This window comes from Gymnoscopelus braueri (assembly GCF_963280865.1).
Source record: "Gymnoscopelus braueri genome assembly, chromosome: 1".
NCBI lineage: Eukaryota > Metazoa > Chordata > Actinopteri > Myctophiformes > Myctophidae > Gymnoscopelus > Gymnoscopelus braueri.
The window spans coordinates 15,438,696-15,582,874 of NC_137603.1; the positions used below are offsets into that span (position 1 = coordinate 15,438,696).

The following is a 144,179-nucleotide window of genomic DNA, read 5'->3' on the forward strand; positions in this document are numbered from 1 at the left end:
ACCCCCAGGCAGCAATGCAGTGAAACAGTAGTGGCCACAAGGTGGCAGTGGCTGCGTGATACAAATTGACCAGTGGTTCCCAACCTTTTCTGGGTCAGGGCCCACTTGAAAATCTTGAAAGCGTTTGTGACCCACCCACCTGACCACTTAACACCAGCCGCAAGTGGTCAGATGGGTGGGTCGTGTGCATTTTCAGAGCATGTTCATTTAAATGATCAATCATTCGAATGTGTTCCAGCTTGGATCAAAATAACTAACATAGTATACTTTAAGTTCTTATTTATTATATATCCGGCCCACAAGTTGGGAAACAGTGAAGTAGACAATGTATGATATGATGGTGCAGTGGCCATAACACAAACATAATCATATCTGACCTTGTACTTCTGCATGACTTCTTTTGTGAATCCATATCTGGAACAACACAACCAGTGCATCAAGTTTTCAGAGTTAAAATAACAGGAGTTAGGTTCAGTGTGACATGAATTACTACTATCTCTAAACATACTGTACTGTGTGTTTGTCTACAAATACATAGATTGTTGCATTCTATCTATAGAACAAACGACAAACCTGAGGTTCATGATGTGGTCTTCATGGTTGCCTCTGTTGAGGTGCATGTGGTCAGGGTACAGCAGAAGGTATGCAAAGAGCAGGAGGACCACCTCCACGGACTGTTTGCCCCGGTCCACAAAGTCCCCGTTAAACACATACGAGGTGTCTGCAGAGGGAAGGCCATTCTAAAGAACAAAAACAACAGCATCCACTATCACAACATAAACACATTTCTTTAGATTGCCACAACTATTTTGGTTCAAACCCTTCAATGAACCTTCATGCAACATCAATGGAGAACAGAAGCAAAGTGTGGAAATGGGCCATCAAAGAAACAGTTCAGCTAGATACGGCTAGTGGGACTACGGATGGAAATGATAGCTTCTAGCTAAATCCGGCATGTTTACATGAAAAATCGTATTTTTATATTGTTACACCAATTGTTCTTAGAACAAAACACCATCATGTTACATAAATCTGACACTTTCATTTATTACAGTTGGAGCCATCTGGAGGAGTCGTCCTAATTCAGCAAACCATCCGTTATATGATATGCACATTTGATAACCCTAATGAACTCATTTAAATACATGCCATACAGCACAACTGCCATTTAAATTCAGCAGCACCAACATGTATATTTACCTTGTAAAATATGAGAAGCAAGTCGTCAAGCCGTCCATGTAGATCACCTAGATACCAAGTATATATATTTGCATTTAAAAACCACACATTTGTAACAACTTCATAATATTGGGTTGGGTTGTGCAGGTGAGATTTAGTTAAGTTAATCTCACCTCACACAACAAAAAATACAAAGTAATAAAAACAAATGATTTGGCAACATAAATAATACAACTATAGATACACAGTATGAATGATAGAGAAAAACAAACATTAGTAGAAAAGGGTGTAAGTGCAAGTGTGTGTGGATATAGTTTTTGTCTAGTTGAATTGGTCGTCGTCAGCATGTTGAGATGTAAATCTGGAGGCTATGAGAGAGGAGTCAGACAAGTAGTCAGTGTGCAAATAAACAAGATCTCCATTTTGCACCTCTACTCATGATTGAGAGTTGCCGTTAAAGTCAATTGTATGTAATGGGGAGTGTGGAAGAGAGGTGAAGAAGAGAGTGCAGGCAGGGTGGAACGGATGGAGCAAAGTGTCAGGAGTGATTTGTAACATGTAATATGGATAAGACAGAAGAAGTCATGCTGTACGGCTTGGAAACGGTGGCACTGACGAAAAGACAGGAGGATCACTCAAGATCAGAAATTACTACAGTAGAGGATCGGCCCAGGTTAGAAGGTTTGGGGATAAAGCAAGGGAGGTGAGGTTAAAGTGCTTTTGACATGTGCGGAGGAGGGATTAGGGGTACATTGGGAAGATGAGAAAAGGAAGGCCAAAGAGGTTTATGGATGCAGTGAGGACATGCAGGTGGCTGGAGTCTTCTTCCTCTTTCGGCTATTTCCCATGGGGGTCGCCACAGCGGATCATCTGTTTCCATCTGCTTCTGTTCTATGCGGCTTCCTCTGTCATTCCAGCCACCTGCATGTCCTCTCTCACTGAATCCATAAACCTCCTCTTTGGCCTTCCTCTTCTCCTCTTCCCTGGCAGCTCCATCTTCAGCATCCTTTTCCCAATGCACCCTTCATCTCTCCTCTGCACATGCCACCATCTCGACCTCGCCTCTCTTGTTTTATCCCCAAACCTTCTAACCCGGGCTGATCCTCTAATGTCGTCATTTCTGATCCTGTCAAATCAATCCTTGTCACTCCTAAAGCGAATCGTGGCGTCCTCAATTCTGCAACCTCCAACTCAGCCTCATGTCTTTTCGTCAGTGCCACCATTTCCAATGCCGTACACCATGGCTGGTCTCTCTACTGTCTTACTGTCAATGTCTTCCCTCTCACTCTTGCTGGTACCCTTCTGTCACAAATCAGAAGGGTACCAGTTATGCAGGGTATGTAGGTGGCAGGAGTGCCCGAGGAAAATGTAGAAAACAGAAGCAGATGGAAACAGCTGTAGTCGACTCATAATGGGATATTATGTCACAGCCACTCACCTTTCCGTCTATTCATTTATTTAGAAGCCCATTGTATGCTGCCTCTTGTCAAAACCTGATACCTGGTACCACAAAAGATCATATGACAAGGACTTTACAAAAGACACTAAAAGGAACAAGATAAGTGAAGTAAGGATGACTAACCACATATAGTGATCTCCTTGGCGTAGGATGTAGACAAGTGGGTGATGTTGGGCATGTGTCTGAGGAGTTTCTTGGTCTCGTACAACAGCTGCATCACATACCTGGCATGAAGGGCCTGGAAGCGCTCGCGGGCACACACACACACACACACACACACACACACACACACACACACACACACACACACACACACACACACACACACACACACACACACACACACACACACACACACACACACACACACACACACACACACACACACACACACACACACACACACTGAGGAGTTCCTATCAAATCTACTGTTTCAGTCACTCACATTGAAGTAGCTTGCAACCTTCTGTATTTATGCAATGCAACCTAATGCAATCTGCTGTATTATACTAGCCGTTGCAGTGTAATACATAGTGGCCAAAACAAGAAGCAATCCCAGAACGTTTCTGTGACAATGAACTTGGAGGTCCAAGTTAGACCTTCCTGTAATTGTATTACTCAAACTATTATAGCTAAATGTATGATTTCAATGAGCTCTTTCTTTGGCACTGCAGTACCACTGGACAGTTACAGAGAAACAGCTGTCTCTCTGCATGAGCAGAATATAATTCTGACAACGTGTCATGATGCAATGTAATTCAGAATGCTGCCATTTTCGAATGCTCACGACTCCATATAAAAAAATTTAAATAAAAAAGAGGCTTTACAAAATAACTTATATTGTACTGTGATTGTACAAAACTGTAAATTGTACAAAACAAACTAAAACTAACTAAAATTAAACAGAAAATGTCCTTAGTTTTAGTCTTTGTCAATATTATAAGGCCTTTGCAGACAGGGTGCGATTTTCCGCGCGGAACAAACGGACAATATCATTTTTTAAATGAACACATGGTTCTCAATGACCTCATGCACACCGGCTCCGAATTTATCGTGCAGCGATGCGATGCGGCGATGCGTTTTTTTTTTCAATCGAACCCAGTTCGATTCGTGCGTCTTTTCGCATGCGGTAAAAACTGATTGACTAATCGCACCCTGTGTGCAAAGGCCTTAAGCCAAATATTTAGGGTGGATATGAAATCTTCCACTATTTTAGTTGTGGCAGTTTTTCCTCATAAAAAACATAAAAACTAACTAAAAACTAAAGCTAAGCCTTTCCAAAAACTAAAAACTAAACTAAACTAAACTAATTGAGAACAAAAAGTCAAAACGAAATATAAAATAAAAAACGAATGAAAAATGAAAAAACTCTAGTAACCTGTTGGTTCTTGAAGGCGTTGAGCAGTGTGTTGGTGTGAGCTACAGAGAGGGGGAAGGAGAGGCGCGGGCCGCTGTAGGACTCTGGCACTGGAATGAGGTTGTAGCATGTCTCTCTGTCCAGCCAGGGGTCAACCACTGGATCCAACAGCTGGGAGATCAAGTCTGGAACACAGGACACGTGATGCTCGAGTCTCACTGTACCTGTTCCTGAGCATCATCATCACAGGCCTCTTCCGTCATCCTCTTTTCAAGTGATTCTCAAACCTTTCTTTTTTATAATTGAATTTTGTATGCCATTATTTTTGTTAGTTTTAGTTAACATAACAACGTTGCTTTATAATCAATCATTTGATTCAATACCTCGCTCTTTGTGACCTCAACATTGTTATATTACAGGTCCTTCTAAATGCTAATGACCATCTGAGCCGACTAATTTATGCAGGCATGAAGAGGCTTCAGGCTTGTGACCACGATCCTATTTTTCCACGACCTTGTTTACCTCTCTCTCTGTGTGTGTGTGTGTGTGTGTGTGTGTGTGTGTGTGTGTGTGTGTGTGTGTGTGTGTGTGTGTGTGTGTGTGTGTGTGTGTGTGTGCTCTGGATCTGCTACTTTTAATACTTTTGTGTGACGCTGTAGTGTGATCAAGTAGGGCGTTAATTACGAAAAAAAAGACAAAACACAAAAAGTTAAAAATATGGAGATAAGAGGTTTCTGCCCGACAACAACGATGTGTTTGTTAATGGAGTGTGTTGCTCCTTGTCCAGAGGAGTGGGCAACAGCTGTGTCAGTACAATACACCAGCACACTGTCCACACACTAGTTGCTAAGCAACAATATAAGCACTGGGGGTTTGAACACCAAAATCCAGGAGCCTGACAGAACAAATCTAATGTTAATTTTATGGAAGCATATTAGCGAACAATAAAATCATAATTGTAAAAACGATACAACAATAACGTTTTAATGTAAGACAGCACACCGATTCTGTGTATGCAACAGCAGCGGCTGTGTTCTTATTGAGAGAGAGAGAGAGAGAGAGAGAGAGAGAGAGAGAGAGAGAGAGAGAGAGAGGTCCCAAAGGTTTCTCTTTGAGGGACATTTGGTGAAACATAACATTACGTTTACTGTCTAGCCTAGGGCTGCAACTATCCATTGTTTACTTTGCGATTATTCTATCGATAACTTTTTTGATCAATCAAAAATATATTTTTTTGATGAATATATTTGTTGTTTTTATATATCAGCAAGTCGACTAACCACTTAAGCACAAGTCGTACAAAAGAATTGCTGATTTACAAGCTCACATGTCGCATCGTGACTATTTTCTCTATTTTTGTTTTGGGACATTTTTGGAAACTTTTCACCTGTTAATTGATTATTTCATCAAAGTATTGATTATATATTTTTTTTAAATATTTTTGATTAACTGTTGCACCTCTGTCGACCCAAACATATCTTTACAAAAAGACAAATATGTCCAATGAGCCTTAAAGTATCTTGTGATGAGTGATACAATGATATCAAATCAAGATCACGATTATTTCAAACTTTTGCCTCGATTACAATGAAAACTGCAGTCTATTTTTGCTCCTTTAGCACGCACAGCGAAGCAGGGCTTAAGTGGTTAACTCTATAAACGCCATTGACTCGAAAACGCGTCAATAACTACTTAATCCACCCACGCCATTGACGCGTTAGACGCGTTGGATTTGCGTTCATTGTTTAATCTCTGATCGCGCTATGCTGCTTAAAATTCAATGTTATTCTCGAGTTCCACTTACTTCACCCATATCTGCATCCGGTTTCATGTCCTGGGTTCCGTTTCCGGTTTTTGATTATTTTCCCCCGGTCATTTCGTCCAAAATAGGTAAACAAACGGTTTTTCACACGGTATGACGGACAAACGGACAGCTTCTCTTCTATAATCTATGGTCTGGGTGACGATCAGTCATCGCCGTCGTGTATCACAACGTAATTTTGACGATCAAAACAATCTGGGAGGACGTCACATCCGTTTTCATGGTTTTCCCTGTCTAATCGCCCAAGAAGGGTAACAGTGACACCAGGAGCTGATCAAGCTATCATGTGCTGCTCTCTGGTGGCGGATTTGTGCGGCGTCTTTAAAAAACAGTCTGATCAATTATTTTCATGAAAATTTTCAAAATATAAAAATAAAAAAAACACAAAAATTGCTGGCAATGGGGGAGTACTTTATGAAAATACTCTGGCAGTCAAAGAGTTGTTAATCAGACTAACTAATTTAGTAAAAAAATCTTTTTGTAATTTTGTAGTAGTGTCGACATGTTGATATATTATGCGGGGGGAAAACTGCTTCTTAATCATTCGATTAAACTACATGAGCAAGATTAAGCCGGTATTGGTTCTAAAGGTAGAGACCATATATTTTGGGTTAATTGTCCAGCTCTAAGTGACGATTGATCTCACTGATCCATGATGAACTGTAACATGAAGCAGTGCTATATTGTGAGTACAGTACACATCCCTATAATTGCTGAACATTGTGGAAACCAGTCTTTGACGTTATATTTATTTTTGTATTGTTTACAAAACCTTCATTTCTGTGTCAACATTTAACCCAGGATTTAATCATGATTATCAAGGCCCTTCATGGACGGGGAGATCTGAGTGAATCGACAGAGGAGAGTAGAGGCGTGCTCACCTGGTTCATTACCGTTCAGATGAGTGAAGTTGTCCAGCATGAAACTAAAGAAACTGGACAGCTGAGGAGAGAAGAGAAATCAAACTTCCATTAAAGAGGCTCTGTGCACTGTGAGGTTTATGCATGGCTGCCTGGCACGCCTATATGTTTTTCAGTGTGTCTGACTCTGTGCCCTTATAGGATGTTAACAGAAGCAGACTTTATCTGGCTCATGTAGGTTAATCGAATAATCGAGAAGCAGTTTTTTTTTATTTTTTACATATTATACTGAATATCAGCTAATCGATAACCACTTAACCCTGTATTATACTTTGTTGTACAAAGGTGTCGTACAAAAAATTAATCTTCTATTCTCACATTTAAAAACATCGTTCATTAATCGTAATCGAAGCAAAAGTTTGAAATAAAGGTGATATTGATGTGAAGTCATATCACCCAGCCCTAATGCCTTTCTAATAGAAAGATCTCATTGCTTTTCGTAAATGAACACCCTACTTGACCATACATACTACAGCGTCACACAATAGCATAAAAAATAGCAGATCTACAAGCTTGACATGAGCTCATCAATCTGCTACTTTTGCTATTTTTGAATTTGAATCCTGAAAAGTAACAGTTTTGGACATAATAATCAGGTTTCCACCCGACAGAGACATTGTGGTACTGTACCTGCAGTTGGTCCTGTTCGCCTGCATACTCGATGGACTGGAAGATGTTCCAGGTGTACCGCCGTCTCATCTCCAGACGAGCCATGTAGCGCCGGTACCATCTCTGGATTAAAATAGCCGCCTTCATGGCTAAGAACAACACCCAAGTTTACCTTTTAGTGCCATTTATATGAATTTGTTGCCAAATAATGCAAATGATATGGATTTGTTCTCGATCGATGCACAGTACATGAATACATACACAGTAGAATCCTCAGTGTCAATTTAACTCAGAGAGTGCACAAATGGAAACAAAATGGAAATGGTTTGTAAGAATAAAGTCTCTCTGTTTTGCACTCTAACTCCTACTCACACACACAGTAAACTGTTAAAATAATTGATATGAGAAAGTGGACCCAATTAATTTAGTCTGGGCAAAATGACTTCAAATCTATATAATGAACTTTTGTTCGATCACGATTAATGAACGATAATTAAAAAAATAATAGTGACGATAGAAGATTTACAAGTTCACAATGCGTCACTGCGTTGTTATCTTGTAGATCGGCTATTTTTGCTATTTTTGTACACCACCATAGCACTACTAAGTATAGAGCACCGAAGTCCTGATGTCACTGCCGCTAGAGGGCCCTATCCCCCCTGGGTCGCGGCGTTATTTTTTGTGTTGAAATCCCCATAGGGGAATCTTAGATCGCCTCATATAAGAACTGTGTTTGAAAAATAAACAAATCATCCTGGCGATTTTACTCATATGGATATGAAGCATCAACTGAAGGTGGAAATGTACACATTTACCCAAAAAGTAACACAATAGACGCTAGAAACTAGTCAAACGACCCAAAGACATTTCCCATGAACGCGGCTGCTGTAGGGACAGTGATTTCAGACCCGGAAGCAGGGCCGCAGGAAGGGTAGTGCGAGCGGTGCGGCCGCACAGGGCCCGCACTTTTTTTTTTTAAGTGAACAGAATCACATTTATTAAGAGTTATAAAAAGAAATAACCGCAAATAACCACCAAAAACTCAAAAATATCCGCCCAAAACCGCAAAAAAAAAATCGCACGCGACTTCGCACAGGGCCCCGCATTTCTCCCAGACGGCTCTGCCCGGAAGTGTCGTTTTTTAGACTTTTAAGGCAGAATTAATTCAATTTTCACCAGAAACAGGCTGTATCAAATATAATTGCCAAGAGTTAAACGAACACTGAGGATATTACTGTGCATACACATGCGTGGCACAGAACTAAATGTCAAGAGATGAGGGGTGACCTTACTCAGAGCCGGGCTGGGATCCTTGGCAGTTTCATCTGTGTGAAGAAGACTACAGTTCAGCAAATGAAAGTCATAATTGAATAAAATCAAGCGCAACAGAGTGGGAGAGAGTGAGAAAGAGGGGATTAGAGAGAAAGATAACAAGACACAGGGGACATGGAAAGGGGCCCTGAGACAATAAATTAATACAAACAGAACAGAGAGAGAGAGAGAGAGAGAGAGAGAGAGATGCAGAACAAAGGAAACCACCATCTGTCAAACATGTTGATGACATCACCTAATGTGGTGCTGGAGGAGATATAAGGTATCTGCTGAAATATTAGAACGGTAGAAAATAATCATGATAATCCATCCATTGTATACATTACAATGCAAAACTGATATGCTTAGTCACTGGACCATGTGTACCGCATAAATACACAGTCAAATCCTCAGTCATTTATGGAACCAAATGGACCTGGGTCATCATCGCTCAGGATTTCACAGTGTATGGCCAATACTGAAACTATTTTGATGGCAATTGGTTCTTCACACCTCCCACAATGAAAGGTGTCTAATACGAAGCTATGATGACAGTTCAGGCATGACTGTATCAATGCCTGATGCATTGGACTGCACACTGAGCACAATAGAGGAGGGTTTCATCATTATTCAGTTATAATCTACACCAGTGGTTCTCAAACATTCTCATGTCAAGTACCACATCTGAAAAGGAACCCCCATAACAGTTGTGTTGTTAAAATATTGAAGATTCCAAAGAAAAGATTATTGTCAATTTTTTTCAAAAGATTTTTCAAAAATAGCAATAAAATGTTGTGAGCTTGTAGATCTGCTACTACTTAATGTATAAAATAGGGTTAAAAGTTTTTGATGCTTTAATTTAGCTGGAGACCCTCTGGAACCCCCTCTCTAGGACCCCTGGGGGTCCCCGGACCCCACTTTGAGAAACTACTGCCCTACACTTTAGGTGAATACTTGAAGCGGTCAGAAGAAGTGTCAACTGGTACACAATTAGGTTACCTGTCTCTTTCCTTTGAGCCAGTGGCTCTGTAGCGATGGAGGTGCCACAGCCCATGGTGACATTAGCCAAAAAGTCCAGAGGTCATACGGGTCCAGTGACAGTGGATCACAGCTCTCCAGTGTCACATATTTCAGCAATAAAATCTGCAAAAAAAAGAAGAATAACTAAATAATAAAAAGCTATACTGTAACATGATGTGACTCCCACCATAATAGGACTGTAGCCTGTTCAGATGGAGACAGTCAATGGTCATTTTAAATCCCTATGCATCTGTCCTTGTAAGGTATGCAAAAGGACCCTGGAGTATATAGACAGTCACAGTCAAGTAACCTAAACCTATATGACCGTTTTCGTAGCCTATGTGTATTCTTCAGAAAATTAAGGTTTTTGTTAGGCTATCCAGCTAATTTAAACCTATATGGATTCTGATTAGGATATAGTTCCTTTTGAAAGAGAAAGGCAGCATGGAGAGACATCAGCTGTATGATTAGTTAGCAGAAAGAACACATTGGATGCTGATGCTGTCATTGGGACAACATTTAACAATATGCAGTGGTGTAAAGTAAGTACATTTACTCAAGTACTGTACTTAAGTACAATTTTGAGGTACTTTGACTTTACTGGAGTATTTCCAATTTTCAATACTTCTACTTCACTACATCTCAGAGGCAAATATTGTACTTTTGCTCCACTACAATTATTTGAAAACTTTAGTTACTAGTTACTTTGCAGATATAAATCATCATTATATTATAGAACACACATTAACCACTTTAGCCCTATTTTATATATAGGCTATTACAAGATCTACAAGCTCGCCACGTTGTGAGCTTGTACATCTGCTATTTTCAAACATTTTAGTACTTTTACTTTTGGTACTTTAAGTATATTTTGATGCCAATACTTTTGTACTTTTACTCAAGTCAAGTAACATTTTGAACACACGCCTTTTACCTTTTACTTTACTCTGACAATATGTAACCTACTTCAGGAAGTTGAAATGATGCCTTACCTGTGTGCGCACGATCCCGTCAAATCAGACATTAGTTGCATTGAAAGAGCTTTATGGAAAAATACACTATCTGTCTGTGACTCTAACCTACAGCTACACAAAACAATAACAAGCCATTACAGATGACACAATACTTCAGGGAACAAGAAACCCCTCTGCTTTTACTCTGCAGTCTGCACTATACTCCTGGTAAGACGGTGACGCGCACTGACAATAGACGATCTACAAGCGCACAGCGCGTCGCAGATCGCCGGTTGTCAGTGAGTGACGGTGATGGCGACACCATGTTAGGATCTATGAATCAGGCTTTCCTCAGCGCGGATGGATGGATGGATGGATGGATGGATGCTGCGCATCATCTGGTGTGTTTTGGGAACACACTCAACACAGCGCACGACACACGACAGGCAGTCCGTGTCGTCATCAGTGATGGAAAGTAGTAGCATTTTACTCATTTGCCAGCCTGTAATTAAGTACAATTATGAGGTAGGCTACCAACTTTCACTTTGAGTATAACCATTGTTTACGCTTTACACTTGAGTATAGGCTACTAGCCTACTCCACTTCACGGCAAATACACGCCTATTGTGCTTTTTACTCCACAACAATTATTTGACCATAAGATGATCTTTAAGTAGTGATTCGCGATAGAGTGCAAAGTCAGGTGACGCGAGGATAGGTTCAAGTCGAGCTGGGCTCGAACCCCAGTCTCTCATTCGGCAAACCGACGCACAACACAAACAACCATGCCAATAAAGCTGAGCTCTAACATGGGGGTTGCTGTGGCTTTGTACTGTCTGGGGCTCTACATTTAGTTTGACCTAGTTACTTATTTGCATTATATTTAATTTAGATTAATACGCCTATAAAACTTGCATTAACCTTTTTTTTGTCTATTTAAAAAAATAGAACATACATACTACTTTTACTTAAGTAAACAATTGAATACAGTATACTTTTACTCGTAACAGAGTATTTCTACATTGTAGCATTGCTACTTTTACCTTAACCTCGCGTCACCAGTCTTTCCACCTACTTTTACCTAAGTAAAAACCCTGAGTACTTTTTCCACCATGGGTGTCAGGCTGACAAGTAGCTTTTGGCTGATGAAAAAAAAAAAAAAAAAAATCATACTGGGCTTTAATGTTTACCATCTAAACAGGGCTGCTGTAGTGGTTCTCAAACATTTTCATGTAAGACCCAAATATCAATTTGGGTGTCTTTACCCTAATTGATATTTGACCATGGAACCCCATCTGAAAATATTTTAAGCCAGAAGTCCCCCATAAGGTTTTAAAATAATGTCACAATTATTCAAAATTGTTCACAATTAAAGATTTTTGAAAACAGCCCATCTACAAGCTCACAATACGTTGCATTATGAGCTTGTAGATCAGTTCTTTTTGAATAACCAAAGTATGCAATAGGTTAACTGTTTTGCTGCAGACCCCAAACCCCCTTAAGGACCCCTTGACACCAGTTTTAGAACCACTGCCGGGTTGCTAAAGATTTTCCAAAATATTCCCACAAAGCTATGAATTTATAAACAACCATTGCCTAATTAGTTGCAGTTAATCGCATCAAGTCTGCAGTGATTGCTTTTTCCCCTGCAGTCGACACAGGATGTGTGGTTTCCTAATCCCTTGAGGTCAAGTACTTTTAATTTCCAAGCAGTAGGCCTACTGTAGGCTACTTACACTGCATGATGTACCTGTACCTGCTGTAAAGAGCAACATAATACCCTCCTAGAGCAGCCACTGCCAACCTGTGGGCCTCCAGCAAAACATGTAATGATTTTATTTATATATATTTTTTAAGTAAAAATATATATAGGTTTACTTTAAAACCTGGGGGGAGGGGGAGATGATACCGTTAAATAGAAGCTTAAAAGTATCGCTGCTGTCGGGCAGAAAGCTCTTATCTCCACATTTGAACTTGTGTTTTTCCGTAAATTATTGCCCTACATGATCATACTACAGTGTCACACTAAAGCATCAAAAGTAGCTGATCCACAAGCTTGTAGATCTGCTACTTTTGAATCCTGAAACGCAACAGTTTTGGACAGGTTTCCACCTGACAGACGGTACTACTTGATGTCTAAGTGGGCACTGATGCAGAAAAGGTTGGGAACCATGCACTGCAAGTGGGCGCCTCTAAATTAGCTACAGCTGAGAGAAGAAATTGGTGATCTGATCAATATACTGTTTATTAAAATATATCTTTAATGATACTGTACTTAAAATTGACATCAATATAAAAACATAAGGTTGAGCTTCAGCTTGGATTTCATCATGTGCAGGTCTGGTTTTTCATAGCCTCTGTTGTACCAGTGTCACAGTCATATGGATCCATGGGATGATTCTCTGCCTGTTGGTCTTCGACAGCTGGGATGTCTCCAGGCTCACTAGTTGAAGCCAGAGACTGGGAGTCCTCTTTAAACCACATTGGCATCTCTTGGTCTTCTTCCACTTCTTCCAGGAGCACTTGCAGTACCAGAACCATCCTGTAGGGAGAGACATTTTACTGGATATTCCAGGTGGACTTTTTGGGTGAGTTTATACTTGGAACCCAAAACAAAATCAAAGTATAATCAATTTAAAGGAGCACTTAACCCATTTTCAACCAGATCTTCATACATTGGTCCTCACTCATTATAAGATGGCACATCTTCTACTAAATCTGCATCTCATTGGTGGGCAGTTCAGGAACCTGCCCACCAAATTACAGCCAATGGGATTTCCAAGCTAATACAGAAACTACAGTCTTTTTTGCCAGAATGTTAAGCATGCTGTAATAGAAGTCATTGTTCTTGCATTATTACAAATTAAGGTTTTACATCAAATCACCAAACCTGCCTACTGATGATGTCACTGGTAGGCAGGGTTATGAACTATCCACAGCCCTACTCTGAGACACAGCAAGTACACAGAAACGGTGCCATCTTATGAGCAAGCATTAGTGAGACCAATTATAAAAAGATATAGGCTGAAAATGTTCTTTTACCCTGAAAGTTTTATGGGTATGAAACAATGAAGCCTTTTCCAATGTCAACAACACCCTAGGCTAGATAGATACATCAAGTTTGGTGGAAGAAGAAAGAAAAAAAACGCATTTATGCACATTTTTAGCAGAACGAGAATGCGGTGGTTATGCTGTTCTGACCTCTTTTTGATCTCTATAGAAGATGAAGGTGGAGTAAGCCATCGTTGCTTTAGTACTACTTTCAATTTCCTTGATCTTGTTCTTCTTGCAGGAGCCTTCATGGTGCTGCACTGTACCTGTACACAACATGGAACAAATAAAGAACCTAGTGGTGCTACTGCTATATCACTTATGTACCTGCACACAAAACATAACAAATAAAGAACCTAGTGGTGCTATATCAAAACATAACAAATAAGAACCTAGTGGTGCTGTATCACTTAGGTAGGCTACAGTACCTGTCCACAAGACCTAACAATAAAGGACCTTGATCACTCGTGTAAATACAGGATTGAAACACAAACCACTACACTGTGACTGGACATGTGGCCTTTTCTAGTGCAGCTGATGAAGAGAGTGGTGAAGTTCAATTGAAAACAGCTTGTGCAATTAGACTTGATTGCATTCACCTTAGTTACATGGACCACCGTTAGGCCAAGTGGTTCTCAAGCTTTTTATTTATTTCAAGGATTCCAATAACTTTGAGAGTGTACAAATGTAACCAAATGGACTCGTACATTTGTACACTCTCAGAGTTACAGACATGTATGTAAGGAAGGACCTATTTGGAAGCCCCCTCAAGGAACCACTTTGACTATACTCAACTTCATAGAGCAGGACTGCTGATCATAGATCATTGACCACATCAGTGTTAATTTAGCACATTTTACACTCAGTTAAAGGGGTAGTTCACCCCCAAAATAAATTTTTTTCTATTGATTACTGACCATCTGGAGCCTTGAATTCATAGATATTTTTTTGTTTTTGTCACATTCCTAAGCCAATAATTTGATTATAATAAGTGTGTCCCCATTGATTCCGGTAGGCCTACCGGAATCAATGGGGCTAAATTTATTATAATCAAATAATAAAGGAAGGAATGCGACAAAAACAAAAAAATATCCATGAATTCAAGGCTCCATGGGGTGAGTAATCAATAGAAAAAAAGTTATTTGGGGGGTGAACTACCCCTTTAAATAAAGACTCAGGATTTTGCTGTGTAGGAAAAGGTAGGTGCTTATGACTGCACCTAATTTTCTTTCATCAATGTCCATCGTCAGAACAAAATTGTTCTTGCAAATGTTTCAAATTGAATGTGGTTTTATTATTATTATTTGAGAATAATGAGCTCAAGATACAATGCCATTGTATTCATAATCTTAAAACACTTTCCAGAGGGGCAGAGCAGACATGGTATGGTACCAAGGCAGTCAGAATTGAGAAGGGCTGCAACTATCAGTTACTTTATTATTCTAAGGAGAATTGTACGAGCAACAGTTCAGTTGCACCAAACACAACCGGCTGTTTCACTAGACTTGAGACCTATTTCTGTTGCATTTTTCTAATTTATTGAACCTTATTTGGAAAGTCTATCTATACTGTAGTATTGCCCTTGATAATGTACAAAACACCTTCTGGTCTGTTATATGGGTCACAACACCCAGTAGACACCAGAACTGGCATCAAATCTCAACACGCACGCACGCACGCACGCATACACACACCCCCCACACACACCCCCCACACACATTGGCCCTCATTTATCAACGCAGCGTATAAACCGGCTTATATTTTTCCATATATTCGGCGTACACCAACGTCAAAGTCACATTTATCAACGGATCCTACACAGCCAATCCTGGCGTACATCAGGTCGGAGCTTTGATAAATCTCACGTCTGAAAACGAGCGTCATTTAAATAACACGCCCTTAAATATTCTCAAAACGCCCCGATTTTACGACATGAAGAAGAATCAGAATACGACCAAAGACATCAGAAGCCAATAAGAAAGAGTTTCCCCCGATCGCCTCGCCTCGCTGCCTGTCAAGTCACACACACACGCACACGCACACGCCTCACCTCTCTCTCTCTCTCTCTCTCTCTCTCTCTCACTCACACACACACACACACACACACACGCCCAACTGTGTCTTTCATGTAATCCGTAGCGGTACAATCTTTGTCACTTAGGCTTGTAGCCTACATGAATGACATATTATGATACCAATCACATCGCCATGAATGGAATACGTTTGTATATTAATTTATTTAACCCATACCGAGCAGTGCACAAGCAGTCATGTAGATATTCCCCGTGAGACTCGGACGGGCGGCAGTCATTCCGCGGCAGTGATTCCGCCACGTTAATAAGAGATTGGAGCGTCGGGTTTATATCCTTAACCCAGCCAGGTTGTAGCCTTCATAACTCTCTATGACATAACTCCATACCATAGGACAAGTTACTGTAAGTTTGTACACCTCACTGTCCATGAAAAGATCGTCGGCAGTCCCGACCGCGGGACTCCCGAGTCCCGACGCAAAAGCGCTCGTATATTTTGAAAATAGCAGATCTACAAGCTCACAACGTGTCGCGATGCGACCCGTTTTTGAGCTTGCAGATCTGCTATTTTAAAATAGCCAATGCAACTGAATGACTGTTAAAGCAGTTTGTTTAAATTACTTTATAAAATGTTATATTTTCACAGGGATTAATTATTAGTGTGTAGATATACATTTAGGAGTGGATTATGTGTCCAGATGCCTGTCAGACAGTCAGACAATGCTGCTCCGCAGGTCTAGAATGGAATAAACGGGCGCAGCCAACGTCAACAACTGGTCTCGACCAGACGTGAGATCTCAGTGTACGGTAGGATGAAGCCCACGTCAGGATATATTGATAAATGCCGAAAGGTGCGGTGATCTCGCTCTACGCCCATTATTTGGGCTGCACCGCGTTGATAAATGAGGGCCACTCTCTCTCTCTTTCTCTCTTTCTTTCTTTCTCTCTCTCTCTCTCTCTCTCTCTCTCTCTCTCTCTCTCTCTCTCTCTCTCTCTCTCTCTCTCTCTCTCATATAACTCCACCCACTCATTTCATGCATGCCAGCCTGGACCACCTGGCCAACGTCACCGTTTTATTTTTACCAGCATGCTTTGTGACTCTACTTGTGTACAGTTATTACTGGATATGTTCATATTCTGCCCATAACATAACTTAATATGTTCTCTGCTGACAAGATGAGAGCGGTTGAACATCTATAGAGGGCTTTATTAGGGTATGTCCTTTACATTCCTGTGGTTAAGGGCAGGGGTTCCCACACTTTTCAGCACGTGACCCAAAATATTAGGTTGGTGTCTTCCCGACCTTACAAACATACGTTATGAAAAAAAAAAACCCAGAAAATAACCAATCTGCATGTTCACTCACTATTTGTTTTATTCTTTTAATGTTTTAATGTTTTTATTTTATTTCTTTTTTTTCTGAAGTATTTAGGAAAAGTATAAATGTATATTTTTTGAAAATCTTTTGAAATAATAAAGAAATAGTTAAATAATGGGATATATCCTCACAACCCATAAAAACCAGGTCCGCGGCCCAAAAATGGGTCCCAGACCCACAGTTTGGGAACCCACCCAGTGCTATGGATTACTGTAATCCAGTGCAGTATATAATGCTGGCTGGGCTGCTCAGTGTACAGACAGTCTAGTGTGGGGTGAAGCAGAGTGAAAGATGCCTCTCCATATGCCAGGGTTCCTTCTAGCTGTTCTGCTGGCTGCTAACGGTAGGCTGCCAATCTGCAACTAGCCATTATCTTCTTAGCAATTATTCCCTCCATTACTTTTTCAATTACCGTAATCGAATAATCAAGAAGCGTGTTTTTTTCTCTGTTTTAAATGTTTTACATATCGACGAAATCGGGCCAAAAATGTTGATTTTTTATAATTGACTACATTTATTAGTTTTATAGTTCAAAATTGAAAATAGCAGATCTACAAGCTCACAACGCATCGCAATGTGACACATTGTGAACTTGTCCATCTTTTATTTTCACTATTTTTCAAGTTATTTTCAAAGAAGTTGAAAGAAAAATGTTCATTATTTTTTTCAAAAAAATCGGTCAATTACCGATTATTGTTTATAAGATTAGTTAAATTAATTGTTGGGTCCCTAGCATTATAAGATTAGTTCAATTAATTGTTGGGTCCCTAGCATTATACTGTTTGATTATAGTTCACTCAGTCTGTTTTTTTTTTGTATTCATTTATGCTAAAAGATTTCATGAAATGTCTGAATTTATATTTTATTGATTCTCCTCAGAATTTACAGCATAAAAACTGTGAATCCATGGCCCTTTAGTTAATGTCTAACTGATTTGCAGAGCTTTATGAGTTGGGCAGATTTTCCTCTGAAACTGATTTATGTTTTATTGATTAATATAATACTTTGTATAATTAGAACCTATATGTTATAGACTGGATGTTATAGATGTTATATATCGTAGCTGTCTGGCAGAAACCTCTTATCTCCATATTTTCTTTGTAAATTAGTGCCCTACTTGGACTACTGTGTCAAACAAAAGTATCAAAAATAGCAGATCTACAAGCTCGAAATGCTGCACGAAGCGACGTGTTTTGAGCTTGTCTATCTGCTATTTTTGAATTAGAATCCTGAAAAGTAGCAGCTTTTGACTTATGAGGTTTCCACCCGACAGAGACGATATAATATGCTCCAAAATTCATTAAGGTCAGACATAACTCCTTTTTTTTTGTTCATCAGTCATCAGTCGATTTAAAATTTAAAACTTGGCCAAGGGCCTGCAGAACAATGAAAGACATCACTGTTCACATGTTCTTCATGTATGCATTAAATGTGTTCTTGTGTATCATGTGTTGCACAGTGTCGCAAGACACATTTCAGTGAAAACTGACAAAAGTAATATTGTATCATATCATATGCATTATTTTATTGATATGTTTTGCATTGACAGGTTGAGACATACCTTTAGTCTCCTTTGACATTACTGTATACTAATAGTGTATTCCTTTCCCCCTCTGTGTTGTCCTGCCTGCCCATCTGTTTGTACAGTGCTGTTCAGCATTCAGGCTCAAGAGGTAGGCGCTCAAGAGGTAGGCTCAGGATACGTTAGTGAATGGCAGAGTTATTAAGCCTCCACATTCAAAAAGTATCATTAAAAACATCCAAATTAAACAATTAAATTAAAGTTTCAGAAAAATGTTAAAATAGCTAACATTTGTATACTGCTTTGTGTGTACCGTATGTATGTGTGTGTGTGTTTATGTATGTGTGTACTGCATACTGTATACTGTATATGTTTGTGTGTGTATTAATGCATATTGTGTGTGTGTGTGTGTGTGTGTGTGTGTGTGTGTGTGTGTGTGTGTGTGTGTGTGTGTGTGTGTGTGTGTGTGTGTGTGTGTGTGTGTGTGTGCGCGTGTGCGTGTGTGTGTTTGTCTCAGTTGACTGAGGTGTGGACTAGCAGGGCCTGCAAGTGTGACTGTGATGAAGATCAATCTCCCACTGAGTTCCCGTCCATGGTGTCCTCAGCTGGCTCCTCCATGGTGCGTGGCGTAGACTGCATGCCAGGTAACAACCATCGACACTGCTCTCTTCCGACAGGCTGTCCACTCATTCACTGTCCCTCTATAGCGTCACTATTCTGGGCATATAATAGGCGAACATTTGGCGGAAATTGCCGACCTACAAGCTGTTTCCCCCCGATGAGATTTGTGTAGAGGGAAAAAGAAGGGAACCAAGTATAGACCCCTGGAGGACCCCGGTCAACTTAGTGTAGTTGGTATGGTCTGCCATTTAAGGAAAAGAGGACCATAAAGTCTCTTTTTAAAGAACAGGGTTCTGTACACAGTAAAATCTGTGTTAATGTATCCATTTGTTACTGTGAGAGTGTACAAATGTAACTAAATGTAACTCTGGTTTACTGTGTATGCATGCTATAGTGTCGTGGTTGTAGTTTGAATTTACTGCTGGGGTGTTTTCAGTTGTCCTACTTTACTGCGAGCTGTCTGAGAGCAAGGGGACAAGGGACAAATGTGACTATATAACATGCTGTAAAGTCTTGAAAGACGTGTGTGTGTGTGTGTGTGTGTGTGTGTGTGTGTGTGTGTGTGTGTGTGTGTGTGTGTGTGTGTGTGTGTGTGCGTGTGCGCGTGTGCAATTGGACCACAGATGTGACGCCACAGGACATTGCATGCTCCTTTGAGTCTCCTCTAAGCCCAATGTGGTGCTGCTCCAATGATCGGCTCTAATGCCTTAGAGCAGTGGTTCCCAAACAATGGGTCGGGACCTATTTTAGGGTCACAGGCTAGTAAATCGCTAGTAAATATCCCCTTTTTTCTTTAGCACTGACCAAAAAAAGAAACGATTTTCAGTTAAAAAATTCTAAATAATTTCAGAAATGTTATAAAAAAAGAAGTACACATTGTCATAAATTTAAAAAAACATTTAAATAGTGAAAATATCTGATCTACAAGCTAATCTAAGTGAGTGGTTAATTCATCATGTACTTTTGTAAGTTGGTGTCCTGGGAAAACTTTTCTTTTCAATTTCCTAACGAACTATGCCACCTTTCCATGTAGTCTACATAACTGTGCTCCAAGCCTATAGGGTTTTCTCCTCGCGCGTGCGCGTGTGTGTGTGCCTGTGCGCGTGCGTGTGTGTGTACGTGTGCGTGCGTGCCAGTCTAGGCTAATGGCAGATAATCATAATTCTTAGAACACGATTCTAAGTGTGTGTGTATGTATGTGAGTCTAGGCTAATGGCAGATCATCATAATTCTTAGAACACGATTCTTAGAGTGTGTGTGTGTGTGTGTGTGTGTGTGTGTGTGTGTGTGTGTGTGTGTGTGTGTGTGTGTGTGTGTGTGTGTGTGTGTGTGTGTGTGTATGTATGTGAGTCTAGGCTAATGGCAGATCATCATAATTCTTAGAACACGATTCTTAGAGTGTGTGTGTGTGTGTGTGTGTGTGTGTGTGTGTGTGTGTGTGTGTGTGTGTGTGTGTGTGTGTGTGTCTGGCAGCGGAGCAGATAATCGTATTCTTAGAACATGATGCTGAGATTACAGGGCTCAGAATAGAGGCAGCGTCCCCCTCGCACAAACACACACAAAAAAAGCTGCAAATAGGATGTCATGGAGCAGGTGACTGTCCCTGTGTGGCTCAGGGCAACCTGCCGGCTCTAATACACCTTACTGTAGTCCTGCCCGGCTCTAATACACCTTACTGTAGTCCTGCCTTTCCCAGCCTGTGGGCCGTGAGGACACTGAAAGTGGGCCCTCAACAAATTGGCCAAACACTAAGATTTTATTGATATATAAAAAATCACACCCAGTGTGAAGAGAGTGGTGCCTTTCATGAGTTCATTTCATTAAGCTATTATAGCCTAAGACTGCTTTAAAATAACTGTAATAATAAATGTGTGTGTGTGTGTGTGTGTGTGTGTGTGTGTGTGTGTGTGTGTGTGTGTGTGTGTGTGTGTGTGTGTGTGTGTGTGTGTGTGTGTGTGTGTGTGTGTGTGTGTGTGTGTGTGTGTGTGTGTGAGGCACAAACATACGGACGGACGGACACACAGACAGACAAAGTCAATCCTTGGAGTGGCTAGCACCACTTAAAAATATGATGTAAAGAACATTTTTATTGTACCTTTTCTCTTTAAAACATTGAAAATTTGTTTTGTGATACCGAATAAAACTTAAAGTATACTACGTGTGAGTTCTATTGATCCAAGCCGGAACATACAGTAATAGATTGACTGATCATTGAAATAAACATGCTCTGAGACGGCCCACCCATCTGACCACTTAACATGGCAGCCGATAGCCTTTCAAGATTTCCAAGTGGGCCCAGATCCAGAAAAGTTTGGGAACTGCTGCTGTTGTTTAAAAAAATATGTAATAATATATGTACATATGTTTTTCTGTTATGTAAACACGTACGGTAGCTTTCTGACTGGAACAGAGCGTGATGCTTCACACGTTGTAATTCTGAGATTAGACAGGATATGACCTTGCATCAGATAAGCTCTAGGCTAGTATAGTAAACAAAAGAGCAGCAGGCAATGCATGCTCCAGATGGTCTCTTTACACCGTTTCACAAACTGTGGCTCAGGACCCATTTTTTGGTCGTGGACCCATTGTTTGTGGCTTGTGAGTAAATATTCCCTTTTTTACGTTTCCCACAAAAACAATAATTATTTAAAACAAAAAAACTGATATTTTGAACTAAAACATAATTTAAAAAATTTCAAAAGAATTTCAGAAATGGTATTAGATCTACAACGCACGGCATTGCTACGCGCTGTGAGCGTTAAGAATGACTTTTTTCACTCTTTTTGAAATAGGGATAAAGTCATTCATCATGTACTTTTAAGTAAGTAAGCAAACCGTTGCTGTCGGGCAGAAACCTCTTATCTCCATATTCTGAAATAGAATATATAAATAAAATAAATTAACTCCCTACTTTATCATACTACAGCGTCACACGGAAGTATCAAAAGTAGCAGAACCACAAGCTCGAAACGTGTCGAGAAGCGCTGCATTTGGAGCTTGTAGATCTGCCACAGTACTTTTGATGCTTTCGAATTTGAATCCTGAAAAGTAACAGTTTTGGACATATGAGGTTTCCACCCGACAGAGACGAAATCTATCTTTTGGGTCTCTAGAGCTGAAAAGTGTGGAACTGGGAACCCCTGGTCTTATACTCTTGTATACAGACACTATTCTGGACACCATTGGTTTTTAACTGGGTCATTTTGCTCAGACTCATGTTTCCTGCTGATTTCCAATAACTCATTACACGACAAGTACATTTATTATTACTTATTATTTTTTTTCTCTTCTTTAATATGATTTATTTATTTTTATTTATTTATTTACATTGGTAAAAGTTTGCAATTGTTTTATTTTCTTAATTTTTATGAATTCTTTATTTATTATTATTTCTTATGACTATTGGCTGGGGAAGCAGACAGCTTACGCGTGCACTCTGAGAAGTGAGAGAGTAAATCGTTAGGTGACAAGTTGGCAGAGCTAATGCTGTGGTGACAGAACCTGACCATCTGTCTGCCTGCTGCCATAATGGACACCACTGATCTCTGACTGTGGAGAATTAAACTGCATGCTTTTAGGGTTGGATATGGGTCACACTGCATGGTGTGTGTGTGTGTGTGTGTGTGTGTGTGTGTGTGTGTGTGTGTGTGTGTGTGTGTGTGTGTGTGTGTGTGTGTGTGTGTGTGTGTGTGTGTGTGTGTGTGTGTGTGTGTGTGTGTGTGTGTGTGTGTGTGTGTGTGTGTGCGCGTGCACGTGCACGTGCACGTGTGTGTGTGTAATGGGGAGGAGGCCAGTACAGAGAGGGGGGATGGAGGCATACGGGCATACAGGAGTATTAAGAAAGGGGAAAATGGAAGGAGAGAATTTGGAGAGGTTTGGATAGAAAGCAAGAAAGAAGGAGTTCACAGAAGCTTCATTCATTTAATGGTCACATTCCCATTGTAATGTACTGTTACTTCATATTACAGAGAATTATATCTAAGTATTAATTTAATTTAAATGACCTCTCTGATTTGTCTGCAGAGTGTCCGTACCACAGGCCGCTGGGCTTTGAGTCCGGTTCTGTGAGTCCAAGTCAGGTGACCTGTTCCAACCTGGACCAGTACACTGGCTGGTTCTCCTCCTGGGTCCCCAGTAAAGCCAGACTCAACAGCCAGGGATTTGGGTAAGTATAGAACAGTGATTCTTGATTTGTTTTTTATTTCAATTATCCCTAGTTTGGTATGTATCAAGCCACAGACCCCCATAACTACAAATGTGACCAAATGGACCCCTTTCATTTGTACACTCTCAGAGTTATAGACCTTTAAAGGTCTGTAACATTCGGTTCCTAACCATCAAATATTTGCTGTATCTGTCCTACACCTGTTCCCTGTACAACAAAGGCGGAGGGGACATTCTTTTCCAAAAACAAACAAACAAACAAAAACAAAAAAAATTACCCCCGGTTGCAAACTTGCCTGCACCTGCATCTTTTGGTCCTGAAATACTTTTTGACCAAAATATTTTTTTGTGATATAGCCTAGTATGTATATTTTAAGTATTAGCTACTTAAGCCGTATACCTGTATACTTCAAACGGCAAATAGATGCCGTTTATAGAGGTTTGGGTTATGTAGTTACTAAAATAGATTACCTTGCCATGATGTTCTCCAAATATTGGTGAGATATCTTGCTCCCTTGCTGCATTGATTATAAATTGATCATCCAAAATCCAAAATAGCCTCCTCATTGACATCCATTGCACTGTGAAACAGGTCTCAAAGTCACTCATTTCGAGAACCATTGTCACTGCACTTTAATGTGTCTGAATGTGAATGCTTGGTAAGCCAGTGTATGAAGTCAACCAATGTGTTTGTGTCCAGGTGTGCATGGCTGTCAAAGTTCCAGGACAACAGCCAGTGGGTGCAGGTTGACCTGAAGGAGGTGCTGATTGTGTCAGGGATCATGACTCAGGGCCGCTGTGATGCAGATGAATGGATCACCAAGTACAGTGTTCAGTACCGCACCGATGAACGCCTCAACTGGGTCTACTATAAGGACCAGACCGGAAACAACAGGGTCAGTGTGTTTCAACCTTTCTCAGGGTTCCTACAATTCCCATGATGCATTTTGCAGGAAAGCGCATGTCATAATTATGGCTCATGGCCGCCATTACATCAAACTGATGTTTTTTTAAGTGAAGATTGTGCCCTAAACACTGGGCAGGATAAAGCCCAGGAAGTTAAGGCTGTGGTTTTCACACTCAGGGATTTTACCACACTGACAATACTTCAGCGCGGCAAATGGAACCAATTAGCCCTGTAACACATGGTGAAAGTCATATAGTGTCCCTTTAATGTTGAAGAAACATAAAAAGGGATATTTACTCCTCCTGACCCAGAGAAAAATGGGTCCAAGACCCAAAAATCTGTCCCTTTATTTGCAAAGACGTCCTCCTGACCCTGTTCTCTTCCTCTCTCCCCAGGTCTTCTACGGCAACTCGGACCGCTCTTCCTCTGTGCAGAACCTCTTGCGCCCGCCCATTGTGGCGCGCTACATCCGCATCCTCCCACTGGGGTGGCACACACGCATCGCCCTGCGCATGGAGCTCCTGCTCTGCATGAGCAAATGCGCCGCCTGAACCTGCCCATCCCAAACCTACACCTGAACCTGTCCTCCCACTGGCCCGTCCATCTCAAACCTATACACATGAGCCTTCATTGCAAGCCCTAAACCAGAACCAGTGTTTTAAGTAGGGCTCTGCAATTAAGTACTTAGTCCCTCTGCACTTAGTAAAACGGACCTGAGTTGCACTGTACTTGGTGCACTTTATTTCCCCGATCTGCATAAAATCTGTTTGCCGAAAATAGCCGATCTACAAGGTCACAGCTGAGCTGACAGCTGTGACCTTGTAGATATGCTATTGTTGGCGAATGTCCCCCCCCCCCAGAATAGGGATGCTGGGGTTCAAGTGGTTAACCGAAAATATATCAAAACCGATGTTTAGAACCAATAACTGACTTAGTCTTGCTCATGTAGGTTAATCGAAGAAGCAGGTTTCTTTTTTTGCTGTTTAAAATTTCTTGTATATCAACGAATTGACATGAAAACAATCTAATCGACTAAATTGATTAGTCTAACAACGTAACCCTGTATCATACTTCATTATACAATGGTGGCATACAAAAATAGCAAAAATAGCCGTTCTACAAGCTCACGACGCGTCGCATCACATTGTGAGCTTGATTTTCACTACATGTATTTTTTTTATAATCGTTCATTAATTGTAATCGATGCAAAAGTTTGAAATAATCCTGATGTTGTTTTCAAGTCATATCATCCAGCCCTAGTTTGCCCTAAGTGTAAATAAAGCAAGACTGTAACACTGTCATGTGTTTTTACTCACTGTATCCATTGGTGTGGACCACAATGGAAATAAGTCCTGGAATTTGTTGTGTTTTATCCTCAATTATTTAACACACACAGACACGCACGCACGCACGCACGCACGCACGCACGCACGCACGCACGCACGCACGCACGCACGCACGCACGCACGCACGCACGCACGCACGCACGCACGCACGCTCACTCACTCACTCACTCACTCACTCACTCACTCTGTGAAATAACCATGGGAGCAGTTCAAAAATGTACAGTTGGCTTTTATTATGATACTCTGTCATTTAAGGTAGAATGGTCAGTTCTTCTGATACACTATTTACACTCTGTCAGAAGTGGGGAACATCTGAGTGAAAAACAAAGACACAAAAACAAATGAAGCTTTTAGGAAACACATTCATGTCTTTGAATGCAGATAAAACATTCTCTCCATTTAATTCACTGCGAGTGGCACACAGCGGTCCGACACGGTCAATTCTTTTTGAATTTTTGTGTTAAATTACCATTCAGAATTTTGCTGTGAAACCTACTTCTCCATCTGTAGCACTGGGTCAGACACGCTACAGCACTCGTTCTCAAAGTGGGGTCCAGCCAGGGACCCTCAGGGTTCCACGAGGGGGTTCCAAATGGACCCTTACAGGTCTGTTACTCTGAGAGCGTACAAATGGAACCAAATGGATGGGTCCATTAATATGCTCTCAGAGTTATGGGGGTCCTTGAAATTAAAAGGTTTGAGACCACTGATCCACAGTAAGGCTTCGGGTCAGTGGGGAAGGTGAGCTCTATAACATTTTTATGTCCAAATAATTAAATGCAGATCCCATAGTTTTTTAGCTGACCAAGGTCGTGTTCAAGAACAAATCAAAATGAAAAGGTATTGCACAGCCAGCCATATCTCAATTATGTATGTGGACGATTCTCTTTCTTAGCCACTGTGACCAGTCAAAACCCACTATTTCGTTACAATTCAATTAACCATTGATTGGCCAATGGTATCATCCATCCATAATTATTGTCGGCATTATTGCTTTCAAACTGTCATCTGTTCACCCGTAGCGCAATTTTGTCTTTTCATCATTGTGAGACAAAAAAACACAACACCTGGCCTAATTCTCTGCAGTATCCCAACCTATGGATGGAGTATATTCGAGCAGAAACCTTGTATCTCCATATTGCATGTTCTCCTTTTTATGTTTTTTCATAAATCAATGCTCTACTACTTTGTCGCATCGCAACGCGTTGTGAGCTTGTCGATCCCAATTTCGCCCGACAGTGACGATATTGAAGCAGAGACTAAATCGGATTTGCGTACTATAAAAAGATCCAGGTTTCTATAATCAGCAGGCCAGTAGACAACAAATTGATCAACATTCATCAAGGTAAGCAAGTCAATAATATCCATCACTGCTACTCAAAGAAAAAGAAAAAAGATGTAATTCAAAATAGGGCCTAAATTTTGACTTTTCTGAATGCATTTCCAAAAGCACTGACAAAAGAGCCTTCAAACTAAGTGTAGGTGTAAATTCACACTCTAGTATCCTAGGGCACTGTAGAAAGCGAGGTATGCACACATTGCACAGCATATTGCATAATGGTCTCAATTTGAAGTAGTATTTAAGTTGTCGTTTATTACCTCTTCCTTGGTGCTGTGACTGATAGACAGAAGCTGTACTACCAAGGCCACCATAAGTCAGCCAGTATGGGCAATTTTCACAATTTCTTTAAAACATTTTGAAGAAATTAAAAAAAAAAGCTAAATTTCAATTTTCTCCCCCAAAAATAAATGATTTGGATTAAATGGATTTTAAATATATAATCAATTACATCAATTAATCAGATGAACCTCTACTATGTTGTACTATGAAGCCCTCTACACAAACAATCCCTTGCCACAAAAACCCTGACATTGACAGTGTGTTATTCCGGAGACATAATGGATGATCAATCTATGTGTAAACCAAGGTGCATAACAGAATGAGAGCATCAGATGGGCTATTAATACATCTGGGTGGATATGGACTGACTTTCAGATGAGCAATTAACAAATAGTTTCAGTTTTGTGGAAATAATGTTTTTCAATAGGTCTCATGTCTTAATAAAACAAAAAAAAACAAAAAAAATACCATTAATATGGTAAGCTGTTATAATAACACTAAATTGCGATGAACAAGAGACAGTTCACAGTCAGATAATCCTGGTGACACACTGATTTATCAACACGTAAATATCTATACATTTCTTTTTGTGTCGAAACTAAAGCTCTTGCAATTACACAATAATTCTATTATATACCTTTTTTATATTCCCATATATCCTACATACTGTGTCATTTATAGCTTATATCCTTGAATTGAAAACAAATACATATTTAATAAATAATATCGATATAAATTATTTGTGTTATTATCAAATATCAGAACTTGGAAAAACATGAGTCGTTATTGGCCACTCGTGACATGTTGCGACAGCGTCCTGTGAGCAAGACATGGCAGCCAAGAGGCCAGACGGCCAGTGTCTGCCTGTGCAGCCGGAGGGCTGTTTCCTTCTCTCGGGTCCTTATTGTGCTCTGTCCTATAGCTCCTCTATCCTCACTCCTACAAGGTTGTGTAAAGGAGGAAAGGGCATCTACAGTATATCGTTGCTGTCGGGCAGAAACCTCTTATCTCCATAAGTCTAACGTTTTGCGTTTTTTTTTTCTCGTAAATGAACGCCCTAGTTGATCATACTACAGCATCACACGATAGCATCAAATGTCGCAGATCCACAAGATCTGCTACTTTTGCTATACTTTTGAATTTGAATCCTGAAAAGTTGCCAAACCGTTTTGGACATTGAGGTTAGGCTATGAAGGTATTTGCCACATTTCTAATTTGAGCACACAAACTCACTGAAATGTTAACCTGTAATCTGAATTTGAAGTCACACAAAGAAAAAAAAGTCACAGAAAAATATTCTATGTGTAGATCGACAGTTGCACAACAAGAATAGTTCATTCTTTGTGACTTCAAATGTCAATTTGCATGCGTATGAACGCTGTACGCAAGTGAAAATTTCAATGTACCGGTACACCTGTGTAGATCGCATTTTACGAGTGCTCACATCAAATCTAGAAGCACTGCGACGTAGCTACCGTCATATATAGGTAGATGTCCTTTCCTCCTATACATAACCTTGTACGAGTGAGGACAGAGGAGCGAGGACAGAGGAGAATAAGGACCTGAGACGCAGCCCTAATGTTCTGAGCACAACAACATATGAATCACATCACACTGGAAATGCCTCTGTTATTGTCTGTGCCCTTGCTGATCATGAAAAGACACTGGTCTGTGTCTTGCCCGTCAATATCTATGATTTCAGAGACATACGCAGCAACAGAAACCTACAGTACGTTTCTGGACATGTCACGTTCACAGCTGCATGTCCCGATAAGCCTCTACTGTAAACTTGTACCGCTGTACATTACATCTGCGCCTAAAACACAGTTTCTCAACGTCTGGTCCGGGGACCACCAGGGGGTCCAATTGGACCCTTGCAGGTCTGTAACTCTGAGAGCGTACATTTGTAAGCTCTCAGAGATAAATGAACACTGAGGATTTTACAGTGTAGAATAGGTTCCCAGAGATAAAAAACGAATCAAACTGGGAGGGGGGGGGGGGGGTCCTGAAAGTAAAAGGAAAGGTGTGAGAACCACTGATCTAAGAGGTGTATCCAGGGGTCGGGGGTGGGGATGGTCAGAGGTGGTGTGGTTCAGCGTTTTACAGCGCAGTCTCCTTCAGGTCATTGAGGTTTGGCATCCGGGAGCGGGAGGCACGGGTGAAGGTCGGTCCGTTCTGTCCCGGTTTGATGCCCAGCTGTTCGGGGGTGTACTGCCCGCCTTCCACCCGCTGCAAGGCCGACACATGCCAGCTGGACTCCATCTGTCCTGGGAGCGGCGGGTAGCTGGCCTTACGACTCTTGACCTGGGCAGAGTTGCCCACCCCGGTGTGCCCCCTACCTTCTGCGTGGCCCCTGCCGTCAGAATACCCCCCTTTGGAGGCGGAGGGCGGCGGGGCGCTCGGGAGGGGGGGCTGGAAGCGCAAGTCTTGGGGAGGAGGCGGGGGAGGCTGGGGTTGGCTGGACGAAGACGGCGAGAGATGGAGCAGTCGGCGAAGAGACTTCAGAGGCTGACTCTGGCAGGAGAGAGATATACACAGACAAATATATCAAACGGTGATGTGAGAGACAATTCATTTCCACAACTACACAGAAAAGAAGTAGATCTAGTCCTAAACTACACTTCATCACATGATGGTGTCACGCTCCAAAAATATATATATATATCTATATATATTCAAACAATACAAATACAAGTTCTGTAGAATATACACACACACACACATACCTGAGACACATACCTGAGAGTGTGAGTCGACTGGCTTCTCCGGTGGCCAGTCACCGATTCTTTCTCTCTCCCTCCCCCTGTCCCTCTCCCTCTCTCTCTCCCTTTCCCTCTCTCTCTCCCGCTCCCTCTCTCGGTCTCGGTCCCGGTCCCGGCTCTGCTCTCGGTCTCTGTCTCGGGACCGTTCGCGGTTTTTCCGACGGCTGCTGTGATGGGAAGAGGATTTGGACGCCCTTTGCAGGGACATGTGGTCTTGCCCGTTGCTAGGAATCTGCCGTTCACACAAAGAATGAGCAGGATGTTGTTAGCCAATGTGAGGCATTGATAAATGATTTATATCTGACCTTGTTTTTGTATTTGTGGTGCATTTGCCTCGAAAGTCATTTACAATAGTGGTTCTCAAAGTGGGGTCCGGGGACAGCTACATGTGCTAATATAGCATCAAAATCAGTTTAACCATATATACACAACACTCACAACGTCATGATGCGACACCTTGTGAGCTTGCAGATCTGTTATTTTCCAAAAATCTTGAAAAGAAAATGGGAAAATCTTGAAATATCATTGAAACTTTTTAACAACGCAAATCTTGTATTGGGGTCCCTGGCAAAAAATACTTTCAGATGGGAGTCCGTGGCCAAATACATGAATTTGAGGGGTCCTTGACATGAAACAGTTTGAGAATCACTAATTTACAATACAAACACCAACAGGCAGTGTCAGAAGCGGGCACATCTCAGGTCCTGGTGAGGTTCTTCATGCACCCCTCTGGCAGCACCGCACAAAAAACAAGCTGGGAATGGCGTCGATTAGTGATGATATCACACCAAATCTTCTTTCATAAAATCCATGACAACAGATTCCCTAAATATTTTTGCTTGTGTGTCTTTATGCACACATTTACACACATGCAGGAAATAAACATAAAACAGCTAGATTTGTAGGTATGTGAGTGTGCTTACTCACATAAATTAAGTTTCTACATGTATGTGTTTATGTACAGTACACATGCTTTCGTGTACTATGTGTGAGTGAGATTGATAGTCTCTGTGTGCGTTTTTATCAAAGCATTGTATTGTATTGTATTGTATTGTATTGTATTGTATTGTATTGTATTGTATTGTATTGTATTGTATTTAGGGCAAAGTTTTGTAAACAACTGTGACTTGATAATGACGATGAGTATACACACATGTGACACGAAAGGAAGCATTTGCCTCGCACAGAGCATAAATCGTGTCCTACAGTGCAGTATGAATGCAATGTGATTGCATTGGACATACAGCGTAGCAAGACAATATGGATGCACATACAACGTGCAGCTTCGGACCGGGTTCGATGCATTCATTGAAATCCTTTCAGTTCAGATTCTTTCATCCTGGGCTGTGCCATGAAAGCCCATACAAGTCAATTCCAAACCGCTTGAGAGGATTTCAACCCAGGTAACTGTGGTACATACACACAGTGTGTGACTGTGTGTATGTACAGTATACTGTATGTACAGTAGGTATAACATGCAGCGGCACGGTGCAGGAGGTTAGATTACTGGAGAGGCAGGGTAGGGCGTGGTAGGCTGGTGCTGTTGTACCATGGGCGAGGCCACTACAGGTAGGACTTTGACAGCCGAGTTGTGCTTTAAGCTATTCTTAGAGCTAAAGAGAGGGAAAAGGCTTTTCCTGATGCCTGGACTCCTTCCATCCTCCATGTCTGTCTGTAGAACACAAGATGCATAGCCAACACTCTCAACACAAAGTTTTAAAGGTCGGGCCACAGATAAGGGACAACTTCTCATATTGACATAATAGTCCATATCTAAACAATAACAACAGTTTATTTGTTCATATAATTATATGGAGATGACTTAAATTGAGAAGTTTTGAAAAGGTGACCCTACAGGTAGCGGGTAGGTACACTGCATTGCCAGTACTTCAAGTACAATATTGGCCAATAAATGAACATTGCAAATGTCTGACATTCAAAACCAGATATGTTTGCGATGCTCTGGAAACATCTCTACTGTAAAAATTAAAAAGTTAAATTAAATGTATATTGATGGTATAAGTATCCTTGTATTTGTTTATATGGAGTTTAGGTGAGTTTACCAGGTTGGAATTCCACTCCTGACATCACACAACTGCTCAACTGAATGTTGGGGGCGGGGCAGATTTATCTGTTCAAACACCTTTTCCCAACATTTATAAAACATGTGTATTGTTTATGAGAATGGCAAATTATAACATAAGTACAGTATTTTCACGTTATTTGAATAGCCAGCATTTTAAATGATCTGTCGCCCTGCCTCTTTCTTACCATCTGTGTCTTCTTCTTCTTCTTCTTCTTGATGGCTCTGAAGAAGCCCTGTTTTTCCTTCTCCTTGGGGGGCTCTGGAGGACTCATGACCATGGCCTCCGCAGCGCTCCTACACAGCCAATGAGCACAGTATATCATTGTTGTCGGGCAGAAACCTCTTATCTCCAGATTTGAACTTTTTGTGTTTTTCTTTCGTAAATGAACGCCCTAGCCCTACTTGATCAAACTGCAGCGTCACACAAAAGCATTAAAAGTAGCAGATCTACACGCTCGAAACGCGGCACGAAGCAACGCACTTTGAGCTTGTCGACAAAATTCATCGATAATAAAAAGGGCCTACTCTGTGTGGAGTTTGCATGTTCTCCCCGTGTCTCCTAGGGTAGTTAATACCCTCACAAAAACATGTAGTAATCCTGGTCGCTATACCGCCTCCCCCATGACAGCCGGGGCGCCTGATGGAGGGGAAAGGAACTGGTTGGAATAACGTGTTCCTTCCACGCGCTACGTCCAACCGGGGAAACTCCCCCCTGTCAGGTGACAAGAAGGTCAGTTGGCTCTCATGTATTGAAGGAAGCATGAGCTCGGCCCTGGCCTCCCTAGGCTGTGGGGGACTGGTGTAGCACCCAGGATCACTTAGGAAATTGGCACCGGGTGAAAAAAATGGGTTACACAAATCGCGGGATAAAAAATAAAATAAAATAAAAATAAATAAAAAATCATCGATAATCTAATAAAATGATCAATTAATCATCTATCTCTATTTTGGGCATGTCATTAGAGGTGAAAATGTCCTAATTGTGTACGACACCGTTGTGCGATGAAGTATAAAATAACGCTTAAGTGGTTCATCAATTCATTGATATCAAATAGCTTTATTTTTTTATTTTTTATTTAACATATTGTTCTGTTTTGAAGTGTTTTTTGATAGTGTAATATGTCCAATACCCAAGTCCAAAGATTCTGCGCCAGATTTTTATAAAGACAATTGCATATTTCTAATGCAACCTGCGCCTAGAAACATGTTTGTTGACTCGGCATTTTGTGCACTTTATGCATTTTTCAGGGAGGATTGTGCAAATAACATGAGGAGACACAGTATGATACAGTAAGTACGCTTGATTACATCTATAATGAAGTATTTACTAACATTCATGCAATTTGCGAGGGTCAGTTTTGCGTTTTATCATTGCTGTGGATGAGGTGGTCCAACAAACTAGTGCATCTTTTAACCACATTCAACATGACGTGTAGACACAAGAAGGCAGAAACGGAGACCTCACCAGTCAAAGGCAGTCTGACGCTTGGACATGTTGCCCATGACGCCTGGGTCTCCTGGGACAGCTGGTAAAACTGGCATGACTGGCCCTCTACCCTGCCCAACGCCATCGTGGAAGGAAGAGGAGTTATCTGGTCTGGGGGAAGGGACTGGAGAGGGGAAGAAAACAGAATAAAAGATGGAATCATATCAAATAGTCAAATAGTATTAAGGGCCATTCACACCAAGCACGATATCGATCACGATAACTATAAATATGTCGTTTTATAAATCGTTCTAACTCAAATGGATGGCAGCGTCCACACCACAACTATAACATCAACTATAGCACTGGTTCTCAAACCTTTTCATGTCAAGGTTCCCCCAAAATGATATTTTAGACTGCTAAAGCGGCGTGTCGTGGGTTCGAATCCCAATCCCGATGACCTTAATTGAGTGTTACTCCCCATCTCTCTCTCCCAATTTTCAGTCTACTGTATTCTATCAATAAAGGCAGAAAAAGCCAAAAACATTTCTTTAAAGAAAAAAAACATATACTGTATATATTCAAAAGATTTGTACACATTTTCAAAAAAAAAATATAGCCAAAGTATAAAATATGGTTAAAGTGGTTAAATGATTGTGACGCTATATTAACATATTTTGCTGGGGACCCCGTACCCCACTTTGAGAACCACTGAACTATAGTATAGTCGAGGACAATATAGTTTGGATCACTTTCAGCACGATTATATGAACGTCATCATGGCAGCCATTCAAAATCCATCAGAAGGACATGTGGAATGCAGTCTGTTTCACTGACCCTCGGAAAGTGGTGTTATTAACAGAGATGAGGAGACGATTATGAATAGCTAACGCTAGCTGGCATTACCGCAGGTAGGCTCACCTCCTTATAAATTAATAACAATCAGTGAGATTATCCTTAATTAGCCTATATATCCCGGCTTTCAACACCACAGAGGCGGAGATCTCTCTCCACGCTCTCTCTGTGGGCTCTGACAAAGCTGGACTAAAGCTGTGTGTGTGTGTGTGTGTGTGTGTGTGTGTGTGTGTGTGTGTGTGTGTGTGTGTGTGTGTGTGTGTGTGTGTGTGTGTGTGTGTGTGTGTGTGCGTGCGCGCGTGCGTGCGTGCGTGCGTGCGTGCGTGCGCGTGTGTGTTTGCAATGGAGCTGTACTCTGCATCATGTGTTACTGTGCAACACTTCCTCTATAACAGTGGTTCTCAAACATTTTTGGGTCAAGGAAAGGACCCGAAAATGTATATGTATTTTGCCGCGGACCCCCATCTGAAAAGGTTTTGTTCCAGGGACCCCCAGAAGAGAAGATTTGTGTTGAAAAAAAGTTCAAAACATTTTATATTTTTCAAACTTTTTCAAAAATACCAGATGTACAAGCTCTTAGAATATAGAGCGTTACACTACCTTTAGCCATTACTAAATGGTTATTAAAGGTAGGGTAAGTGATCTTTTTTGGTTAAAACAAACCTTTTTTTTTGTTTTTTGTTAAAAGGTTAAAGCTTTATATTCTGATAGTAATCATTGCTATAGAGTGTTTGTTCAGTCACAGAGGTCTCCCTGTCTCTCCAGCTCTTTAATATACTTTTCAGGTAGGTGACAAAATGTCAGCCAATCAGGAGAGAGTACCCATTTATCAGCTCAATTTTTATAGTGTCCCAGTTCCAATTTTGTCTGCTCATTTATTTGTGTCATCACTTCCAATTTCACTTGTTTAATATGTACCCTGACTGAGTTCTCTATCCTGATTGGATAAAATTGGTATACCGACCTGAAAATACATTTTCTGTTTATCAAAGAGCTGGAGAGACATTGAGACTCCTGTTAACAAACACTCTATATAGCAATGATTACTATCAGAACATAGAGCTATGTTACACTTATTTTAACCAAAGAAAATCACTTAGCCTACCTTTAAGTATTATAAAGCGTTACCATTTGACTTCATATTTCTTATTTACCTCGGTAAAAGCTGCCAACTCTTCGAGGCATTGACTCACTGAAGATCATGCGGTTTTCCTTGGAAGACCCTCCATCATCAAGATGAGGTCCCTGGTCATGGTACATAGCAGCCACCTGGAAACACACACACACACACACACACACACACACACACACACACACACACACACACACGCACACACACACACACACGCACGCACACACACACACACACACACACACACACACACACACACACACACACACACACACACACACACACACACGTACACACATGCACACACACATCTTAAAAAGTTAAAACAAAAGGTTAAATTATGCCAGGGGGCAATAGAGAAGGAAAGTGCAGACCTACGCCATCTGCTGGTTCTGTTAAAAAAACGTTTTTAATCTCAGTTAGTTCTCTCTATGGACACTTATCCCCTTTCTAGTTGATTATAAAAATCAGGTAGAATTTGAACTTCCATTAAAGCTAAGATATAATGGCAGAATATTCTTTTTTTTTTAAACTTCAGCCAGCACTGTTTTATTGTGTCAACACTCAAAGAACAAAAAAACTAAACGGTGCAAGATGATGCAGTGCTTCCCTTTTTGATCAGATCAGAAGCATAATTTGAAACACTGTCATGGTATCCAATATAACTGAAAATAGGGGCAACATACAGTAACACATGTGTACGTGTATAATGTGCATTAGAGGCAATTCATTGTTCATGCATGTTTTGTACACAAACAGCAGAGGGGCGATTTGACCACTTTCCTCCCTCCAAGCACTGCTCCAAAAACTCAAGTTAAATGGCTCACACAATTGATCTGAAAGACATTTGCCTTAATATTAGCTACTCCATTCTGCAATGGCTCACAGCACAAGACATTTAAGACATTCTTGGTACCCTTTCAGTGTTACATTTATAACATGATATGCAGTGGAGAGAAGCTGTTTACCTGCGTAAAGCCTAATTTACTTCGCATGGCGGTGTCACACGCAGAAAATAGCAGGCCTACAAGCTCACAACGCGTCGCGGAGGCGACGCGTTGTGAGCTTGTAGGCCTGCTATTTTTGACACACAGCAATGTCGTGCGAAGAAGTCTGAATCGGGCTTCAGGAACAGAGAAAGCTATGACGCTCAGCAGTCAGCAGAGCTAACAGTTATATGTATTTAGTGAGCATGGTGGGAGATGGGGAGGGATGGGCTCGGACCTCATTTTTAGAGCGCTGTGCATGAAAAGCGGCAGTGTTGTCCCTCGTAGAGTCTTTGATGGGAGCGCATGGGTGGCTGATGTCTTTAGGGGACTGCTCGCTCTGTTGAGAAGACGAACAGGTGCGGGTCAAAGCAGACTGAACGAGGAGCGTTGAGCAGTGGCAATGACAATGTAAGACAGTGATAGGCCCCCGTTAGGGCTGGGCGATGCGACTTCAAATCGATATCACGGTTATTTCAAACTTTTGTCTTAATTACGATTAATCAACAATTATTAAAGATGTATGAAATATATAGTGAAAAGAGCACATCAACAATCTCACGTGTCCCGATGTAATGTGTTGTGAGCTTGTAGATCAGCTATTTTCACTATTTTTGTACGTCACCATTGCACAACAAAGTAAGCAACTGTTTAATCCGACTAATCAATTTGTCGATTCCTTGACATTAAAAAAAAAACTGCTTCTTGGATATATTTGATTAACATACATGAGCAAAGATTAAGGTTATTGGCTCTAAATATCGGTTTCGATATAGTTTTTGGGTGAATTGCCCAGCCCCAACCCCCGGCGTGCACATGCATTAATGTATACAGATAACACCCAAGCACACCAAAAGGGCACACTCGCAAATTCCTACTGTATATGAATTAACTTTCAAAACACATGTTCAGCCATCGCTAACCCTCGCCATGTTGTTGTTGTCTGTGCAGTCCTCTCTGGAAGAGCTCCTGGAGTGTCCGGTGGTGAGAGTGGTCCGGTGCTGTAGCTGGGGGGAGAGGAGCTGGAGGCTGCTGGCGCGGGTCGGCATCCCCTGGCCCGGGGTGGGTAGGGCCGCGGTCGTCGCGCTTTCGCCACCGTGGGGCCGGTGGCGCTCCCTCCGCACGTACATGGAGTGGCGGTGGGGCCGCTGCTGGGAGGAGAAGGGGGAGGTGTAGCCCAGCCCGTAGTGGTAGGACTCGTGAGGGGACGGCAGGGTGTGGGTGGAGGCCATACCCGGCCCTCCTCCTCCTGGGTCCAACAGCTCTGGAGCTTTGGCCTCCTCTGCGGACGAGGGGAGGTGCAGGGAGGAGAACATGAAGGGAAAGTGGAGGAGATTATCATCCTATCCTAGGTTCGATACCAAGGATAGGATGTTTTGGTTTTGTTGGTCAAAATGTTAAATCCTTAAATGAATGGTGTACCACAACCTGGACGTGCTGATCCATGTGTTACTTTGTCAGCTTAACCCATTGAGACCTGAAACCGATTCTACATGTCTCCTAAATCTCAACAGTTTTCTGAAAAACGTGTGTTTCTATATCGGTGGTGCTAAATCTTTTTCATGTCAAGGACCCCCAAAATTATATGTATTTGGCCGCGGACCCCCATCAAAATATGTTGTTCCAGGGACCCCCAGAAGCAAAGATTTGAGTTAAAAATGTTCGCTTTAAAAATATATATATTCAAAGATTTGCACATATTTTCATGAATTTTCAAAAATAGCAGATATACAAGCTCGTAGCGCGGCACTCGGTGCCGCGCTACGAGCTTGTATATCTGCTATTTTTGAATAGCCCAAAGTGTAAAATAATGCTTTTTTAGCTCAAATCAAAAAATGACACAGTTCCAGGTCTTAATGGGTTAATAACCCCGGCAATGCTGGGCAAGCTGATAACGCAGCGCAAAGCACCATGTTTTCTGCTTTTGTCTGTCTGTCTGTCTGTCTGTCTGTCTGTCTGTCTGTCTGTCTGTCTGTCTGTCTGTCTGTCTGTCTGTCTGTCTGTCTGTCTGTCTGTCTGTCTGTCTAAAATGTAATTTTGGCTTCGAGCCGAAATCGAAGAAAGTTACACTTGTACACTTGTATATGGTATGTAAAAATACAAATCTTGAATCTATTGAAAGTAACATGACCCCAGATTGCATCATCCACATACCTGGTGCCAGAGTCTTGTGCCTCGATTTGTGTCGAGAGGAAGAGTCGAGGGTGCTGCTCTCCATTCGGACATTGCCGCCGCCGCCGCTACGAGAGGCCGGACTGTGCCCGGAGCGTTCGCTGTGTCGTGCAGAGGGGCTGCCGGGGGGTCCCGGCGGCGGCGGGGGGGGGGCGTTCAGGTCTAAACAGCTGGCGGGAAAGAAGCGGGCGCCGGGCCCGACCCCCCCCGGCGTCGCATTGGAGCCCGGGTCGTCCGGGTGCAGCCGCGGGTCGCTGAGGTTGCCCACAGACTTGGCGTCGCTCAGCGCGCTGTGGCTCTTGGACAGGCTGAGATAGGAGGCGGAGCTCTTGGAGGAGGACGACATGGAGCCGTGGGCGGAGTCCGCCATGCTGTGGGCGTGTCGGCCGTGCTGCTTCTCCGTCCCCGACTGCAGCGTGTTGGTCTTGCCTTCCAGGAAGGGGTGGCGGCCGGCCTGCTGCTGCTGCTGAGAGCGAGAGGAGCTGGACTTACTGTGGCCGTACTTGGCAGCGGGAGCCTGCTCGGGCAGCTTGGAAGATGGCCCCAGGTTGAAGTCAAACTCTATCTTGCCTTTGGCGTCTTTGGGGCTGAGGAGGTGTGGCAGGTTGTTGTTGTTGGCCAGGTCTTTGCTGCACGAGATCGAGCGATTGAGGGTCTGAGACATGTACTGGTTCTTGGCGTGGAGGGTGGGACTCAGGTTGGAGGGAGGGGTTGGTTTGTTGCCGTTTAGGAAGTTCTCGTTGCCTAGGTGATGGAGGTCACCGTGGCGAGGGAGGCTGGAACACTCTTTACTGTTGGAGCGACGGTGACTCGTGCTCTTAACGTGACTCCTGCAGAGGAAGAGGTAGAAAAAATACACATGTTTTTTTTTTTTTGCTCTCTTCGCTTCGGGTAGATTGGAGCAGTGAGTGCCTTGTGAATCTCACTCACGAAAGCCTCGTGAGTGGGTTTTGGAGTGGGACTCTCCCCCCTTCCACTCCGCTCACATACTCTGATCTCTGTTTGAATGAAAACTAGGTGCAGCTTCCAGATTTAGCCCGAGCTATACATTGACCATAGAAATAGAAAAGTATAGAATGGTTACTATGTTTTTCCGTGTGCTGGCAGGGTTTTATGCCAGTTGCATATCATCGCTGCCGGGCAGAAACCTTGTATGTTCAAATCCATTACGATGCAGGAAATAAATAAAAAATGTATTTAATGTAGTTATCATTTAGTCACAAGCTCTTGCTAATACTTTTCGTTGGTTAAATATTTATAAAACACACTTAAGCACTTTACATTTCAAAATCTTCACACATCGTGATCTTGTAGATCTGCTATTTTTGCTATTTTTTTGCTATTTGTGCGTGAAACTCTTGTACGACAAAGTAGGGCATTAATTTACGGGAGGGAAAAAACACCCAGTGAAAAACCTGGATGGTCATCTGACCTGGTAGGAACAGTGTTTTCTGACCTGGTAGGAACAGTGTTTTCTGACCTGGTAGGAACAGTGTTTTCTGACCTGGTAGGAACAGTGTTTTCTGACCTGGTAGGAACAGTGTTTTCTGACCTGGTAGGAACAGTGTTTTCTGACCTGGTAGGAACAGTGTTTTCTGACCTGGTAGGAACAGTGTTTTCTCCATGGTGGTGAGTCTTCCGCTTGGAGGAGCGTGGAGGATTGGGAGACCCGGGGGGAGGCTTGTCTCTCTCCACCTGCCTCAGGGGCTGGAAGGCCGGATGGTTCAGACTCTGCTCCGTCAGATAGCGCTCTGTGGGGGTCAGCAGCAGCAGGTTCTGATGGAGGAAGCACACGCACAGTGAGGAGAGGAGCTTTTTTTTATCCATTAAGACCTGGAATGCATCTGTGTCACTTTAGATTTCTTTGGCTATTCAAAAATAGCAGATATACAAGCTCATAGCGAGTGCCGCGCTATGAGCTTGTAGATCTGCTATTTTTGAAATTTTGAATTTTGAAAAATTTGAAATTTTTCAAAAAACGGTTAGATTTAGAAAACATTTTTAAGAATCGCCTCAGGTCTTAAAGGTATCATGACATTCATTTTCACTTTTTTTATTTTCAATGTTTTATTTGGGGTTTTATGACCTCAATTACACCCAAAAAAACTGAACTTAGAACATTCAGTGGATTTTCTGTGGTCTGGGGTTTTCTGAATAATTAGGCTGAAAAGTAATCTGAGCTTGGCCCTTCGACAGTGAGGTCACAGTCGATTAATCCCGCCCACTCTCCTCCTCGCCCCTCCCCTCCCCTATCCTTTCCTTTGGGGGGGGCGGAGCAGAGGCGATGATTGACAGGCAAAATCCCTCACCAGCGACACCCGCAGGCAAAGATTTCTTTTTTCATTGCAGTTGAAAAGGCTTTAGAAATGTAAGAGAAAAACACCTGCCATTGATCACTGGAATGGAATTTTCACTTAAAAACTTTTTGTACACTTTTGAAGGACCAGGACAAAGACTTTGAATGTGGTGTAAAAGTGAATGTCATTAAACCTTTAATGGGTTAATACTTTGTGCACCAGTGGTTCTCAAACATTCTCATGTCAAGGACCGCCAAATTGATATGTATTTGGCCACGGACCCCCATCTGAAAATGTGCCAGGGATCCCCATAAGAGAATTGTGTAATTTTTATTTTACAGTTTGTCAAGATTTTTCTAATATTTTCAAAAATAGCAGATGATGATCTAGGGCTCACAATAGCTTCGGCTATTGTTGAATAGCCGAAGCATAAACTAGGGTTATAGTTGTAAAACTGATGCTATGCAACTAGCAACTCCTGCTGTATTTATTATTTTGTTGGTGAACTCCTGGAAGCCCCTCAAGGACCCCCTGGTGGTCCTCAGACCCCAGGTTGAGAATCACTGTCGCACACATCATTCAAATAAATATTGGCATAGATGGAGTTTTCTGGAGATGTGAAAGATGGATGATAAAGCATTATGTTACACTATGAAGATGTGAAGTGGTATCACACAGTCTTACCTTCATCAGATCCAACATCAGACCACTGAGAATGCCCAGATACCTCCTCTCCAGAGTCTGAGGATGAGTCACTGAGGGAAACTGCACACGCACACACACGCACACACATGCACACACACGCACACACGCACACACACACACACACACACACGCGCACGCACGCACGCACGCACGCACGCACGCACGCACGCACGCACGCACGCACGCACGCACGCACGCACGCACGCACGCACGCACATGCACACACACACACACACACACACACACACTACTTTGATGTCGACGACAAGGAATATACATCTTTGGCTTTTCAATACACGATGCATGTTATCTATACCAGCAAGACGTAGCAAATTATAATAACAGAAATGTATTACTGGAGATCAAACTAAACAGGCACAGGCACGCGCACACGCACACGCGCACACGCGCACACTCTCACACACACACACACACACACACACACACACACACACACACACACACACACACACACACACACACACACACACACACACACACACACACACACACACACACACACACACACACACACCACACACACAGGACCATTTTTTTCTTGGTGCCACAGTGAACACCAACCTATCTCATGAGTCATAGCAATCCACTCAGTCATGGTGGTGCTGGAACACTGCCACCGGGCCAGAGAGAGAGAGAGAGAGAGAGAGAGAGAGAGAGAGAGAGAGAGAGAGAGAGAGAGAGACAGACAGACAGACAGACAGACAGACAGACAGACAGACAGACAGACAGACAGACAGACAGACAGACAGACAGACAGACAGACAGACAGACAGACAGACAGACAGACAGACAGACAGAGAGTTAAATCAGGGAGTTCTTTACCCTGATTCCATGAAAGCGAGGGTTGTTGTAGAAGAGTTTCATCTGCTCTGAAGGGAGAGCCCCCAGCACCTTCTGGATGGTGAAGAGCTGAGGACACAACATCACGGAGAACATCCTCAGTGTTCATTGAACTCACCCTAACAGGGTAACAGAGCACTGTGCAAGGTTTCTGGTTAAAGGTCATTCACTGCAAAGACCACCTCTGTGTAATTAGCGGATATACAATCTAACATCCACAGTAACTCTTTACACAAACATCAGTGGAGACTAACACAGAAATTCTATCAAAAATCTTAAGAGATGCATACTAGAGACATACCACCCCCTCATTCACACACAAACATCATGTGTTGTTCCTGCACGCTCATATCAAATAACACTTTAAGGTGAATTGTGCATTGTTAATTTATCAAGAGTAGCGAAAGTGGAGAGGTGGGATTTTATGCATATGGCTTCAGAAACGCAACCCATAAAGTCACCGCTGTGACTTTATTTGACACGTTGAGTGGTACTGCCACCACGGTGACGAATTAGATTAGGGCTGCACAATTCATCAAAAATAAAATCATGATCTTGATTCATACATCTATGCAATCTAATTTGTAAATGGCGGCAATTCCATTGACGTCACGCTGGAGTGGTGGCTTCATTTGCGATGTCATACTTACACGATGTAAAGCTAAACACACTATTAATTCAACCTTCACAACTCTTTTCATGTTTTCTCATCTCTGTTCATCATTGACAGTGCACTGTCGTGTTACTGACATGGAGCAGGCAGATTAGCATTAGTCTACTCGGACAGCGTATGACAGAGAGCGCAGTTTATGACAGAAAATGTCCAAGCTAAAGAGAAGCATACAACGGCGTATTAGTGCCATCTTTCATAATGTTTTGTTACAAGAAACATACTTTAAGTTTAATAACTTTGATATAGCTTTACTTACGGTAGGTTTATAAATCAAGCGCTTTGATATGCTATGTTGTCAGTTTAACCCATTTAGACCTGGAACGCATCTGTGTCATTTTTAGATTTCTTTGGCGATTCAAAAATAGCAAATATACAAGCTCATAGTGCGGCACCGAGTGCCGCACTATGAACTTGTAGATCTGCTATTTTTGGATTTTTTTGCGAATCTTTGAATATATATATATATATATATATATATATATATATATATATATATATATTTTTTTTTTTATAAAAAACTAAAAAAACAACTTAATATTTTGTAAAATCGGAACCTCAGGTCTTAATGGGTTAAAACTCCGTCTAGTCAGCAAGCGTCTCAGATTTTTTGGCATATAGCCCCATCTATCACCAACCTGATCTATCTCACTTTCACCAGGAAACAAGGGCTGCCCATCACTCAGCTCCCCCAGGATACAACCCACTGACCACATGTCCACCGCCTTGCCATAGGGAGCACTAGGAGAGAGAGAGAGAGAGAGAGAGAGAGAGAGAGAGAGAGGGGGGGGGAGATGGGGAGCAGGGGGGGTGGGAGGGAGGTTGGATGGTGAAGTGTTAGTTTCAACAAATCTCTGATCAGAACAGAGGATCATTTTGCCAATTAAGTGGTAATGCATGACAGGGTGCTGATGAGAATGACGGCTGTAATGGGCTTACATACACAGGTACATCTCACTTTTTATGTCATATCACACGTAAAGTCCAAGAAGAGATAATAGTGGGGGGGGGGAGATGAACAGGGATGTTAGTGGTGGTGATGATGGCTGACTGGCTGTCACCGATGAACACGGCGATTTCAAGGCATTCAAATATTTTCAAATATTTTAGTACTTTTACTTTTGGTACTTTAAGTACATTTTGATACCAATACTTTTGTACTTTTACTCAAGTAAATTTTGAATTCCAGACTTGTACTTGTAACAGAGTACTTCTACATTGCAGTATTGATACTTTTACGGCAGTGAGCCAAGATCTCCAAGCCAGAATGGACATTCAAGTTGCAGCACCAACGCAGCTCTGACTCTTTTTACTTATCGTTTCAAACCTAGGAAAGCAGCATGTGACACGTTATTTGGGACAGCGTGTACAGTACAGTGCGATGATGCATGCTTTATGCAAATACCTGATTCATTATGCTAACTCGGTTGTAGCTGATGGTGTTGCCATGAAGTGTGAGAGAGACTGAAGATGAGCAGTGAGATGAGAGATAGGTAAAACGACACACTCTGAATTATGGAACTTCTGTGCATGCACGATACACCCAGACACATACAGACACACACACACACACTCTTGCACGCACTCACAACTCACACACGTTTGTATTAATATACTTGTGAACATTTTAGAACGGCAATTTTATGAAATACATTTTTAACCATAACCCTACAGCCGAAAATAGCTGATCTATAAGCTTGTATTTTCGGTGCAAGACATCTTAGTTTAAATCAGGCTTAACTCCAACCCCAACCCTTAAACCTAAATGCCAAATCCTGACCCTAACCCCAACATGAATATTTTCCTAATGGTAAGCCTAACTCCCCAAATCTTTCTTTAACCATAAAACAACCATATTATTCTTCGTTGTGTAATATATCTTAGCATATCCTGCAGTCCATAATAATGTGCAGTACTTCACACGCACACACACTCACCCCAGCAGCAGCTCAGGTGAGCGGTACCACCTTGTAGCCACATACTCAGTGTAGTTGGCATCAGTGCCCTCTGACAGGTTGCGAGCAAAGCCTGAGTCAGGGCAATGAGAAATAACACAATTAATCACGTCTTACTACACACAGAAAACTAAAGGTGCCACTGCCGACTGGAGCCGAAACTGGTCTCTTCAGAGTGATGCCATAGGTTAGAAGAAGAACTTTTTTTGTTTTTACTATCATACCAAAGTCTGCTAAAGAACCATTTATTTTAATGGTTCTATATGCATACGTAGATCTGATATTTTCGGTGAATAGTTGCCCGTTAAGACATGCCCAGAATTGGGATGCTAGGGTTTAAGTGGTTAAAGTTGCCTTAAAATGTTTTTTTGAGGAACCATTTCAAGAACTTTCACAAAATAAGGTTCTGTAGAACCATATGAAGAACATGAAGAAGCATTTCGCTAAATAAAATGGTTCTTTAGCGGAACCATATAGCCTTTTAAAAGAACCATTTAAGAACCATTATTCTTCGGTGCGTAATATATTTTAGCATATCCTGCAGTCCATAATAATGTGCAGTACTTCACAGAAAATAGAAAAAGGATTTACCAGGGCAGAAATGTCATGGAGGCCATGAAGGCCATGTGTGCCGTGGCCCCTCAGTTTGGCCTCACACCCTTCAAAATATGATCTGCCCTGAGGCCACAGTGACCTTGATGCCCTGTCCACACTGATTTCACTGTTTTGTTTTCTCCTCGGCCTCTTTCCTGTCATTACAGGGTTTTTAAACACCAGTGTCTTTTGTTGGAATTCTGAATTATTACAGTACATCCCCCTTACTCCCCATGGCCATCTTCCAATGCATCCAGTGACTCTGATTAGTCCAGGAGCGAGCATGTCTGAACTTGTTTGTACAAATATTGGTAGTTTGTAAATCCCAATAACCTATATTGTGAAATACACAGCTATTTATTTATATCACTGATAGTTAAACCATGTATTGAACATTTTAGAAAAGTAGGCCTATTTAAATTAATTATTTAAAATATATGCTTTGTCCTGATAACAATCCAAGAGGGTGGAATGGAACTAATTCTCTCACTCTTATTACAAATAGGACTGATAATTATAACCATGCTTTAACGGTCCAGTGCAATGAGAGCTGCATTATCACACATTCAATGTTGCTGTATAATTTAACAAAGGACTTGTTAATATAAAGTTCACAAAATGATTAGTTGTCCATCTGTGTATGTACGTCACTCTGACTTCAAACTTGTCCACCAGAGGGTGCTGAAGTGGCTGAACTATGCACACTTTTAGGTTGCCTTGTTACAGTACAACTGCAAGCATTGTGGAAAGGATGACATTTCCCCAAGGTTTTAATGGATGCTCTGAATGGTCGACAGTACTGTATGCGTAGTTAATAAGGTGTCCCACAGTCTGTCAGACAAAAGCCAGCCATCAACTTGCCAAACTAGCCAAAATCTCGATGTCTTCTTTGATGCTGGGTGCATAAGCTCCAACACTGGATATTTGTTAACTAAGGACAGGAAGTCCAAGAAATCACTGCACTGGAGCTTTAAATTGGTGTTGTATAATGAGTCCATTTTAATATAAATCAAGGATTAAATGTTTTCTGAAGGTATTCCAAAACTGTATGAAAATATGTAGAATGAATGCAAATAGCTCAAATAATAAAACAAAATTTGTCTATGTGAACAAGTGAGCTGTGTTCTCGTTTTTGGAAAACGGATCTCCTACCAGGCAAACACTTTTATGAATCAGGCACTAGAGATCTCAAAGATGATAGTGTATATACTGTACCATACATATAGGTCTCGCTGATTAAAATATTTTTTAGGAGCTCAAGATGATGAGGTTGTGGACTTACCAAAGTCACAGAGTTTGAGAACGTCCTCAGAGCTGATAAGGAGGTTCTCAGGCTTGATGTCTGTGGGGAGACAAAGGTAAAATATCATCAATTTCCAACAACTTCTTACCCATCACTACCCCATTATATTCCATATATTATTCTAATTAGAGATTATTATGCAACTTACATAGACATACCCATCTTCCTTAGTCATACCCTGACAAATATGTATAATATGGGGGCGGCTGTTCTATAAAGAGGTGCCAGCTTATGATTAACTGGGAAGAAATGGTTGAAAAAAGTGAGCAAGACAACCTGTCCCCTTCCTCAAGCACTACCATACAGCGACCATACAACCATGCAGTGCTTCCCAAATGTTTCAGCTCAAGACCCAAGAGAAATTTGGTGTCTCCCTGTGGCCCAAACTTATCAATTATACATTAAAATGTATAATCTAAAGCCCTATTTTATTAGTGAAAATAGCTGATCTACAAGCTCACAACATGTCATGATGCGATGCATTGTGCTTGTTGATATGCTATTTTCACTATTTCTTAAGAGTTTGTTTTTGATTTATCGATTTTTGTTAATTTCTGAAATTCTTTTGAAAACATTTTGAAGTAATAATTTACTCATGTCATAACACATCTGTGACCCAAAAATGGATCACAACCCTGTGTTTGGGAAACACTGCACTAGATGGCATTGTGCAAGGCAATTCAGTGGACAACCATGGAAAACTAGGTATGAATATCTGTCACATGCATCATATCGATTTTCAGGATGAGAATGATTCTTCACCTCTGTGTACGATCTCGTTCTTGTGACACCAGTGGATGGCCTTGATGAGCTGGTAGATGTAACTGCGTACTTTATCAGGCGGGACGCCATTGGGAAGTTCCTCTAACAGCTCCAGCATGTTCTGAAAGGCATCGACACAATGTTAACTGTATGGACATGACAAAAAAGTATTAAACACCAAGTATGGTTTGTTGAAGAGAGGATGATGACCTGTCCTTTGTACATTATCTCCGTCAGGAGATCATGCATTCGTCCCTGTGTGTCTGTGTGTGTGTCCACAATCTTGCGTACTAGGCTGATCAGAATCATGGGCCCTATTTTCCGTCCTGCGCTATCCCTTGGCACTACCCGCTACCCGTTAATTACGCACAAGGCAGCTGGCGCTGTCCCCAAACGGTATCTTACGGCCGCACTACCCGCTAGCATATACATTGCGTGCGTGCGTGCGTACGCGCGCTCACGCGCGCACACACACACACACACACACACACACACACACACACACACACACACACACACACACGCACACACATTGAAATGTAGTATTGCTGACCCTTTCAACGTATTCAAAGACGAGGTAGAGTTTCCCCCTTCTACGAAAAGCTTCCTTCAGCTCAACAATGTTGTCCTGCTTCAGTGTGCGGAGCATTTTCAACTCCCGAAGTGTGGTCTCTTTAACTTCCTCATTTTCTGTGGGGGGAAGAGAGGAAAACATAATAGGAGCTCTTTTGCTTGGATCACACTCTCTCATTCACTCAGGCATCGTAGCAAAATAGGTCACTTCTTCACTAGTCTACTCATTCATTGACAACAAGGTAACAAGGCAAGGCAAGACAACGCTCCACACGTCTCAGACTCTTCTCTCTTCTGGCTACCAAACTGTGGAACAAACTCCCCATTGCAGTTACAACTGCAGACTCACTCCCAATTTTCCGCCGTAATCTGAAGACTCACCTCTTCAGACGACTCACCTCTTCAGACTACACCTTAGCCCGTAGCACTTGACCTAGCCTTGACGACCATGGAGTCTTATGCAAAGGTTAAAATGTAGTTTAGATGTTATTTATTTATTTATTTTCTAAAATGTTATCCCACAATGTTTGTAACCTAAGCTGTAATCCTGGGCGCTACTCTCCCTCTGCCAGCCTGGAGAGAGCCCAAAACTGCAGCTCATGCTTCCTTCAATGCATGAGGAGTGAGCAGGCCACTTCTTATCACCTGACAGGGGGGAGTTTCCCCGGTAGGACGTAGTGTGTGGAAAGAGCACGTTATTGCTTCAGGTGCCCCGGCCGACCAGGGGGGTACTGATGACGCGGCTGAGAGAACACGCCCACAGCATCCTATAGTTTCTAAGGTTGCAATGTACAGATTATTATTATTTTAGTTATTTTTATCATTTATTACTACATAGGTAGGTGTACATAGATGTTTATCATGCTCAAGCGAGTGGCAGCTAAGAGGTACACAAACGTATTTGTTTTTGGCTCATGCGTGTAAGTAACAATTTTTTCTCTTATAAAATCAAATGAAAAGTAATCAAATTTCTTTTTTTAAATCAGGCTTTACTCACCTTCACTGTCTTTGAACTTCTTAATGGCCACCAGCTCGTTGGTTTCCTGTGAGACAAAGTGAGGAGTTTTATATCAGCTACAGTACACATGAATACATACTTAATCACGAAAAATAAACCATTACACATCACTGACCCATCTAGGTACTGAATGAGAGACAGAGAGACAGAGTGAGAGAAAGCCAGAAAGTGACAGAAGATGTCAGAGTTAGATACTATTAATAGAATAAGAGGTGAAAGTCAGAGTGAGTGAGATTTTTTTTCTGCCCCCTTGGTGCAATGTGCATCAAATATTTTTGTGAATTTGTGTCCAAGTTACCTGCAATCAAGTCCAAGTCACACTATGTACCAGTGCTTTACCCAGAAAACGTTTCACCGTAGGGCAAACACACACAAACAAAATAAACAGCACATTTACTTAAGCTGCCTTGCCAGCATAGCATAGTAACGTTTTCTCCTGCTGCTTGTGTGCATGATTGACCTTGACCTTGCTGAGTTTGCCATGAGGCTGGGTTGTTTTGCTGCTATACTGTGTCCCAAAGGCTGTGTTGGACTGGGAGCCAAGAACACTGAATCTTTTTAACCCATTAAGACCTGAGGCCGATTCTAGAAAACGCCTTCTAAATCAGTAGTTCTCACACTTTCAAGATTGTTCAAAAATGTTCCAAAATAGCTGATGTGCGAGCTCGCAGCGCGGCACGAAGTGGCGCGCTGTGAGCTTGTATATCTGCTATTTTTGAATAGCCTATGCGAAAGTCTAAAATGACACAGATGCTTTCCTAGTTTAAATACAATGTAGGTTATGGATTCAGTCAAGACTGCTTTGCACCAATACTTTCAATAATAGTGAGAATAGTAGCTCTACAGTTGTACAAGATGACAATATGCGTCGTTACGTGACCAACCTGCTCAACGGGAGCATTTAGGGGTTCAGTGTCTGGCTCGAGACAGTTCAATACTAAGCCAGAAGGAGGATCGAACCCCAAGCGACCACTCTACCTGCTGAGCCACTGCCGCCGAAAAAGGTAACCCAAACTCTGAGTTCTATGGTTACAAGCTAGCATTACGAGGATCACATCATGTTTACCCCCCCGATAGCCGCAGACCTTTACGCGAGAGCTTTACACGAAACACAGACAGACAGACTGAGATGAGATTAAAAACCTTTCCTTTAAACGATGTACCCAATTGATTTGATTTTATATGTGTATATGTATTGTAGTTTGTATGTCCGGCCTTGTGGGGAAGGATGGTGGGTGGTTGGGGAGGACTGGGGTGGGGTGGAAGGGAGTTGTGGGAGAGAGTTGTGGGAGAACAACAAACCAAAGAGTTGTTATATTTTTGTAACTTGAATACAATGTCATGTGTACACGTCAGTGTTGATTTCGTCGACTAAAACTATGACGAAAACGGTTCGTCAACTACCTTTTTTCACTGAAGAAAACGAAATAAAAATGAAATAAAAACTAAGCTATGATGACTTAAACTAAGACTAAATATACTGGCAATTTCGTCAACAAATAAACACTAGACTAAAATGTTAGTGAGGGACTAGTGGAGAAGAGATCCAGTAGTACTAATAGACAAGTCATTTTATGTTTGGTTGCGTTCGGGTGTTGCGCTCTGAAAATAGCAGATCTACAAGCTCACAACACGTCACAGCGCGATGCGTTGTGAGCTTGTAGATCGGCTATTTTCAGCATGCAACCAAGTGTAAAATCAGCCATTACGACGCCATCAAGGCACCACCAAAATACATTATAGTCGACTAAATTAACTGTAGATTTAGTCGACTATAATCTTTGATATTTAGTCGACTAAAACTAGACAAAAAATGTAACATTTCAGATGACTAAAATATGACTGTGAAAATCAACACTGGTACATGTCTCTACTCTTTGAATGAACGTTCCTTTTAAAAAAAGAGAAAAGATTGAAAACCTTTGTTTCAACGTGTCTAGCAGCAAGATGGCAGTAACACTCATTTCAAGAGCAAAAGAGGGCAAGTCGCTGACAGTTGTTGACCATTTGAATGGATCCATCTTCATGCCGGACCACACAAGCCTTCACTGTAGCTCGATACAAGGGGATTACAACATGCAGGCCTGTCTCACTCTGGTTTCTTTGTTGTCTCTTGCTCCTCTGCAGAGCCATTGTCCTTTTGTTGACAGACAAGAGGGGTCAGACAACAGGATTAGAACTCACTGTCCCTGTCAACAAGGACCACACTGTGAGAGCCAGCTCACTGGCCAGGAGGCAGGGCTCTGGCATAAACAAACCAACCCACAGATACTGTACTGCATCACACCATGTTGCTTTGCAGAGGTCGTTCACATTTCTATTGATGTATTGTTTTCAGATGTATTTACAGGATTTTTTTTCATAACCACTTGAACCCTATTATCCCTACTCTGGGGCAGAAAGTTGCTAAATTAGCCAATCTACCACTCACGTTTTGAGTTCTGAGTTCCTATTTTCGGCACAGTTATTTAGTTTAAAAAAAGCATATGGCAAATTATAGAGCCCTTGGGAATCAACTAAGTACAGGGTTTCAGTGGTTAATCAGAAATCAAGGTGGGATAATGACACCAACAACAATTAAACCCCAGGGTGGGATTATAATTGTCATTGAGCGTGAGAAATGTCAAAGGGGAGTGTTGCTTACACATGTACAGTGTGAGTGCATTCTACACAGTAAAAGTCTCAGTGTTCATTTACAGGTGCATTTGGTTACATTTGTACATCCTCTGAGTTAAAAATGTATAAATGAACACTGATGATTTTACTGTGTACCTCATCTCATTTTATAACCTCCAGTGACCTCCATCGATTTGCCTTATGTAACCAGCAAAGCCAGCATAAATTGCTAATGTTCCACTGATGTAAACCAGGTAACACAAAATGGATACAGCTTCACATTTTCAATACGCTATAGCAAAGCAAGCCATGGAAATAGGTACGTATTTCAAGCAGATAAAACCGGAACTGTAGTTCTGCAAGAAGTCAATATACATTAAGGGGCTACTGTTATATGTTGAGCTCCAGCAATGTATTCATCAATATCTAGGGTTGTTGATGTCATAGCACTCATTGGATAGGATGTTGGGCACCAACTGCCTGTTTAAATTCAAAGGATTCATAAGTCATCATAATGCTCAAACCCCTAGAGCACATATGATTGCTCAAAGAGAAGTGACCCGTCATTCCTCTTTGCTAGCAGTGCATCAGTTGGCTCAGAGGTTCCCACATGATTTATTTTTTGGGGGGGTCAGGGGGGGGGGGGGTCCCCAGATGACAGTGAACTGACAATTTAAGGATATTAAGATCTTTTTAATACCTAAAAAAAAGAAAAGAAAAAAGACCACTACTGCATCAAAAGTGATCAACAAACTATACTATAAAAACAGGTAAAACAATTGCCAAATTGTCAAACTAAAGGTAATGCCTCAACTCCTACAATTCTATGCGTTTGTCAGGGTGGAGGGTCCCCAGTTCAAATATGATTATTTTGGGGGGGTCGCGGCCTGAAAAGGTTGAGAACCACTGAGTTAGCAGAGCAAGGGTCATGGGTAGACTGGGATTTATTAAAGTGCTGAGCTACTGGCAAACAGCAAAGCTAGGACATGATTGACATTAGAAACTGCTTGTTGTATCAATCTAGATCATTGCTATGGTCAATACTAAGATTCAATTCCTAAATCAAGCCTAATTGATTGTGAGCTTTTAGATTAATTATTTTTTTGACAAAGATATTTTTCGTAGAGTGAAAACAAGAGTTGGCCTAGTATATTGTAGGGTCCTTGAGAATCCGGTCAACCAAGTATTGAGTTTAAGTGGTTCACACAAGCACAAATTGAATAGAAATACGCAGCAATACAGCACAGTAGTATGATTAATATTAATATTGATATTGTTTACCATTTGTTGTAAAATAGGGCAGTAATGAAAACTAAATCTGGAGCCCATTCTATCCTATTCTAATCAAGTGTGTAGCCTAGTAGATTCTAGGCCAATATGAGGAGGAATCCTTGTCTTATGTTATTCCTATTCCATACAGGTCTCCTTTCCACTACTGTCGGAGTGACCCATTTAGCACCAATACCCCCTCCCCTCCCTCTATGTCACAAAAATGCGTACGTGTGCGCGCAGGCACCCACACATACACATGCAGAGCTCCGCTTTTCTGTCTGACTGCCACCCTTTTCTTTCCTGCCCTGCTTTCAGCAGAGAAAGGTACAATTTATTGCACTCTTCCAGCAAAGCTAGACAGCTTTTATCCCCGTGTTCTCTGGCTATACGCAGGGAAACATCTCATATGGACACAACGTGACACAAGTCTGTCACCGTGTCATGCTTTAGTTGTTTTCTAAATCCTAACAGTTTTTTGAAAAAAATCTAAAAATGTATTTTTTCAAGATTTTTCAAAAATAGCAGATCTACAAGCTCATAGTGCGGCACTCGGTGCCGCGCTATGAGCTTGTATATCTGCTATTTTTGAATAGCCAAAGAAATCTAAAGTGACAGATGCGTTCCAGGTCTTAATGGGTTAAGTCACTTAAGTCATTTTAAATGAAAGTAAAGTAAGGCAGTATACTGATGGTGCCGGCAAAATTAGATTAAAATACATGTAAAAGAGATATGGGTTTCAGCCATGCTAACATGACTGCATGATCCATTGAAAATGTATTTGAATACTACTATCTAGAGATCATGTAGATTCTAGACTGAGGTTGTCATCCACAGTTCTTACAGTATAAGGATGTGGCTCTCCATCTGTCCCCAAGATACTTCACAGCCACAATTCATAGAAAGTGCAGAATATGTAAGGTTCTTTGTTTTCTCATCTATATTACACTCAAAATTGATTTGTATAAAAGCAATAGTGACACATTTTCAAGAAAAAGAGCAATTACAACTAGTACGGTAGTTTATTGTGAGGTTGTGTGCTGTTCAATTATTAACATTGGTTCACAAACAGACTGTAGGCCTACTAAGTCCTTCCAAGCATAAAATTATTATTTAATAACAGACTGAAAATTTAATGGCATAACATGTCTTTCTTTAGCTAGAGGCGTGGCGAGCTTGCTTATGTTGCATGTATTTTGTAGGTTATGAGGACAATGTTTCTGTCGTAATGCATTTCCATGTTGACACTCATATTTTATTTTGGGTGATGTTAACTGCTTGTCCAAAATATTGTCCAGGATTCCAAGACTGATTTCTAAGCAACGTTTTGTTTAAAAACATTGGTGTTCATCTATGATGAGAAATGCTCTAACATCTATAGTTTATGATGACGCTTAGAGTCATCAATGTGTCATTAGACTCAGTAGAAGTATATCCTTCATACAATTGCTCTGAACTCATTGGTTTTTAAATGCAGAAAAACGCAAAGTTTTGCCAAACTCGATCGAATAAAGCACATGCTGAGAGTTCCAAATCATAGTTTGATTTGAAGTGCCCTTATTGAGTGTTAAGAGCCGAAGGCAGTATTCAGCTAAACTAATTGTGGCTGCCAAGTAATACATTATTGACCTTATATTCACACTGTGAAGCCAAAATGGCACAAACTTACTGCATGATAAAACCATTTGGTTCATAGAAAAATATATTTGAAATGTGGATGCATTATTCGGCAGATGTATATTTTATCAACTGCCAAAATTTACAATCTGTGCAATAAAATGTTTTTATAAATTCAACTACAATGTCATTTTGATCCACCATATATATAAAATGACGTACAAAGATTACCAATCTCAAGCGAGTTTCAAGTCTCTGCAAGTTCATTTTCATACTGTACCATGGTGAATGGCGTTAAATGGTCTGCAAACGGTATGCTATGGAAAATGGCAATAGATAGATACATAGATACCTTTAGTCAGTGCGCTTAGTCAGTGCGCTAAACATGCCAGACCACTAGCTCTGGTCCATACCGTCAGAAGGAGTTTTCCTTATGTGACTTTTCGGGCATAGCTGTCCAGCATGACAGTGTGTTTGTGTGAGTTCACTGGGTTCAGTGTGCTCTCCAGTCATAGATCTGAGTGTTCTGTCTCTTATTTCAACAGATGCTTTGGCTTAACATGTGAGTGTTTAGAACAGTGGTTCACATGAAAGCAGCGCCTCTAAACAATGCAGATCCGAAAGCGATTTCACTTCCAACCATAGGGGCACCATAAATGCTACAAACGCCACTGTTTGTTGCAGTCTGAGTACGTGCAGCAACAAAGATTGCCCTACCAACCCAGCTCCCCTTCCCCTGCACACAGCCAATAGGGAGCGGGCGTAGGGCGGAGGCTCGCCCAGGGTGACATAATTCCCGTCGCCATTTAGTTTGACGTGGCTGTGACGACAGTTATAAATAAGGAATAATCATGATAAAGACACCCTCCATTGAGTGTAATATTGCGATTATACAACAGTTAGCATAAAAATAAAACATGAAAATGCATTCATATTGCAGGACATTTCTCTCTCAAAATAACAACTTTTCTGTGTTATCTCTGTTATCCTGGAAATACATGGGATCCGTCTGACAGAGACAGACAGAGTCCTTCTTTACTCAGCCACGCTAGACAACTTTTCTCAGACTGGACACATAAAGAAACAAAACTTAACTGTTAGCTCAATCTCATTGTATTTAATGAGTATGTATGCTCGACAAGAAGCATAGAACTACATACGATACTACACGTCCAATCTGGGAACCCATCGTCAAAGAAAAGGGAAAAACACCGCTGTGCTGTTTTTACTTTTGCATTTGACTCTGGGGGGAGTGATTAAATAGACCGACGATGGAGGAGATGACGACAGCCTTCACGTGGCCTCCTCTGTGAGTAGCAAGAAATGGTGCAAGACCAGCTTGCGAAACTAATGTCGACAACCAGTCATCACCCAGCTGGCAGACCGGGTTGCAAGAGGCCGGAGGGACACCATCAGGACGGGTGGCCATCCCGACCATCGAGCGCCAGGTTCTGTCAGTGCTCCAGATCAACGTAGAGGGCCTCACCACCGCCAAAGGGCGTGGCTGTACACTACTGAACTGGACATCTGATGATGACACACGAAAGAAGAAGACCGACGTTGACTGAAACCGGCATTTGGACTCTGCCCTCAGCCCTCCACTTCCGGTGGTGCGCCTGTGTATATTTTATTGTATTATTTTATAATGTGTCTTAATGCTCTTAATGTTTTGTGTAAAGCCCATTGAATTGCCTTGAAATGTGCTATACATTAAACTTGCCTTGCCTTGTCTATGCTGCTTGGCTAATACAAAACCACTGTTGTGTGTTTTCCTTTGGTTGGGGACCACTCATCATCTTTCACAAAGGGCTTTTCCATTGTACGGTCATTTGAATGACTCATCTTCCATTAAACGTCAACAAATACCCTTTCAGTTGAGTTATATGACTCAACCTAACATTAGTTTTTCCGATTGAATGAAAATACATAAGCAGGCACAATACTACAGGATGTTAGCTGTTAGCTACCAGATGCACAGTAACAGAACTCCAGGTTGAAAAGAAGGTCTGGTAGCTTCAATATAGTATATGTTCAGCAATCAGCGCTCACTCACACACAAAGGAATCCATACCATAGTCCTTATTTTAATAAGCTTAAACATCCACATAAATACAGGCAGTGGCACAATCGTGCACACTTTATATTAGTGTTTGTTTTATGCAAACTCCATCATATCCAGTCCTAAGCCATTTAGTGGTGAAGCATAAAAATATAACTCTAAAAATAACAATGACTTTAATCAGAGCATAAATGGCATACACATCTAACATCTGCTTTTCAGCAAGGGCCCAAAAATAAATGTAGAAAGCTGATATGAGACAAGTTTGACGATGTCAGTTGCACAGCACATTCCGCATCTTAAAATACAGGTTTTCTCAGATTCTGCATGAGTCCTGAAAGGACTGTGACTGACTGATGGTGGCCCTTAGAGCAGGGGGTCTTCAACGTTTTCAGGCCAAGGACCCCCTAGCTGAGAGAGAGATGAAGCAGGGACCCCCTCTATATTGTATAAAATTGTGTTTCAGATTAAACTTTTTTTGTTTACTTGGTCTGCTCTTTTCCCTACTCTACACATAAACCTCTTTGCCAAAAATAGCCGATCTACAAGCTCACAACGCCTTGCAGCGCAGCTTGTAGATCTGCTATTTTTGGCTAAAGTTCCCCTCAGAAAAAGGGATGCTACGGTTCAAGTGGTTAAGGTAGAAAAAAAAACATATCACACAAAGATTTGGCGGACCCCCTGTAGTAACTCTGAGGACCCCCTAGGGGTCCCGGACCCCCTGTTGAAGACCCCTGCCTTAGAGGTCTGTTATGCGAGCCAGCTTGATTAAACCATTACTAAAGTTACTGTAGAGCAGTGGTTCTCAAATGTTTTTCATTTCAAAGACACCATAACTCTGAGAGCGGTTTCACACTGGATCCGTTTTCATTGAAAACGTTTCCCAGTTCGAATGCTGGCCTGCATTCACATTGGCCAAGATCCAATCGCGCCAGAGAACACATGCATATATACCCCCGATCCTACAGGTGGCGGCATGCACATAGTGTTTCCCCTGTGGACACAGACGTCATCAACTATGCGACAATGTTTGTGCTAGTCGCATAGGGTTGTGGCTGGAGAGCTATGCTGGGGAGGGGAGGCGATCTATGTAAGTGCACGGTCTTTGGGGAGCCTCGCCCCGAAGCGGGGAGAACGCACTGAGCGCTCAACACAGTGAGTGCACAGAAGTCAAGCCACAGACTTCTGTGTTGTTGACGGACAACGGATGTACGCTTATGAGAAACAACACAAATAAAACCTGGTGAAACACTTGTGTGCATTAGGGCAAGATGAGGATACAGGAAACATTCAGTCTAAATGTCCAGTTTGCTAACCATCACAACTACTAATACTTTTGTATTTGAAACTTTAAATTTCTCTAAATATTATAAACTTTCACGACAGCTTAAGTACAAAAATATATCATTTATGAAAAGGCAACTATAGTAGCCTATACAGTGAAGTCCGACTGAATGACTGAAACCTTGTATTGTCAATTGTACTTCCATGTACTGTTTCTCATGTCTCATGTCTAAATAAAGTACATCAATCCAACGTCTTTTCTTTTTTGACTCTCTTGGTGTGGGGATTATCTGGCACATGTATGTATCTGTTATGAAAGAGAAATTGCATCATGAGTGAAACGGCTATAGTCCTTGGGAAACTATAAACCTACGTAGGCCTACATCTAAATGAGTTACCATATTTACTTACAAATTTCAAATTACAAAGCCTTATAAGCTATATATTTCTGGGATGCATAGTAGCTGAAACTCCACAAGATACCCACAAGATATACTATATGCGCTGCTCGCACACCTGAAATGCGCGATGGAGACCCGCCAATGTTTCATGACTGATAGACATGAAAGAAGGCCCTTCACAGCTAATAGAGAATTTTAAATTTTAAGAATCGGTTCAGAATTGAATGAGTAAAATTGTTAGAAATATAAGTTGATTATTATTTCAATTGTTATGTTCCACCTTAAGAGTAATATCCACCTGCCCACCTTAAGTGCGCAATGCATTCTGGGGCGTTTTCATTCATTCAGTAGCACCGACTAGAAGAGCGGTGTTTTTGTTGGCTGTTATTGTCGAGTTTATATACCGTCACCTATTCCAAATAGCCGGCCACTTCCGTCTAATGGTACGCTTGCTTTCACAATGCAGCGTACCGTACCCGAAAACGCATGATCCGGATCCGAAACTGCCTCCGGAGGTGGTTTCGGGAACGGAACGGTTACCCGTTTCGGGGGAGGATTCGCTACATTCACACTAGCCAAGCGGTCTGGAGTGCGCACCCGGGACCTGAGTGTGAAACGGCTCTGAGAATGTACAAATGGAACCAAATGGATCAATTTTGAATACTCTCAAGTTACAGACCTGTAAGGTCCATTTAAAACCCCCTCAGGGAACCCTGAGGGTCCCTGGACCACCACTGCTGTAGAGTACTAAAGTCTCACGTAAAAAAAAATAACACGGCCCCTGGGTCTTGGTATTTCTGTCAAAAAAAATTATGTCAAAAGCCATTTACTTCATTCTTAGATTATCATCTATATGTTGTGGCTCTTGTCGTGAATTCAATGCGGCCGTGCACCACAGTACCACAAAGAGTGGATTTGACTATGACTCGAGTAATGAAACCTGTTCTGTTTTCAATCTCTCAGTTCTATCCATGAAAAGCCAGAAGCCACCTGCATTATTGTAACTTTAAATCTGTACAAGCATCCACAACCATGAGCAACTGTTGAATACCCCCCCCCCCCTCCCTCCCCCCAAAAACTAAAAACGAATCAAAAACATTTCCATTCATTTTCTATGAGCTGTGGAAGTGGGATAAGAGGGCAGATGTCGACACCAGTTGTTTTTTTATCAGTAAGAACAATTTGGCTGCTGTATAATGTCGTTTTTTAGGAACACTGCTTGGCAGCTGCCAAGTACTATATTAACATTGATTAACGGAATGGAACTAGATTACTTGCAATAACATAGAAAATGAATCAAAATGAGAGTTAGTCGCTATTCTTTGTGTAAAAACATAAGCGTCCATTCTACCAATTATACTCTGAACCTCTGCCTGTCAGTGTTTGGATTTACATACTATTTGACATGCACCACAAAATGTGAATGAACTGAAACCAGTTTGAGATTTCTTAACGAAAGGTTCAAATATTCTAGCACTTATATATGACTTCAAATCTATATCACAATTACTCGATTACGATTAAAGAACAATTAATACATATATAGCGAAAATAGCGATCTACAAACTCACAATACGTCACGATGCAACACGTTATGAGCTTGTAGATCAGCTATTTTTGTTATTTTTTATAACAAGTGGTTAATCAGACTAATCGATAGTCAATTATAAAAATCTATAGATTATATAAAAAATCTATAGATATATATTTAGATTGAGATTCTATAACAAATTTACTTTTCTATTCGATTCGTTGATATATATAAGAAGAAACAACAAACATATGATATATTTGATATATTTTTGGTTAATTGCCCAGCCCTAACTAAAGGTTCTAGCACTTTGAACTGCAGACAATCTGCATCGGAGCAGTTTCATTCATATCAGAAACCTTAGCACAAGGTTGAAATAAGCAAATCAGGCATCAATGTGTGCTGTGAATAAATGATACATTACCTTATGTCTGCACTTAAGCACCACTCCATATGCTCCTGTACCATGAAGCCAGGGAGGTGAAAGAGAGAGGAAGAGAAAAGGTGGAAAGGGGTCAGACAGACAAAAAAGTGAAAATGTGAGGTATAGTTGGGCATATATATACATAGATATATCTATCTATATCTATATATATACTATTTACTCAAGTAAAATAAAAGTACAATTGTGTTTAAGGACAGTACTTGAGTATATGTACGTAGTTACCTTCCACCACGGTTTCAAAGTGACATTTTGAAACATTTTGCCTTTAATGACATGCCCAAAATAGGTTGAAAGTGGTTACTAATCGGGACACATCGGCTGCACAATTGCCAATACCGATGTTGTCAATAAGTTGAAGTAAAGCCAATATAGCGCCTGTCCACACACTGACTACACAGGCTGACGCTTGTCATCGCCACAGTGTAACTGTAGTGAGGCTTAAAACAAATAAAGAAAAGAAATACTTTCTGGTGGCTTTCAAATTCGTGTTATGACTGTCCTGTTTGTGTGCATCTACATTTCCAATAATGCACACTGACAAGGGCTCACCGTTAGCGTGAATCATCATCAACGGAACGAAACACAATGTTACACTGACTGTCTCCTTGCATTAGGATTGGAGATGGTTGCATGTCATTTCTGCTAGCTGGAGTCAGCCAGGGAACGGTGGGTTGAGTGGAAAACACAATAGCTGGTGTGATGACGAGTGAGTGCACCACATTTAAAACACTTTACTTTACTATTATTCAAGCCGAGCAGTTTTCTGACCCAGCCTCCCTCAATGCATCATTACTCAGTCATCAAGGAGGAATGATGTGATGCTAGATAAGCTGTAGAGGAGAACGTGCATGACTTTTGGTAGGCACCTGCGGACACCATTCCAATCACTCCCACACCCACCCACCCGCGCGCACACACACACACACACACACACACACACACACACACACACACACACACACACACACACACACACACACACACACACACACACACACACACAAATGTGTGCACACATGCAAACAAACACTGCTTTCATGCCAAATATATGAATATATACTTTGTGGTACCACTGGTCAGACTTGCTCTGGGGTAAATGTTGTAAAGGAACTACAGGAGGAACTACAGGTAAAAAGTACAGTGCACAGCCAAAGGACACAGCCAGGGGGAGGACAGCCTTGATTAAGCTCCTATGGTGAAGTGGCTGGTGTCCAGCAGGTCACAGAAGGAACATTCTGGATTTGTTCAAGGGCACTGGGGGATACACAATACGGCAGCGGTTCCCCAACTTTTTAGCTTGAGACCCAAAAGTGAAATGTCATGTTTGCCCGGAACACTCACTTACAAAAATACATTATGAATGAATAGCTTTAGCCTTATTTTTTACACGGTGAAAACAGCCGATCTGATATTTTCAATATTTCTTCATTTCTTTATTTTTTCATGGAATAGTGTTTTACTTGTGGGGGGAAAATAAATATTTTTTGTATTTCTTTTTGAAAATCTTTTGAAATATATTATTTTAAATAAAGGAAACATTAAAAAGTGGACATTTAATCTTTTTTTGTTTTGTTGCCGTGAGTGACCCAAGAATGGGTCCCGACCCACTGTCTGGGAACCACTGCAATACGGTACATGCATATTAGACAATGCAGTGTGGAGCTGTACCCACCTTCTCCCACAATGCCAAGAACTTCAAACTTATTCATCACATCACCGGGGGGGAGGGACTCTTCCAGCAGGTGAAACGAGCTGCTTGGACCAGGCGACGGGCAGGGTTTGGAAACAGTCTGATTGGACGGATGCTAAACAACGCCCACTGTGGAGTCCGGGAGACATCTGGTAAGGGTGTGAACACGCCCCATCGACGTTCCTCTTCTACTCCATCTCTGTGTTTTCCACGCTATCACTCTCTCTGCCAGCCTTCCCTCCAGGTTCTTGCCTTCCTTTTTTCTCCCCCCTCCACAGCTCTGACTCAGTTTCCCTCTCTCGGTTGTTTCCGCCTCAACATGAGCTCTTCTCTCCCTAACCTCAATTCTCTGTCATTGCCCTCTGGTTCTCATTTCCGTCCTTCTCGCAAATGTTCTCTCAGCCAGATCCTCCGCACAATCACACCTAAAAAGCAAAACGAAACAAAAACAGAGGTGCAATGTGTTAAAAAAAGAAGAAGAAAGAAATGTGCTCAGGAGAGATATTACCTGAACGTAATCATGTGCGGCACAGGCGAGTGGTTCTCATTCTCAACCTTTTTAATTTCAAGGACCCCCCAGTTTGGTATTCATATCAGAACACGGACCCCCATGACTCTAAGAATGGACTCTTATGGGTCCATTATGCATTTGGTTCCTATCAATAATTTAGCTGGGGACCCCCTGGAACCCCCTCAAGGACCCCTGGGGGTCCCTAGACCCCACTTTGAGAACCACTGGCATAGGCTGAGTGGTGCTGCAGACACAGATGGCAGCTACAGTAACTAGGACATGTAAGTGTAAAGTTGCTTCCCGACACATTTAAATCATTCAGGACTTTAAGACATGGCTTCCACACACTTTTTAGTCTATCTCTTCCATCCACTCCCATTCCAACACCCACACACATTCACCCTGCAGCCACGCACTAACCCTGAAATGGACAAACAATGCTGCAGAGATGAGAGTCCAGGTGGAACTTGGAAAAGCAGCACTCTAAAATTTCACACATGTTACATTATTTTACTATTTTCGCACTCTCCTTTATTTAGATGCCACGGTATTTTAGGCTTATTTTTAAGTTCTAATTCTAATTATACATTAGAACTTATTAATTTATTTGTCTGTCATTAAATGTTTCGACGAATTGAGGACAAAGGACTCCAATGGAAACAAGGCATAGTGCTTTCTTGAGTTTAAAATCCTCTTAACAGACCTTGTATTGAACTGTACTTCCCTGTGCTTGTCTTTGCAAACTGTTAATAAAGTATTCAATCAATCAATCAAAACATTGTACTCTCACTGCATTTGTTTTGTATTCTGTTTTTACCTTGTATTTTGTCATACTGTATCTACTGTGCTATCTTGTTTTATTGTTAAATGTCAGGGACTTAGGAATGACAATTAACATTCTTGCTAACGCCTAATACATTTACTCTGTATACTTAACTGTACTGTACAATACTGTACTGTATGTACTGCCATTGAATGACTTGTTCAGTAATATATACTGTATTTACTGTCCCGTAAATTACAGTAAGCCATGCATGAAAACCATGAAGCTAATTTCACCCATGATCTCATAATTGTATGCTTAACAGTAAACCATCCCGCTGTCTGCTGTATGTAGGTTTTCAACTGACTGATACTATTTCTATATTTTGTTTATCAATTTATTTGCTCTTCCTTCATACATTCTGATATTCTAGTAAATGTCATAGTTATTTTACACAATTACAGCTTTAGAAATTAAAAACAGTCAAAATAATTACAAATATTATTGTGTTTGGTGTTTAGAACAGCCACAGTGAAACATGTTTACAAATCATTTCAAATCGTGTTCTGAGGACCCAATTCTCCCTTTGGAAGACTATTCAACGTCGATGAAGACTTAGTTTTGGTTTTCAGAGGTTCTTCAGACAGGGGAGCTTTCAAGTTGATTTGGTTAACGTGCTTGTGTGGGTGGTTTCCTGTGTAGTGTCCCCATTCCCCAACCTATAGCGATGCCCTGCCCAGGGCCCATTGGTGGGCCGAGAGGATATTGCAAGTGCCCCAAAATAATTGGCAAAACACTATGATTTGTGCAAATCTTTGAATATATATACATTTAAAGTGAACATTTGTAACTCAAATCTTTGCTTCTGGGGGTCCCTCAAACAAAATGTTTTGAGATGGTGGTCCGCAGGCCAACTACATATCATTTTGGGGGTCCTTGACAGGAAAAAGTTTGAGAACCACTCATATAGAAACATAGGTTTTTTCAAAAACTGTTAGGATTTAGAAGACATTTTGTAGAATTGGCCTCAGCTCAGGTCTTAATGGGTTAATAGAGTTGCTGCTGTCTTAGAGAAGGTGATTTTCAATCAATATAATATTTTATAAATGCCTACAGCAAACAGTATGGTAGCGAGCCTATCTTGGAAATGGACTGTATTACAAAACAAAATGGTTTTGATTTGAATGAGATGACGCATATTTCTGTCCAAAACTATTTCGAGAGGAAATGATTCATTAGTCCCTCCATTGAGTCTCGCCTAAAGTTTACTAGGTTGGGCATAACAAATCGATCACAGATACATGAACGTCATCTTTCTATTAATCTTTCTATTAATTCACCAAATCTCTGTCTGTCACTCTGTGGCAGACTCGTACCGCGGAAAGCGCCCGACTGAAGCTTCTGAAACTTGGCCTGTGTGTGTCTCACTCTCATATGACCCCAAGGTCACCAGCGGTAACCTTCGGCTTCCGAGAACTGATTTTTTTTTGTATATCTGTCTGGAGTGGGACACACAAATTCTCAGTGTGTTCGGATGATTGCATGCATCGGCTTCCCTGATTGGCCAACCCAAACCGTTGGCTTCAGGGATTAGGGGAGCATCAAGTTACATTTGTGCCGCTCACCAGTATAAGTCCCTGATTGGCTAAAACGAACCGTCGGTTTAACTGATTGGCAGAGCTTCGCTTAACGTTTGTGCCGCATAGCCAACAGAAAGTGGGCAAAAGCCATAATATGGCTAAAGAATGATAAAATAATGGCAGCAATGTTGGGATGGAAGGGGAGAAGGAAGACAAGTGGGTGAGATGAGAACAGAAGGCACAGTACGGGAAGTAGGAGAGAGAAGGTCATCATAACGTGTATGATGACCATGTATGTATTCCCCACTTGCATCGTTCCCAACATGCCCCAAGTAGGCCGAGGCGCTGGTCTAGTTCATGTAATATTATTGTCATTCTGAATGCTAGTAACAATACAAATCTGTCACGGCACGTCACCCAATAGTCTAGAATTTGTATGCAATATATATATACCATGTACAGCCATATGTTGACAACACTGACTCTTTGTGGCCATATGATCGACAGTTTGTAAATGGAAAGAAGGTTGAAGGATCTGCAGGCTATACTGAAATATTGATAGAATGGATAGAAATAATAACCCCTGGCAACAAATGTCAGTTAGGATTATCATTCACAAAATGATTCGACCTTCGTCTTTTATATAGCCAGTGAGAGCGACTTTTTCCTTAGTGTTTTTTCACCATAGGCTTATGCAATAACCTAATATACCTAATAATAATAATCAATCATGCGAACGCCTGTTCTGCGTGTGTGTGTGTGTGTGTGTGTGTGTGTGTGTGTGTGTGTGTGTGTGTGTGTGTGTGTGTGTGCATGCGTGCGCGTACGTGCGTGCGCACAAACACACACACACACACACACACACACACACACACACACACACACACACACACACACACACACACTAGACTAGAGAGAGGCAAGAGAGAGATGGAGATTGAGTGAGACAGGTAGAGAGAGGCACTGAAACTGCGGAGCGCACCACCATTCCATTCCATTCCATTCCAATACTGTCCACGCGCTTCTCAGCCTACACACAGTAACCAGTGCAGAACGTACAACATGATCGACCACGTTCACGACAGTGCTGCTGTTGCACAACAATATCCACAAATAGCGTTCGCATAATATGATCACCCCAATATTATTAGATATATTTCCGTGCAAACAAAAAGGTGACACACTGCCACTGCAGCCCCAGCCTTACGAAAGAGCCCCTTTTTAAATGCCGCTGTGATATTATGTCGTCTAACGTGAGGAACCTGTCCGTGAATGAAGCCCTCAGCGCATCATCATCATCATCATGTCCATGAAAATGATGATGTGGAGAAGACTGACTGATTACTAACATCATATGGAACGATCAAACCTCGCGTGGCTTATAAGAGCTGGACACCCGCTGAAGCGCAAACACAACATCGTACTCACGCACATACAGAACGGATCGAATCCACGGGCATACCTACCGATGGCGAGGTATCCATGTAGAGATAGAACATCAACAGTTCCTCCAGAACGGCTCCGTGTTCATCACCTCAGCATCAGCTGGTTATAGCAGCAAAATCGTCATTCCTTTTTGAGCGACGTTCGTCTTAGCCAATAGCATCAGGGACGTTTCTCTTGTAGCCAATGGCCGTACAGTAAACCAAACTTGTGGTCCAGAAGGCGGGTCATGGTGTGCTGTCCAGCAGTTGCTTCTATGGCTTGAACAAGTGTATGTCAGGGGTCTTCAACGCTTTTCAGGTAGGACCCCTTAGCTGAAGGAGAGACGAAGCAGGGACCCCCACTGCATATTGTATAAAATTGAGTTGCAGTTTAAACTTTTTATAGGCTACTTGTTGTTTGACAGCACCATCACCATGTGTTCTACAATTATGTAGGCAATGTTTTTTGTTTGTTTGTTTACACATTATCTTGTCAATGTTGGTTAATGTGCATTTTCAGACATTTAAAGTATCAGCTTAATTTTTATAGTGTTCCAGTTAAACATTTGTCTGCTCATTTATTTTTTGTCATCACTTCCAATTTCACTTGTTTAATTTGTATCCTGTCTGAGTTCTCTATCCTGATTAGATAAAATTGGTATCCTGACCTGAAAATGCATTTTCTGTTTAATAAAGAGCTGGAGAGACATTGAGACTCCTAGCCTGGTTCCAGACAAATCTGCCATTGCAAAAGAGAGATTAGTCTGGCCATGCTAGGCTAGGAGACTCCTGCTACTGAACAAACACCATAGCAATGAGTACTATCAGAATATAGTGCTATTTAACACTTCATTTAACCAAAGAAAATCACTTACCCTACCTTTAACCACTTAATGTCTTAATCCCTCAATCAATACTTGGCTCTGTACTTGGTCTGTATATTTTCTCTGCACCAAATCTCTTCACAGAAAATAGCTGATCTACAGGCTTTGCTGTTTTTTACAAAATTAATGTTCCCCCCAGATTAGGAATGCTAATTATGCTAGTTTATGAAACAAGAAAAAAAATGAAGACAACATTCAGCAGCCCCCCTGTAACCCCCTAGGGGTCCTGTACAACACAAACCAAAACTTTACAATGACAATGTTTGTAGAAATTGACAATGATACAACACTGGAGATTCATTACTTGATTGTTGGTAATATTAGCACGGAAACCATCAACAGGTAGTTTTGCAGAAACTTTCCAAACCTTTGGGGCAGTTTCATAAGATTTCAAGATAATACATGCATTCAATTAAAAATACATTTGAACCCATTCCTGGTGGTTCTCAATCTTTTTCATGTCAAGGACCCCTGAATTCATGTATTTGGCCATGGACCCCCATCTGAAATTATTTTTTGCCAGGGACCCCCATACAAGAATGTATCAAAAATATTCAAAATGTATATCGGCTATTTTCAAATAGCCAATGTATATACTGTATAGTCTGGTAAAGCCCCTCCCTCCGGAAAATCTCATCAAATGGAAATGAGATTTTCCGGAGGGAGGGGCTTTACCAGGCTATATACTGGGTTGAAGTGGTTAAACTGATGTTGATGCCATATTAACAGATTTTGCTGGTGACCCCCTGGAACCCCTTCAAGGGTCCAGGGGGTCCTCGGACGCCACTTCAAGAACGACTGGTCGGGCCCCCAGGGGCGGTCCCCACATGATTTTTGGGGGGGTCCCCAGATAAACAGTTAAGTGACAATTTGAGGACTTTTAAGACCTTTTTAATACCAAAAAAAAAAGGAAAGAAAAAGACCATTACTGCATCAAAAGTAATCAACACACTATATATAATATAAAAACTGGTCAAACATTGGTCAAATTTTCAAATAATATAAGAAAGAGCTAGGCTTTTTTTTTTTTGGATAGCCGATCTACAAGCTCACAATGCCTTGCAACCCAAGGCGTTGTGAGCTTGTAGATCTGCTATTTTCATAATATTTATCCGTGAAACCGAGTCAAACTAAATGTAATGCCTCAACTCCAACATTGAGGGGGGGGGGGGGGTATTGAACCAATGTTCTACACAATCTACAGGGACCTTAGAGAATACTCAGGGGCCAATGACAATGTCAATGTGTAAGCCACATGCTTAGACAGTAAAATCCTTAGAGGTAATTCAACTCAGAGACCATACAAAATGTATTGTCCATTGTAGTCTACTCTCTCAGAGTTAAATTAACACTCAGAACTATGTATAGCTTAATGCATCCTCTGCAAAATAACTAACAATACCATTTATTGAGAACAAATGCAATTCAAATATATATAATCATAAACAAATATAATATTGTGTTGATAATAATTGTGATTCTGTTTAGAGGATATATATGTAAGTTAAATGGGTCTTTAACTTAAAAAATAAAAATAATAATCAAAAGATATTCTAAGGTAAATAAACAGGGGAAAAAAACAGGGGGAAAAAGTATATATATATATATATATATATATATATATATATATATATATATATATATATATATATATATATATACACATAATAGTTAGCAGATTCACATGAGTCTTTCACTCACATCTCTATAATATAATTGCCTATGGTTTAAGTGTTTCTTATTTATAAACTTTCATTTATCAGGAAGGTATGTTCTACACTCTCTCTGTTTCTAATGTCTCTGATAGAAAGACCATTAGGCCTACTGCATCAAAAGTAATCAACAAACTATACTATAAAAACTTGTGAAACATTGGCCAAATTGGCAAATAATATAAGAAAGAGGCAAAAACTATGAAAATAGCAGATCTACAAGCTCGACTGGCATATTTTTTTTAACTCGAGGAAATAGCCATTACAATTATTACTGACACTGTTTTATTGTAGTTCTAAGAGGCTATAATAGCCTACATCTCAGTTAACTGATGAGGCTATTTTTAATTTCCCCTTTCCTTTGACTAATTCAAACACCCCAACTCTCGTGTTTTCGTTTCCATTTGCCACGTAGTTTATTATGGAGGACCGATATAAAACATTTAAAATCTGCTAGGCTACAAATTAATAATTCTTAACTCCTTTATACCTCCAGTCGAAAAAATATGAATTACAGCCCTGCGTGTTGGACATGCGCGGAGGTGCACCGAATATGGCGGCTTGGTTGCATCTGATGAAAAGTGAGGAGTCGCTCATCTAAAATACCTTGTCCAAACGGTGGGTATGGCTTTATGCTTCCTAATTAGTTTCTCACATCATAAGTGATTGGATTCGTTCGCGTTATATATGCCAAGATGTGCACAAAAGCGCCACAGATGGTTATTAATTTCGAAATGTCAGTATGGGGGATAAGAGCATGTGTATTTCTTGAGGACGTTGAGCTTGGTGCGTAGTGTAGGAACACTGGGGCACATTTGCGGGACTCTGCAGTCTGGCAGTATACGTAGCTCTGCTCTAACGCTCTGCAAGGCGCGCTGCTATTCTCATAGACCGAACATTCCACTACCGTGCGAGGTCTCCAACTCTAGTAAAAAGTAAACGCTACTCACCGAAACAAAGGCAGTTTTGTGTTGTTAAAAGCCTATTCTCCAGGGTGGGAAGCCTCTCAGGACCCCACCTTCTCTGTATAATACACTTTTTGGGCAGAAAATAAAATATGTCCGCCAGATGGAAATTATTGTATTTACTCCACTGCGCCCTCTACAGATTTGGGCGATGGCAATTTATATTGTTTAGATCTGTAGAGGGCGCAGTGGAGTAAATGATATAACTTCCATCCGGCGGACATATTTTTTTTTCTGCCCAAAAAGTGTATCATACAGAGAAGGTGAGGTGCTGAGAGGCTTCCCACCATGGAGAATAGACTTTCAACAACACAAAACTGCCTTTGTTCTGGTGAGTAGCGAAATAGTTTTGTTTATTTTGACTAAAGTTGGAGACCTCGCACGGCAGTGGAATTTTTGGTCTATGAGCAGAGCAGCGCGCCTGGCAGAGCGTTAGAGAGAACTCACTAACGCTCTGGACCAGGGCTAGCAGTATATGGTGTTAATCGCTTGGCGTGTTGTTGTGAATGAATTATCAATCGAAAACAATGTTGGACATAATGACAGTGTGTCGTGTTGCTTGATACAACGTAGCCCGTGTAGTCCAATGTGTCCCCGCCCACAATGTGTTAACCAAAATGAAAATGCGTCACACTTCCTCCAAATTCATTTTAAAGACATCATATCTTCTACTTCCTCAGTGAGAATCTTTTGCCCCACATATCGCAATCCGGGGCACATGTCAAAAATGTATTGGTTGTCGGTAGACACAGCCCCCCCCCACCCTCCTTCCCACCCCAGCACCCAGTCACGACAGAACTGCAGTGTATTGTTACTGCCATTAGACAGTTATACGTTCAAGTAACTATATGCATGCTTTTTGATGTGCTGCTGTATTGATCTGAAGCGTTTTAGGTAACGCCCACTCCCCACTGCCAAGCAGTGCAGGGGCTTGACCGTGACGCTCATCACGCCCTGCCTGAAGTCTGACGGCTTCACAGCAGGAATCTGATCTTTACCACCAATCACACTCACTAACACACACACACACACACACACACACACACACACACACACACACACACACACACACACACACACACACACACACTCAACGCTAGCCTACTGTATGTGGGCGTTGTCAGTGTAGCCAAATTACATAATTGCAAAACTCACACATCTTGTGTAATAATAATAATAATAATATAACAACAACTATATGTGTGTGTGTGTGTGTGTGTGTGTGTGTGTGTGTGTGTGTGTGTATATATATATATATATATATATATATATATATATATATGTCACAGGGTGTTTGGAGAGCCAGGGTGATTGAAGACAGAGCGCTTGTTTTTAGGCACGGGGCTTCGGGGCGATGCGGGGCTTTTCGAGACAGGGTTTATTAGCGAGGCTCGCGAGGAGGAGGAGGAGAAGGAGGACGCGGCACTGCGAGGCGGGGGTTTATTACGTGAGGCGAGGAGGAGCTCCTCCTCGCGAAATAAACCGTCCTCCTCCTCCGAGGAGGAGAAGGAGAACGCGGAGAGGCGGGGCTTTGATGTGCCGACGGGGACCTGTCTTTTGTTGTTCCCCCCCACATAGCAACCAGGAAGCTACGCTAGGGGAACGCTGAACACGCGTGCACACGCACACGCTTGTCCACGACGGAGGCGCGCCGACAAGTGGAGCTTGAGGCCGAGGAAGCGCGCCCTCGCGCCTCCGGGCGCGAGTGCCCGCGCTGACCGGCCGATGCTCCACTTGTCGACTCAGCGCCGTTTGAGTTGTAAACCGATAGGGACAGAATAGTTCTTTTCATGGATCACTGTGTGTGTGTGTGTGTGTGTGTGTGTGTGTGTGTGTGTGTGTGTGTGTGTGTGTGTGTGTGTGTGTGTGTGTGTGTGTGTGTGTGTGTGTGTGTGTGTGTGTGTGTGTGTGTGTGTGTGTCAGGGAGAAACTAAAACAAAAGCCAGCAGAACACAATAAAAGTATCTTAACAGTACATTGAAAGCATGTGCGCGTGTGCGTGCGCGCGCGCGTGTGTGTGTGACTGTGTGTGTGTGTGTGGTCGCGGCCATATATGCTTGTGCACAAGCCTGGCTTGTGGCTCCCTCTAGTGTCTAGTGTTGCTTCTACAGAATTGCTGGGTGGGTGGTAAAAACGAGCGAGCCTTCTTCAATCACCCTGGTTCTCCATTCACCCTGTAACATATATATATATATATATATATATATATATGTGTGTGTATGCCTATATTAATGCATAGAACAATTAATAATTAGCAATGATGAGCAATGAGAATTACAGGTCATAAAGGTACTGTATATAGATAAATAAATAGCCACCTACTGTATAGGGCGAAGAAAGGACATAGATATGTTCCTGCTTGCCTAGTGAAGAAAAAACAAAAAAAAACAAAGGTGATGACATCTAAACTCAAATGTATATTTGTGAAACCATTGGTGATGAAAAAGTCACGTTTTAAGTTATCCTCGATCAAAATCACAGAATGGAATTGGCTACTTAATTGTTAAATGACATACTGAAGTGGGAATATACACAAAATATATCAATATAGCATACAGTAATTATTTCAGACTGTTTATAAATACAAAAATATATATTATTATTATTATTATTATTATTATTATTATTATTATTATTATATAATAATCATTCTTGCATATAAGTTGTGTTATATTGCTCAACAGTGTCGGGCTGTAGGCCTATCGTAACTGTTTTAATTGGGCAGTTAAATCATTAAAAAATATATTCATGAGGTTCAGCTAAAGTCCACCCAATGACTATTTTCTGTAAAACAATGACAACAACAGCAACAAAAAGATGAATTAAATAACTTTCTGACAACTGCTGACATCACAACAGTAGGCAACATGTCTTGGGTCCGTTTTCACATCTTTTCTGTATAGCGCTGGTGAGCAGTCCGCTAATCAGAGATCAGTGCTTTGGGAGAAATGGAGGTTGTAAAAATGAAGTGCTTCCTGGTGTGTTTGGGGTGGGGGAGTTGTCTGACCCTTTTGAACGAAGCAGACAGGCCAGCTCAAAGTAAACCCAGTCTGAAGATGGGTTGGTAGTGGAGTTGGAATCCTTTTCATGTCTAGCTAGCAGACTTCCCTGCGTGCACACCTCTTAATGGCTTTTTATGGCAGCTTGGAATCTTTATGGCCCCTAACTCAAAGGGATTCACAGCTAAAGACTGAGGGGGGAAGGCAAAGGACAGATAGAATACACTGTACTGGACGCTTAACTTGTTGAGACAACAAAAGTAGACCTCTTCTGCATTTGGAGCGATTGCAACTTCTCTTCCCATTTCCAGAGATTCAATTTGGAATTCATCATTCATCTTGGAATACTTTTACTGCTTCTCAGCTTTTTGGATTTGATACCATGAAATGACTACAGGAAGAGTAGGCTATGCTCTTATTTTAAGCATGAACTGGATCATTGGACCAGATTTGCTCAGCAGACTTGGGTAACAACTGTATTGTCATTTCAGTAGACTATTATAGAAAGTTGTTTCCCCTTGACAACTGAAACTGCAAAATACCATAGTTCCATTCCGTCTGCAAACCTGCTAAACAAGTTGATATTATATGCTTGTTCCAAAAGTATGGGAGTAATAATCAATAGTTAGTTTATTACCCCAAAAAAATAGGTAAAAGGTCCAACATTTTCATCTGCAGAATAAAATCCCCAGTGTAATTAGAAGTGAGACATTAAAAACAATAGGTGAACTTTTTGGATTACACAGCAGAAGTCATGTTTAAAAAGGACAGAAATCCAAAAGGTACTTTTTGTTTTGATATTGTGGATACACATGTTCATAATCAACACCTTTTGAAATGAAAAGTGATCCAAGGTTTTACAATGAAAGTCTGAACTCGTTACTAAGTTTTGCATACTTTGTTGTAACTGGCCACAATGTTAATGTCTGTATGGATTTATTTTTTCATGTGCACTAAAGGTATTACTCCATCATCATTGTCTAGTAATGTTGCACAGTATATAGTAAAATCTGGAGTCTAAAAACCCTTATGTCTCCATTTTACACGTTCAGAGATACATTAATGACTTTCAACCTGGCATCCATGCAAAAAAATTCAAACATAGTGGAAATAGCTTATATTTTCCCACTATTTTTGAAATAGGGTTTAAGGTGGTTAACAATTTGGATATTCCTGTGTAATCAGAGTCCTATAGTTCTGTAACAGTGACTATATGTAGCCTTGATGTAGCCATCAAATAGTTCTTTAGACATTTTCTTGTGTCAACTTCATACTTGGCAGTAAAGTGATTCTGATTCTATTTCTGATCTGCCACACACAAAAAAGTGCAGAGGGTTCTCAAAAAAGCAAAGATACAAAGTAAAAAACATGAGGTGGGAGACCACTGTGTAATGAAAACAACTGTTTAATACCTTCAAATAGGCATCCTTTACATTGCTTTTCTATGCACACAAACACACAAAAAGGCAGACTACTTGTATTTTTCTATTTCTGGCCTCCCAGGAATATTTCGCCACACAGTTTAGCAATGTTAAGCTCATGAGGATGAACTATGCCTTCCTGTGCTCTTGTCTCCAGTGTACGCTTAAGGAATCAACAAGGTCCTGTCCGATTTCGCCCCAGCTGGAGCAGTGCGGTTCCCCATAGTCATCATGGGTAGAACACCACACAGAGGTAGGCACAATCTGCTTCAATAACACTAACAAAAAAACTAAAGCAAAGTATGAATGACAATCCTCTTATTAGTATTCTCATAAAGATATTTTCTTTCACATTATTTCAATTACTCCATCTGGTTTCTAGCAGCAACTGTAGTCACTAGCATGAGAGACACCATTTCAATGCAGGTGATTACTAGTCTTGCGTAGCCAGACAACTATTCCACAATCTCCGAATGTATGACGGAAGCATTTGAAAATTGTGGGAGTAAACAGTCTGGCTTGCGAGACTTGGCGATTATTAAAACAACCTCCCCGTTTGAGCATCCTCAACACAGAATGCAAATCTGTGAGGATTAGCTGCAGGTTTCTTGTTTGTGTTATTAAGTCATTTTAACATTATGCTCCGTCCTACAGTCATTTCACACTTTATAGCCGTAATCCCACAGTACATAGTAAAATGATGATCTATCCATTTGTACTTGAGAGTGTGCAAATGTACATACATACACATTACATTTGTGTAACAGAGTTCAATTAATCCTCAGGACTTTGCAGTGTAGTACGAGTCTGATGATTTAATTGAGGCTGATGACTGGTTGACTGATCTCTCATTTCAGACCAAAAAGAAGAGAGGAAGGAGAGAAGAAGCAGTGTGACAGCAGGATCTGCTCTGGATAAATCCAATGGTTGGTTCTGACCGTGTACATGTTTCATTTGTCTGTTTCCTCTGTTCCTGTTCTACATCCATCCCATTTATTATTAAGTTCAATCCTACAGGTTTGCTTTTACACTCTTAATTAAAGGTCCTTACACACTGACATAGATATATTTAAAAAAGACATATACACAGATATTACACAGCAATAAAGCATCACGATTTTCATGCGGATCAAGGTCGATTGTTCATCACGAATAAAGGCATCAACCAGTATGGATGATGAAGCATCAACGATATGAATAGTTCACCAACATTTTGTTTATTTGTCACACCCGACCTTTAGGGTTAAATGAACGCAGAGTAGTTTGTTGTGTATTTTGAACTGTTCACACTAGCAGCGACAAAAAGCTACAAAACGACCAAGCGTGTTCAGCTACACTGTCACAGAGTCACTGTTGGAAGTGTTGCGCAAACGGCTTGTAGCCTGTCGCGTTTGTTACATACCAGTAGCGTTGCAATGATCTGTTCCACCATGTTATATCTAATTTAGCTACATGTCAGTTATCTACAATCTATGGCAAGCCATATGGTTACATAGTGGGATATTTGAGGGGGTAGATACATTTTCTTTGTTCTGTATCAAGGTTTTTAGATGGTTGTAACTAAAAGCTTTCAGTTAACAAAGGTCCATCTTTCCCTATTTGATAGAACCATTCAGTTGGGAAGAATACCTAAAGGAGACCTCCTCCCTTGCCGCCTCCCCTAACTGCTTCAGACAGGTAGCTGTTCATTACAGCACATTCTATATTTATTCTTATACTTATACGGTATACTGTAAATGTGGGGGGCCAAGCAAGGACCCTAAAAAATTCTTACTCCTTTGTAAAAGTGTTGTGAAAGTGGTTCAAATTGATGTGAGTGCATGGCTATGAATGAAGTCCTCTCTGTTTGGTCCCCTGCAGTCCAGGATCCCCCCAATAACTGACTTCAAGGCCGGTATGAAGCTGGAAGCACGTGACCCCCGCAACAACAACTCTGTGTGCATCGCCACGGTGATGGGCATGATGGGTACCCGTCTGCGCTTGCGCTTGGATGGTAGTGACAACACCAATGACTTCTGGCGATTAGTCGACTCGTCAGATATCCAACCAATTGGAACCTGTGAGAGGACCGGAGACATGCTACAGCCACCGTTGGGTTAGTTAGCATTTAACCAACCAAGCCTTTCACTATATGTAGTAGTTTGTTGTATGCCGAATAGGGAAAATAGGCGAGCGACAAGCTCACAACGTGTCACGATGCGACGTGTTGTGAGTTTGTCGATATGCTATTTGTTATTTTATTTGACAAGTGAGATACTTTCAAGTAGGTAAATGGTGGACTACACTTGTAAATACTAATACTAATTATGCAAATTCATGTTTTAATGTTGGCCAAGCCTTTTCTTTTACATACCAAACATTGCTGAAAGTAACAAACTAAGGCAAGTAATTCATCATCCTACTATAATTGCGTGAAATCTTTGCATATGCCGTGGTATGTTTTGAAAAAGGCTTGAGCTGAGCCATGTCAGTATATAAACGGTATCTTCACATGATGTCTGAAGTTTGTTCATTTGATCATGTTGTCAGGTTTCAGAATGAACGCGTCGTCTTGGCCCATGTTCCTCTTGAGGACATTGAGTGGAGCAGAAATGGCCCCCGCTTCAGCCTTCAAGAAGGTATTAACCTATTGGATGTAAAGGTTTCATTGTGCATTCACTTTCACTATGTGGTTCCACCACATAGTAAAAGTGAATGCACAATGAAACCTCTATGCAAAGATTTGAGTTAAAAATGTTTGCTTTAGAAAATATATATTAATATATATAGCTAAAATCTAAAATGACACATGCTTTCCCGGTTTTAATAGGTTAAGCTCTGTACTAACATAGCCACATAAACAGTAAGTGTTAATTTATCGTACAAATGTAACCAAATGGACCCTTCCAGGTCCATTTGTTTACATTTCTACATTGTTAAATTAACACTTAGGAATTTACTGTTTACTCTTCTGCGCGCGTGCATGTGTGTGTGTGTGTGTGTGTGTGTGTGTGTGTGTGTGTGTGTGTGTGTGTGTGTGTGTGTGTGTGTGTGTGTGTGTGTGTGTGTGTGTGTGTGTGTGTGTGTGTGTGTGTGTGTGTGTGTGTGTGTGTGTGTGTGTGTGTGTGTGTGCGTGCGTGCGTGCGTGCGTGCGTGCGTGCGTGCGTGCGTGCGTGCGTGCGTGCGTGCGTGCGTGCGTGCGTGCGTGCGTGCGTGCGCATATATGTAGGAACCAGCCAGTCCTGCTAAGAACCATTTCCAACCCGGTATGAAGTTGGAGGCCGTAGACAGGAAGAACCCCTACCTGATCTGTCCGGCCACAGTGGGAGAGGTCAGGGGTCAAGAGATCTTTGTCATGTTTGACGGCTGGCGGGGAGCCTTTGACTACTGGTGCCCCTTCGATTCAAGAGACATCTTCCCTGTCGGCTGGTGTTCCCTGACAAAACACAGCTTACAGCCACCTGGTAACTTTTGTAAGTACTGCTAGAATGTTTTTATTCATTTTATTTATAAAAGGTATTATATAACCTCTTATGACAAAAGCTCATGCTAACAATGTAAACGATATAATCCAACAAAAATGTGATTGTGAAAAGGTGAATAATAAGGATTTGGTCAGTTTAACTACGCTGAAAGATTTCTCCAATGTGTAACTTGGTATGTATGTCAATGATTCTGCTCACCATCTGCAAACTAGCAACTCTAACAGCTCTTTCTCTGATGAATAGAATTGGATACTATTGCCCTGATTATGGTATAATTGTAATTATAGTCAGTATTGCAGCTTTAATGTCATTTGGATTGAATGTGCTGTGCTACTTTAATGACAAAATGTCTGTTGGAGTTATTTGCCCAGTGAAGTAATTTTGTTTAGATTTGTTTTTGATTGAGGAAATCCTAATTACTGTCGGTTTTTGAACAAATAATGTTTAGATATCCTTATCAGCTGTAAGTCTGCTGATGTGCAGCATTAGTGTTAAGAATAGTGTGGAGCACGATTATTATTATCTGCCATTATTATTAACAACTCGGCAGCGGACACCACACTCCCTTGAGTCCTTGCCAAAGTCGGTCTGTCCCATTATGCACATGACCATATATGGGCATAGCAGTCGGATCTGTGGCTCTGGACAGCTGGATCTCCATATATGCCTATATATGGGCATATCGGGTTTGTTTATGGTTATGTCTGAGTCATAGTGAAATGCCTATATATGGGCATATCAGGTTTGTTTATGGTTATGTCTGAGTCAGAGTGATGTAGCCGTGGTCCGCCCCTTGTCTTGTGGGAACTAACAAGAGAGCCTTACCTGAGGATCTAAGGCTGTGTACCGGCTTATGCGGTTCCAGCATATCAGAGATGTAGCTGGGAGCCAGGCCTTGCAAGGCTTTAAAAGTCATCATTCAAATCTTAAAATCAACTCTGAAACTCACTGGCAGCCAGAGAAGGTTAGCTAGGAACTAAGCTAGGAGGTGTAATGTGGTCATGACTCATGTCTCTTAGACTTTGTTAGTAACCTAGCTGCAGAATTTTGCACCAGTTGAAGACGGGGGATAACCTTTTTGCTTTTGAAAAGACTCCAATGGGAGACTTTTTCTTTCTGCCAGGCCTGATATTAGAATATCAGGCCTGGTTTACGCATTGGCAATGGTGACGTCAACGTCTACATCAGGCTCAATGCTGATGGAGGTGATCTGCTTCACAATCTCAGACGGGCTGTGCAGGTCTATCAGCCGCTTGTGGATCCTCATCTGGAAGCGGTCCCAGGTCTTGGAACCCTCACCACAGGGGGTCCTCCTGGTGGTAATACGCAGAGTCTTGGTTGGCATGGGGACAGGTCCCTTAACCTTGACACCTTTCTCCTTCGCTCGGCAGATCAGGTCTGCGCAGACCTTCTTCAGAGAGTTGACGTTGGGGCTGGTGAGAGTGATACGGATGCGATGAATGGCCGCGTCAGTCTCAACAGGTGGCTTACCAGAGTCCTTGAAAGCCATGGCAGTTGGAGTGGTCTTGATGATAAATAATGTCTTGATAGGAGATGGGGGATCTTGGAGGTAGACTCTTGATGGAGACTGAACGCTGAGGGGCTCGTAGATGGAATCTGCCTCTCCCTGAGAATGCGACTCCTTATATGATGGATGCTTTATTTGTCCTTGTGGAAATTAATTTTATATGATGTCTGACGGGGATATTCTCATCATCAAAATGATGTCATGATGTGTCAGCCAGCTCCATATATGGAGTTATACAGTAGGTCAACAATGCCCAAATATTTAGTGAATCACTCAAACATATTGACTAACCATGGCGTCCTGATATCAACAAACCTGGATGCTGTGAAAGCCTTTTTAACAGTGGTTCTAGTGGTTTTAAAGTGGTCTCCTCCATATGAGCAAGTTGCGTTTGTGACGTCTGTCCACCGTCCACCCACAAGGCAATTTTAATGTAGAAGGATAACATGTGAACAAGTAACCAACATTTTCAAAGTATAACTAGCATCTGTTGAAAATAGGCAACAAGAAGTGATACAATGAATGAAAAGTTCTAGGGGGTGTAAGGTGAGTTTTCAGTCTAGTACATACGGTACATGCGTTGAGCTTGAGGTGGTGGGAAGGTAACCACTCTGAGATGCCCTCTTCATCCTGTGTGGCAGAGGGAGGGATGGAGAAAAACTATTGAGTGTCACCAGCATAACAGTGATAGGATAGTTTCTCAGGAGAGATGACAGATCCAAGGGATCTGGTGTAGAACTAAACTACCAAACCCACTTCAAAAACGAATTAAAACTAATTACTGAGATCAAAGTCAAAATGAAATAAAAATGATACCGTCTGTAGTTCTGGACTGAAAGGAAAGGAATTAGCAGTGGTGGATAATGAGACGGGAAGGGAGAGAGGAGTGAATGAAGAATTACTCTTCTGTGTAAAATATAACTGATATGAAACCTAGCATACTTAGCATAGCTTTCAAAAGCTATGTACAGATATCCTATAGAGCTGCAAAGTAATTCATATTCATTTTAACTTCAACAACAACTTTATTTGCATTGTAAAATATATGCATATCTGGTCATAAAAAGATTGAACATTAGTGTGCTGGTGCAATCAAACTAAAAGCAAACATTCAAGGATACTGCATTCAGGATAGGCATGGGATAAATAATTAACAGTGGTTTTAAAAGAATGCTGGTGGTAAAATAACCTAAAAAAGGATGCTACATACTTCTTTACCACTAGAGGACAGCACAAGCATGGATCCTGATACACTGGCTCTGTTGTAGGCCAGTGCTTTGCATCAAGAGGGTATGCAAATTAAGCATGTTTTGAATAATGCAAAAATCATTCTATGGAGACCACATTGCTTCTCTGAAGATGTACTGTAGCTAGCTTGGTTGAGTAGAATTCAGTTTCTCAAAAGGGAGTGTCATCACTTCTGAACCTTTCCTTGTGTGACTATCTGCTTACATGAATGCAAGTCATTTTTAAAGGGTGGCGCTCTCTTGTATCAGTTTGTTCCTGTACACATTTTTAAATGCATAATTATACTCCTTTATGTGCAATAATATCTCAGGATTGAAAACATTTTAAGATTAAAAAACGAAGTGAGTTTGAGTTAGTTTGTACTCAAAACGTAGTCTTATGGTCATTAGTTCCTAGTTCCTATGCACTTCCTGTCCCTTTTCATTTCAATATATATTAAAGCAAGTGGAATAAAGCAAGTGGAATTGGAGTGTTGTTGTGAGCTTGTAGATCGGCTATTTTGGAGCCCCCTCAAGGACCACTCAAGGACACCTGGGGGGTCCCCGGACACCACTTTAAGAACCAGTGTTCTAGACCTGGCTTTCTCAACCTTTTCTGAGCACTGACCCCTTTCTGTCTCAAAGGTTCAACTGAAGTATCCCCTATGATTTAATCTTTTGTGCAATTGGAATTCACCTTATTCTTGGCCCTTCTCCAGGGCAGCGCCATTGCCCCTACATCGCTTCATCTGTTCACTTCCGCCCTAGTAGGCTACTGCAGGCGTAATGCAGGTAATCAGCAGTGTTGCCAGACCTTTCAAGAGAAACAAGCGGCCTGGTCTATGAAAACAAGCCCAAAAGAAGCGACTAGGCGAAATTTTACCACTTTACAGCAGCTATTTGAAAATAGCAGATCTACAAGCTCACAACGCATCATGTAGATCTGATATTTTAAAAAAAAATACTGGAGAAAGAAAGTGAAATATTTCAATATATTTGAAACATTTTAACAACACAAATATTGCATGGGGGTCCCTGGCAATATTTTCAGATGGGGTTCCACAGACAAATGCATATTAATCTGGGGGACTTGACATAAAAAACAACATTAGGAAACAAGCCCAAAAAAACGCAACCCTCAACTACCAACATTTACAAGTGACTTTAGAGAAAAACAAGCCTAAAGTCAAAAAGCAGACATGGCAGCAATGGTAAACAGGAAACCCCTTGATATGGGGGTCCCCACCATACATCCTAAGGAAACAACAGATGGAACATATAAGATGTAACATACAATTGTAATTGTTGGCTTTATTCAGAAATTCATCAATTTGGGTTTCACTGTTATAATGGTCTTCTTCACTGTTATAATGGTCTTATGTCTAATCTCAATAGTTTCTGCAAATAAATTATATCTCTGCGTTTTCAGCAAATTAATTAGTTCTCTGCGTCTGCAATTTGTATATAGAAGCCTTTATTTTCTTATTTAAAAAATCTTATGAGACCATTCTATATTTTCCTTACTACCTGAGAAGCTAATGCCTTAACCTTATTTTACATATTCTTTAATTGCAAAGTATCTATTTACCAAAAAAAATCTAACTGTTTTGTCACCTTTAATGCAATCTGGAAACCTGTTCGGTAAAAAGAAGAAGGAAAATTAAGGTAATTAATGTTACGATATGAATGTTATACTTATTTGAAATAATTTGAACATGTCAAGTGATTTTGTGCCAGTGACCCCAAAACATTTAGCTAGATCCCAATCTGCTCATCTTTATATCGTCGCTGTTGGGCAGAAACCTCATATCTCCATGTTTAAACTTTGTCTCTTGTAAATACTTCCTCGTATGACAATGTCTCACAAAAGCAGCGAAAATAACCGATCTACAAGCTCACAAGGCGTCGCATCGTGACGTGTTGATATGCTGATGCGAATTGTATTTGGAATTTGATTTTGACAATCAGAAAATGTTTATCCGTAGACATCATGACAATGGTCATTAACCCATTAAGACCAGGGACGCATCTGTGTCATTTTTTGATTTGAGCTAAAAAGCATTATTTTACACTTTGGCTATTAAAAAATAGCAGATATACAAGCTCATAGCACGGCACCGAGTGCCGCGCTATGAGCTTGTAGATCTGCTATTTTTGAAAAATCGAGAAAATGTGTGCAAATGAACATATTTATATTCTTTTAAAGCGAACATTTTTAACTCAAATCTTTGCTTCTGGGGGTCCCTGGAACAACATATTTTGAGATGGGGGTCGACGGCCAAATAGATATCATTTTGGGGGTCCTTGACATGAAAAGGTCTGAGCACCACTGATATAGAAACATACGTTTTTCAGAAAACAGTTAGGATTTAGAAGACATTTGTAGAATCGGCTTCAGGTCTTAATTTAAGCATGTTCACTGAGTAACCTCTCGGTGTGCCTGTCCATTTTGAGATACCGGATGTGATGCCACCGCCAGTAGCGGCCATGATAAATATGTGTCATCCTATTTATACGTCTAATCCAGCATTTTACTACCTTTGTACACTGTCTGTGTCTGTTTCCACTGACCAGGAAGCACATGGCTCTAAACAAAACTAAACAAAGCATGGAAACAAGCCTGATTGATGGGAGAGGGGAGACTGTGTGTGTGTGTGTGTGTGTGTGTGCGTGCGTGTGTGTGTGTGTGTGCGTGTGTGTGCGTGCGTGTGTGCGTGTGCGTGTGTGTGTGTGTGTGTGTGTGTGCACACGCACAAAAAAAGCGCCAAATCCAGTATGTCTGCTTAGGGGTACCACATCATTATCACACATCTGGTTCCAGTCCTAGTTTGTGCCAGGCCCTTGCAAACTCAACACATACCCTTGTTGTGTGTGTGGTTACACTACATCACCGATCCCCAACCTGTGGGCGAGGGCCCACTGGTTGGCCGGGAGGATATTCCCTGTGGACCCCCAAATAATTGGCAAAACAGGTCAGATGGGTGGGCAGCAAAACGCTTTCAAGATTTTGAAGTGGGCCCTGATCCAGAAAAGGTTGTGAACCAGCGTTGCCATGTCTGCTTATTCTAAGCAAAAAAGTTGCGTTTTTTTTGCTTGTTTCTAAAGTTTGATTGATTGATTGATGTAGTTTATTTAGTAAGACATGAGAATAGTACATGACAGTACATAACAGTACATGGAAGTACAAATTCACAATACAAGTTCTACTAAACTGGAACTCTCATTAAGCACTAAGCTTGTTTAAGATGAGAACCTCATGCACACAAATCATGATGTAAAGTGTAGTTGCTTATTTTGGCTTGTTTCCTAATGTTGAACCAGTGGTTCTCAAACATTTTCATGTCAAGGACCCCCCAAATTGTATTTGTCTGCGGACTGCGGACTGCAAATATTTTGTGCCAGGGACCTGTGTACCAGATTTGTGTCGTTAAAATATTCCACATTTGTCAATTTTTTTCCAAGATTCTTTTGAAAATAACACAACGCGCCCGTGGTGCGACGCGTTGTGAGCTTGTAGATCGTCTATTTTATAGCCGATGTATATAGGTTTAAAGGGCTCATGTGTTGCATCTTTTGGGCTTGTTTTCATAAACCAGGCTACCTGTTTCTCTCGCAAAACCTGGCAACACTGTTGAGAACCAGTGTTTGTGTAGACTAGAGTAGTAGAGTAGAGGTATGTGAGTAGATGCATGGGCGATGGGGGTTTGGAGGATGAAGTGATAATGAGCTGATAATAATTAGCTGCACATCACAATAGAGAGACAGTGACAGGGCGGGAGACTTCCTCTATTGTTGTTATGAGATACTTCACATTTCTAATTGCTTTTCATGAAGATTTAACCCAACTAAGAATATTAGAGGCAATCAAGAATTGTAATTATGTGAAAACTGAATAGATTGGATTTATGATCAAAGTTAGTTATTTTCCCCTTTATGTACAGTTAATGCAACATTTACATTTCAACACGGACATCAGAACTTTTTTTAATGTTTCTTCAGTATTATTTTCAGTGAGTACTAACGCAGTAAAAATACAGCCACTATTTACTTTTGACAGAATGAGACATGTATTATATAGTTAAATCATGTTTAACGTGCTAATTTAACATGACATATTAAAAATAAGTTGTTTTGGTAATTTAATTGAATAATAATAATGATAAATCCATTTTTAATGAATTGCAACTCACCCAGAAAAAGATTTAAGGTAAACATCATGGAACGTAGGCTGTTGTATATCTAAGTAATAAATGGTATGGACAGTTAATTAATTGTATTTATTTCTTCTTATCCCTCTGTCATTATGCAAAATTCTGTTCTTTATCCCCTTTTTCTCATCAAGTAACTAGCACAATTTTTTTGTGTAGACAGAGCAACTTTATCAATTTCTTATATAAGCTGTTATGCATTGTAGACCAAATCATCGTGACATTACCACAACGGAAAATGGATTTCCAGGTAGATTTTGCCGGCAGCGTCACATTTGAGCAGTATTATTCATTAACCTTATTTCTGGGGGAACAGACACTTAGAAATATTAGAAATATATTATTTTGTTCTAAATATTCAACCACAGGTTGACAAACTAGACATAGCTAATGTTCTGGACACTTTATTTTGTGTAGATATCCATAGACATTTTAACAGAAATATCGCTCCATACATTTGTTTACAAACATTATCATCTGGTCCCTAACTCTTCTTCCAGAGTGAGATGTCTTTGTACAATTCAGATTACAGAGAGGTGCTTTTGACATACTTCCTCTGGGCGTGTCTGTTGCATATTGTTTCTCAGGCAGGGGAAAGCTGCTGGCCTGCTATCCGACTGTGCCAGTGTTTCCTGACACAGGGCCCTGCCATCTTTCACCTCCCCCTGTGGGAGTGTCTGATTCGGCTAGGGTTACACACAGCACGACCTCTTAGGGGCAGCGTGCGTGTGCCTGCACGTTTGTGTGTGAGCAAACGCACGCACACATGCATACACACACACACACAGGCGCATATGTTTATGTTTGCATGCGCTCCAGTGTGCTTTCCAGTTTCGTAAACTAGCTTGCATGGCTAAAGCAGGAGTGTCTCTTCCCCTCACCCCATCTGAGGATTGTCTCTGATCCATTTTAACCATTTACCTCCCCAACCCCCCTTTGCACCCCCCCCACAAAGCCCTGCCGTTCACCCCAGCCCCCCTTTCACCTCCCCCGTACCCGGCGTCACTGAGAAGCAGGTGACTGATGTGGGCTGTCGATAGGGCCTACTGATAACATGAATAAAAGGCTCCAGTGCCCCCGGCCCCCCCTTTCTCCCTCTGTCTCTGATTTCAATTCTACTGGGGCTTTTTATTGCCATGGGAAACATACGTTTTTACATTGCCAAAGCAAGTGTGAAATAAAATAAAAACCTCTCTCTCTCACTCTCTTTTTATCACTCTCTCTCTCTCTGTCTCTCTGTCTCTCTCTGTCTCTCTCTGCCTGTCCCTCCCTCCTCCCTCCTCCCTCCTCCCTCCTCCCTCCTCCCTCCTCCCCCTCCCCTCCCCAGCCCTATGCTAATGTGGCTCATTCACACAGGGAGGAAAGCTCCACACACACACAGCGGCCGCCTTCAGCTAGCAGCAGCCAGCGTGGGCTTTGTTGTGGAGAGGACTACTGCCGGCCGGGAGAGAGAGGGAGAAAAGCAGTGTAGAAAGCTAATAAAAGAGAGAGAGAGATACAGAAGATAGGCAATAAGTAGCAAATTACGAGTGAGTGTGCGTAGGTAGGTAGAGGGAGTTGGAAAGAAGACAAATTAGAAGAGGGGGGGGGGAAACCCATTGGGACAAAAACAAGACGAGAGTTGCCTGAAAAGGAGAACCAGGAAACAACTGCAGTGAGTGACTGTTATTGTTTTGGATCACCACTACTATTACTACTACTACTATACTACTACTACTCTACTACAACTATTACTATACTATTACTACTACTACTCTTCTTCTACTTCTACTACTACTACTTTACTATTTCTACTACTACTACTACTACTGCTGCTGCTGCTGCTGCTGCTGCAGCCAAAAGCACTGCTAACACAAGTTGTTGCTTTTTTCAGTGAGGTTGTCTTGGTGAGTCTCATGTCTTTGCCTTTTTTTGTCTTCCAAATCTTTGCTGGTGTGCTCTCTTTCATCCTTTTATGGCGTAAATATGCACTTTTATTTCATTTGTAGCCATTGTGGGACACTGTGGCACAATAGGCATTTTAAATGCACTCACTTTGGTGTTACATTGTGATCATGTGTTTTATTTTCATAGACCCCCATATCTTGTGTTAAACTACACATACGCCTCTTATACTTAGATCATATTCATTTCAATCTATGTCAAAGTTGTATGATAAGTAAAGTCAGTGATACACACTAATTCAAGTTAAGTTTAATGAGTTGATGTTCCACTCAGTTCAGGAGTGACTGAGTGCTTGATTAAAGGGTCATTCATTCAAATCCAAATATTGTCCTTTCAAAATTGCGTTGTAGCATAAAATAAATACCTAGATACATTACTACTAGCCAGTGCTAACCCATGGCAACACCACTAGAAGAGAAATGTGTAGTCAGCCTTTGACTGACTGTTGCATGCCTGCTGGTAAAAGAAGCAACTTCCTAGCTACTAGCTAAATGTAAATGATTAAAGCCATTGTTTCAAGCTGGTCTCTTTGTTTGGGACACTGCAGATTAGAAGAGCAGTTGATCCAGTCACACTAGATTTAAGTCACATTTTTAAAAGCCCTCAAAATTCATCCTTGTGTATAATTTTCTTTGATAGAATGCCTGTAATATAAAGTCCAGTAATGACAATATGTGTTGGCTAAGTAAGTGAGCATTGACCACCACATGTTTGTAATCATGTTCTCGTTGTCAGTGTAAGCTGTAGGGTTTAGTCAGAAATACTTAATGGCAAATTGACAATGGATGTATCAGACTTTTCCTTTATCATGAAAATATTATAAAATACTAATTTCTACATGTATGAAGTTAACACAGATCACTTTACAGACTTAAAACTGCTGAGGAAGTACTTTTAAAAGTGGAACCGGAGCAAAATGCAATCTGGAATGGCTTTAGTTGACCATGTCTTGAAGAAATCAATGTGCTTTCAGTCAGTAGCATGTTGAAAATGCTATAATGTAGGGCCAGGCAATTAACCGAAAATATATCAAAACCGACATTTAGAACCTCTAACTTGAGCTTGCTCATGTTGCAAAATGGTGGCGTGCAAAAAATAGCCGATCTACAAGCCTGAAATAATTGTGATAATGATTTGAAGTCATATCGCCCAGCAGCTCTTCAAGTTAATGTGGCTCTGGGCAGCTACACAGTACAGACACCTGAAACTACTGGTTGCTTTGAGTCATTTGTTTCAATCTGAAAGGTGGAGTCTGACATCTCCAACACATGTATGAATGAATGAATATTGGGGTATTTTGTATTGTAGACTGTAGAGTACTGTAGTAGACCCCCAGGGGTCCTTGAGGGGGCTCCAGGAGGTCCCCAGCCAAAATAATCGATAGTTAGGAACCACATTGACCTGTTACTGGACTGTAACTCTGAGAGTGTTTAAATGGAACCAAATTAACCTTTACGGGTCCATTTGGACACTGAGGATTGTACATTGTAGATTGGGGTCCCAGAGATAACAAAATTGTTTTAAACGGGGGTCCATGGCCAAATGCATCTCCAAACTGGGGGTCCTTGAATTTATAAAGGTATTATACATTAGACACGTGAAGGTGGGTGGGGTGAGAGAGTGCAATTAGAAGAGACTGAGGCAACTCAGACAGGCCCTTCCCCCCAGCCCCGGAGACACACTTCCCAGTAGCGCCTTCCTCGTGTACGCAACGCGCACGCTCACGTGCGCACACATTATCGTCCCCGAGGCCCTGGCTTACGCAGGTCAGTTGGTCGAGCTGGAATTACATTGTCATGATCAACACCATATGCCCCTCTTGTTTTGGTAACACAGTATATGAGCTGGACATGCCTCATTTAGGATTTGTTTGAGTCCATACCATTTATTACTTAGATATACAACAGCCTACGTTCCATGATGTTTACCTTAAATCTTTTTTCTGGGTGAGTTGCAGTGTGGCTGGCTGCAGGGTACTTACAAAAGAAATGTATGAACTACAGTAGTTCTAGCTTTTATACGCTACAGTATACTATATATATACATGTGTGTGTATATATATATATATATATATATATATGTGTGTGTATATATATATATATATACATACGTGTGTGTATATATATATATGTATGTATGTATGTATGTATGTATGTATGTATGTATGTATGTATGTGTGTGTGTGTGTGTGTGTGTGTGTGTGTGTGTGTGTGTGTGTGTGTGTGTGTGTGTGTGTGTATATATATATATATATATATATATATATGTGTATATATATATATATATATATATATGTGTGTGTATATATATGGGTATATATATGCGTATATATAATAGTGCCTATCTACTAGTCTGTCTGACCCTTCGAAGCGTTTTACAATGTATTTTACATTCACCCATTCACACATGACCGCCGTTGGAGGAAACCATGCAAGGCACCAACCTGCTCATCAGGAGCAGTTATAGTTAAGTGTCTTGCTTAAGGACGCATCCCCCAGCTGGGGATCGAACAGAGAAAACCTCCAAATCCAGCCTGTACCTCCTGAGCCTCTGCCGCCCTACATACGGCATATTATATAATATTTGTTTCCCACTATAAGGAATGCATTGCTTGATTGATTACCTTGCAGCCAGTCATGATCTCCCATGGAAAGTTCATATCAATTTATAGTACTTCTGGGTTCCATCTCAAACCAGCTAAATGTCTCACCGTTTGATGGTGGTATGGCATTGCTGTTTTTCCTGTGAAAGTGTGAGTGTCCTCGCTGAGGGAGCGATCCTTCACCTTTTGAAACAATACACTCCCCTATTCCTAGTCTCTCTTTCACTCAATGAAGCAGTTTTCAGGGTGCTCTGTCTGGCCCTTAGGAGAGCACTGTAAAGCCCGCCATAGTCCTTCCATATCGCCTCAGTCAAGGAGGTTATAATGAAAGCCCAGGCCCCATGAGAGAGCTTCCACATGCACTCTCACACAGGCTCCAGCTCTCAGCAAAGCAATAGGCTGTATTGAAACGGGAGATGTTATCTCTCTCCCTCTTTCTCTCTCTCTCTGTCACTCATGCTCTCTCTCTCTCTCTCTCTCTCTCTCTCTCTCTCTCTCTCTCTCTCTCTCTCTCTCTCTCTCGCTCTCGCTCTGTCTCTCTCGCACACACACTTACACACACACACACACACACACACACACACACACATACACGCACACACAGTGTGATTATGTGATCAAATCACAGAGTCACGCTCAGAATAATGAAAACAGAAGCTGTCAGACCCGCTGCTTTTGTGTCATTTTCGAACAAAAGCCAGTTCTTTCTTTCTCGCTTTTAACACCTCTCCTGGTGAAGAAGATTGTTGCTGCTGAATAGCAAAAATTACCCAGACTAGAGTGCTGCTGTGCTTTTATATATATATAAAAAAATATATATTTTATTTATTTTTATATCACTAATGTATACCAAGGATGCCCCATTAGGGAGTTTTTTAGATGATATTATCAAATATCAGTATCATTATAATGATCATTATGTTTTGTGTAATGTATTGTGAGCAGAAGGGGAACTGAAACATGTGGAGGGGTTTACCTGGTAGTTCTGCAGGGGCTAGTGACTTTTGACCCCATAATGGTATGGGGAGGGGCTAAAGGAAAAAAGGACCTGCCAATCTCTGAGAGGACACTTGAAATCTTCTGTGCAGAGCTGCTCAGTTGTTTATTTCCCTGTTTCTCTTGTCTTTGTCCTGAAATGCAGTGAGATCTTACTTTCAACCTGATCTCCCTATTTTGGGCTTTGTCATTATAGGCAGATTTTCAAAAATAGCAGAAATAGCCAAAGTGTAAAATAGGGCTTAAGTGGTAAATGTATGTTTTGTCATAATAATCTAAATCTGCAAAGTAACTGTTAAGTAATCGGTCAAATAACGGTAGTGTAGTAAAAAGTTGCCTCTGGTAGTAAATGTAGAAAGTTTATTGAAAAACGGAAATACTCAAGTAGAGTAATTTATGTACCAAAACATTTCAGTACTTGAGTAAATGTACATGGTTTCTTTCCACCACGGTGTATTGCTTTGCTCCTCTGACTCCCTCTGCCTCTCCTGTGTGTTTCAGTCACCCTGCCCGGAGCGCTCCTGGCCCCTGTCTCTTCTTCCACCGCCTCGCTCCCCACACGCCGCTCTTCCTCAGCCTCCTCTTCCTCCACCATGCAGACCTCCTATCGCCTGCCCAACCCGCTGCCCCCGCTCCCCGTCCGCAAGGTATTTGTCATGTTGGTGTGACTGCTATTGTGACTATGACTTGCTGCTTTTAGTATAAATACCAGGTACTGTTACTATTGCTGCTATATAGCTTGAGGAACCGTTCAATGGACAGGAGGCGCCATCTTGAGAGGTTTTTGCTAATACTTTCAATGGGGTGACGTCACGTTCTCTTTCGAGGTAGTATATACAAGTGTTTTCTGCTTTAGCATATACATGTGTTTTTCTACAGCTAAATGGCTATACCTTATAACCACCTTCCTCTTCCCTTTCAGAGTAATCCTTATCCTTTATTCGATACTAAAAGAAAGAAGGAGTCCGTGCTGGAGAACTGGTGATTTAATAACAAAAATAGATTAAATAAATCCACGTGAACAGCCAGGGTTCTAACTTGTATCATCCGTAGTAACAACAAAATATCACTTTCCCCCTACACCAGAACAGCAGTAAACAAAAGAACAATCCCATAATACTCTTTGCCAGCACGCTCAGCCCGCCAACAACTTAAAGGAACATACCCCTGTGTATATGGCATAGGGTTACAACCTTATTGTGCATTCATTACGCCTCATTGCACTCTTACTATTTTCTCCCTTCCCTAAAGCTTGATTTATGCTCCGTTATATGTCGGTGTCGCACATCGCAAATAGCAGACCTACAAGCTCACAACACGTCAATTACTATTGACATTGGCGTAGCAACAGTTACTTTGTGGACCTCACAACATTTGCATTTCACTTCTTGTGCCTGTATGAGTAGTGACAAATAAAAGCTCCTTGTCTCTTGATTCCAGGGCGTGCGAGGCCGGCGGCCCAAATCCCAGACCATCGCCTTGCTGAAGGCGGCTGCCGAGGCAGCGGCGGCCGCGGCCGCGGTGAACGGAGCACTGCCGAGTCCCGCCCGAACCAGTCCTGCAGGCCTCCAACTGACCCCGAGACCACACAAGAAGAGAGGGCCCAAACCTGGTAGCAAGGTGATAAGATTGATTGATTGATTGATTGATTGATTGAATGAATACCTTATTAACAATTTTTAAAGGTACAGGCAGTACAAAGAGTTAAAAACACACCAAGTGGATGACACAAAAATCCAGAGGCTTGTGGTCCTCTAAACACTCAACACTCAGACAACTGGAGAAATCAACTCAACAGTGCAACAAAAACAACTGCAAAACAATATAGGAAATATACAGTTTAAATTCACTTGTATTGCTCCCATGAGGGACATTCAGTCGCCAAAGGCAGCAGTTCGGATACAGTTACAGGACACGAACAAAAATATACGACAGTATATCGTCGCTGTCGGGCAGAAACCTCTTATCTCCATATTCTAATTTGTTGTGTTTATTTGTAAATTAACGCCCTACTTGATTAAACCGCAGCGTCACACAAAATACTTGATACTTTTGAACTTTTGAATCTGTTGAAAAATGGGGAAAATAGCCGAAATACAAGCTCACTACGAGTCGCGATGAGACACGTTGTGGGCTTGTAGATCGTTAAGTTTTCATATCTGCCCGGTAATTTTTTTTGTAAACAAAAATGTAATTTTGATTGATATGATCCTACCTAGATTCACCAGTAAGTGGTGGTATGTAACTTAGTAATACAGGTGCTCGGGTGGGCAAAAGTCAGCAGAAATGGTACTCTGTACCGGTGGGTACGGTAACACTGTAACAAGTCATTAATCAATAGTTTCCACACATATTTGGCCTAATTGAAACTGAAAGAATTTGCGTCTGCTCAACAAGCAGACGTCAGAGTGGCAGGATAGGCTGTTCAAAATATTTTGTTCGGACAAAAAAAGCATTAAATAATAATAATCACCATTCCTGTCACCTGACTGGAGAATTTAGTGCCTACTGCTTATCTCGTTGAACCAAATTAGCTTGACAACGTATGGAAACACGGCTAGTGATTTACTTCAGGAGATGGTGTCTCTGATGTACAAATTAATGGTTTTGAGATGCATTGCTGTAATGGGTTTCTGTAGGAGATGCATGGATGTAGGAACGAAAAAACAACAACTTCCATATTAACCCATTAATTTAAGTTAAATTCTGACCCAAATAAATTCAACAAAACACTCTGGATTTGATTGTGTCATCAACTAAAAGCCTCTGTTGACTACAGGACAGTTAATTAAATGAGGTGTGTTTGTTTTGTACGCCAGAGGAAGCCCCGGTTGACGCAGTCCTTGGGGACGTCGTCGGTGGCAGCATCGCCCCCAGAGACCAGACTGAGCTCCAGCCATACCGCAACAGATAACAGCCATAGCAGTGCTTCTAATGTAGTCTGTACAGGTATATTAAACACCACAACACTTCTAATGTAGTCTGTACAGGTATATTAAACACCACAACACTTCTAATGTAGTCTGTACAGGTATATTAAACACCACAACACTTCTAATGTAGTCCGTACAGGTATATTAAACACCACAACACTTCTAATGTAGTCCGTACAGGTATATTAAACACCACCACAACACTTCTAATGTAGTCTGTACAGGTATATTAAACACCACAACACTTCTAATGTAGTCTGTATAGGTATATTAAACACCACAACACTTCTAATGTAGTCTGTATAGGTATATTAAACACCACAACACTTCTAATGTAGTCTGTATAGGTATATTAAACACCACAACACTTCTAATGTAATCTGTACAGGTATATTAAACACCACAACACTTCTAATGTAGTCTGTACAGGTATATTAAACACCACAACACTTCTAATGTAGTCCGTACAGGTATATTAAACACCACAACACTTCTAATGTAATCTGTACAGGTATATTAAACACCACAACACTTCTAATGTAGTCTGTAGGTACATTCATACCACACCACTTCTAATGTAGTCTGGTATCTGTACCACAACAAATAACAGCCATAGCAACGCTACTAATGCACTGTATACTGTGCAGGTAAATATGACACCAGATAGGAGTTATTCTCATGAATGTTTGACCACTGAACTTCTCCATCTCATGTCACCATCACAGTAAAACAAGTTTTCCATTCATACACGCTCAGAGTTAAAGTGGTATCGCTTTACAACACTTTTGTATAAACACGGCCCCATCACGCATTAGAAGGACAATATCAGTCACCAGAAGCAGGGAGGTGTGTTTTTGATGAGCTTATATAGGAAGGGGGTCGTGTCTGATAAAATGGATATCAAATAATATATTCTAAACATATATGTTGTGATGAGCCGCTGTTCTGTTTTGCGTTGTTCACTTTGACGTTGCCCTTCCCACAGTGTGCGTGTACGTGAACAAGCATGGCGACTACGGCCCCCATCTGGACCATAAGCTGGTGCAGCAGCTCCCCGACCACTTCGGCCCGGCCCCGGTCAACGCAGTGCTCCAGCAGGCCGTCCAGGCCTGTGTGGACTGTACCTACCAGCCCTCTGTGCTGCTGTCCTTCCTACAGAGCCAGGCTCACTCTGGAGGAGAGGTGATCAGAGGTGAGCAGCACAGCGCCATGGCCAACCACACATTATGGCTGTGTCTTCGGGCCCTCCCTGATGCAGGGGGGGGGGGGTGTGTGTGGGGGGGGGGGGGGGGGGGCGGTCATGAGGCCTGGTCTGTTTGGAGGTAGTTCAAAATTGCACTTTCAACTTGTAATCCCTATTTTGGCCTTGTCATTATATTGTGAAAACTGCCCAAAAAGTTAAAATAAACAAAACAGAAATAGCTGATCTACGCGTGGAGAACTATATATAGTGTCTGTGTGCATTCTTACAACTTTTGTCAGATGTAAGAAAGGGGGGGAAGGGGGAGGGCTCCTAGGGAAGAAAGGTTGGGAACCACTGGACTATGGCCTTTTAAACACAACATAAACACCAGTTACAGGCTTAATAATCGCAAGCTACGTAACATCAGGCAGAAATCAGAGAGACTAGAGATGACCGTCTACAGACACGGCATCCATCCATCCATCCCTCTGTCTGAAGGCAGTGCTGGATGTATTCTAATGTATTCTTCATTCCAAATGGGAAGGACGTAGCCTGGATAGGCAATCAACCAGGTGAAATTGGTTTAGGTACACGCCAATGGGGCAGGCCACTTGGCTGTGTGTGTGTGTACGCGTGCATGCGTGCGGGCGCGTGTGTGTGGGGGGTGTGTGTGTGTGGGGGGTGTGTGTGCGCGCGCGCACGCACGCACAGGGCAAAAGAATAAAAGACTGCCTGTGGCAGCAGCTTATTGGAGCAGTGTGTCGGTAATGAGAAGTGACATGTGCATCTAACCTGGTTTAGGATGCTGGGATTGGGTCTCCCTGGGGTGTCTGACATGAGGGGTCTGGAGGGAGGGCGGTGGGGGGGGGGGGGGGACAGGGGTAGATGATGTGGGATAGATTTAAGTGGGATGAGGTGGATTTATGAAAGCTTGGGTGGGGGTGGGGTGCACAGAGGAGACAAAACAGTAGGGGTTTTGGGGCGAGTGCAGGGGAGGGTGCTGCTAACCCTAAAAAGCCATCTGCCGCTAATTGTTTGGTAATGTATGTCAGTGGAGGCCCACGAAAATTGTTAGTATCGCATACAAATCTGTTCAACCACTTTAAACCTGTATACATCGGCTATTTGAAAATAACCGATTGGCTATTTTCAAAAAAGTCGTTCAAAAATAAAAAAAATAAAAACCACACATGTTTTAAGAACACATATCTTGTATGGGGGGGTCCCTGGCACGAATTATTTTCAGATGGGGGTCTGTGGCCAAATACATATCGTCTCTGTTGGGTGGAAACCTCATATGTCCAATTCGAATTTGAAAGAATCAAAAGTAGCTGATCTACAAGCTCAAAACTTTTTGAGCTTGTGGATCTGCTACTTTTGAGGCTTTTGTGTGACGTTGTAGTGACAGTGTAGTGTGCTCAAGTAGGGCATTCATTTATGAAATAAAAAAGTTGGGATATAAGAGGTTTCTGCCCGACAGCAACGCTATTAACGTGGGGGCCTTCACATGAAAAAGTTTGAGAACCAACTGATAGTGAGCATTGTGATAGTGAGGTGAGTGTGGAGACACACCTCACTGCCTGAACTATCTCTCTTCATTCTCATTCGCTAACAAGTTAATGCATACATACAACCACGGCGGATTGACCACGCTCAGCTCTCTCAATCTCCCTTCATTCTGATTTGCTAACAAGTTACAACAACACATACCCTCAATCTAATAGATTTTTTTTTACTTAATTTGTATTTGCAGATTTTCATTCACATTCACTTTTTAACCAGATCACTGTTCATTCTTCAGATTTCATACAACACTTTTCTGCAGGCTGTCAGTGATCAAACCCCAGCCTCCTCCTTGTCTGCCATCTAGGTCTTCTCTAAGTTAAATGTATGTTTCTGTGGATTGTATGATGTTATATCTGTGTATCTTAGCTTATAAGCCCTTGAAGGGTTCATGTTGTGTCCACAAAAAAAAACTCTGGATCAACTCTGGTCATGCTTGTGCAAATAAGTGAATCCCGATGAAAGTGTCTGTCTGAAGTGTGTGTATGTTTTGTGGGTCCACAGTGCGATCGGAGCATGGCATCCGCTACGTGAAGCTTCCCTCGGTCTCCAGCGCCTCGTCCGTCCTGCGCTTCCTGGAGACCATGTGCCAGCATCTACAGAGTGACTGTCTGTTCAGCTCCCAGCCCTTCAGTCCCTACGCCAACACACACCTCTACGACAGGACCAAGACAGGTACTGGACTGGTGTGTGTGCGTGTGTGAGCGTGTGCATGTGTGTGTGTGTGAGCACGACGCTCATTATTAATTCTGAAACACGTTTTATCTCTCACTCAAAAACAATTCTGAAACTTTAAAGGGATACTAGGTAACTTTGCAGATCTGTGTTTGGACACACACACTCCCCCCTCCCCTCTCTGACAGGTATCAAAGTGATTGCTGTCTTTGATGCATTCATTGATTAGAGAGAGCACTAACGAGGTTGACTCTTTTATGGCCCAATCAACCCCTGTGAAGTTCAAAGGGATCAATTAAGAGCTCCGGCCGAGCCCCCCCCCCCCCTCTCCCCCCACAGACTTTTCAGTCCCTGCAAAGGATGAATGTCAACATAAACAGTGGAACAAAACCAAAAATACAGGGATGTGTCTTTCTGCAGGAAAACACACCTGCATAATTATATAGTGGCTGATAGCTGGAAAAAATGCAAAAATAAATGTATATATATATTTTTTTAATTTAGGCTCAAAGTTACCTTGTCTCCCTTTAAGTTTTCAGCAGTGTTTTGTTATAGGCTATATAGCTACCTGTCCATGTTCAGTTGTTGTAATTATTCCATGAAGACACGCGTCGCACAGACAGCAAAGAGGTGAAATGAACTCCTGTTGCTCTGGCTGGAGACCTGGGACCAATGTTAACATCTCTGTTTGGAGAGACGGGGGTGGTGAGGTGCGAAGTGGTGTTAACGGCTGTCTAAGTACCAACAACAGAGCTTACATACATACAGCATACATACAGTGATAGTATGTATGCAAATCAACCAGGCATTCACAGCAGCTTGACTCGATGTAGCAGGCACGCAGTCTCGCATTCTTACAATCACCTCTCGCACGAGTATAATGTAACCTTCTATACCTTTAGAAAATAAACAAATGAAAAAGGTCGCTAATCAGGCAATACCAGTACTTTTGTTGCCAAGTAGGACATGTGAAAACTGTTTTTCCCATTGCCATTCCAGCAAGTTATGCAATTTCTTTTGCCGGTAACATACTGGTACTGTAGTGAAAACATGGCTTTACTCTCACAGAACCACTCTCCCATATTGAGAACGGCCTGTCCATTGATGGCTCTACAACTGACCCTGCCTCCGGCGCACGCTCCCTCCGCAACACGTCAGACTATCGCCTGCCTCAGGCAGGCACCGTAATAGGTACCTATTACTCAGCACAACCGCCTCCACCTACCCCCCTGCGACGAGTCAGCTCCAACCCAGCTGATCTGGCTGTGATGCGGACACACAGACGAGTGGAAGGTAGGGTCAATTGATGATGATTTGTTATTATCAAGGCGGAAACCTTGAAAAAAAGAACCTGTGTTCCAATCAGATCCAGTTATTTAGTCACAAGCTTTTGTTAATACTTTTAATTTGTTAAATAATTATAAAACCCACAGACAGACTTAAAGGAATATTTCACTTTCAATCATGTTTGGGGTCATTTTAACGTCAACTTGGGTTTTTGTGAACACCCCATGACAGTTTTTAAGTTGCTTGAGTCAGTATTTAGATATTTGATATTCATTTTAACAGACACGCCCCCTTCCTGAATCAAACATGTTTGAAAGTGAAATAGCCCTTTAACCACATTCGACCTGGTGTCCCTATTTTGGGCAGGTCAATACAAAATATTTTTGAATAAAATAGCAAACAATAGCCACTCTACAAGCTCCCAACTCATTGCACGCTTGTAGATCGTCTATTTTCGCAAATTTTACTCTACACTGTCATAATGAAATGGGACATTCATTCATGAAAAAACATAAAAAGAGGAAATATGGAGATAACAATGTTTCTGACTGAGAGCGATGATATCCACATGCACTCATAAACGCACAGCTAGACGGCGGGGCATGTAAACATGCAATGTAAATCGTCTCTTGTCGGGTGGAAACCTCATATGTCCAAAACTGCTACTTTTCAGGATTCAAATTCAAAAGTATCAAACTGCTTTTGATTTTTTTGTGTGACGCTGTAGTATGATCAAGTAGTAGGACGTTCATTTATGCAAGATCACAAAAAGTTTGAATATGGAGATAAGAGGTTTCTGCCCAACAGCAACGAAATAAACTTCATTTAATTAAAACCGGGAACGCATCTGTGTAACCACTTAACCATTATCTTATACTTTGGCTATTAAAAAATAGCAGATATACAAAGAGCTTGTAGATCTGCTATTAAAAAAAGAAAAGGTGAAAAGTTGTGCAAATCTTTGAATATAATTTTTTAAGCAAACATTTTTAACTCAAATCGTTGCTTCTGGGGGGGTTCCTGGAACAGCATATTTTGAGATGTCTGTCTGCGGCCAAATACATATAACTCTGGAGGTCCTTGACATGAAAAAGTTTGAGAACCGAATACCGATGATATAGAAACATACGTTTTTCAGAAAACTGTTAGGATTTAGAAGACATTTTGTAGATGCGTTTCCCGGATTGAATGGGTTATAAAAGATGTTCTTCCTGCACACAGCAGCCAGCTCAACAACAGGCCCAGACCACGCGCCGCAGGACAAAGAGGGCTCGGGCCACATGGTGTCTTCCTGGTCCGTTGAAGACGTCGTCGGGTTTGTTCTAGAGGCTGATCCTCTCACCCTGGGGCCCCATGTGGAGCTGTTCAGGAAACATGTGAGTGACTTGCAACACACCTCTTCCTGTTTGTTATCTCGCTGGATAGATCAGTAAACCACTTGAACCCCAGCATCCCTATTCTGGGGGAAAACCTCCGACAAAAAATAGCCGATCTACCGATCTGAAAAAAAGTACTGTAACTGTATGTAAGTAAATGTACTGTTACTTTCCACTACTGCCAACTGGCTTGACTGGAAAAGTCTTGTCAAATGTTTTGTGGTTTGTCACAAAGTGTCATTCCAAGTTCCCCTTCTTTGCCATCGCTGTGCATTTGTTGCAAATGAGACAAAAATATTTTCCATTTGTCATGGTGAAAAAACAATTATCTTCCCATATTCTGGGTTCTGGGTGGAAATGCGATGTCTTCTGTCTCTTTGTGTGCCTACCCCAACTCAATACTTCTCAATATTGTTGTCTGGTCCCGTTAGCTGTGGTTTAAAATTAGTTATAGTACAAAAGGACGAGGTCCATTTGCTTACATTTGAACACTTGAGTGTCACTGTCACTGATATGACCAAATAATGTACTTTTTACTACAATTACTTGAACTACTTAAGCCCTATTTTACGCGGCGCAGCATAAAATAGGTCACAGCGTCGCAGCCTCATATGTCCAAAACTGTTATATTTCAGGATTCTAATTCAAAAGCATCAAAAGTAGCAGATCGACAAGTTCAAAGCGTGTCGCTTCGCGCCGCGTTTCAAGCTTGTGGATTTGCTACTTTTGGAGCTTTTGTGTGACACTGTAGGTGTAGCATGATCAAGTAGGGCGTTAATTTACAAAGAAACACAAAAAGTTAGAATATAGAGATAAGAGGTTTCTTCCATGCAGCACATTGCAACGCTGACAGAGTTTTTGTGCCTCTTCTTCTCCTTCCTCTCTGTGCAGGAGATCGACGGCCGGGCTCTGATGCTGCTGAGGAGTGATGTCATCATGAAGTACATGGGCTTGAAGCTGGGCCCCGCCCTCAAGCTCTGTCACCACATAGAGAAACTCAAACAGACCAAACAATAGCACACACAAGTACTCACAACACTCTCACACACACACACACACACACGCACACACGCACACACGCGCACACGCGCACACACGCACACACACACACACACACACACACACACACACACACACACACACACACACACACACACACACACACACACACACACCCACACACACACCCACACACACCCACACACCCACACACACACACACTATATGCCTGATTTATACTTAGTTGCACACCGGTGTGTCTCACACATAAACGAGCCGATATACAAGCTTAAGCGTCACTGTGACATTCTGATGGGGTTCCCACGGTCATGAAATTCCGGGAAATATTTTGAAGTTAGCAAAACAGTTTTCCCACTCCTGGAAAAGGTTTGGAATTAATCAAAAGTTTTTTGGAAAATTATTGGATATATATTGTTTTTGGCTATTGATTTTGTTCATAAAAAAACATGTCCCAAAACATAACATCACGTGAAATATGTAACGTGTTAAAATGCAGTGCTGCACTGCACGAGCTGCGTGAGCGCGGCCTAATGTATACAGGATGTCACGTGACAAAAATAATAGATCTACATCTCTTTAACGACATTTTGCACCGTGATACGTTGTTAGCTTGTAGATCTGTTATTTTTTGTCACGTGACACCGTCGCTCGAGTCTGTCTGGGTGCATTCATTGATAGCACACTGGTGTAAGAGCCTCATTGTTGCACCATATGATTGCCGTAGGCCTGGAAATGGGGTAAAATACTCTGGAAAAGAGTTATGGAAAGGTTTTGAAAATATCTTTGTTAAAAATGTGTGGGAACCCTGATCAGATGTGCAACCAAGTATAAAGCCTGTGTCCACAGAACGTGTTTTATGAGCGGAGGAGAGAGCTTTGTATATCGTTTCTGTCGGGCAGAAACCTCTTATCTCCATATCTCAACTTTTTGTGTTTTTTTTATACTCCATCGTACTACAGCGTCACACAAACGTATCCAAAATAGCTGATCTGCAAGCTCGAAGCGCGGCTCGAAACGTGGCGCGAAAATAACGTTCTGTGGACACGGCCCCTAAATCAGGCTATAGACATTGATACTGGTTGTTGCGTTTCATCACCTGACCGTTGGGTTCTCGGGTCTTTCCTCATGTGTTGTCGGACACAGTGCCCTTTCAGCGTTAATGTTAAAGGGATATTTCACTTTCAAAAAAACTTTTGGTCATTTTATCATCTACTCAGGCCTTTGTGAGTCCCCCAGACCGTTTTTAAGTTGCTTGATTCATTATTTAGATATTTGATATTCATTTTATCAGACACGCCCCCTTCCTATACAAACCCATTATAACTTCAAACTCCATTTTAACCCGTTAGATTCATCAAAAACACCCGTCCTTGGTTCTGGTGACTCACCCTGCCCTCCTAATACGCGAGGGGGCCGTGTTTTTTCAATTACTTTTTTCATTTATTTTTAATATTTTTTTTGGAAAATGAAAAAATTAAAATACAATAAAGAATTTAAATAAAATAAATGAAAAAAGTAATTGAAAAAACGCGGCCCCCTCACGTATTAGGAGGGCGGGGTGAGTCACCAGAACCAAGGAAGGGTGTTTTTGATGAATCTAACGGGTTAAAATGGAGTTTGAAGTTACAATGGGTTTGTATAGGAAGGGGGCGTGTCTGATAAAATGAATATCAAATATCTAAATAATGAATCAAGCAACTTAAAAACTGTCGGGGGGCTCACAAAGGCCTGAGTAGATGATAAAATGACCAAAAGTTTTTTTGAAAGTGAAATATCCCTTTAACATTGCCCTTCTGGGCTCATATGATGGACATTGTGGGGCCCGGTTCAGGTCTTGGCAGTGGATGACTTGCTGTACCATTTGACACAATGCAATAACACAACCTTTGCTTATTGTTTCACTCAGAGACCTTGGTTTGAACAAGGGGGGGGGGGGGGGTGACTGTATGAGGTGAGCTGTGCTAAAAGCTACACTATGATTGGTGCGTGTCAGTTATGAATACATTAAAGAGATCTGATCTTACACAGTCATATATATCCTCAGTGTTCATCCATTAAGACCTGAGGCCGATTCTACGAATGCCTTCTAAATCAGCAGTTCTCAAACCTTTTCGTGTCAAGGACCCCAACGTTTATATTAAAAGACCTGGAACGCATCTGTGTCACTTTAGATTTCTTTGGCTATTCAAAAATAGCAGATATACAAGCTCATAGCGCGGCACCGAGTGCCGCGCTATGAGCTTGTAGATCTGCTATTTTTGAAAAATCGTGACTTTTTTTTTTAATCGATTTTTTCAAAGAAATGTTAGGATTTTGATTTTTTTTAAGAATCGCCTCAGGCCTTTATGGGTTAAGGCTGTGGACACCCCATCTGAAAATGTTCACGAAGTATACCTTGCTGCTTGTATATCTGCTATTTTTGAGAACCACTGTTCTAAACCAATGTTCTAATAAGAATTTTCAAAAAAATATGCTATATATATAGCAAAAATCTAAAATGTCACAGATGCTTTCCCGGCTTTATAATGGGTTAATTGAACATCTGAGAGTGTAGTGTGCAAATGTAACCACCGTCCGTCCCCTTTGTTTACGCTTTGTGCACTCGTGAGTTACAAATGGATAACTTAGCACTGAGCATTATTTGACTGTGTAAGCCCAGCTCATGTTACAGAAATATTTGAAAGCCCTCATTGAAGAGACAGCTTCTTTATTTGCTGTCTCGGTCTCCATGGATACTGACTTGGCTATATGATTGTATTTTTGCTTTGACAGTCACACACGCACGCGTGTGTGCGCGCGCGCACACACACACACACACACACACACACACACACACACACACACACACACACACACACACACACACACACACACACACACACACACACACACAGAGAGACAGACAGAAATATGCACGCACAATGACTGGAATACTGTAAGAGCTGATGTTAAAAATGACAGCAAGGGTCATCATTTGTCAACTTACAATATTGTACAGATAGTTCTGGTACTTATGAAAGATTAGATGATGGAGGAACGGTTTTGTATATAAACAAGCCAAAATGTTGCTATCATTTTGTACTGTAACAAAGTGTATCAGCCTGTATCAATGTGTAATCAAGGTTTTTCTGCCTGAAATAGTTTTCGTTCACTTGTCTTATTATAACTACCTACTGGATGAAGATGTTTTCTGAAAAGTTATACACATTCTAATCTTGGAAGTATTTATCCTTTTTTTTTTCTTCTTTCCAGTGGCAGAAATACACATTTTCTGAACATTTCAGAACATTTTCAGACCAAATCGTTTATTTTGTACCTGCATTCTCACACCACTGCTCTCCTAGTTGTCAGCAAGTTAATACTTGAACCGTTTTGCTTTCATGTGATACTCAGGTTTTAGTAGGCTGTTTTGTAGAGGTCGGTAGCCTTTCTCGTTCATTATTACTATACAGTGACTGCACATTTATACAAAAAGAGTACACTGATAAATGTTATCAGCGCACTCTTTTTTTATGTTCTGCCTCATCATGTATCGTTCCACTGCATCTGTGTAAATAATATATGAGTCTTTTTACTCTTAACTTCAGGAAAGAGGTTTGTTAAATATGTTTGATATACCTTCACACAATTAAACATTTGTTTACATCAGTCGTTCTCAAGCATTTTTGATTTCAAAGGCCTCCATTTTGAAATGATGGCGTGCCAGGGACCCCCATTAGACGTGTGTCTTTCAGGATGATTATCAAAATTGACAGTGTTTCAAGAGTTTTCACACATTTCTTTTCAAGAAAATAGCAGATCGACAACTTCAGCTAATAGTCGAAGTATAAAATAGTGTTAAAGTGGCTAACTACTTAAACCCTCTAGACATGGTCAATTAGACCTGAATTGGCCCTGTACTTTTTTTTTCACCATCCACACCAAATCTCTTCGTCAAAAATAGCCATTATAGTAGGTCTAGTCATTTTGGCTAATGTTCCCTCTAGAATGGGGTCAACTGATTGTGATGCTATATTAAACTTTTTACTGGGGATTCACTGGAACCCCCCAAGGACCTCTGGGGAACCCCCCGGACTCCAATACAAGGCCACCATGGTAACTTCCAGTTCTTTGTTTTGTGGTAGGAGTCAGGACACACACACACACACACACACACACACACACACGCACATGCACACACACACACACACACACACACAGAGAGACCTCTTGACCAGCGGCAAGCCCCCCCCCATTCATGCCCTTTGCATGTTTGTGCTTTGCCCTCTTGTAGAGCCTGTCTGACTCCATATCTGCTCATTTGTACTATCACTGACTGGAGACGCCATTCAGTCCCGCCTTTCTCCAAGGATCATTGATGTCTTACTGAGGGAGACTGACAGACAGCTCAATAGGAGTCATTGTTCAGCCAGAGTCAAGCCGGTTCAGACCGAGTATGACCTCCAGTGTTGCCATGTTGCCATGTTGCCATTTTTATAAGCGACTTTGGGCTTCTTTTTCTGTAAAGTTGCTTCCAAATATTCCACATTTTATTCAGAAAATAGCAGATCAACAAGCTTGCAACGCGTCACGATTCGGCGCGCTGTGAGCTTGTAGATCGGCTATTTTCAAATAGCCGATGTGTATACGGTTTAAGTGATCATGTGGCCTAGTCACTTCTTTTGGGCTTGTTTACCTAGACCTGCTTGCTTATTTCTCTCACAAAGCCTGGCAACGCTGATGACCTCATCAGTTAGGCTTTAGAGTAATGTGGCCTCCACAGCACTCCTTCCTTTTCTTTGAACTATTCTTTGACAATATTATAGGCTATTCACTGTTTATTTTTAATCTGTAGCTGCAGTGTATGCACTATGTGGAAAGTCTGTTGAGAGAGTGTAGTAAAGTTGTTGTTTTTTGTATGAAAAGGTTAAAGCTCTACATTCTGATTACTATAGAGTATTTGTTCAGGAATGTGTTGCCAATTTCAGGAAAGTGTACCCATTTATCAGCTTCAATTTTGTGTTCCAGTTTCACATTTTGCTCATTTCTTTGTCACATCACTTTCAATTTCACTTTGTTATACTGTATCCTGTATGATATATATATATATATATATATATATATATATATATATATATATATATATATATATATATATATATATATATATATATATATATATATATATATATATATATATTTTTTTTTTTTTTTACAGCTGTACTGTATCACTCATATTATCAAACATATTGCATTATATACGTTAGAAATATGGACTCAAGGCAGACTGCTTCACTAATGTAAAACATAATGCTGCCTTTTAAGATGTAGCTTTTTGGGGGTCATTCAGTTTTTCTTTGTGGATGTCCGAGGGTCGTATTGAGATGGTCAAAGGGCCGGGGTCCAGCCCTCGGGCCGTAAGTTGCCCATGTGTGCTCTATAGCAATGATTGCTATCAGAATATAGAGCTATTTAACACTTAATTTTAACAAAATATATAATCACTTATACTCTACCTTTAAAGAAGGCATGAGGACTGCAAAGGCAAAACCCTGCCACCTAGTGTAGAGATCCCTCAGTGCACTTGAGAAAACAGCAGTCAGGCAGCAGACAGTCCATTTCAACGCAATCACATTTATTGGCTTTTTCTATGCACAGTTACTAAGAAGCCTGATGAGCTGTTAAAATGAATACGATATATAATAATGGAATCTTCACAATGTTATACCCCCAAAAAATAAATACAAGACTGAAGGTGTCGCACAGCTCAAAAATATACAAAGGCTTGGAATTAATCATGTAAACTTTTAAAAACAACTTTTGTCCTTTTTAATTTTTTTCTTTTTTCTTTTATTTATTTTTTTTACAAAAGAAAGAATTTGCAACTTTTCCCCTTTAAAAACGTATTTACAGATTTTATTCAAAAATACAAAAGTGATTCAAATCTGTTAAGTCCTAGCTAGTTTTAACTGTGGAGTGTCTTATACATAGACAGTTACACCGTGTCTTCAATTTTTTTGATATATTATTATTTTTCTGTTCTTTCATAATGTTTTAATGTCTGTTTAGTGTTATTCCATACTGTACACCTTTGGGAAAAAAGTAAATATAGTTTCCTCACACTTGATAGGGCGAAGTTGTGTGCAGACACTGGATGATAACAGCAGGCTTTTAAAAAAACATGTTTTGACAGGAAATCTGATGTTAAAGAAGGCATGAGGATTGCAAAAAGCAAAACACTTCCACCTAGTGGAGAGATCTCTCAGTGCACTTAAAGTTTTCCCTTGATCCTTGGTTTGGGATTAATTGAACTCTGAGGGGGTACATTATGTAACCAAATGGTTACATTTGTAGCCTCTCAGAAGTTACAAATGGATAAATTAACGCTGAGGATTTTACCGTGTCTAAAAAATTAAGGAAACAGTCTTAAAATATTCCCATAGCAGCCACGCCAGGTACAGATACAGTAAGGAAATATGACACTAAACAAATTCCCAATATAACAGTGCTTCAAAATACTTTCTTTTTTGACCACTGAAATTGAATTTCATAGTCACATTGCATCATTTATAATGTAAATCCATCCAATATAATGTATATCCATCATACAGAGTAAAATGTCTGTGATTATTTTTCAATAAGGTTGAGTAGTAGTGTTTTTTATGGGAATTCAATAATTCTGCAGTGACTGAAAATGAAAGACACTGGGTTTTTTTTCCCCACCAGTTTGGGTCCTAAATGGATATTTCTTTGTCTTATTGGTCATTTCTTTTATTTCATCCATACAGGTAAAATCCCACTGAGATTGGAAGAGGATTTGTGTCCCGATATGTATTTCTTTTATAGTCAATCAGCAGTTTTTCCTGGAAAATATTTCTCTCACTCCCAAAAACTTTCCACAGGCTCCAGCAAAGACTTTGAAACTCCCGAATCAATGATTCAAGCCGCTTTGATCCACATCAACAGATTCTAGAAGTTTCTTTACACGGGCTCCTAAGACGCCTCCGTTTGATTGTCCATGTGAGTAGATATACAGTACAAGATAAAACCCCTGTTTGTGATCATACCACTTTACAGAAACAGAGTTAAGCCCCATTCATGCTTCGTCGCTAAACCGTGTCGCGCACCGCAAATAGCAGATTTGCAAGCTCAATGTCTGCTGTTTCCGGCACGCGACACCGCTGCGTGAAGGAGCATAAGTTAGGCTTTTGCCAGACAGTTTTGTACATCTACAGAACACACTATTGAACTTGACATTTTTGGAAACTGAAAATACAAATATTGGTTTTTTTTTTGTGGGTTTTGGAGACATCCCTCAGATACAAAATAAATGACATGGTGGGGTCCTTTTACTTTTCTAGTTTTTTTTTTGTGTTTTGTTTTCGTTCACTTATTGCATGCGATAGAAAGTACGACAAATAAAACAATGAACAGGAACAAGTGCCCTTCAGCGATATGGGTCAATGGTGGATGTTCAAATCCTAATAGTAATCAGTTCACAGCTTCTTTTTTTTTACCCTCCCATTACTACACAGTGTCAGTTCTGCAATTCAGAATCGCTGAGTGTCAAACAGTGGTGTTTTTGTTTTATCTATCTATCTATCTATCTATCTATCTATCTATCTATCTATCTATCTATCTATACATCAAATTTACAAATAAACAGTAATATACTTGCTGAAGTATTCACAGAATACAGTGAATGGTTTCCATTGAAGTACAGTCTCTGAATGTAAGTGTGTGTAGGTTTTCCGTTTGCCACCCACTAATGAGGGTGGCAAAATGTGATTAACATTTTAAATGTGGACTCTCTACACACGACATGAGTCATTAGAGTTTGAAAGATGGAGGATCTCTTGTCCAGGACATTTTACGTTGGACTGCTGTGTGGTCGGAGAGTCTCTCTACACAAGTGCTTCTCAAAAATGTTTACATCCAAGACCCCCCAAATTGTATTTGGCCACAGACCCCTATTTGAAAAGACTGTGTGCCAGGGACCCCCATAAGATTAGTGTTTGGTTTTTTTCAAGATTCTTTCAAGATTTTTCTTTTGCAAATAGCCGATCTGCAAGCTCACACAACGCGTCGTATCGTGACACATCGTGAGCCTATAGTTCTGCTATTTTCAAATCACTGAATAAAGTAGGATTAACATGGTTAAACAGATTTCAATGATGCTACATTAACACATTTTGCTGGGGACCCCCTGGAACCCCCTCAAGTTTGAGGACCAGTGCTCCACACAAGCAGCAGTGGTCTGGTGTGTTCTCATTCACACGTGATCAGTGTTGGGCAAGTTACTCAGGAATGAGTTACTCCTTTAACAAGTCATACATTTTACATTACTTATTACTTGGTATCAAGAGTAACTAGTTACATTACTATATTAGTTAAATTATTATATTACTTTTGCTACCAAATAATTCAGAGGGCACATGCTTAAAAAGAACAGATCTACAAGCTATCAAGGTGTTGTATCGCAATGTGTTGATAGCTTGTAGATCTGTTATTTTTTTCGCACGTGACAACCTCCTACTATGGACAATATATGTAAATATATATTTTTTTTACCTATGTTAAATAGGTAAAAAAATATATATATATTATTGCCTTCCTTAAGTTGTAACTAGTTACTGCCCAGCACTGGTTTTTACGTGATGATATGAAATGAAAGGAGGGTAAAGCAAAAGGTGAACTGACAACAGGGAGGAGCTCTCATCTGTCTAATAGCTACTGGGTCAGTGCAAATGAAGAAGAGGTGTTGTCACTAAACAGACGTTCACACCAAGCACTGTAATTATAACCATGGCCAAAACAGTTATTGTTATAGTTATATGCAATTTTAACAAAGACAATGGTGAGCAATATAGAATATCGTTCACCATCGTCTTTGTTGAAATTGTGGAGTGGACTTTTAAAAACGATGTCTTTATAGTTATACAGCTTGATGTGAACGGCCATTAAGACATGTTCTTCTTTGCTACACTCGGGTCAATTCCCTATAAAACTTCTTGCTCGTCACTTTATATAGATATGACTTTATATTCAGTACAAATATACATACGCAATTTCATTATAAGATATATTGTTCCTTTTTTTTCAAGGAATATTCTTGAATAGTCACAATGAAGTGCAAAAGGTGTGTTTTTTTTCTTTTTTGGAAAACAATCGAACACACACACACACACACACACACACACACACACACACACACACACACACACACACACACACACACACACACACACACACACACACACACACACACACACACACACACAGACACACAGACACACAGACACACAAGCAGAACTGATTGAGGAGCCTCTAAACTTAAGTGTTCTTGCTGTGTACACTAAAAAAAGTGCCTGGCACCCCATCCCCTATACTCCACTTTATCTACGACACGTGTCATTGAACTGTTTTGGAACATGGCTATAGGTCCATGTATATGTACGTATGTACGTGCCTGTGTAACGCCCGGGGCTTCGAGCCCAGGATTCAAACCCGGGTCTCTCTCGGAAGGGACACTACAGCCACTTATCCACTAGCCTAAAGAGGAATTCCCCCCTAAACATGGTTGATATTAAGCTTTTGGTCTGCAGGCAGAGGCTCTGAGCCACTCTGCTACACGTGCATACGTGTGTGTATGTGTGTGTGTGTGTGTGTGTGTGTGTGTGTGTATGTGTATGTGTATGTGTATGTGTATGTGTATGTGTATGTGTATGTGTATGTGTATGTGTGTGTGTGTGTGTGTGTGTGTGTGTGTGTGTGTGTGTGTGTGTGTGCGCGCGCGTGTGTGAGTGCGTGTGTGCGTGCGTGTGTGCGTGTGTGTGTGGGCTGCTAACTGCTCCACTGACTACCATCCCTAGCAGAGAAAGGCCACTGAGCGATTGTCTAGAATTAGTGCACAGCAAAATCCTCTGTATTATGAACACCCATAAGGGTGCGGTCACACGAACTTTGATTCTGCCTATTGCTTTCCTATTGAAAAGCATTGGCAGAATCCGCCCTCATAGGCAGAATTAAAGTTTGGTGTGACCGCACCCTATGTAATCTATCCTTACGTTATGAAATTTGACCTCAAATAAATTGAACTCAAAATGTTGTAGTGCATTTTTGGAGCGTTCATTTAAATTAACAGTCCCGATTTTGCGTGATGTGATGCTCCTGCTCTTTAGACTCTAGGATAAGAGAGAATTCAATTTGGATCACTGGAGGTATCAATCTCACCAACATCTGTGAAAGAGTATTTTTGTGTGTGTATGTTTTCTTTTTATACTTCAAAGGAACCACAAAAATGTCAAAAACCAATGGTACTGGGGATGTTTCCACAATGGATCATGCAACATGTTAGGAATCTATCATCATGTCTGGAGGTGCTGTTTTTTTACAAAAATACATGCAACGTGTTACCAATTTTGGATATAATTTATGAGAAGAAATATATGATCTGATCAGCGAAATAGACTCTCTAAACCAGTGGTTCTCAAACATGTTCAGGTCAAATTGATATAAATTGATAATTGGTATGTATTTTAGCCGCAGACCCCCATTTGAAATGATGTCGTGCCAGGGACCAGACCACCATAAGATTTGTTGTTAAAAATGTGCAAGATTATTCCAAAAAAAAATTTCACACATTTTCTAAAATAGCAAATCTACAAGCTCACAACGTGCCACATCGCGACTATTTTCAAATAGCCTGATTATATTTGAACTGCTTTTGCTGGGGACCCCCCTGGAACCCCCCTCAAGGACCCCTGGGGGGCCCCCGGTTTGAGAACCACTGCTCTAAACCAATGCAGATGGGGATAAAGGTGGAGTTGTGGTAGAGATTGCCCTACATGCAGTGGTGGAAAGTAACTAAGTAAATGTACTTGGTTACTCAAGTACTGTACTTTGAGGTACTTGCACTGTACTTCAGTATATACATTTTTCAATACTTTGTACTTCTACTACTTCAGGAGTAGAAGCAGCAATACCACAATACCTTGTGGTAATATAGCCCCATTACGAACCTCTCACTCCGCTATACAGCTCCGAGATGAGGTCCTACTGCGAGGTCTCCCAGAATCCGTTGAACGGCCGCAAAGGGTCCGCTGTTTACCCTTTTCGCCACATCCTATCCAAAAACGAATGGTAGACTCCAAACTGTACAGGTGTTTAAGGTATGGTCCGGCATCATACATTTTTGGTCGGGGACGAAACAACCCGTTTAAAGCGCTTATTTAGTCAGCCTGTGGCCATGTTTCCCATTCAACCCGGAAAACCCCCCTACGTCCGGTGCCAGTACTGCTCCCGGTTCGGCTACAATGGGGCTGCCTAAATAAGCGATTTAAACGGGTTGTTTCGTCCCCGACCAAAAATGTATGATGCCGGACCATACCTTACCTTAAACATCTGTACAGTTTGGAATCTACCATTAGTTTTTGGATACGATGTGGCGAAAATGGTAAACAGCGGACCCTTTGCCGTTCAACCGATTCTGGTGCTGTATATATAGCACCAGAATAGCGGAGTGAGAGGTTCGTAATGGGGCTGGTTTTACTTAAGTAAAACAAAAAAGGAGTACTTCTTCCACCACTGCCTGCATGGCGACAGCATCCAGAACCAAACAATAATCCTTGTGGTTTCGGGGGGAATATTGAACATGGACTTCTGACCTCTGACCCTCTGCTTTGGACACCAAAAGGTGAGAGAATTTTCAACATTTTTCCGTTAGAAATTAGTTCCTCGGGGACGCACGCACACACACACACACACACACACACACGCACACGCACACGCACACGCACACGCACACGCACAGACACCATTCAGAACACAATAAGTAGAAATTACAGTGGGTTTTCCCATTTTCCCCTACATGCACACGCAGGTTGTCCATACTCCCCTCTTTTTTTCACGTCATAATTTACCAAACATTTGGGAGATACTGTATATAAAAACAAAGACATGTTCAAAATAAGTCTTGCTCTCTTAACAGAGAGTTATTCTTTTACACATTACAGTATGTAAGCTATAACCCTCAGCGATTCAATCTTTTTTAAAACACCTTGTTTGACACCCTAGAGAATAGCAGATCCAGAGATTGGAGTTTTTGGGGGAGGTCGGAGGTGTGTGTGTGTGTGTGTGTGTGTGTGTGTGTGTGTGTGTGTGTGTGTGTGTGTGTGTGTGTGTGTGTGTGTGTGTGTGTGTGTGTGTGTGTGTGTGTGTGTGTGTGTGTGTGTGTGTGTGCGTGTGTGCGTGTGTGCGTGTTTTCGTGGGGGGTATACGCAATATTCAATATTTTGCTGTGTCACCATCTGATGAGCTGTAACATGTCATCTCTGTCGGGTGGAAACCTCATATGTCCTGGATTCGGGACTCAAATTCAAAAACTGCAAAAAGCAGCAGATCAACAAGCTCGAAACGCGCCGCTTTGCGCCGCGTTTCGAGCTTGTGGATCTGATGCTTTTGATGCTTTTGTGTGACGCTGTAGTATGATCAAGTAGGGCGTTAAATTTACGTGAAAAAAAACACAAAAAGTTAGATATGGAGATAAGAGGTTTCTGCCCGACAGCGTCCCACATGTATCAGACAGTAAAGGTAGTGGTAGAGCTGGACGCCATTAGGGTTTTCGGGCAGGGCTTAGCATAGTGGTCCGATCAGCTGGGTTCTAGGACACTGGTTCTCTCAACGTCGAGTCCGGGGACCACCAATGGGGTCCAAATAGAACCTTTCAGGTCTGTGACTCTGAGAGTGTGCACACACTCAGGCTTAAGTTAACACTGAGGATTTTACATTGAAGACTGGGGTCCCAGAGATCTAAAAAAACTGGTATCAAATGGAGTTCTGTGACCTAATGCATATGAAACTGGGGGTATTTGAAATGAAAAGGGTTGAGAATCACTGAACTAAACTGTACTGCAAGCCCAGTCTACACTGTAAAATCCTCAGTGTTAACTTAACCCTGAGAGTGTCCACACTCTCAGAGTTACAGACCTGTAAGGGGTCCATTTGGACCGCTGATAGTCCCCGGACCCCAGGTTGAGAACCAGGAGCATATAGCGTTCTGATCAGGTCGGATTCTAGGAAGATCTGTCATCGTGGGGGCTCCCGTCTGAGTTCTCCGTCTCGGCCTCCGAGATGGCTTGCATGGGAGCCGTGTAGAGGCGGCTGCGCGTGCTGTAGCGGCTGCTGTTGGCCACCGGGGGGATCCGGGAGCGTCCCTGCCTCGACGCGGCGGACATGGGGAGGGCTTTGGACGTGAAGCACTCGGAGTTGCCCCTCGGGAAGAGGCCGGGGATCTGGATGGGCTCCAGGCCGGATACGGGGGGCTCCATCTGCAGCCCCGGAGAGGAGGGCATCTCCTCGGCCTGCCTGAAGGGTCCCTCCTGGAGGGGGTCCCCGGGGGACTTGGGCGTGATGGGGCTCTTGAGGATCTCCGTGGCCGACATGCGGTAGCTGGAGTCCGTGCGACTCCCTTTCTTTAAGAGCAGCAGCTTGAACTCTTCGTTGGAGGTGCTGGACTTCTTGGCACTGCGGTAGATGGGGACCGGGGCCCGTTGGGACCCGGCAGCAGTGGCCAGGGCGGCTGCCAGGGTCAGAGGAGGGGCTGGTGGGATGACGTTAACGGGGACCGCTCCGGAGGCCACTGGCGCCGCCGGACACAGACGAGACTTCGCGTTCAAGTCTCCGGAATCCTTACGGCCCAGGACCTTCCTCTTGGATCTGAATGGAATTGAGAAACCATCAGTGCATCAGAATCATCCAAAAGCACACCTTTTACTGCATATTCTCTCCTAGATAGATATATAGATAGAATGATCACAGATTACAGTTACAGAGATAATGTGTACCGATTAGCGTGAAGTTTGGACAGAATATGTAGGAGTAATATCAAACAAATATGTTGACCTCCAGGTAGTGTGCGTGCAAAGTTTCACACCGATCTGTCCAACGGTGCTGGAGATTAGCTGCTCACAGACAGACACACACACACACACACACACACACACGGACGGAGAGACGGACGGACGGATAGGGGCCTTCGGCCTGGTGGAGACAAAAATCACCAAATAAAGTACGCTACCTGTGTATCATAGCAAACAGATCCTCGGTCGTGCGGGTCTTATTGGGTGACAGGAAAATGATGTCATCGTCCACTTTGGTGTCATCCATCAGAGGGGAGAGCGAATTGTCACTGGGAGTGGAATCTGTAACATATCCTATCACATGTTATACTGGTTGTAACATGCACCATCCCTATCACATGGTATTGGCTTGTCTGATCGCCTACTATACTACAATTTGGGCATTTAGCAGACGCTTTTATCCAGAGTGATTTACAATAATCAAGTAACAATCACAATCAGTTGTACAGCGTACAACTGATTTCACTGGAGACACCCTGGAAACCCCTCAAGGACCCTTTGAGAACCAGTGAGGTATATGATCAATCACTCACGATCAATCACTCACTATCAGAAGTAAATGAACACCCAAGACTTTACTGTGTAATAGTGTCCTTTTCATAAATGTATAATGTATATAATAAATACAGTAGCTAGCAGCAACTCAGGCCAATGTCGCCTGTTAGATTTGTGCTAGCTGTCAGTGCTAGTGCAGTTTCTTTAAAGGCAGGGCAACAGATACATTTTAAATGATGGCTATTCAAATAATGACCTAAATGTTATCATTTGGCATTCTTATAAACAATAAATATGTTTTATAAATGTTGGAAAAGGGTGTTTGAACAGATACATCTGCCCCGCCCCCAACATTCAGTTGAGCAGTGGTGTGATGTCAGGAGTGGAAGAAGATCCACTCTGGTAAACTCCATATAAACAAATACATGGATACTTACTTAGAGGCTTCCAGAGCATTGCAAATAAATCTGGTTTTAAATGCTAGACATTTACAGAGTTCATTTATAGACCAATATTGTCTCATTGTCTGACAGAGGAATGCGAGGTGTGCACCATTACTTAAAGTGTTACCTTTACTGAAGTAGTCTTCGGTGTCGGGAGTGGTGGAGTCATCTCTGCCCTCGTGTACTTGCTGATGATAATGGGCACTTCTGGTGGCACCTGATGATGTCACTTCCTCCTCCTCTTCCTGTTCGTCGTGTCCTCCTTCTCGTGCATCGCTGATTGGATAAGGGTGCGATGTCTCCGCGGTGGTACCAGGCACTTTGACTGAACTCGCCCAGGGCCCTGAGTCTGAGTGGGTTATACCGGCTTCTGAGTGAGTCACCCCAATGTCTGAGTGGGATGCCCCAGCAAACTCATACGCCGGGGGAGGGTGGTCCGCCCTCAGGCACCCCCCTCTGGAGCACGCAGCCCTCGGTGGCTCTCTCACCTGTAGAGGTGCAACAGTTAATCCAATTCATCAAGTTAATCCATTACAGAAAATAATCGATAATCGGTTTCAATCAAAATAATCTATTTTGGGGTAAATTCTTTAAATTTAGCTTTTACTTTAAAAAATTTAAAAAATCTGATCTACAAGCTCACAACGTGTCACATCATAGCGACACGTTGTGAGCTTGTAGATCTACTATTTTTGCTAGTTTCATGCAACGCTGTTATATGACAAAGTACTAAACAGGGCTTAAGTGGTTAATCCAACTAATCCATTTAGTCAATTATTGATTTGTTGATATAACAAAAATACAACAAATGATCAAATAAAATATAAAATAAAACATGCTTCTTGATTATTCAATGAATCAACAAAGTAATCTGTAGAATAATCACTAAGTAAATAATAAACAGCGTCAGCCCAACTCACCGGCTCTTCCTCCTCCTCCTCCTCATCTTCGTCCTCGTCCTCGTCCTGAGAGAACGTCCGCTCCCCTAGCACCCTGAACTCGGGGTGCGAGGAGTGCGTGAGCCCCCTGAACTCTGTGTGTGAGTGGATGTGCGTGTGCAGATCCACCGGCGAGGGGTTGGGAGCGCGGGGCACGGGCCGATGTATGGGGGAGCCGTCGTCGAGGAGAAGCGACGGCGGCTCCGCCCGGTTCCTGAAGGCCGTCATGGCCCAGAAGGTTCCGGGTCCGTAGCGGTCCTGTCTGAGCCGCAGGCTCTCGTAGGGCGGGGGTCCGTCGGGGTGGCGGCCGGGGTGAGGCGGGTGCGAGTGTTCGGGGGAGGACGTGGGCTCCAGCGGAGGCGGCGGAGGCCTCTGGGGCGGCGGCCTGCGCGGAGGGGGGGGCCTAGTGCTGATGGGAGGCGGAGCCAGCGTAGCGGCGCTCGGTTGATATTTGGGTCTGGTGGCGGTTTCGGCGGTCGTCTCTTGGTCCGCGGCGCCGGAGCCGTCGGTGGAGCGACGGTGGACCGAACGCAGCTGCACCGAGCGCAGGGCGGAGGGCGTGATGGCCAGGAGGTTGGAGCTGGGGATCAGGGGGATGGGGTGGGAGGCCAGCGGGTTCGAGGTCAAGGCCTCCGGGACGGCGCTCTTGGCACCGACCGAGGCGGCGGTCGCGGCTCTGTGTTTGCTGTGGTAGAGCGTGTGCATGTGGTGGTGGTGCGTCCGGTGGGACAGCGTGTGTCTGGCGTGGGCTCCGTGGAGGACGCTCAGGTCCAGCTGCGACGGGGGAGGGGGGAAGTCCGGGTCTCTCTTGTAGGAACTGGCGACGGAGGCTCCGTCTCTGGGGAAGTGCTGCAGCGAGGACAGAGAGGACTTCCTCTCGGGCACTTTGGGCTTCCTCTTGCCGCTCGTGGGGGACAGCAGGGGCCCCGGGAAGAACGCCGCCGACGAAGAGGGGAAGGTGGAAGTCGGCGTCTCCGATTGGCTGGAGTAGCCGCTGGAGGGGGAGGCCAGGCCGGCCAGCTTCTCGGGCGAGCCGAGCTTGAAGTCTCCGTCTCCGGGCGGCAGGGGCGGGCTGGACGCCCTGGAGGCACCCGGAGCCTGCTGGGCGACCGCCTGGGCCTGCGTGTCCGAGGAAGAGGAGGAGCTGTCGGGGGACTTGATGCACTCCATGACGGTGGTGCCTGTGGCCGTGCTGGAGTTGGACATGGACGTGTACTCGCCGTTGCCGGACCTCACTTCGTTGTTGTGCAGCCACAGATCGGCGTAGTCAGATTGCACCGCCCCATCATCTTTGAAGGAGTGCGTGTCCGCAGAGCTAAAGGATATGGGCTCTACCATGTCCACTGTGTTGCCTAACCCCATCCCCCACGCTCCAAGAGGCTCTGCCACCAGACAGGAGGTCTCTAGTGGCTCTGGAGGCACCCCGAGCTCCAGCTCCAGCTCCAGTTTCTTATCTCTGGAAGACATGGCGAGGTCTTGTTCACTGGCTGTCTTTGGTTGATCCTGGTCCTCCCGTGCGTCCGTCCCCACGTCCACGCGCCCGCACGGCTCCTTCAGCGACGAGCACCGCTTGGGCGGCGGAGGTTTGGCTTTTGGTTTCCTCACTGGGCGGCAGGTCCTCCCCAGGGTCATAGTGCCTGCTCTGATCGAATCGGCCTGGGACTGCGTGTAAACTTCATGGGCTACCGGTGCTGCCACAGTGTTGGATCGGCCACAGTCTGGCCCCGGGGCTGCATAGTATGTGTATCCTCCGTAACTCGGCGTGCATTCTTCAAAATGCACAGAGGAAGAGGAGTAAAACTCTGCGTCTGATGCGTACAGTGAGCCAGGCTCTTTGTCAGTGTTGCTGGTCGTGTTGGTGGTGAAGCAGCTCGGGGCGTCTACAGTGTGTTTGGGGCTGTACCCCTGGGTCGACCCACGGCCCTGGCTGTGGGTTTGCTCCGGCTCCTGGTCCGGGTCGGTGTGGTCCTGGTCCGCAGGGTACGTCCACTCCCCCTCGCTGGCCGTACTGACCCCCGCGTCGTCCAGCTGGTCCGTGGCCGACGACGTGAAGGAGCTTGACCTGTGACCCTGGCCCTGGGGCCTGAGGACAGGGATGATCGTGACATTTTAGTTGATGATTCATTGGCGTACAAATGATTGCAATTAACGATTTAATTGAGTTTTTAGCATTGAACAATGGAACATATAAATAAATATGGCTTTTAGGCTTGGTAAGAAAATATTTGCACAGGGCAGATATGACAAATAACTTAAATATACACACAAATGACTGACAATGACCTATAACCAAAACAAATAATGCACTATGGCCAAAATAGGCCATATTTAATCATTTAATACTTTCAATTCGGTATGCATAGTTACACTTTTGGAGAGGAAGCTGCTCATGTCATCATGTGGTCATTTACGACTGTGTGCGAGGGCTATGGACATGATATCCAAAGCGGTCCCTCGGCTCATAAAACCATTTCTAACTTTGTACCGCTGTCTGTAACTGTTCTCTGTGTGGCATTGTGTGTGTGGCTACTGTTCCCATAGGCTGCGGGGACTGTAACTATGACAACAGAGCCCATAGCAGGGGCTAAAAATATCTGCTGTTTACATAAAAATGCAAATAAACAGCTTACATTTGGGGAAAGTGAAAAACGGGATTCCTCACTGTCTGCATATGCTGATGGTCAATGCCCGGGTGCAAGTTCATGAATTGCTCAACCCATTGAGGGAGAAAAATGCGGATCAGATGGACAGACGGACGGACGGACGGACAGACAGAGGTTCCTTCATTTTATAATAGGATAATGCAGTGGTTTTCAACCAGTGGTCCGGGGACCACCAGTGGTCCTTGAGGGGGTTCCAGGTGGTCCCCAGCAAAAGGTGTTAATACATTTTCACCCCTTTATCCATAGTGTATAGGTTGGCTATTTAAAAATAGCAGATATACAAGCTCTTGTAGAGCTTGTAGATCTGCTATTTTTCAACATTTTCTAAAAATCTTGAACGTTTTTGAAGAATTTTGTAGAATTCCGCGGCCAAATGTATATTAATTTAGGGGTCCTTGGCATGAAAAAGGTTGAAAACCACTGGGATAATGTAATTCTGTAATAATGTGTGCCAGGTCTTAATGTACCTGAGGTCAGAGGGGTAGGAGGGGTCCAGCGTGAAGCCCTCATCGATGGCGTTGGGCACAGTGTTGAGTGACAGCTCCGAGTCACAGTGGGAGGAGCCTGTCAGCGGAGGGGAGGAGGGAGGGGGGATGGTCTCAGAGGTCTGGGAGGGGCAGGTGGAGCTGGAGCCGCTCCAGTTCCCACTCGACGACTGGTGGTCCTCCTTGTGGTCCACGTGGCTGCCCAGGACCCCTGCGGTGGTGGACACATGGTTATTATAGGTAGGTAAGTAAGTAAGTAGCCATGGGGCCCTAGCTCCTTTTCTAAGTAAGTAGCCATGGGGCCCTAGCTCCTTTTCTAAGTAAGTAGCCATGGGGCCCTAGCTCCTTTTCTGTAAGGGTGAGGCGGCACTGGCACAGCTAAAAAATTTTTTTTTTAGCTGTGCCAGTTTTGAGCCCTGTTGTCAAAAAGAAAAAGATGAAAAAGCTTGTTGAATCTTGCCCGTCTATCCAATATTACACAAAAAAGTAACACTAAAACTAATACAAACTAAACTAAAACTAAATTGAACTAGCAGACACGCTTTAAAAAACGAATCAAAACTAAAAATAATAATAAATGAAAAATGAAAAATGTCCAACTACTAACCTTGAGTGGACACAGAGTGGATGGGGCTGCTGAAGGTGTCGGAGCTGGAGGAGATCTCACAGCTGCCCATGTCAGCCTTGCGCGGCAGGCGAGAGCGGCCTCTCTCCATCCAGCTGTGCTCGGGGCTCCCACCTAGGGAATGGGACCATATATCACTATTATTGTGGCCAAAATAATTACAATTAACCATAGTATTTCGCTAGTCGCCCCATCCTTTATTGTGATAAACCAGTGGTTCTCGACCTTTTCACGCCACGCCATATTTGAACTGGGGACACCCCAAAATAATCATATTTGAGTTTAGGCATTACATTTAGTTTGACTCGGTTCCACAGATAAATATTGTGAAAATAGCTGATCTACAAGCTCAAAACGCCAAAAAGTCGTTGTGAACTTGTAGATCAGCTATTTTCAAACTGTTTGCCTTTTTCTTAATTTTTAAATAGTTTTTATAGTATAGTTACTTTTGATTTGATTTGATTTCCTTTCATTTTTTTTTAAGGCATTAAAAAAAGGTATTAAAAATCCTTAAATTGTCATCTGGAGAATGGACCCCCCCCACCCCCCAAATCATGTGGGAACCCGACCCACAGGTGGAAAACCACTGTGATGAAGGACAACAAACGCTAACTTTTTATTTTCAAATAAAGATGGCGAAAGAATATTCTGCCGCCTAATGTGAAGACGCCTTCACTGAGGACAGATTACCAGTGGTGGAAAGTAACTAAGTACATTTACTTAAGTACTGTACTTAAGTACAATTTTGAGGTATTTGTACTTTACTTGAGTATTTCCAATTTCCAATACTTTTACTTCTACTCCACTACATCTCAGAGGCAAATATTGTACTTTTACTCCACTACAATTATTTGAAAACTTTAGTTACTAGTTACTTTTCAGATATAAACTATGATATAATGAAACATACATTAACCACTTTAGCCCTATTTTATACATAGGCTATTTGAAAATAGCAGATCTACAAGCTCACAACGCGTCGCATCGCGACGCGTTGTGAGCTTGTAGATCGGCTATTTTCAAATATTTAGTACTTTTACTTTTGGTACTTTAAGTACATTTTGATGCCAATACTTTTGTACTTTTACTCAAGTAAATTTTGAATTTTGGATTTTTACTTGTAACAGAGTATTTTTATATTGCAGTATTTGTACTTTTACTTAAGTACAGAATTTGAGTACTTTTTCCACCACTGCAGATTACTGAAGTCCCGCCTAAACCCTACCTCCTCCACCGCCTCGGTCTCGCTCCCCAGACCGCTGCAGCCTCTTCAGGCTGCCCAGCTGCAGCGGCTCCGGCGCCGCCTGGTCGTCGGTGCTCTCCTCCTCGTCCTTCATCATCATCATCATCATCCTGGGGCTGGGGCCGCTGGGGATGAAGTCCTCCGCCTCGTAGGGCGACAGCTCCTCGTCCTCATCGTCGTCGTCGTAGTTGTCGTCGTCTTCGTCGCTGTCCATGAGCCGCCCGCCCTCCCTGGGCAGGCTGCGCGATCGCAGACGCACGCCGTTGGCCGCCGCGCTGCTGTACGTGGAATCTGATTGGTCGCCCAGGGAGGAGATGTTGCCCGTCGAATGGGAGAGCGAGGCAGGTATTCCCTGATGGCAACGTTGAGCTCTGATTCGCCGCCTGGACGGAGCCGCTGTCGCTGGGGAGACGAATGGACAGACAGAGACAGATCGAACCGATTTAATTGATTATAAAAAATATATATATTGATAATCAAAACTTTATAAAATAATGGATTAGTAAATGGATCCCTGTTTTGAGCATGTCATTATAGGGGAAATGGTTTAAAAAATAAATAAAAACTTTCACAAATATATATCATGTCAGTATCATTGTCAGTATCATATAATAATAATAATACAACTTTATTTATATAGCACCTCTCAAAACTGGGTACAAAGTGCTTTACAAAGTACAACAAAAGAAAACAACACACAAAAGAAAGCAATGCAGAAAACAATAAACAATGCAGAACGTTAGTCTCGCGTGGCCAGACTGTTTCAAATGTTTCCGGTCATACAGTCTGGGACTCGGAAGCTCTGGTCATGATTAGAATATAAACCGGATGTGAAGCCTCCTCCCCACTTCCGTTTCGTCTTTTCAGTCGCACAAATTTATCCTAATATAAATACAAATCATCTAAGTATATTTAGCTTGCTGCTTAGCAGAAATGGAAATTAAAGAATAAAATGTAAAGATATTTTAAAATATATTTTCGTGAACAGAAGTGGCAGTTTCCTCTCTCGGATTTCGGGAGGTGTAGTTCCAGACTCTATATAGCATTCAGAGATTGTGGAATAGTTGTCTGGCTACACGAGACTAGTATCATGATGTCAGTATCATGGTCAGTGTTCTGCCCCTACATTGTAATGGTCATGTTTAGTTGTTAATTGTGTGAAACAACACTACCCTGTGGTAATGTGTAGGGTTTCTTATTTTCTTGATTGTCATGTGACAACAATATACCATACCTGTGCTGCCTGCATGGTCAGTAGTCTTCAGCTGCAGTCTACATGTTGTTTTGTCTCCCCTCTTGCTTTTTTTTTTTTTTTTTACAATGTTAGTGTTCCACAATGCGATCCTTAGTGCCCCCGAAAGGGAACCCGGACTCCAAGTTGGGAAACACTGGTGTATTGTGAGATACTTACATGCGATGAGGAAGTCATCCGTCTGGCAGCCGGAGTCGCGGGTGTGATGGAGGCGTCCAGTGAGCGACAGTTCCTCCTCACAAAGAGATAAATGTTGGTTGGCGTGCACGATCACCGTGCGCTCTCTCCCCCCCGGCGACTCGTCTGAATCTGGAAGGGCATGTTGATCATTAGAACACTCTTTTGTTATAGTTTTTTTTAAATCTTAATATGGTGCTTCTCTGTCATCTATGGTGCTTCCTATGATGCTTCCCTGTCATCTATGGTGCTTCTCTGTCATCTATGGTGCTTCTCTGTCATCTATGGTGCTTCTCTGTCATCTATGGTGCTTCCTATGGTGCTTCCCTGTCATCTATGGTGCTTCCTATGGTGCTTCCCTGTCATCTATGGTGCTTCCTATGGTGCTTCCCTGTCATCTATGGTGCTTCCTATGGTGCTTCTCTGTCATCTATGGTGCTTCCTATGGTGCTTCCCTGTCATCTATGGTGCTTCCTATGGTGCTTCTCTGTCATCTATGGTGCTTCCTATGGTGCTTCCCTGTCATCTATGGTTCTTCCTATGGTGCTTCCCTGTCATCCATGGTGCTTCCTATGGTGCTTCCCTGTCATCTATGGTGCTTCCTATGGTGCTTCCCTGTCATCTATGGTGCTTCCTATGGTGCTTCCCTGTCATCTATGGTGCTTCCTATGGTGCTTCTCTGTCATCTATGGTGCTTCCTATGGTGCTTCCCTGTCATCTATGGTTCTTCCTATGGTGCTTCCCTGTCATCTATGGTGCTTCCTATGGTGCTTCCCTGTCATCTATGGTTCTTCCTATGGTGCCTCCCTGTCATCTATGGTGCTTCCTATGGTGTAAATAACATATACACACCCATGTCCTGTTGGACTCGTTTGGGTATTCCGGTGATGGTCTTCCTCCTCCGTAACTTCCTCCTCCTCTGAAGAACTGACTGGGAGTGAACCAGAGAGCAGCGTGCACTCGCCTCCCGGTCAAATCCAACACCTGAACACACAACACATGGTCTTCTATAGACACTGCTTCTCAAAGTGGGGTCTGGGGACCCCCAGAGGTCCTTGAGGGGGTTCCAGGGGGTCCCCAGTAAAATGAGGAACAGTTTAACAACTTTATTTTTTTTAAGATTTAGTTTTGGGCTTTTTTATGCCTTTATTGATAGGATAGTAGGTTGACAGGAAATGGGGAGAGAGATGGGGAGTGACCTGCAGCAAAGGCCGTTCGGATCGGGACTCGAACCCAAGACACGCTGTCAGGCTACTTTGGAGCCTAGGTGCCCAGACCGCTACTCCAGCGTCGCATTGCGACGTGTTGTAAGCTCGGCTAGGCCGATGGGCCGACCGGGCCCACTGATCGCCGCGAATCTGCATTCTGCATTTCTGCATTCTATTTATGTGATCATTTGCCTTGTTTATTGTATAGCATCTGCTAAATGCCTAAATGCCTACAATTAAAATGTGACTTTTTCGAGGTTGCCACCGCACACATTAGACATTTATTCGTATTCATTTTTATACTTGAATTTAAAAAAAACTTCTCATCCTTATCCCCCAACCATAAAAAAAAGAACATAGAAATAAAACAGTTTTTGGCCACCAGGGGGAGCACCTGGTGGGTACAAATGGAACCAAATGGACCCCTTACGGGTCCATTCGTATACACTGAGGATCTTAAATTCGAGATTCATTGGGATCCCGGAGTTTCATGCACATCAAACCGGTGGACCTTGAAATAAAAAAAAGAGGTTGAGAATCACTGTTTAAATGCCAGGTGATTGATGCCAGGTGGTACGGACCGGTACCTGTGACATTGATTGGGATGATGCAGGAGGAGACGACATGGTCGGCCCGTGTCCTCTGCTCTGACGTGGGGGGGGCGGCGTCTTTGGACCAGTTGGTCTGCTTGTCCGCTTGCGTAGGGGGAGCGGTGGAAGAACCCGGGGGGCCCTTGGTCCTGCTGTGACCTGCTGCTGCCACCAGCTCACTGGCCTGCTCTGGGTCCCCCGTTGAGGTAGACTGGAGGGGACACACACACATGGGGACAGTTAGTGGGTTAGTTATGTAGTGTTTATGTCCATGGTAGGGTTTTTACAGGCAGGTCGTTGGTCAGATTAACCCATTAAGACCGGGAACGTATCTGTGTCGATTTCTTTGCGCTATCACAATTTTTCAAAAATAGCAGATCGACAAGCTCATGGCGCGGCACCGAGTGCCACGCTACGAGCTTGTAGATCTGCTATTTTTGAAAAATTGTGATTTTTTTATTTTTATCGAACATCTTTAACTCAAATCTTTGCTTCTGGGGGTCCCTGGACCAAAATTGAGATATATTGAGAAGCTCTATGTATTCTGATAGTAATCATTGCTATAGAGTGTTTGTTCAGCAACAGGTGTCTCCCCGTCTCTCCAGCTCATTAATAAACAGGTATTTTAAGGTGGCATGCCTATATTTCATCCAATCAGGAGAGAGTTGCTAATTATTATCAGCTTCAATTCCAGTTCCAATGTTGTCTTTGTGTCATATCTTCCAATTTCACTTGTTTATCCTGTATCCTGTACGAGTTCTCTCTCCTGATTGGATAACATTGGTATCCCTACATGAAAACACATTTTCTTTTTTTTTATCAAAGAGCTGGAGAGACAGGGAGACCACTGTTACTGAACAAACGCTCTATAGTATTGATTGCCATCAGAATATAGAGCAATTTAACACTTGATTAACCAATAAATATCCTGTACCTTTAAAAACAAAACAAAAGAACTAAATGGTATTACCAATGGAGCAGAGATTAAAACATTCAACAGACTGAAACATTTCGTTGCTGTCGGGCAGAAACCTCTTATCTCCATATTTTAAACTTTTTTAGTTTTTCGTAAATTAACGCCCTGCTTGATCATACCACAGCGTCACACAAAAGCATCCAATAGCAGATCTGCAAGCTCCATGAGCTTGCAGATCTGCATATGAGGTTTCCACCTGACAGAGACGATTTGTGCAAATGAGAAGTTGAATAAGAGGACATAATAGTGAGTGTGAACAGAGATGTTGAACAGAGATGTTGAACGGCACACATGCTTACAAAGTGGTACCTTTCTGCTCCATGGAGGGAAGATGATGCAACATGCAGTAGGGGAGGATGGATGAAAGCAGTTAAACTATGTAAACAAAGTACACAAAACACACAAATAAAACAATGGTACTGTGTGGTTTAACCCGCGTTTAGTCCGGGAACGCATCTGTGTCATTTTGACATTGTGACATTGTGACATTGTGACAAGATGTATTTGGCTATTCAAAAATAGCAGATCTACAAGCTCATAGCGCGGCACCGAGTGCCGCGCTATGAGCTTGTAGATCTGATGTTTTTGAAAAATCTTGAACATTTGTGCAAATCTTTGAATATATATATATATATATTTTTTTTAAAGCGAATTGTGACTCAAATCTTTGCTTCATGGGGGTCCCTGTAACAACACATTTTGACATGGGGGTCCGCAGCCAAATACATATCTAAAAATGTTTTCTAAATCCTAACAGTATGTTGCTATATCAGTGGTGCTCCAACTTCTTCATGTCAAGGACCCCCAAAATGATATGTATTTGGCCGCGGACCCCCATCTCAAAATATGTTGTTCCAGGGACCCCCCAGAAGCAAAGATCAGAGTTAAAAATGTTCGCTTTAAAACATATATCATATATATTCAAAGATTTGCACAAACTTTCCACAGGGTTTTCAAAAAAAATCGCAGATCTACAAGATCATAGCGCCGCACAGAGTGCACCGAGTGCCGTGCTTGTAGATCAGCTATGAGCTTGTATATCTACTGTTTTTGAATAGCCAAAGAAATCTGAAAATTACACAGATGCGTTTCCGGTCTTAATGGTTTAATGAATGAGACAAAATATGACATGAAGGTTAAATCCATTGTGGATGACAGATGCATAGACTTCTATACAGTTACAGAGGTTCAGTTTAAAGCTTAACCAATTAAACCTTATATGCGTCGTTGACCGGTGTCCCCCCGCCCAAATCTACAAGCTCACAACGTGCCGCATCACGACGCCTTGTGACCTTGTAGATCTGCTATTTTCGAATAGACAAAGTATGAAATAGGGCTTGATTGAAAGTTTTGTAATAATAATCTATAACAACTAAATCAAGTTTTCAAATAATTGTAGTGGAGCAAAAAGTACAATATTTGCCTCTGAGATGTAGTGGAGTAGAAGCATAAAGTATCGGAAAATGGAAATACTCAAGTAAAGTAAAAGTACAGTACTTCAGTAAATGTACTGACTGGTGTGGTCCAGCAAAAGGCCTGCATCTAAGGATTTACAAGCAATCCTCTCTGGTATCATGGAAAAGTACTTTAACAAATACACTTTATTAAATGTATTAGATTAACACATTGCGTGCCAATCGCGTAGTTCTACGCGAACCTAAATAATTGCGCAGCGTGCCAGTCGTGTAGTTCGACGCGAAGTGGTCTTTATTTTTATTTTTTTTCGAAGTGCACATTTCATTGTAGGCCTCCCTCGCAGTGACACATTTCATTGTAGCACACCCGGATATGGAAATATCCGTATCCGGAGATTTTTGTTCCCACCCGCCGCCGCTCTAAATCTTCCCCTAATCCGCCATTATCTCGGATTTTTCTTTCTCCTCGCTGAACGCTGTTTAACATAAACCGCGACTACTGCAAAATGGAATGTCGCCGATTGAAGCGGTCTTCTCTGGGCCACTCACACAGCTACCCTGTGTGTCTACAAACAGTTTAACGTGCGATCTTAACACATTCCATGCCAGACGTTAATCTCATAATGTACTCACCAGTGCCAACGTGTTATTGTTGTTTTTTTCACGTCGCCATAGAACTTGTTAAAATCCATAAGATTGAGCTGTGCACTGTCTGTTTACATCGGCGAGATCTCACTGAATCTACCAGTGAAAACCACATGTCAAACGGAGCTCCATGGTTGTAGTTAGAGCGGTTCACGTTAAACAGTGATATGCGAGGAGAAAAAACTACAGGAAGAGAATTGAGTTTCAGTTTCGTCATTAGAACGAGGGCCGACGTGATCGGCAAAACCGGATCCCAAATAATTCTGTTTCCGGTCTTCAAACCGGAACCGGAAATGGATCAAAAAATTCCGAAAGTGCACCTGGGGGGGGATCTACGCGAAACGGCGGTTCGCGTAGATCTACGCGATTGGCACGCTGCGGCTTTAAATAGGTTCGCGTAGATCTACGCGATTGGCATTCAATGTGTTAAGGTATTTAGCGAGGTCTGTGGCGACGTGAAAAAAACTAAAAAACAACAATAAATCGCTGGCACTGGTGAACAAAAAACAAAACAAAACTTAAAGTATCGTATCGTTATCGCGGACCCAATGTTGTGTATCGTATCTTAGAAATTAGTGTAACCCCCCCGAGAGCATGCAGATCTGTTATTTAGGGTGTTCATTACCTTTCTCTGTATGGTCTGAATGTCTGTATCTCTTGCTGGCCTCTCCTATGAATGACACACGCACACGCGCACACGCACACACGCACACACACACACACACACACACACCGACAACAACGATATAATGTTATGACTGACCACTGTCTTAAACCCAATAGAGTTTGTTGTAGTACACTGTATGTTGAACAGCTAAAAATAGCCAATCAACAAGCTCACAGCGCATGGTGTTGTGAGCTAGAAGGTCTGCTATTTTCGCTGAATGTTCACCTATTATGACTTGGCCAGAATAGGGACGCTAGGGTCCATGTGGTTACGATGAAAATAGGGCTGCAACTGATTATTTCTTAGTGATTATTTTATCAATTACACAACGTGTTTGTAGATCAGCTATTTTCACTATTTTGGTAATTTTTCTGACATTTGGCAAACTTTTCGCCTATAAGGACTTGCCCAAAAAAGGGATTGATTATTAATGTATTTATCAAATTAAAAATAATCAATTAAATCAATTAGTTGATTAACTGTTGCAGCCCTAGTTGAAAATGTGTGCAGAAAGATCCTAACGTTACCTTTCTCAGTGTGGTCTGGATCTCTGTCTCTCTCACCGTCCTCTCCTTCAGCACAGTCACAAAAAACACAAGAATGAACACAAGTTGAAACTTACATGTACTGTATGTATGTGCATCAGGTTATATTGTAGTAAACCAGGGGTTCTCAACCTGTGGGTCTCATGATTTTGGGGGGATCCCCAGATGATAGTAAAGTGACAATTTAAAGTTGTACAATGCAGAATCACAAATAACGATTTTTAGCAACCTCTGCTGGTCACTACCGTCACTGCATACAATTTCCCTAGTCCTCGATTACCCAGAATTCCATTCGTTTTCACCGGAAGCCGGAAGCGTTTCAAAAAGCGATCTTTTAATTGTTTTATACTATCTACGGATCGTTTCTCTTAGCCAGTGGAGCATTAGTTACCATGAGCTGTGCTTTCTTTTTCTGTTCTTTTTCGATCTTCCAATCCTACATTATCTTAAAATCAGCGTGAGGTTCCTTTTTGTTAATAGCGCGGTAGTTCCTGGCCAAACAGGAAACCGTTGCGGTAGTTCCTGAGGACGACGGCCACGACGTCATGACGTTGGCCAGGAACGTCATTTTCCCGGGAAAGTCCCCCCCGTACACGTTCAATAGAAAATATATAAATAAAAGGCTTCCGGGGGTGAAATTCACGGAGTGGGTGTTGTGAAACTTTTGCCACTCGCAAAAGATATACAATTTAACTTTAGTTTTGTTGAAAACGTTACCTAGTATTACTTTAAGGACTTTTAATACCTAATACCAAAAAGAAAAGAAAAGAAAAGAAATGATATGAAACTAGAAAAAGTGCTCCTCGGAGCACAGGTCTCCGCCAGGTCAGGTAGGTTATTGTTGGCCAGCAATGTTCGGATTGGCCAATCAGGATGGAATATGAAAATTCGGACTGATCTGTCTTGATCACTTGACTATAGAGATATTGCAATGTGTACTGATTTGCGTTATGTTTGGACAAAATTTTTAGGAGTGTGTTTGTGTGTGGGGGGGGGTCAGACGCGGACATGACAGGCAATCATATGGTTTAGACCATACATGGGCAACTGGCGGCCCGGGGGCCCCCACCATCACTTAATGCGGCCCGCAGGTTAATATTGGAAATACTGATATATTATTGATTTCAGCTGTTACAATTCCAAACATGCAAACATGACCCGCTTTAATTACTTCAGTCTATGTAGCTTAATGACTAATATTAAAATTCTACTGTCTTTTTTATGTCCAATGTATTTGTATTTAAGTTCATAAAGTTAACATAAGTATAACTAAATGCATTTGTAGATTTTTGATGTGAAAAGGATAGGCAAAATAAGCCATTGGCTTCAGCCTACACCTTTTTGGTCTAAACCAGGGGTGGGCAACTTTGATAATGGAGAGGGTCACTATATTTCCACACTCATTTCCACGCACATTGCATATACTGTCGGGCCATTCTATGTCAGACAAAAGTAACAAAAATAGCCGATCTACAAGCTCAAAACTCATCGCAGTGCGATGCGTTTTGAGCTTGTAGATCTGCTATTTTTGCTATTTTTTTTATTGGAATCCTGATTTTTTTTGCTATTTTTTAAATTGGAATCCTAAAGAAAAAACTACGAAAACAAGAAAACTAACAAACGATGTGTTACATACATGCCACAGAGTGTAAACATAGAGACAAACCATGATGTATTACCTTTCTGGGTTGATAGTCCAGCTCTTTCTCTCTCTCTGCTCTTTCTTGCTGCAAGGACAATCAGAATAAATACTTTATCAATGTATCAAATCACACATGTAATAGGTATACGGTATGCTTGGTCAAACGTTGGAATGACAGATATCATTGTGTGTTATAAACATTACTGAACCTTTCTCATTGTCTATAAATATAATTTCTAGAACAGATGTAGGATGTAGGTCAGTGGTTCTGATAGTGGGGTCCGGGAACCCCCAAGGGCCCTTGAGGTGGTTCCAGGGGGTCCCCAGCACGAGGAGGAACGGCGTATTACATTTTTCGGCTTATCAAAAGTACTATTTTCATGTGGACAAACCTTGTCAAATCTTCTCTTATGGTGGTCCCTAGCAGAAAATATTTTCAAATGGGCGTCCGCGTCCCAATACAAATCAATGTAGGACACCTACATTTACATGAAGATGTTTGAGACTGATGTCTGTGATTGTAGAGAGAGGAATATGGAATCAGTACTGTTACTATAATGAATTCTGTTACTGAACTTTTCAAGAGGTGGTCAACAGTAGCCCTTGTTTAAGCCACGGCAGTGATTCGTTCAAATTGATCGTTCACGTTCTCGTTCAGTAGCGCAATTTAGTGAAAAACGCCATCGCGGGAGCGTTATTATTATGTTGCACGTACCCGTGTGTGTGTGTGTGTGTGTGTGTGTGTGTGTGTGTGTGTGTGTGTGTGTGTGTGTGTGTGTGTGTGTGTGTGCGTCCAGGGCTAAATTGAGATCGACTATTTTCACTATTGCATGTTATTTTTTAATAGTAATAAAAAAGGAAGGGTTTTGGACATGAAAGATTTCCACCTGCCAGAGACAACATGAATAATGCAGAGAGAGAGAGGAGTGATGCAAACCAATAGAAATAAGAGAGAGGGAGGCCAGGGTTCTATCGCTGCCTCACAACACAGGAGGAGGAGGCGGAGTGACCAATGGAGCTCCTTCTCCAACCCTTTGTGGAGCAATAGCAGTTTAACCCTTTCAATCCGGGGAACGCATCTCTCGTCACTTTTGATTTGTTTGGCTATTCAAAAATAGCAGATCTACAAGCTCATAGTGCGGCATTCGAGCTTGTAGATCTGCTATTTTTGAAAAATCATGAACATTTGTGCAAATATTTGAAATTTTCTTAAGCGGACATTTGTAACTCAAACCTTTGCTTCTGGGGGTCCCTGGAACTAAATATTTTACAAATGTTCACTTTAACAATATATATATTCCAAGATTTGCACACATTTTCACGATTTTCTAAAATAGCAGATCTACCGAGTGCAGATCTATGAGCTTGTAGATCTGCTATTTTTGAATAGCCAAAGAAATCTTTAAAATGACACAAACGATGCTTCCCCGGTCTTAAAGAGTTAAATGTAGAATACATCATATGGTCGCTGTCGTGTGGAAACCTTGTATGTCCAAATACTAAAATATAAAATCATAAACTGGACATAAAAATGTGGTCCCCCCCCCAAAAAAAAGAAAATAGGCAATCTCACAACTGCTAGTTGCATCTGCTAGTTTCCCTTTTTTAATTAGTTTGTTTTTAATGGGAACGTAACAATGGGAATGTAACAATGGGAACGTGACAATGGGAACGTAACCGAAACCACACTCAAAACGCACCTTTTCAGACTCGCATCCCCTACGTAAAACCCCAACCCCCGCCCCGCCCCTCCCTTTTGTTTTTGTTTACATTTCTCTTATAGTTTTAACCTTTTAACTAGTTTGTTCTAATCAAGTTGTTTTTATCTGCTCTGTAAAGCGACTTTGAGTACCTAGAAAAGCGCTACATAAATCGTATGTATTATTATTATTATTATAACAAAAAACGATCACAGAACTTCACGGGTTTGGGAAAGTTTCAGGGTGTGGAAGGTTCTGCGTTTAATAGTGAATTCTGGGGGTCCTTGAAATTTTTACGTTTCAGAAGCACTGGGTGTAGAAGAGTGGTTCTCAAAACGTTTCCGTGTCAAAGGACCCCCAAATTGATAATGATAATCGCGCAGCGTTTCGAGCTTGTATATCTGCCAGTGGTGGAAAAAGTACTCAAATGTTTACTTAAGTAAAAGTACCAATACTGCATAGAAATACTCTGTTACAAGTAAAAGTCCAGAATTCAAAATTGACTTGAGTAAAAGTACAAAAGTATTAATCATCAAAATATACTTAAAGTACCAAAAGTAAAAGTACTAAAATATTTCAAAATAGCAGATCTACAACGTGTTGTTATGCGACGTGTTGTGAGCTTGTAGATCTGCTATTTTCAAATAGCCTATGTATAAAATAGGGTGGTTAATGTGTGTTTTAGAATATCATAATGTATATCTGAAAAGTAACTAGTAACTAAAGTTTTCAAATAATTGTAGTGGAGTAAAAGTACAATATTGCAGGAAATACTCAAGTAAAGTACAAATACCTAAAAAGTTCACTTAAGTACAGTACTTTAAGTAAATGCACTTAGTTACTTTCCACCACTGATATCTGCTGCTTTTGTGTGGAACATGGAGACAAGGGGTTTCTGCCCGGCAACAACAGACATGTTGTCCTTACCGCTCGTGCCAGTCGACTCCTCTGCTGCCGTCGTATGGTGTGTGGTGAAGGGAAGGTGGGCATGGGAGGGGCTACGGATATAGAGACGGTCACTCTGCTGCGCTCCCTGCTGCTGGAACGCTGCTGCTGATGTTCGTCTGTGGAGAAAGAGTACAACGTATGAACATACATTAACCCTTTAAGACCGGGAACGCATCTGTTGTCATTTTCTGTTTTTTTTGGCTATTCAAAAATAGCAGATCTACAAGCTCGTAGCGCGGCACTTGTAGATCTGCTGTTTTTTTTTTAATCTGTGGAAAATGTGTGCAAATCTTTGAATATATATATATATGTCACAGGGTGAATGGAGATCCAGGGTGATTGAAGACAGAGCGCTCGTTTTTAGGCACGGGGCTCCTTCGGGGCGAGGCGGGGCTTTTCGAGACAGGGTTTATTAGCGAGGCTCGCGAGGAGGAGGAGGAGGACGGCGCTGCGATGCGGGGGGTTATTACGCGAGGCTCGCGAGGAAGAGGAGCCTCCTCCTCCTCCTCCTCCTCGCGTTTTAAACCGTCCCGTCCTCTCCTTCTCTCCTTCTCCTCCGAGGAGGAGGAGGAGAAGGAGAGCGCGGAGAGGCAGGGCTTTGATGCGCCGACGGAGACCTGTCTTTTGTTGTTCCCCCCCACATAGCAACCAGGAACCATAATATCTATGAGGGGAACGCTGAACACGCGTTCACACGCACGGCGCGCCGACTTAGTGGAGCTTGAGGCCGAGGAAGCGCGCCCTCGCGCCTCCAGGCGCGAGTGCCCGCGGTGACCGGCCGACGCTCCACTAGTCGACTCAGCGCCGTTTGATTTGTAAACCGATAGGGACAGAATAGTTCTTTTCATGGATCACTGTGTGTGTGTGTGTGTGTGTGTGTGTGTGTGTGTGTGTGTGTGTGTGTGTGTGTGTGTGTGTGTGTGTGTGTGTCAGGGAGAAACTAAAACAAAAGCCAGCAGAACACAATAAAAGTATCTTAACAGTCCATTGAAAGCATGAGCGCGTGTGCGTGCGCGCGCATGTGTGTGTGTGTGTGTGTGTGTGTGTGACTGTGTGTGTGTGGGTGGTCGCGGCCATATGTGCTTGTGCACAAGCCTGGCTTGTGGCTCCCTCTAGTGTTTCTTCTACAGAATTGCTGGGTGGGTAAAAACGAGCGAGCCATCTTCAATCACCCTGGTTCTCCATTCACCCTGTAACATATATACAACTGGTTGTCAACGTGGGGTCTCACCGTGGACTCCCAAGGGTCCTTGAGGGGTGTTCCAAGGGGGTCCCCAACTAAATGTGTTAATGCAGTATCAGAATCAGACGGACATACTGTAGGTTTCGTGAATTCATAGATTTGTATTTCTTTGGTCAGGGAATTAGAGAGCTGAAAAAACATGTGCGTGTGTGCGTGCATCTCTGTCGGATGGAAATCTCATGTCTAAAACTGTTACTTCTCAGGATCAAGTTTATAATAAGTGGACATGGCAACCCTACGTTGAACCACGTTGCTGCACTGGTGTATGTAAATAAAGGAAGTAGAACGGAAGTGATTCTACGCATGCGTGACTGGTCTATATGACAGCGAGTCACACAGACACGCGCCACCTAGCCACCTGGCATGCACACTACAGCGTTTTAAATCACTGGAGCGTCTCCCTGTAAATGCATAATAAGAAGTGACAACGCAACGGCACTTTGTCGTTTTCTGTTCTGATCGTTGCCATGTAAACGTGGCCTAAAACCACCCGCAATGCCAAATTTGTTTGGTAGAGCGCGCGCCTGCAATGGCACAACATTCAAAGGCTCCCTCTCACCTAATTCTCAACAAATCTCTGTGATTCAAATTTTCCTATAATCAGCAGAGGTGAGAGTGTCAATTCTTTGTGTCAATTGTGTTTACATAAGATGATAGTCTATTCAAAGAAGACAATTTGTGCGTCACGCAATGCAATGTTCTAAAATACGTCTAAAGGCTAGTCTAAAACCTGGTTATAATTGGTCTAACAGTGAAGGTTTTTTAGACGTCTAGGCCAGACGTCTAAAAAACTTTCAATTAGATGTTTTTTAAGCGTCTATTTATAGACCGTCTATATTATAGCCGTTGAAATGACGTCTATAATATAGACGTCTATATATAGACGGTTAAAAAACAGCTAATCAACGTCTAGGCTAAGCCTAGACGTCTAAAAAACTTTCACTGTTAGACCAATTATAACCCTGTTTTAGACGGAGGTCTAATAGCCGACTATGGCTCACTGGGAGCCCAAAAGAAGCGACTATAATAGGCCACATGAGCACTTCAAACCTATATATGTCGGCCATTAAACAATGTGCATATTTATATATGTTGGCTATTTATAAAATAGCCGATCTACAAGCTCACAACTGTTATTTACAAGCAACTTTACAGAAAAGCCCAAAGTGGCTTAAAATATGCAGACCTGGCAAAACTGCAGACAGGGAGATAGGAGAGTGTAGAGCGTAAGATTGTATTGGGGATAATGGCGCAGTCTTCTCTTAAAGGCAATGGCATCTGGCACGGTGATTGGTTTTATCATTGTAGCGCCCAAACCACACCTATGCATAACGTAATGGGTAGTGCAGGTGTTTTGCGGGTAAGGCAGGTGTCCCAAAATAGCAACTTTTGCGCGGGGAACGCCCCTTGCCCAGTCCTAAATCCCCAAATGAGTGGGTTTAGCCAGTTCGGGCTCCTTTATAGAGCCCATATGTGTTTTGTGTGCGTGCGCACCCTCACCTCGGTGCAGGGCCCGGAGGCTGAGCTTGGCATGTCTGTGCAGCTCCTCCACACATGGTGCGCGGGTACACGGATGGAACACGTTGTGCTGCTGATGCCATGGAGCCTGGTAGTGAGTCGACAGCTTACTCTCTATGTCCAGATTAGACACCGCTGAGGAGAGAGAGAGACAGACAGAGACAGAGAGAGAGAGAGAGAAATCAGGGTTAGCATCAGTGGTGGAAAAAGTACTCAAATGTTTTACTTAAGTAAAAGTCCTGAATTAAAAATGTACTTGAGTAAAAGTACAACAGTATTGGTATCAAAATGTACTTAAAGTACCAAAAGTAAAAGTACTAAAATGTTTGAAAATAGCAGATCTACAAGCTCACAACGTGTTGCGATGCGACGCGTTTTGAGCTTGTAGATCTGCTATTTTCAAATAGCCTTGGTATAAAATAGGGTTTAAGTGGTTAATGTATGTTTTTTAATATAATAATTTATATCTGCAAAGTAACTAGTAACTAAAGTTTTCAAATAATTGTAGTGGAGTAAAAGTACAATATTTGCCACTGAGATGTAGTGGAGTAGAAGTAAAAGTATAGACAATTGGATATACTCCAGTAAAGTAAAACTACCTCAAAATTGTACTTAAGTACAATACTTGAGTAAATGTACTTAGTTACTTTACATCACTTTTCAAAACACAGACTGCATACAAACGGGATTCATATTTGTGTGGTGATTGTATTCACGCAAGCACAAATGTTGCCTATAGGATTATTTTCAGTGTCAAAACATCAGAATTCAATTCCATTCCTTTATTGTCATCGTGGGTGCAACACATTTTGAATTGCACCTCCCCAAGTTGATGCACTAAAAAACATAGAAGAAATATAAAATAATATTCACAAGAATAATCAAGGAGAAATAGACAGTTTGACCAATGATATTAGTGAAGCAAAGACAGGCTGGCTGTACGTATAAAAACATACATAAAAATGATTGTAACCATCTCAAGAACGTTCAGCTGACCTAGTGGTCCAGGTGCATACCACATAAAGGCTCTAATGCAGCGTGTCGCGGGTACGATTCCCGATCCCGACGACCTTTGCTGCGTGTCACTCCCCATCTCTCTCTCCCTGTTTCCTGTCTATATACTGTGTATCAATAAAGAAAAAATGTATATGTAAAATGTTCAGGGAACATCACAGGTATTGGCTGCTGTCCTGAATCCTGATCCTGACATAGGACACAACAAGTAGTATGTCAGCTGATGAAGTTTACCTCCCCACTAGGAATCCACATTCCAGCAACAGCACAAAGAAACTACTGCCAGCTGAGATCCAGGCCAGGTTTTGCCTTTCACCACCCACTGGCACATACATGACACTACACACACACACACCAAACACTCATACATGACACCAGTCAAAGAAGATAAGAGAGAGAGGGAGAAGGCAAAATCCAACAACAATCATTAAAAAACAATTAACATCAGATTAAAGGGCCAATTCTACTTCTTGGTTATTCTCCATCACTGATTGAAATAAATAAGACAGGGCTATGCCATGCCAGGCCAGGCCAGCAGATGGCAGCTAAACCCATATCCACTGCAGCTGTGCATAAACCACTCATTCCTTTTACCTCACAACTCCTTTGCTTCAGGAACGGAAGGTTCCCGGTTCGACTGATTTAGTGTCAAAGTGTCGTTGAGCAAGGCACTGAACCCTCAAACTCCTCCCCCAGATGAGCAGGTTTACTCTGCCGTGTGTGTGTGCGTGTGCGTGTGCGTGTCTGTGTCTGTGTCTGTGTGTGTGTGTGTGTGTGTGTGTGTGTGTGTGTGTGTGTGTGTGTGTGTGTGTGTGTGTGTGTGTGTGCGTGCGTGCGTGCGTGTGTGTGTGTGTGAATGTGTGAATGTAATGCACACTGTAAAGTGCTACGGTATATAAATGCACCATTAGTGGTGGACACTAATAAAGTCCATTACATTTGAGTATCTGTACTTAACTTGAGTATTTGCATATTTTTTTGGGATACTTTCATTCCACTACAATTCAAAGACAAACATTATACTTTTGACTCATCTCTAGGAAGGGAAAAAAGAACATTATGAATTAACCACTTAAGCCCCATTGAAATAGCAGATCTACAAGTTCATAATTACATTACAGTCATTTAGCAGACGCTTTTATCCAAAGCGACTTACAATAAGTGCATTCAACATAGGTAGGGAACGAAACTGCTAATCACCAGAAGTCTTAAGTGCATTTTCTGCTAAAGCAAGCAACCAAGAGTATACCTAGCGCTAAGGTAAAAGTGCAATATATCAGCTACCTACTTTCTTAAACAGATGAGACAAATAGCAAAATCAAATGATGTGAGCGATGTGAGCTTGTATATCTTCTAACTTCAGTATTCATGAAAAACTGTCCAAAACTGTTACTTTTCAGGATTCATAAATAGCAAAAGTAGCAGATCTTCAAGAATCGAAACGGATCTGCAACTTTAGATGCTTCTGTGATCAAGTAGTAGGGCGATAATTTACGAAAAAACACAAAGTTAAAATATGGAAAGAAGAGCCCAACAGCAAGGAAATTTGACTGAGCAACTTTCACTTGCAGTGGTGTAATATAACTTTACTATATTATCAATCAAATCTCTGGTTTTGCCAATAGGCTCTATGCACAGCAGCCATTATTGTGAAGACATTCACAGGTGTTACCAATTAGTGATGTGCATATCGATACTTGTATCAATATATCGATCGATTGTCTGAATATCGTTTGGTATCGATATAAAAATATATATATATATATTTTAATATACTTCCGTTTCCGGTTTACGGCCATTTCGGGTTCCGTTTCCGGTTTACGACCATTTGGGTACAGCCACACATGTCCGTAAAACGTCCGTAAAGTTGCCGTACGGACGCCGGAAGTCCCATCCACTCCCATGTTAAAAAAAAAAACGGAACGGTACTTCCGGTTTTAAACTTAACATGGGAGTGGATGGGACTTCCGACGTCCATATGGCAACTTTACGGACGTTTACGGACATGTGTGGCTGTACCCTTTCCAGTTCTGTTTCGGATACTTCCGTTTCCGGTTTGGTTCTGTTTCCGGTTCCGGTATCAGTATCGGAAAATCGGCCCCAAAAATATCGGTATCGTATCGAATTGAAGAAATGTAGTATCGGCACATCACTATTACCAATGATACTAATGAATGCTCTGTTCCATTCTGGTCAAACAGAGTCAGGGTGCTGATATTGTGCATGTTGGCTCACTGGAAACACTCTGCTACATCAGTGGGTCTAACATTTGGGGTTCCTTAACACATTGACTGCCAAGATATTAAACATAGTTTTCTATCCCCGTGCCGGCGTATAATTACCTCAATCCGATGATATTTGAAACGCCGTGGAACCGACATTGTGTAAAAAAAACACACGGAAAAAGTTTCCTGTGAGTAGACGGAAGGATCTGTGTATCCATGGGAACAACAAGTTTCCAACCGTGATCCGCCATTTTGGAGCTTTGGTCCGCTGAAAACGGGTGGTTTTCAATGGAAAAAAAAGAAACTGAGTTACAGCCGTTTTTCTGAAAATCCCATCATTGGGGCGGATGGAAGTGACGTTTTTTGGAATGACGTCACATCCACATTGTTCTTCTCTGAGAGACGATCGATCATTCCAAAGCTGTGTTAGGTCGCCCCTTGTGGAATTTTCCCCCAAAAATGTAAAAACGAGTTAACTCGATCTAGGCAATCAAGCGATGGATTCTAAAAACGAGTTGACTCGATCTAGGCAATCAATGTGTTAAGGGGTTTCCAAATGGCCCCTTTTACGGGTGTGTAACTCTGAGAGTGTACAAATGGAACCAAATGGACCCGTAAGGGTCCATTTGGTTCCATTTGTACACTCTCAAGAGTTATGGGGGTCGTGGAAATCGAAAAATCTGAGAACCACTGTGCTACACTAAATGGAACAGAGCCTTCATTAGTATCATTGGTAACACCTGTGGATGTCTTCACATTATGGCTGCTGTGCACAGAGCCTATTATTTGGGGGCCCACTTGCAACATCCTCTCACGGCCCACTGGTGGGCCCCAGCCCCACAGGTTGGGGTTCGCTGCGGTACAAAGACACAAAGGGAGAGGAATGTATGGGTCTGTTTGATCTCTTCAAGGCCCCTTTATAGCGTCCACTATCAATCCTGTTTCCATCCCTTCATTTACAATTCCACACGCACTCGTGTCCTTGAAAGCAGCACATTGTACATCAGTAGCCAGGCAACCTTTCATTGCTCATCAGGTCTAGCATTTTGCTTGTTATTGAATCGGCAGGCTAACGTTATTAGCAGCATTTTGGTCAACTTCTGCAGTTGTGTTTTAAAAAATATATTCAAAGATTTGCACAAATGTTCACGATAAAAAAAAAATAGCAGATCTACAAGCTCATAGTTGCTCATGTTAACATGCTAACATTTTCAGGTGGGTCACCAATTTCACCCAATCAGGAGAAAGAACGAGAACCCTTTCATCCGCTTCCAGTCCATAATTATCCAGTAATAAATGTTATCTTCTCATTTCTTTGATGTTTTTGTCACTTCCTGTATCCTGTACGAGTTCTCTCTCCTGATTGGATGAATCCTGAGAATGTGTTCATTGAAGGGCTGGAGGAGACAGGGCCTGTTACTGAACAAACACTCCATAGCAACAGTGGCGGAGCGTCCGGGTAGGCCAGGTAGGCGGCCGCCTACGGGCCCGGGACTCCGGAGGCCCGGGCCGTCAGATCACATGGACCTTTATTTTATTAGAATTAGACGCACTTTACGTGCTCCGCCTCTCCGCCTCTCAGCAACTTTCCCAGAGATTCACCAGCTTACATGGAACTGCAAATATATTCGAGGCACCCCAATACATTGTTGGAAGCTCACCCTAACCCTAAAACCGAAATAAAGTAACAGTAAAATGAACACAATCCACCCAAAACCCGCACATTTTCCAGGCTCGCGCGCGCGCATGGGCTGGGCACACACGCACGCGCGCGCAGGGGGGGCCTGATCAGTGTGCCGTGCCTACCGGCCCTGGCGGGCGGCCCGGCTTTCAGTTGTTCCGCCACTGCATGGCAATGATTGGTAATGGGAATATAGAGCTATTTAACACTAGTTTTAACATATGAAAATGTCATTTAAACATCCTTTAACATTAGCAACCGCAATCATACTCTTTCTTACACTTCAAATAGAAAACAATAAGGTAAAAAGCTTGTGTGAATACTTTTTATCATGGTTGCTAAGTTCTAACTGCCACAACTTTTATTACATTCTTACAAAAAAAAAAACTTTTGCCAAGAACGTCTAATATAGTGATTGATTAATAATTGATTATTTGATTAAATAATTGATTATCGATTTTTTTTAAATGATCAAATAAATTGATTATTTCAATTAACTGTTGCGCCCCTTGATGCAATATGTTGTAAACTTGTAGATTGTAATTTTTCGATTAGCAACACATGTCGTACGAGTACAAATCAGGCTTTGGTCACTACGACCCCACCCTCTCCTTCCAGTCCCATGTCAACCAGATCACTAAAACTGCCCTTTGCGGCCTATAGGCTGCCTAGGCTGCAATGCCAGCCTGACAGCGTGTCACAGGTTCGACTCCCGTTCTCGACGACCTTTCCTGCGTGTCACCCCCCCCCCTCCATCTCTTTCCCCATTTCCTGTCAGCCTACTTTCCCTATCCTCAAAAAAACGAAAACAATAACGGCATAAAAAGCCAAAAGAAAACCACACACACCGCTGCGGAAACACCAGTGGTGGAAAAAGTACTCAAATTCTTTACTTAAGTAAAAGTACCGATACTGCAAAATAAAAATACTCTATTACAAGTAAAAGTCCAGAATTCAAAATTTACTTGAGTAAAAGTACAAAAGTATTGGCATCAAAATGTACTTAAAGTACCAAAAGTAAAAGTACTCAAATGTTTGAAAATAGCAGATCTACAAGTTCACAACGCGTCGCTTCGCGACGCGTTGTGAGCTTGTAGATCTGCTATTTTCAAATAGCCTAGGTATAAAATAGGGCTAAAGCGGTTAATGTATGTTTCATAATATCATAATTTATATCTGAAAAGTAACTAGTAACTAATGTTCTCAAATAATTGTAGTGGAGTAAAAGTACAATATTTGCCTCTGAGATGTAGTGGAGTAGAAGTAAAAGTATTGGAAATTGGAAATACTCAAGTAAAGTACAAATACCTCAAAATTGTACTTAAGTACAGTACTTAAGTAAATGTACTTAGTTACTTTACACCACTGGGAAACACTCATTCATGCCTTCAGCACATGCAGACATCCAGACCACTGCAATAGCCTACTGTACGGTTTCCCCAAGGTTCTCAAGAAACTACAGTGTGTACAAAGCTCTGCCGCCCGCCTGCTCACCAGAACAAGATCCAGGGACCACATCCAGTGGTGGAAAGTAACTAAGTACATTTACTTAAGTACTGTATTACTAAGTACACTTAAGTACAATATTGAGATATTTTGTACTTTACTTGAGTATTTCCAATTTCCAATACTTCTACTTCTACTCCACTACATCTCAGAGGCAAATATTGTACTTTTACTCCACTACAATTATTTGAAAACTTTAGTTACTAGTTACTTTTCAGATATAAATTATAACATTATAAAACATACATTAACCACTTCAGCCCTATTTTATACATAGGCTATTTGAAAATAGCCGATCTACAAGCTCACAACGCGTCGCATCGCGACGCGTTGTGAGCTTGTAGATCTGCTATTTTCAAATATTTTAGTACTTTTACTTTTGGTACTTTAAGTACATTTTGATGCCAATACTTCTGTACTTTTACTCAAGGAAATTTTGAATTTTGTGCTGTACGCCAGTGGTTCTCAAAGTGGGGTCTGGGGACCCCCAGGGGTCCTCGAGGGGGTTCCAGGGGGGTCCCGAGCTAAATTGGTAAATACAGGATCACGATCAATTTAACCCCTTTATCTCTTCTATACGTTGGCTATTCAAAAATAGCAGATATACAAGCTCACAGCACGTCACTTCGTGACGCCCTGCAAGCTTGTACATATGTTATGTACAAGCTGATCAGGACAGTTGTGATGAAGGCCATCATCATCATCATCACAGTGTTCTTCTGAAGACTGAATTACTCAGCAACGTTCTTCCCTCTCTCTCTCTCTCTATCCATACTCTTTTGCTGTGCGTCATCAAAAAATCATCAGAGAAATTACATGGAAGCATGCATGCACATGCGCTCATGTACACGTGCACACAAACACACACACACACACACACACACACACACACACACACACACACACACACACACACACACACACACACACACACACACACACACAAACACACACAAACCCACGCACGCGCCTGCCTCCCCTGAGGTATCACAGGCACAGCTTGGTAACACTACAGGAAGCAGTAGCATTATCAGACCATGATCTTTAAAAAAGCACTAAATGCAGTGCATCCTACCAGAGGAGAAGCATGCAAACCTACGTGCACGGCACAGCTCAGCACGTTTGAATCAACTTGGTACAGAAGATAAATGAACAAAAAATCTATCTAACTTTTTGCACGGCAACATGTGTTTTCTAAAGCAGAGGGGACATTACAGTAAGCGTTACTGACATTTTTATAATTTTTTTAACAGCCATTTTTACATTTGTACATTCTCAGAGTTAAATTATTGTAACACTCAGGATTCTCCAGTGTAGTAGTAGTAGTAGTAGTAGTCACACATGAGTAAGCTCTGTTATTGTGCCTGTGTCCACATCTAGCACAGTGTGTCTGCCTGCCTCCCTTTCAGCTCCCTCCACACACACACACACACACACACACACACACACACACACACACACACACACACACACACACACACCTCCCTGACCTGCCCTCAGGCAGCGCAGCGCTACATAGCGGCTCCTCAAAACAAGGTGAAAGCGACCCCAACGTCAGTCAGTCAAACATGCCTTATAAATTCTGGTGTTTTTGATTTTGCAATTCTCCTAGATCAGTGGTTCTCAAACTTGTCAATGTCAAGGACCTCCAAAATGATATGTATTTGGCCGCGGACCCCCATCTCAAATATTTGGTTCCAGGGACCCCCCAGAAGCAAAGATTTGAGTTACAAATGTTTGCTTAAAAATATATGTATATTCAAAGGTTTACACAAATGTTCACGATTTTTCAAAAATAGCAGATCTACAAGCTCATAGCGCGGCACTCGGTGCC

At 42.0% G+C, this 144,179-nt stretch overlaps 6 protein-coding genes across 9 annotated transcripts in view; 2 read left to right on the plus strand and 4 right to left on the minus strand.

The window, feature by feature from the left end:
* The window catches only part of ppef1 (protein phosphatase, EF-hand calcium binding domain 1), a gene marked incomplete at its 3' end in the record, with an annotated part of 17,916 nt that extends 7,098 nt beyond the window's left edge, over window positions 1–10,818 (minus strand). Inside the window, exons 1-10 of the mRNA XM_080431805.1 lie at window positions 10,670–10,818; window positions 9,657–9,800; window positions 8,639–8,671; window positions 7,368–7,495; window positions 6,699–6,759; window positions 4,017–4,180; window positions 2,762–2,876; window positions 1,201–1,247; window positions 574–740; window positions 378–414 (exon numbers count right to left, since the gene is read on the minus strand). Of these exons, the coding sequence (XP_080287931.1) occupies window positions 378–414; window positions 574–740; window positions 1,201–1,247; window positions 2,762–2,876; window positions 4,017–4,180; window positions 6,699–6,759; window positions 7,368–7,495; window positions 8,639–8,671; window positions 9,657–9,711 (807 nt within the window). The 5' untranslated portion in view covers window positions 9,712–9,800; window positions 10,670–10,818. The remainder of the gene's footprint in view (window positions 1–377; window positions 415–573; window positions 741–1,200; window positions 1,248–2,761; window positions 2,877–4,016; window positions 4,181–6,698; window positions 6,760–7,367; window positions 7,496–8,638; window positions 8,672–9,656; window positions 9,801–10,669) is intronic.
* A 6,562-nt stretch (window positions 10,819–17,380) lies between these two features.
* On the plus strand, window positions 17,381–24,854 carry rs1a (retinoschisin 1a; the record flags this gene model as incomplete). Its single annotated transcript, XM_080431817.1, has 6 exons — window positions 17,381–17,432; window positions 18,737–18,777; window positions 19,129–19,255; window positions 23,256–23,397; window positions 24,097–24,292; window positions 24,699–24,854. 6 exons carry the CDS (start codon window positions 17,381–17,383, stop codon window positions 24,852–24,854), a joined length of 714 nt encoding a protein of 237 aa, XP_080287943.1.
* Window positions 24,855–28,697: 3,843 nt separating this feature from the next.
* On the minus strand, window positions 28,698–62,451 carry cdkl5 (cyclin dependent kinase like 5). Its single transcript, XM_080437148.1, has 20 exons — window positions 62,322–62,451; window positions 60,629–60,663; window positions 49,407–49,452; window positions 48,390–48,526; window positions 47,837–47,957; window positions 47,054–47,113; window positions 45,160–45,250; window positions 43,861–43,963; window positions 42,535–42,621; window positions 41,671–41,751; window positions 40,290–40,465; window positions 38,672–39,519; window positions 37,441–37,799; window positions 36,756–36,857; window positions 35,554–35,665; window positions 33,584–33,728; window positions 32,304–32,412; window positions 31,540–31,704; window positions 30,010–30,264; window positions 28,698–29,784 (listed from the first exon to the last, which is right to left on the minus strand). Exons 1-20 carry the CDS (start codon window positions 62,356–62,358, stop codon window positions 29,371–29,373), a joined length of 3,483 nt encoding a protein of 1,160 aa, XP_080293274.1. The 5' UTR covers window positions 62,359–62,451; the 3' UTR covers window positions 28,698–29,370.
* A 7,309-nt stretch (window positions 62,452–69,760) lies between these two features.
* Window positions 69,761–101,995, plus strand: scml2 (Scm polycomb group protein like 2). Of its 4 annotated transcripts, XR_013933820.1 has the most exons (16): window positions 69,761–69,831; window positions 74,756–74,851; window positions 75,456–75,524; window positions 76,205–76,275; window positions 76,459–76,693; window positions 77,128–77,216; window positions 77,807–78,050; window positions 91,068–91,213; window positions 92,007–92,186; window positions 93,386–93,515; window positions 94,485–94,691; window positions 96,750–96,920; window positions 97,989–98,213; window positions 99,429–99,583; window positions 100,475–101,493; window positions 101,607–101,995. XR_013933820.1 is itself a non-coding variant. In XM_080439062.1 (15 exons), exons 2-15 carry the CDS (start codon window positions 74,830–74,832, stop codon window positions 100,598–100,600), a joined length of 2,070 nt encoding a protein of 689 aa, XP_080295188.1. In that variant the 5' UTR covers window positions 69,761–69,831; window positions 74,756–74,829; the 3' UTR covers window positions 100,601–101,995. The 4 variants fall into 4 exon arrangements, 3 of the variants coding, with proteins under 3 accessions (XP_080295188.1, XP_080295190.1, XP_080295189.1); XM_080439062.1 differs by having other exon boundaries at window positions 100,475–101,995; XM_080439064.1 differs by having other exon boundaries at window positions 99,432–99,583; window positions 100,475–101,995.
* Window positions 79,213–79,572, minus strand: LOC308092938 (small ribosomal subunit protein uS10-like; the record flags this gene model as incomplete). Its single annotated transcript, XM_080439099.1, has 1 exon — window positions 79,213–79,572. One exon carries the CDS (start codon window positions 79,570–79,572, stop codon window positions 79,213–79,215), a length of 360 nt encoding a protein of 119 aa, XP_080295225.1.
* Window positions 101,996–113,655: 11,660 nt separating the features above from the next.
* nhsb (Nance-Horan syndrome b (congenital cataracts and dental anomalies)) overlaps window positions 113,656–144,179 on the minus strand; it is a gene marked incomplete at both ends in the record, with an annotated part of 90,053 nt that continues 59,529 nt past the window's right edge. The window contains 15 exons of the mRNA XM_080431833.1: window positions 113,656–114,298; window positions 114,660–114,783; window positions 115,567–115,927; window positions 116,360–118,460; window positions 119,508–119,736; window positions 120,133–120,264; window positions 121,376–121,795; window positions 122,805–122,954; window positions 123,675–123,806; window positions 124,618–124,831; window positions 128,282–128,326; window positions 128,851–128,895; window positions 130,548–130,595; window positions 133,138–133,274; window positions 135,902–136,054. Of these exons, the coding sequence (XP_080287959.1) occupies window positions 113,656–114,298; window positions 114,660–114,783; window positions 115,567–115,927; window positions 116,360–118,460; window positions 119,508–119,736; window positions 120,133–120,264; window positions 121,376–121,795; window positions 122,805–122,954; window positions 123,675–123,806; window positions 124,618–124,831; window positions 128,282–128,326; window positions 128,851–128,895; window positions 130,548–130,595; window positions 133,138–133,274; window positions 135,902–136,054 (4,934 nt within the window). The remainder of the gene's footprint in view (window positions 114,299–114,659; window positions 114,784–115,566; window positions 115,928–116,359; window positions 118,461–119,507; window positions 119,737–120,132; window positions 120,265–121,375; window positions 121,796–122,804; window positions 122,955–123,674; window positions 123,807–124,617; window positions 124,832–128,281; window positions 128,327–128,850; window positions 128,896–130,547; window positions 130,596–133,137; window positions 133,275–135,901; window positions 136,055–144,179) is intronic.

Bases quoted from the DNA above. Each gene is read 5' to 3' on its own strand.
- scml2 (XM_080439062.1), top strand. From the start codon at position 74,830: ATGGGTAGAACACCACACAGAG. The intron at 78,051-91,067 runs GTAAGTACTGCT...TGTGTGTTTCAG, and splicing joins ACAGCCACCTGGTAACTTTT to TCACCCTGCCCGGAGCGCTC. The intron at 94,692-96,749 runs GTGAGCAGCACA...GTGGGTCCACAG, and splicing joins TGGAGGAGAGGTGATCAGAG to TGCGATCGGAGCATGGCATC.
- cdkl5 (XM_080437148.1), bottom strand. From the start codon at position 62,358: ATGAATAAGTTTGAAGTTCTTGGCATTGTGGGAGAAG. The intron at 42,622-43,860 runs GTTGGTGATAGA...TTGTGTCCTCAG, and splicing joins GTGAAAGTGAGATAGATCAG to CTCTTCACCATCCAGAAGGT. The intron at 31,705-32,303 runs GTAAGAAAGAGG...TGTGTTCTACAG, and splicing joins AGAAGAAGAAGACACAGATG to ACAGACATGGAGGATGGAAG.